Source organism: Aplidium turbinatum, chromosome 8 (assembly GCF_918807975.1).
Source record: "Aplidium turbinatum chromosome 8, kaAplTurb1.1, whole genome shotgun sequence".
Taxonomy (NCBI): Eukaryota; Metazoa; Chordata; class Ascidiacea; order Aplousobranchia; family Polyclinidae; genus Aplidium; species Aplidium turbinatum.
In genome coordinates this window covers 18,216,994-18,357,431 of record NC_137479.1, presented here as the reverse complement: position 1 = coordinate 18,357,431, position 140,438 = coordinate 18,216,994, and the positions used below count along the sequence as shown (strand labels likewise).

General features: G+C 37.7%; 6 protein-coding genes across 6 annotated transcripts; 2 read left to right on the top strand and 4 right to left on the bottom strand.

Annotated features, from left to right (window-relative positions):
• The first annotated feature begins 34,550 nt into the window (after positions 1–34,550).
• Positions 34,551–36,907, top strand: LOC145775263 (26S proteasome regulatory subunit 8-like). Its single transcript, XM_082586520.1, has one exon. The coding sequence runs from the start codon at positions 34,638–34,640 to the stop codon at positions 36,144–36,146; it is 1,509 nt and encodes a 502-aa protein (XP_082442646.1). The 5' UTR covers positions 34,551–34,637; the 3' UTR covers positions 36,147–36,907.
• Positions 36,908–46,599: 9,692 nt separating this feature from the next.
• LOC145775302 (sodium-dependent neutral amino acid transporter B(0)AT1-like) lies at positions 46,600–57,770 on the bottom strand. Its single transcript, XM_082586568.1, has 11 exons — positions 57,563–57,770; positions 56,614–56,748; positions 55,656–55,753; positions 54,587–54,817; positions 54,032–54,142; positions 53,236–53,477; positions 52,614–52,770; positions 51,878–52,079; positions 51,084–51,243; positions 50,086–50,269; positions 46,600–47,487 (listed from the first exon to the last, which is right to left on the bottom strand). The coding sequence occupies exons 1-11, from the start codon at positions 57,690–57,692 to the stop codon at positions 47,203–47,205; spliced, it is 1,935 nt and encodes a 644-aa protein (XP_082442694.1). The 5' UTR covers positions 57,693–57,770; the 3' UTR covers positions 46,600–47,202.
• A 14,569-nt stretch (positions 57,771–72,339) lies between these two features.
• LOC145775642 (uncharacterized) lies at positions 72,340–86,494 on the top strand. The gene is made up of 17 exons (XM_082586968.1): positions 72,340–72,508; positions 77,422–77,573; positions 77,841–78,003; positions 78,287–78,510; positions 78,999–79,212; positions 79,434–79,597; positions 80,169–80,293; positions 80,949–81,072; positions 81,317–81,453; positions 81,753–81,869; positions 81,998–82,143; positions 82,466–82,586; positions 83,207–83,408; positions 83,564–83,660; positions 83,888–83,979; positions 84,517–84,606; positions 85,117–86,494. Exons 1-17 carry the CDS (start codon positions 72,385–72,387, stop codon positions 85,219–85,221), a joined length of 2,397 nt encoding a protein of 798 aa, XP_082443094.1. The 5' UTR covers positions 72,340–72,384; the 3' UTR covers positions 85,222–86,494.
• A 21,848-nt stretch (positions 86,495–108,342) lies between these two features.
• LOC145776115 (uncharacterized) lies at positions 108,343–109,377 on the bottom strand. Its single transcript, XM_082587519.1, has one exon. It carries the CDS (start codon positions 109,375–109,377, stop codon positions 108,343–108,345), a length of 1,035 nt encoding a protein of 344 aa, XP_082443645.1.
• An 893-nt stretch (positions 109,378–110,270) lies between these two features.
• On the bottom strand, positions 110,271–119,209 carry LOC145775996 (uncharacterized). The gene is made up of 4 exons (XM_082587406.1): positions 118,821–119,209; positions 116,773–116,862; positions 115,988–116,166; positions 110,271–114,110 (listed from the first exon to the last, which is right to left on the bottom strand). Exons 1-4 carry the CDS (start codon positions 119,137–119,139, stop codon positions 114,027–114,029), a joined length of 672 nt encoding a protein of 223 aa, XP_082443532.1. The 5' UTR covers positions 119,140–119,209; the 3' UTR covers positions 110,271–114,026.
• An 11,377-nt stretch (positions 119,210–130,586) lies between these two features.
• On the bottom strand, positions 130,587–134,912 carry LOC145776114 (cytochrome P450 2U1-like). The gene is made up of 3 exons (XM_082587518.1): positions 134,192–134,912; positions 131,676–131,974; positions 130,587–131,009 (listed from the first exon to the last, which is right to left on the bottom strand). The coding sequence occupies exons 1-3, from the start codon at positions 134,910–134,912 to the stop codon at positions 130,602–130,604; spliced, it is 1,428 nt and encodes a 475-aa protein (XP_082443644.1). The 3' UTR covers positions 130,587–130,601.
• Between the last annotated feature and the right edge of the window lie 5,526 nt (positions 134,913–140,438).

Sequence of the window (140,438 nt, the reverse complement as noted above, 5' to 3'; positions counted from 1 at the left end):
TGTATAATAGACACCACTCCAAACATCTTCGAATAAAACCATAATCCGCAACACGTGCCACTTAAATTTTACATGCATCGGATTCAGTATTAAATTACCTTTCCAGGGATGTGCATCAATAGGTCGGCATTTAGAAGGAACTCCCAGCAGAACGCTTCAAAGATGGAGCATATATTTACGATAAACATTAAAATAATACGATTTTTGTATAATAGACACCACTCCAAACATCTTCGAATAAAACTATAATCCGCAACACGTGCCACTTAAGTTTTACATGCATCGGATTTAGTATTAAATTACCTTTCCAGGAATGTGCACCAATAGGTCGGCATTCAGAAGGAACTCCCAGCAGAACGCTTCAAAGATGCAGGAGGATATATTTACGATAAACATTAAAATAATACGATTTTGCATAATAGACACCACTCCAAACATCTTCGAATAAAACCATAATCCGCAACACGTGCCACTTAAATTTTACATGCATCGGATTCAGTATTAAATTACCTTTCCATGGATGTGCACCAATAGGTCGGCATTTAGAAGGAACTCCCAGCAGAACGCTTCAAAGATGCAGGAGGATATATTTACGATAAACATTAAAATAATACGATTTTGTATAATAGACACTACTCCAAACATCTTCGAATAAAACTATAATCCGCAACACGTGCCACTTAAATTTTACATGCATCGGATTTAGTATTAAATTACCTTTCCAGGGATGTGCACCAATAGGTCGGCATTTGGAAGGAACTCCCAGCAGAACACTTCAAAGATGGAGGATATATTTACGATAAAAATTAAAATAATACGATTTTTGTATAATAGACACTACTCCAAACATCTTCAAATAAAACCATAATCCGCAACACGTGCCACTTAAATTTTACATGCATCGGATTTAGTATTAAATTACCTTTCCAGGGATGTGCATCAATAGGTCGGCATTTGGAAGGAACTCCCAGCAGAACGCTTCAAAGATGGAGCATATATTTACGATAAACATTAAAATAATACGATTTTTGTATAATAGACACCACTCCAAACATCTTCGAATAAAACTATAATCCGCAACACGTGCCACTTAAGTTTTACATGCATCGGATTTAGTATTAAATTACCTTTCCAGGGATGTGCACCAATAGGTCGGCATTCAGAAGGAACTCCCAGCAGAACGCTTCAAAGATGCAGGAGGATATATTTACGATAAACATTAAAATAATACGATTTTGCATAATAGACACCACTCCAAACATCTTCGAATAAAACTATAATCCGCAACACGTGCCACTTAAATTTTACATGCATCGGATTCAGTATTAAATTACCTTTCCATGGATGTGCACCAATAGGTCGGCATTTAAAAGGAACTCCCAGCAGAACGCTTCAAAGATGCAGGAGGATATATTTACGATAAACATTAAAATAATACGATTTTTGTATAATAGACACTACTCCAAACATCTTCGAATAAAACTATAATCCGCAACATGTGCCACTTAAATTTTACATGCATCGGATTTAGTATTAAATTACCTTTCCAGGGATGTGCACCAATAGGTCGGCATTTGGAAGGAACTCCCAGCAGAACACTTCAAAGATGGAGGATATATTTACGATAAAAATTAAAATAATACGATTTTTGTATAATAGACACTACTCCAAACATCTTCAAATAAAACCATAATCCGCAACACGTGCCACTTAAATTTTACATGCATCGGATTCAGTATTAAATTACCTTTCCAGGGATGTGCACCAATAGGTCGGCATTTGGAAGGAACTCCCAGCAGAACGCTTCAAATATGCAGGAGGATATATTTACGATAAACATTAAAATAATACGATTTTTGTATAATAGACGCTACTCCAAACATCTTCGAATAAAACTATAATCCGCAACACGTGCCACTTAAATTTTACATGCATCGGATTCGGTATTAAATTACCTTTCCAGGGATGTGCACCAATAGGTCGGCATTTGGAAGGAACTCCCAGCAAAACGCTTCAAATATGGAGGATATATTTGCGACAAACATTAAAATAATACGATTTTTGTATAATAGACACCACTCCAAACATCTTCGAATAAAACCATAATCCGCAACACGTGCCACTTAAATTTTACATGCATCAGATTCAGTATTAAATTACCTTTCCAGGGATGTGCACCAATAGGTCGGCATTTGGAAGGAACTCCCAGCAGAACGCTTCAAAGATGGAGCATATATTTACGATAAACATTAAAATAATACGATTTTGCATAATAGACACCACTCCAAACATCTTTGAATAAAACAATAATCCGCAACACGTGCCACTTAAATTTTACATGCATCGGATTCAGTATTAAATTAGCTTTCCAGGGATGTGCATCAATAGGTCGGCATTTGGAAGGAACTCCCAGCAGAACGCTTCAAATATGGAGCATACATTTACGATAAACATTAAAATAATACGATTTTGCATAATAGACACTACTCCAAACATCTTCAAATAAAACTATAATCCGCAACACGTGCCACTTAAATTTTACATGCATCGGATTCAGTATTAAATTACCTTTCCAGGGATGTGCATCAATAGGTCGGCATTTGGAAGGAACTTCCAGCAGAACGCTTCAAAGATGCAGGAGGATATATTTACGATAAACATTAAAATAATACGATTTTTGTATAATAGACACCACTCCAAACATCTTCAAATAAAACCATAATCCGCAACACGTGCCACTTAAATTTTACATGCATCGGATTCAGTATTAAATTACCTTTCCAGGGATGTGCATCAATAGGTCGGCATTTGGAAGGAACTCCCAGCAGAACGCTTCAAAGATGGAGCATATATTTACGATAAACATTAAAATAATACGATTTTTGTATAATAGACACCACTCCAAACATCTTCGAATAAAACTATAATCCGCAACACGTGCCACTTAAGTTTTACATGCATCGGATTTAGTATTAAATTACCTTTCCAGGGATGTGCACCAATAGGTCGGCATTCAGAAGGAACTCCCAGCAGAACGCTTCAAAGATGCAGGAGCATATATTTACGATAAACATTAAAATAATACGATTTTGCATAATAGACACCACTCCAAACATCTTCAAATAAAACTATAATCCGCAACACGTGCCACTTAAATTTTACATGCATCGGATTCAGTATTAAATTACCTTTCCATGGATGTGCACCAATAGGTCGGCATTTGGAAGGAACTCCCAGCAGAACGCTTCAAAGATGCAGGAGGATATATTTACGATAAACATTAAAATAATACGATTTTTGTATAATAGACACTACTCCAAACATCTTCGAATGAAACTATAATCCGCAACACGTGCCACTTAAATTTTACATGCATCGGATTTAGTATTAAATTACCTTTCCAGGGATGTGCACCAATAGGTCGGCATTTGGAAGGAACTCCCAGAAGAACGCTTCAAAGATGCAGGAAGATATATTTACGATAAACATTAAAATAATACGATTTTGCATAATAGACACCACTCCAAACATCTTTGAATAAAACAATAATCCGCAACACGTGCCACTTAAATTTTACATGCATCGGATTCAGTATTAAATTACCTTTCCAGGGATGTGCATCAATAGGTCGGCATTTAGAAGGAACTCCCAGCAGAACGCTTCAAATATGGAGCATACATTTACGATAAACATTAAAATAATACGATTTTGCATAATAGACACCACTCCAAACATCTTCAAATAAAACTATAATCCGCAACATGTGCCACTTAAATTTTACATGCATCGGATTCAGTATTAAATTACCTTTCCAGGGATGTGCATCAATAGGTCGGCATTTGGAAGGAACTTCCAGCAGAATGCTTCAAAGATGCAGGAAGATACATTTACGATAAACATTAAAATAATACGATTTTTGTATAATAGACACCACTCCAAACATCTTCAAATAAAACTATAATCCGCAATACGTGCCACTTAAATTTTACATGCATCGGATTCAGTATTAAATTACCTTTCCAGGGATGTGCACCAATAGGTCGGCATTTGGAAGGAACTCCCAGCAGAACGCTTCAAAGATGCAGGAGGATATATTTGCGATAAACATTATAATAATACGATTTTTGTATTATAGACACCACTCCAAACATCTTCAAATAAAACCATAATCCGCAACACGTGCCACTTAAATTTTACATGCATCGGATTCAGTATTAAATTGCCTTTCCAGGGATGTGCATCAATAGGTCGGCATTTGGAAGGAACTTCCAGCAGAACGCTTCAAAGATGCAGGAGGATATATTTACGATAAACATTATAATAATACGATTTTTGTATAATAGACACTACTCCAAACATCTTCGAATAAAACTATAATCCGCAACACGTGCCACTTAAATTTTACATGCATCGGATTCAGTATTAAATTACCTTTCCAGGGATGTGCATCAATAGGTCGGCATTTGGAAGGAACTCCCAGCAGAACGCTTCAAAGATGCAGGAGGATATATTTACGATAAACATTTAAATAATACGATTTTGCATAATAGACACTTCTCCAAACATCTTCGAATAAAACTATAATCCGCAACACGTGCCACTTAAATTTTACATGCATCGGATTCAGTATTAATTTACCTTTCCAGGGATGTGCATCAATAGGTCGGCATTTAAAAGGAACTCCCAGCAGAACGCTTCAAAGATGTAGGAAGATATGTTTAAGATAAACATTAAAATAATACGATTTTTGTATAATAGACACCACTCCAAACATCTTCGAATAAAACCATAATCCGCAACACGTGCCACTTAAATTTTACATGCATCGGATTCAGTATTAAATTACCTTTCCAGGGATGTGCACCAATAGGTCGGCATTTGAAAGGAACTCCCAGCAGAACGCTTCAAAGATGGAGGACGATATATTTACGATAAACATTAAAATAATACGATTTTTGCATCATAAACACTACTCCAAACATCTTCGAATAAAACTATAATCCGCAACACGTGCCACTTAAATTTTACATGCATCGGATTCAGTATTAAATTACCTTTCCAGGGATGTGCACCAATAGGTCGGCATTTGGAAGGAACTCCCATCAGAACGCTTCAAAGATGCAGGAGGATATATTTACGATAAACATTAAAATAATACGATTTTGCATAATAGACACCACTCCAAACATCTTTGAATAAAACAATAATCCGCAACACGTGCCACTTAAATTTTACATGCATCGGATTCAGTATTAAATTACCTTTCCATGGATGTGCATCAATAGGTCGGCATTTGGAAGGAACTCCCAGCAGAACGCTTCAAATATGGAGCATACATTTACGATAAACATTAAAATAATACGATTTTGCATAATAGACACCACTCCAAACATCTTCAAATAAAACTATAATCCGCAACACGTGCCACTTAAATTTTACATGCATCGGATTCAGTATTAAATTACCTTTCCAGGGATGTGCACCAATAGGTCGGCATTTGGAAGGAACTTCCAGCAGAACGCTTCAAAGATGCAGGAGGATATATTTACGATAAACATTAAAATAATACGATTTTGCATAATAGACACCACTCCAAACATCTTCGAATGAAACTATAATCCGCAACACGTGCCACTTAAATTTTACATGCATCGGATTCAGTATTAAATTACCTTTCCATGGATGTGCACCAATAGGTCGGCATTTGGAAGGAACTCCCAGCAGAACGCTTCAAAGATGCAGGAGGATATATTTACGATAAACATTAAAATAATACGATTTTTGTATAATAGACACTACTCCAAACATCTTCGAATAAAACTATAATCCGCAACACGTGCCACTTAAATTTTACATGCATCGGATTTAGTATTAAATTACCTTTCCAGGGATGTGCACCAATAGGTCGGCATTTGGAAGGAACTCCCAGAAGAACGCTTCAAAGATGCAGGAGGATATATTTACGATAAACATTAAAATAATACGATTTTGCATAATAGACACCACTCCAAACATCTTTGAATAAAACAATAATCCGCAACACGTGCCACTTAAATTTTACATGCATCGGATTCAGTATTAAATTACCTTTCCAGGGATGTGCACCAATAGGTCGGCATTTAAAAGGAACTCCCAGCAGAACGCTTCAAAGATGGAGGACGATATATTTACGATAAACATTAAAATAATACGATTTTTGCATCATAAACACTACTCCAAACATCTTCGAATAAAACCATAATCCGCAACACGTGCCACTTAAATTTTACATGCATCGGATTCAGTATTAAATTACCTTTCCAGGGATGTGCACCAATAGGTCGGCATTTGGAAGGAACTCCCAGCAGAACGCTTCAAAGATGCAGGAGGATATATTTACGATAAACATTAAAATAATACGATTTTTGTATAATAGTCGCTACTCCAAACATCTTCGAATAAAACTATAATCCGCAACACGTGCCACTTAAATTTTACATGCATCGGATTCGGTATTAAATTACCTTTCCAGGGATGTGCACCAATAGGTCGGCATTTGGAAGGACCTCCCAGCAGAACGCTTCAAATATGGAGGATATATTTGCGACAAACATTAAAATAATACGATTTTTGTATAATAGACGCTACTCCAAACATCTTCGAATAAAACTATAATCCGCAACACGTGCCACTTAAATTTTACATGCATCGGATTCAGTATTAAATTACCTTTCCAGGGATGTGCACCAATAGGTCGGCATTTAGAAGGAACTCCCAGCAGAACGCTTCAAAGATGCAGGAGGATATATTTACGATAAACATTAAAATAATACGATTTTGCATAATAGACACCACTCCAAACATCTTTGAATAAAACAATAATCCGCAACACGTGCCACTTAAATTTTACATGCATCGGATTCAGTATTAAATTACCTTTCCAGAGATGTGCATCAATAGGTCGGCATTTGGAAGGAACTCCCAGCAGAACGCTTCAAATATGGAGCATACATTTACGATAAACATTAAAATAATACGATTTTGCATAATAGACACCACTCCAAACATCTTTGAATAAAACTATAATCCGCAACACGTGCCACTTAAATTTTACATGCATCGGATTCAGTATTAAATTACCTTTCCAGGGATGTGCATCAATAGGTCGGCATTTAGAAGGAACTTCCAGCAGAACGCTTCAAAGATGCAGGAGGATATATTTACGATAAACATTAAAATAATACGATTTTGCATAATAGACACCACTCCAAACATCTTCGAATGAAACTATAATCCGCAACACGTGCCACTTAAATTTTACATGCATCGGATTCAGTATTAAATTACCTTTCCATGGATGTGCACCAATAGGTCGGCATTTGGAAGGAACTCCCAGCAGAACGCTTCAAAGATGCAGGAGGATATATTTACGATAAACATTAAAATAATACGATTTTTGTATAATAGACACTACTCCAAACATCTTCGAATAAAACTATAATCCGCAACACGTGCCACTTAAATTTTACATGCATCGGATTTAGTATTAAATTACCTTTCCAGGGATGTGCACCAATAGGTCGGCATTTGGAAGGAACTCCCAGAAGAACGCTTCAAAGATGCAGGAGGATATATTTACGATAAACATTAAAATAATACGATTTTGCATAATAGACACCACTCCAAACATCTTTGAATAAAACAATAATCCGCAACACGTGCCACTTAAATTTTACATGCATCGGATTCAGTATTAAATTACCTTTCCAGGGATGTGCATCAATAGGTCGGCATTTGGAAGGAACTCCCAGCAGAACGCTTCAAAGATGCAGGAGGATATATTTACGATAAACATTAAAATAATACGATTTTTGTATAATAGACACCACTCCAAACATCTTCAAATAAAACTATAATCCGCAACACGTGCCACTTAAATTTTACATGCATCGGATTCAGTATTAAATTACCTTTCCAGGGATGTGCACCAATAGGTCGGCATTTGGAAGGAACTTCCAGCAGAACGCTTCAAAGATGCAGGAAGATATATTTACGATAAACATTATAATAATACGATTTTTGTATAATAGACACCACTCCAAACATCTTCAAATAAAACAATAATCCGCAACACGTGCCACTTAAATTTTACATGCATCGGATTCAGTATTAAATTACCTTTCCAGGGATGTGCATCAATAGGTCGGCATTTGGAAGGAACTCCCAGCAGAACGCTTCAAAGATGCAGGAGGATATATTTACGATAAACATTATAATAATACGATTTTGTATAATAGACACTACTCCAAACATCTTCGAATAAAACCATAATCCGCAACACGTGCCACTTAAATTTTACATGCATCGGATTCAGTATTAAATTACCTTTCCAGGGATGTGCATCAATAGGTCGGCATTTGGAAGGAACTCCCAGCAGAACGCTTCAAAGATGCAGGAGGATATATTTACGATAAACATTAAAATAATACGATTTTGCATAATAGACACTACTCCAAACATCTTCGAATAAAACTATAATCCGCAACACGTGCTACTTAAATTTTACATGCATCGGATTCAGTATTAATTTACCTTTCCAGGGATGTGCACCAATAGGTCGGCATTTAAAAGGAACTCCCAGCAGAACGCTTCAAAGATGCAGGAGGATATATTTACGATAAACATTAAAGTAATACGATTTTGCATAATAGACACCACTCCAAACATCTTCAAATAAAACAATAATCCGCAACACGTGCCACTTAAATTTTACATGCATCGGATTCAGTATTAAATTACCTTTCCAGGGATGTGCACCAATAGGTCGGCATTTGAAAGGAACTCCCAGCAGAACGCTTCAAAGATGGAGGAGGATATATTTACGATAAACATTAAAATAATACGATTTTTGCATCATAAACACTACTCCAAACATCTTCGAATAAAACTATAATCCGCAACACGTGCCACTTAAATTTTACATGCATCGGATTCAGTATTAAATTACCTTTCCAGGGATGTGCACCAATAGGTCGGCATTTGGAAGGAACTCCCAGCAGAACGCTTCAAAGATGCAGGAGGATATATTTACGATAAACATTAAAATAATACGATTTTTGCATCCTGTAAATGCTGATTTCATCGCAAATCGTGTGTGGGTTATGTTGTGTGTGTTCATGGACCTGTTAATAGATGTCAGTGGCTTAGCACCCGACTCAAGATCAAGCGGCTCCGGTTTGGTTTTTGGGGTGTGCATTTGAGCGACACATTTCAGGACCGCTTACCATTCAGCGGCACCTAGTGGATGGAACTTTTTTCCGCCAACAACTATCGGAAACATCACTCGGTCAATCTCGGTAACCAGTCCTGTTTCAAAAGCCTCTACAAGTATGCGAAACTTACATATTGAGGCTTTGTCAGTCTGAGGATAAAGATTCAAAAACCAACCAAACATGTCTTCATATTGCTTTACGTTTTTCACAGATACTTGTACAAAGCAAAAGAAAAGAACCTGCGGTCGCTCAAACGCAAATTAAGCGATTGTGCGACATCCATTGCTAGCTTTTGCATAAAAGAGTTAAAAGACATACAGAAGGAAGCAGGTAACCAAACTATCTGCTGTTTTGAAACTACAATAGCCTATCTTTCTTTGCCATAATAAACTTCAAAATGTTCTGTAGTTAATTTCTATTCGGTAGGCCTACTCAACTTTTAGGTAGACCCCGGCTGTGAATATGGAGTTTATTTTTCCGCTTTGTTGGTCAGAAATACAGATAGGTATTATACTGAACTGGCATTGCAACCTCGAGAACTCCACACAAGTTTGAAAGCACATGAAATAATTTAACACAATTTGTTGTTAACACCTATTGTTAACAATTTGTTAACACCTATCCTCACAAGCAAACAATTTCCTTCTGCAACCATAGGAGAAGTTTATTCCAGTTGTGTGAGGATTGTCATGCTCTATGGCTCTGAAACGTGGGCTACTTTAGCAAGCACCTCTTGCTCTTCTTTGCTATGAGCTAAACGTATCAAGACCATCAGCACTCTTGATAACGCACCATGGCCGATCTTCATAGCAACTGTCCATACAAATCTTAAATAGGCCTATATCAGCTAAAGCTATTTGGGCTAATAAAGCTATAGCCTAAATATATGTTGTTTATTTTATTTTTTTGTAACTTAACAGTTTCTTTTTTTTATTTTCATTTTATATCTTAAATTTTTCTGAAGGTGTTGCGACCGTGCCAAATTTCTCAACTTAATAACTTACTTCGGTCACAAGCACGTTTTAACGTTCGCGTTTTGTCGCTTCTACCTTTTTCTCGACCTTTGCTATGTTGACGTGTAGGGGCATATTGTTTTTTGATATGATGGTCAGAAATAAACAACAACTGAACTGAACTGAACACCGTCAAGCGCCTACAACGTAATGACAGAGCGATGGTAAGATGGATCTGCTTGGTGTCTAGTCAAGCCTGAAGACAACATCCAGTTTGAGACTCTTCTATCAAAGCTCAAACTAAAAGACATCAGTGAAGTCCTCCAATTAGGCAGACTGAGATGGCTTGGTCACGTGGAGCGCAGCTCGAGCTAGATCTCACAGGTCAGATGTGTCAACATCGCAGCACCGCGGGGTCAAGGTAGACCAAAACTTTCTTTGGGAAGAACTTGTAAAACGTGACCTTGTAGCCCTGAACATGGACTCTGCCAACCCAATAAATCGCGAGGTGTGGAGGGTAAGACTTTGTTCCCGACAAACAGGCCACACCCTCGACATGAGGACTAATTCATGGCCTGTATAATCAAAATTAGTTGATGATGATGTTATAACGTATCTGTTTTCATTTTTGCAGAACAAGAACATGATTCCACTGGCTCTTTCTTTGACTTTGTAGCAAAAGAGGCCAGACAAATTTCAAAACTAATCAGGATGAATTTCCAAAACGAAGTGATGGAGCTGGTTAAAACGTACACACAACAAGTGGAATCATTACTAGTAGCCAATTATATTAGTGTGCCATTTCTGATGTTTCTACATTTTTCATTGAAATACATTGTGATGAAACAAACTTGAAAACGGTTATTTCATGCTACAATTCATCTTAAGCTACGTGGTGCTCAGAGCTTTTTCATTTTGCCATGAAACTGCTCCAACGTCACTGAAATAATCTTTGAAAGATTCGCGTACATTCATGGCTTCAGATGAGCTTCGTCTTCCGATGCGACGCATTTGAGAAATGCCCTCCATTCACCTAGGTGACGGTCCCATTGCTATCTTTATGGTCAGTAGAATTCGGACTTTGATATTGTGTACCACACTCACGTCGGAGAAAATTGTGAAGAACAACGGCTGCCTTAACAATTGCAGAAGTAGGAGCAACTAGAAAAACATCTAAATTTTAAAGCTAATATGCCAAAAGCATTTTCTACAATTCGTTGAGCATGCGACAGCCTGTAGTTGAATATTTTTTTTTATCATGAGATAGGCCTGAACCACGGTAGGGTCACATCAAATTTTGACTAAGGGAAAAAGCTTCATCTACAAATACAAACGGCATTGATGGGTGGTTTGTACCAGGGTTGCATTCCTGGGGGAGCTCGGGGGGGCTCAGCCCCCTATTATTTTAATGTTTATCGTAAATATATCCTCCTGCATCTTTGAAGCGTTCTGCTGGGAGTTCCTTTTAAATGCCGACCTATTGGTGCACATCACTGGAAAGGTAATTTAATACTGAATCCGATGCATGTAAAATTTAAGTGGCACGTGTTGCGGATTATGATTTTATTCGAAGATGTTTGGAGTAGTGTCCATTATACAAAAATCGTATTATTTTAATGTTTATCGTAAATATATCTTCCTGCATCTTTGAAGCGTTCTGCTGGGAGTTCCTTCCAAATGCCGACCTATTGGTGCACATCCCTGGAAAGGTAATTTAATACTGAATCCGATGCATGTAAAATTTAAGTGGCACGTGTTGCGGATTATAGTTTTATTCGAAGATGTTTGGAGTAGCGTCTATTATACAAAAATCGTATTATTTTAATGTTTATCGTAAATATATGCTCCATCTTTGAAGCGTTCTGCTGGGAGTTCCTTTCAAATGCCGACCTATTGGTGCACATCCCTGGAAAGGTAATTTAATACTGAATCCGATGCATGTAAAATTTAAGTGGCACGTGTTGCGGATTATGGTTTTATTCGAAGATGTTTGGAGTAGTGTCTATTATACAAAAATCGTATTATTTTAATGTTTATCGTAAATATATCCTCCTGCATCTTTGAAGCGTTCTGCTGGGAGTTCCTTCCAAATGCCGACCTATTGGTGCACATCCCTGGAAAGGTAATTTAATACTGAATCCGATGCATGTAAAATTTAAGTGGCACGTGTTGCGGATAATAGTTTTATTCGAAGATGTTTGGAGTGGTGTCTATTATGCAAAAATCGTATTATTTTAATGTTTATCGTAAATATATCGTCCTCCATCTTTGAAGCGTTCTGCTGGGAGTTCCTTCCAAATGCCGACCTATTGGTGCACATCCCTGGAAAGGTAATTTAATACTGAAACCGATGCATGTAAAATTTAAGTGGCACGTGTTGCGGATTATAGTTTTATTTGAAGATGTTTGGAGTGGTGTCTATTATACAAAAATCGTATTATTTTAATGTTTATCGTAAATATATGCTCCATCTTTGAAGCGTTCTGCTGGGAGTTCCTTTTAAATGCCGACCTATTGATGCACATCCCTGGAAAGGTAATTTAATACTGAATCCGATGCATGTAAAATTTAAGTGGCACGTGTTGCGGATTATTGTTTTATTCGAAGATGTTTGGAGTGGTGTCTATTATGCAAAATCGTATTATTTTAATGTTTATCGTAAATATATCCTCCTGCATCTTTGAAGCGTTCTGCTGGGAGTTCCTTCCAAATGCCGACCTATTGGTGCACATCCCTGGAAAGGTAATTTAATACTGAATCCGATGCATGTAAAATTTAAGTGGCACGTGTTGCGGATTATAGTTTTATTCGAAGATGTTTGGAGTAGTGTCTATTATACAAAATCGTGTTATTTTAATGTTTATCGTAAATATATCCTCCTGCATCTTTGAAGCGTTCTGCTGGGAGTTCCTTCCAAATGCCGACCTATTGGTGCACATCCCTGGAAAGGTAATTTAATACTGAATCCGATGCATGTAAAATTTAAGTGGCACGTGTTGCGGATTATGGTTTTATTCGAAGATGTTTGGAGTGGTGTCTATTATGCAAAAATCGTATTATTTTAATGTTTATCGTAAATATATGCTCCATCTTTGAAGCGTTCTGCTGGGAGTTCCTTCCAAATGCCGACCTATTGGTGCACATCCCTGGAAAGGTAATTTAATACTGAATCCGATGCATTGTAAAATTTAAGTGGCACGTGTTGCGGATTATAGTTTTATTCGAAGATGTTTGGAGTGGTGTCTATTATGCAAAATCGTATTATTTTAATGTTTATCGTAAATATATCCTCCTGCATCTTTGAAGCGTTCTGCTGGGAGTTCCTTCCAAATGCTGACCTATTGGTGCACATCCCTGGAAAGGCAATTTAATACTGAATCCAATGCATGTAAAATTTAAGTGGCACGTGTTGCGGATTATAGTTTTATTCGAAGATGTTTGGAGTGGTGTCTATTATGCAAAATCGTATTATTTTAATGTTTATCGTAAATATATGCTCCATCTTTGAAGCGTTCTGCTGGGAGTTCCTTCCAAATGCCGACCTATTGGTGCACATCCCTGGAAAGGTAATTTAATACTGAATCCGATGCATGTAAAATTTAAGTGGCACGTGTTGCGGATTATAGTTTTATTTGAAGATGTTTGGAGTGGTGTCTATTATACAAAAATCGTATTATTTTAATGTTTATCGTAAATATATGCTCCATCTTTGAAGCGTTCTGCTGGAAGTTCCTTTCAAATGCCGACCTATTGGTGCACATCCCTGGAAAGGTAATTTAATACTGAATCCGATGCATGTAAAATTTAAGTGGCACGTGTTGCGGATTATGGTTTTATTCGAAGATGTTTGGAGTAGTGTCTATTATACAAAAATCGTATTATTTTAATGTTTATCGCAAATATATCCTCCTGCATCTTTGAAGCGTTCTGCTGGGAGTTCCTTCCAAATGCCGACCTATTGGTGCACATCCCTGGAAAGGTAATTTAATACTGAATCCGATGCATGTAAAATTTAAGATAGTTTTATTCGAAGATGTTTGGAGTAGTGTCTATTATGCAAAAATCGTATTATTTTAATGTTTATCGTAAATATATGCTCCATCTTTGAAGCGTTCTGCTGGGAGTTCCTTCCAAATGCCGACCTATTGATGCACATCCCTGGAAAGGTAATTTAATACTGAATCCGATGCATGTAAAATTTAAGTGGCACGTGTTGCGGATTATAATTTTATTCGGAGATCTTTCGAAGGTATGTCATGTCGCATTTTGTTCCTCACACTTATTCACCGATAAGTTTTTTAGGCGGAAAGCGGAAAAATTATTCTGCCAGAATGACGGTGGTCTTAGAGCTGTGAGTCCGTCAGGGCTGCCCGTTGTCTGGGCTTTTCAATTTGGTCATCGAGGTGGTCCTCAAGGAAAACGCATTGCGGCTACAATCTTCCTGTCAAAGAAGATATCAAAGTGCGTTGTATTGGCAAAAGCGGACAACATCTGTCTCGTTTCTTTCGATCACAAGTAGATGATCTCCCTCTTATCAACTACCGGTACTCATCCCTTCTCTTTCTCGTCCGGGCTATGGTTCAACTAAGTTCAACCAGGAATATCTAAAGCAGGGGATACGAAGGCTTTTATTACGTATAACAATAGAAGGGCTTCTTTTTTCATAAATAATCTCTGTTTATCGTAAAATGATACCTAGCACCGATAGTAATTTAATAAATCTTGTTATGATAACCTACATTGCGCTACTGTATTAGCATCAGTCTTGGATGTTCACTGCGTGCTCTGGCGTGCTTATAGTTACTTGATAATTCATCTACCCATATGCTTGCTTTACAACTAACCTTCAGAAAAGGCTGTTTTAAGAACGGTCTTTCCAAACAGGTAGGCTATTCTTCACAAATGCTCTACGTAACATTTGTGGTAGCCTACCCTGGTAGGCTACCACAAACTTTTTGTTTACTCTAACGGTTACGGCCACATTTTTTGGATAATTTGCGCTTGAGGCTACGCCGTAAAGTTTTCGCGGTTTTTTAGCGCATAGCGTCAACGCATACTTTTTAATGTATTTTTTTCGCTACAACACGCCAATACCTTCCAGCGCTGCAGTTGAAAGAATGTTTTCAATGAGCAAACCATATTGAAATCAAAACACAGCAAAATGTCAGATGAACACTGGTGAGGAAGGAAAACATGCATGATATTGGATTGCTACAATATTTATATTGAATTTTCTGACAAAAATATTTCAAAAACTACAAAACTAACTAATCTAATTTTTTTTAATATTTTTACCTGCCATACTTACATCCAAACAAATATAAATCAACATCCATATGCCTACTAAGAAATAGGCTAGCCTATACTTAGTTTCAGTAACCTGTTTTGCAAATATTTTTTGTCAAAGACTATGAATACGTTGACGTGCCATGTGGTGAAATATTTTTTCATACATTTTCAGAGGTAAAGTTGAGTTAGATCTTTTTCGGATCTCAGATACAGTAGACCTGTCTTGAAATTGTCGTATCCGGATTGGATCAAAGCAAAAACAGGATCGGATCAAGAACCTCAAAAATTTGGATGTGCAGCCTACACCTTTGACGGACATTAATCACAGTATTTAAAAATTGGACATTTCATGACAAATAATAAAAGGCAGCATTTAAAATTATTCTAATTTATTGTTATTTTGTCCGAAGTTTAAGCCCCCTGGCAATTCTGGCTGTGAGAAAATCCTTTAGACGACGTTTGGCTTTGGCATCACTGATGAATGATCATTTTTGCTCTGGCTGCTTTAAATTCCAGGCTTGCCAGATTGGCCCTTTTGGGGCCAAATTTGTGAAATTTGGCCCTTTTTAGAGGTAGTTGGCCCCAAATAAAATTGTTTGGCCCCTTGGCCCTTCGTTTTTAATATTTGGCTCTTTTAGGAAGCAGTTGGCACATACTATCAAACTAGCTATTTAAATAAATATTTTTCGGAAATTGAGACTGAAAAGTGTTACAGTATTACGATTTTTTAGACAGTGTTTAGCTGACAATGTTTATGCCAATGCCAAAGATTCGAGTGGAAACACTGTAGAAGATTTGGAATGGTTCTTGTAGAACAGGCTTGCCAGATTGGCCTTTTTGGGGCCAAATTTGTGAAATTTGGCTCTTTTTAGAGGTAGTTGGCCCCAAAAAAAATTGTTTGGCTCCTTGGCCCTTTGTTTTCAATATTTGGCTCTTTTTGGAAGCAGTTGATACATACTATTAAACTACCGGTAGCTATTTAAATAAATGTCTTTCGGAAATTGAGACTGAAAAGTGATATTACGATTTTTTAGACAGTGTTTAGCTGACAATGTTTAATACCAATGCCAAAGATTCGAGTGGAAACACTGTAGAAGATGAAAATTTGGAATTGTTCTTGTAGAATGTAGACTGTGTTGTAATGTTATTGACGTTGTTAACGTTAATTATTACGGTAGGCTATGTTTTATTAGCAACGTTATTAACATTATTGAACAATTTGGCTCTTTTTTACCCAGTTTGGCCCTTTTTTCGACATTGTTTGGCTTTTTTTCTCAAAAGCTGTCTGACAACCCTGCCTCTCCTAGTGTTTTTCCACTAGATCTAGTGTTTTTGGGTTGCATCTAGGGATGCACAATACAGAATACCTGGCTATTCTAGAATTTCGAATCTATTCTGAAATTACGCGGCATTTTTTTCCAAATAATATCGAACAAAAAGCAAAAATGTTTGTACTTTATTTTGAATTGTATTAGTATCACATGCAAGCCTCGAAATTCGTTTTTGTTGACGGCGGACAAACGTGTCCGGTCTGAGCAGCTATCTGGGCGGACAAATTAAGTCTCACAGCGGACACACCAGTTTTAGCGTCAATCGTCATGCTTAATTACTTCATCTTGATAATTCTTCGCCATTTGAGAACTATAGCTACGGTTTAGAAGGTGTTTTAAAATTTCAGCGAAGTCACTCTGAAAGGTTTTCGTCAGACCAACGACATGCGCTTGAAGAGCCAAAGCGCCGTGTAGCTGCTACGCCGCATAACTGATTAACTTCCACCGAACGAGGTCGTGTGGCTTCTTGCATCACAATGCTCTTTGTTACGCTGAATCAATGTCATCAATCGTTGAAGCAACGTGAAAATCGAAAGTTTTCCTGCTCGAATAGAAGTTAAGGGATACAGTATTCACATTTTCTAGATGCGCGCTAGAATGCGCGGAAAATTATATTATCGCAACAATTGTTCGTGCTATGCAGTGACGATTTGTATCGCTAGTTCCTGCGTTATTTCTCGGGGGACAAATATGACCGATCTAGATGGTACTACCTGCGGACATCACATGCTGTGACGGCGGACATATCCGCCGTGAATTTCGAGGCCTGACATCATGACATGTCAAACAGAGTACAACATATGATAAATCAAGCATCATACGATGCATCATCAAGCATCATACGATGCATCATCAAGCATCATCATACGGTCACACGGAAACGCACTGCGTGTCTGTAGTTCTGATAACTGCGCAAACCTTATGAAGGAAGAAAAAAGTCGCTTGGAACAAACAGTCCATGAAGAAAAAAGTCGGCGCGCAAGACGGAAAATATGAACTTTATAATACATTTGTTTAACGTCGCACACTGTTCATTTAACAGATTTATTTTCGAATCCTGATATCCGAAAAGAAACTACAAATGCGATTCGAATACATTGAGATTCGAATCTCTAAGATTCGATATTCTATATTGTGCATCCCTAGTTGCATCTAGTGTTGTAGCGTTTTTTTTTGCTATCTAGTGTTTTTTAGTGATTCAGCGTTATGTTGATGTGCATAAGTTTGGACAGTGTTCAAAGTAGCCCACCTATTTTTTGTTTATCTGCATCAACGTGTTTGTAGTGCTTTTCAAAGTGGACAGCGAGTTTTTAATCTGGTTACACCCAATGATGACCAAATTTGAGATATTTAGCACAAATATTTAAAAAAATACACACCAGTAACTGTGAAAGTGTTCAAAGTAGACTAAAGTAGGTAGCGTAACCTACCTTCTGGTAGGCTTACATTTTGTCGTCTTACATTATGTAAGGCTTACATTAGTCGCTTACGTTTCGGCTGTGGATTATAATGGTAGAAGACAAGGCACCAGTTTACACTTGTTTATTACAATATAGCCTATACAGTACCATGTAGCCTAATCAGTTGATAAGTGTGGAGTTCTTAGACTACACTACCTCAAAGATTGTGAGTAATATTGCGTTTTTGACAATATATTTCAGGGTTGAGAAAAACCCGGGTTTTTTTTAAAAAAACCCAGGTTTTTTTTTAAAAAACCCGAATTTTTTTGGGTTTTATTGGGTTTTTTTAAAAAAGATGCAAAAAAGGTAGATTCATGCTTATTTCACCTCAAATACTACTTTTTACGAATGAAGTGCCTTTCACTCACAGTACATACTTGCATAACTCAATAAAATAATGCACTAGGGCTGTTGTTGCTTGAATGTTGCATCATCCATTAATTTCAAGATCAAGTTGGATGTTGCATCATCCACTGATTTCTATATCAAGTTGATGCTACCGTGGCAGAAATCACATTATTGCATCATTTGCTTTAGATTTGAAAGCAAGGAGCATTTATGCCATCATGTTTAAATATTTTTTATCATTTATATATGTACATATATATTATATGTAAAGTGATGGATGAGCAATTGAGCGATTGCGTGGCCAATGGCCATTTAGGCAAATGCTCTAAAACAGCCATGCGTTAGAATCCAGAATCTGTAATTGGTAAATAGCCTCCTAAATTGCATTTCACATCATATATACAGACTACAGTAGAGTAGTACTTTCACCAGTTTAACTATAAGGCCTTCTTGCATAAATGAGTTTTAGTGTAGTATACACAAAGTGACATTACTTGATTTTTGTGTACAGTACATTATCCACTGCGTTTTCAGTTTATTCTTGGAAATTTACTTCACAATCACATCCTTAAGTCCTAATTTAAAGTTTGTTTTAAGTGCCTTGTAGTGTTTTTGTTCATTTTTTTAATTTTCTAATAAAAACTGGACAAATATGATGCTTTGGGTTTTTTTGGGTTTTTTTAAGTGGGTTTTATTAAAAAACCCACCCGGGTTTTTTTGGGTCGGGTAAAATACCAACAACCCTGATATATTTGGGCAGTGGTTATTTGACCGGCTCCGGTCTTTGAATCTGAAACACTATTTGACTGGTCAGGACGTCACTATATAGACGCTTTTTTCTTTTTCAAAGCAAAAGATGAGAAGAGTGCTTATATAAGTTCTAAATTTGACAATTATGTTCAACTGATTCGGTGGCGTGTAGGATACGTCTCGGGCTGGTGTTCCAGAGGAAATGAGTTCGATACTACGCGGAAGCGTTTCTTTTTTTAAAATTATTAACTAAATTTTGACCCGAAATGACTCAATCGTTAGGCTGCTGCATTTTCGTGGTCAATTTTTAATTTGAGTAGTCTACAGCCCAATTTTTTATGTCTTTTCAAATTATGAGTAATAAAGTTAGAGTTTTTTAATTTTCTTGAATTTGTCGTCGCAAAAATGTAATGCGTTGTTCGGCAAGTTACACGGTCACATCCTCTCATGACGAACGGAAAATTGTCTAGAGAAATTCTCAAATTCAAGAAAATTAAAAAACTCTAACTTTATTACTCATAGTTGAAAAGACATAAAAAATTGGGCTGTAGGCTACTCTAATTAAAAATGGATGCAACCTACTTCGTACCCTGAACAGTTTGTACCCTCAGTTCGTACCCTGAAAAGATTGAGAGAAAAAATTAAAAAAAGCGGAAGTCGCTGATCGCAGTTTCTGCAAACATTTCAAAATTTTCCCCCTGAAAAGATCGAGAGAGAGATAGCATCGCAGTTTCCGCTAACCGTAACCCTTACCCTAACGCTAACCCTCGCTCATCGCAGTTTCCGCAAACATTTTTCCTCAGTTTCCGCTAACCCTCAGTCCCTCACCATAGACTAATCTATGCTCTAACCCTCGCTGATCGCAGTTTCTGCAAACATTTTTCCGTAGTTTCTGTTAACCCTTACCCTAACTCTCTAACCATAGAGTAACCTATGATCTAACCCTCGCTGATTGCAGTTTCCGCAAACATTTTTCCTCAGTTTTCGCTAACCTTTTCCTAACTCTAACCATAGAGTAATCTATCCTCTAACTCTAACCCTCGCTGATCGCAGTTTCTGCAAACATTTTTCCGCTAACCGCAGTTTCTGCTTATCCTAACTCGGCCCTAACTCTAACAATCGAGTAATCTATGCTCCCTAACCCTCGCTGATCGCAGTTTCCGCAAACATTTTTCCACAGTTTCCGCTAACCTTTACCGTAACCATAGAGTAATCCATGCTCTAACCCTAACCCTCGCTGATCGCAGTTTCCTCAAATATTTTTCCGCAGTTTCCGCTAACCATAACCCTCGAGTTTGTTTGCGAAACTCCGATCAGCGAGTTCGGCTTTGTGCTATTAAACTGCGATCAGCGACTTCAGCGTTTTTTAATTTTTTCTCTCAATCTTTTCAGGGTACGAACTGAGGGTACGAACTAGGTTGCACCCATTAAAAATTAACCACAAAAATGCAGCAGCCTAACGATTGAGTCAATTCGGGTCAAAATTTAGTTAAAAATTAAAAAAGAAGAATGCTTCTGCGTAGCTTCAAACTCATTCCCTCTGGAACACCAGCCCGAAACGTATCCTACGTGCCACCGAATCAGTTGAACATAATTATCAAATTTAGAACTTAAAAAGGCACTCTTCTCGTCTTTTGCATTAAAAGAGAAAAAGAAAAAAGTGTCTATATAGTGACGTCATGACCAGTCAAATAGTGTTTCAGATTCAAAGACCGGAGCCGGTCAAATAGCCACTGCCATATATTTGCATAGGCCAAATTTGGGTAAATTTTGTTCTCCCCCAAAATGTTTTACTCTCCTGTGACGGCTATGACTTTAAAATTTTAAGGACTTTTAACACTCACTAACGCCATTGGCTGTCATTTTTGTACATTATGCATGTAAATGATCGTGTATATATGATACTAGTGTTTGTTTTGTGAATCTAGTGTTTTTTCAGTCAAATCTAGTACTTTTCCATGACAAGAAAGTGGCAACATTGTGTCAGACAGATCAGTGGTTCCCAACTCATGGGTCGTGAGTCACGACCCAAAGTTGGGTCGCCTGATAATTTTTTTGGGTTGCTTGTTTTTCAGGCATATTGTATCTTGGGCAAAAAAATAACAATAAAAAAAATTTAAAACGTGAAGAGATTGATCACAAACCTGGAAAATATAAACACAAGTCATGCAGTGTTTCATGTCGAGACATTAGAAAGCTTTGTAGCATGATGGTAATACAAGAAGTTTTAACAATGTTCACTTTTATTATTGTTATTATTATTATTAAATGAAAACCCAACAAAAATTTCAGTCTCAAACATAAATTAACTTGACAAAGTTACGGGATATATATTGTAACGTGCACACTGGCGCCGACTTACGGGGTGGCGGGGTGGCAGCCACCCCGTTTAGGTTACATTACTTACTGCAAATAAATGTAATTTAAACGGACATTTAAATCTTTTTTTGATCATTAGTTTTCGCTTCAAGTCAAGTAAAGCAAGGGGTGAACCAATATAGTATTGCAAAGAAATGATTGTTTTTGTCACAAGCATGATACTCGCGTAACATCAAGCAAGCTACGTGAAGATTACGCAACACGTGGCTACGAGTTTTTTCCTTGTTGTTGCGATCGTTTTATTTGTTACTTGTCATAAGTCATTGTTACATTTGTTAGGTTTACAATGGGATTTATTAATCAATAAAATACGATCTTTTCATTGCCTCCCTCAAAAATCTTTTTTGAAAATTTTTAAACTGCTCATAATATCGCTATAAATTATGCCAACTATAAATACTTGGAAACAAAATTATCTCGATGATTGATAGCTCCACCCCCTAAATGAATATATATATTTTCAAATTTCATTAAAAAAATGCAATTTTCGAAACTTTTTGAGTTTTATTTAAAAAATGCACTTAGTAAAGTAGCAGTTTTAACGTTCTGCAAATTTACACGTTTATATGATTCTATTTGAGAAAATCTACACCCCTTGTGTCACGATTTCTTTCTATCTCTTACCAGGAAAAAGACTTGGAAAGATTCAATGACGTAGTTTGATGGGTCAACCGAAAAGCAGTCAATTAAATGTCGAATAATTCTACTAGTGGAATGATAATCTAACTTCTTGAAGGACTTTAACGAACGGCTTCTCAAATAACTCTAATTTCTGCATCAACTACCAATCCACAACTCATAGCACAACTCTCATAACCAACTCAATAATAATCATCATAATTCTCAGAATAATCAGAATAATCAGAATGAATCATTACACAAACTACACCACTATTTATAGTTGGCTGTTCAGTCCAGTAACTTCGAGAAGGTCACATCATAAAGAACCATCGTTCGGTCACGTAGCATTTAAAAGGTAAACAACAGAAGTCTCTAGAAGGTCACGTTCGCAAGAAGATTCTTACATAATAACGATTTCGCAATCGGACATTTACTGATAAACAACCTAATGACGTCATGACAAACGACGCTCAGAAATCATGAAAAACAACAGAACCTTCTAGATTTGCATGCTTACAGATGATTCTAGAAATACGTTACATAATACAAATTTCTCAATCAGAGGTTACTTCAGGTCATAACCGATAATAACACAACGCACCAGAATTCCATAATGAAAATAACACATTCGTTGAAGATACAAAGCAAGCCATCGCGAGGCATTGCACCTTCATTGTGACATACGCCCCCCCTTAGAATATTGTTGCAAACAATATAACAACACAATCAATACAAAACACACTACAAAATAAAACACCACCAAAACAATTAATTATTCAATAATCAATTTTCATAAGTCCATCGTTGCATGATCTACCAACGATAGCTTTTCTCAAAACAATAGTCACGTTTTCTGCGAAAGTTTCCATCGTCCTCAATGTCTTCAGTGCATCGGCGAGCAAGATGACCCATTTTCCTACATCGGAAACACCTCCTCTCCGGACAGTCCTTGGCGAGATGACCTTCTTTATGACAATTGTAGCAAGCCTTTCATCAAAAGGGCAGCTCCTGGCTATGTGTCCAATCTCTCCACATCGGTAGCAGTGGTTGTCACGGCAACGTCGGTTTTCTGAATGTCCGCCGTCAGCAACGCACTCCCTGGCGAAGTGTCCGCGTCTACCGCATCTATAGCAAACTCCAAATGGTCGTCGCCTGCCTCTTCTCCTCGGTTCTTCGCGCTCGTAATATCCGTCATCATGGGATCGTTGCTGATTATCTGCAGAACAATCTTGAGCAAAGTGACCATTCTTGCCACAAGAATAATAAGTAACTTCAGAATCTCTCTCAAAAACATTTCCGATTATCAGATCAACTAAAGAGTTTTGTAAACATAACGCTTTCACAGTCCCACTACAATACGGAGTTTCGATAGATATCATCGCTAACGGTCCTTGGATTGAAGTGGTATCTATTTTTGTCACATGGCCAGTTTTTCCCGTTAATTGACTGTCTTTAACCAAATCTCTCCTCACTATTATACCAGTAGAACCAGAATCACGTAAAACTTTTACCTTTTTGTCTCCAACTTTTCCATCCACTACTGGCAGGTGATCTTCAGGTATTATTTTTCCGCAAACATCTTCATCCGGTTTCTCCTCGTCAAGCTTGGGTTCAGGAATCATTAACGCACAACCGCATCGATAAACGTCCGTGTCTTTATCTTTTCCAGACTGATTAGGTAAGGAAAACGACTTATCCTTGCATTCCTTCGCTTCGTGTCCTTGCCTATTGCAACGATTGCACCACTTCCTCGATTCCTGATGATTTCTGTTAGTCTTCTTCCGGCAGTTAACAGACTTATGACCTAAGCCATTACAATTAAAACAACGTACTTCTCTTGGAACAGCACCTCCTTTAGAATTATTTGTTTGCTCCTCGTCATTATCGCATGACAACGTTTCTTCAGTCGACAACTTCTCATCATGAGCAACTAAGTACTGTTCTGCCACACTGGCTATTTCTTCTAGATTCTTTGGACTTCTCTCCATTAGATAAACAGACAGATCTTTTGAACATGAATCTGTGAATTGTTCCTTAACTATAAGGTTTGCCAATCCGTCCAATGATTGATTGGCCCCCGAAAGCTCAAACCATTTTAACAAAAGGTTTCTTAAACGTTCAATAAATTGACCTGGACTTTCGTGTCGTTCAGGCTTTGCCTCACGGAATCTTTGACGGTATCCATGCTCGGTAAAATTGTATCGCTTTAACAGAGCTAACTTCAATCTGTCGTAGTTCATGGCCTCTTCTTGCGAAAGTCTTGAATATACATCAAGAGCTTGTCCCGATAATAACATGCTTAGCTGGGTAGCCCACGTCGACTTCTCCAATTTGGCTATTGTAGCATATCTTTCAAATCTTAACAAATAACTATCCAACTCATCTTTTTCTTCAACAAATGATGGCAAATCTGGACGTCTAACTTGCGCCACAATAACATCTCGAGCATTATCATTAATAGAATTAGATCGCTCACCAATGTCCAGCTTTTGTCTTTCTAATTCAAGTTTTAACTTTTCCAATTCATATTGCGCTCTTCTTTCTTCAGCTTCTGCTTCGCGCTGCGCTTGTTTCTCTTCAGCTTCTGCTTCGCGCTGCGCTTGTTTCTCTTCAGCTTCTCGTTGAGCTTGTTTTTCTTCAGCTTCGCGCTGCGCTTGTTTCTCTTCAGCTTCTCGTTGAGCTTGTTTTTCTTCAGCTTCGCGCTGCGCCCGCTTCTCCTCTGCTTCAGCTTCAAGTTCTGCTTTCCTTATTTCACAAGCAGCTCTTCTATCTTCTCTTTCGTCAGCTTCTCGCTGAGCTTTTTGGGCCATTATCTTGTGATACTCTTCCATCACAAACTGAGACTTTTCATTGTCACTCAGCCCCATTCGTTCAGCCATGCTCCGTAAGTCTTCAATCATCTCATGTTTGACGGCATCCGCCATTTTGACAGCTTGTTGTTAATTTATTATTCTTTCAATAAATCTTTCGGTATTCTTCGGTTTTTCGGTTATTCCCGGACGAGCCCCCAGAATGTCACGATTTCTTTCTATCTCTTACCAGGAAAAAGACTTGGAAAGATTCAATGACGTAGTTTGATGGGTCAACCGAAAAGCAGTCAATTAAATGTCGAATAATTCTACTAGTGGAATGATAATCTAACTTCTTGAAGGACTTTAACGAACGGCTTCTCAAATAACTCTAATTTCTGCATCAACTACCAATCCACAACTCATAGCACAACTCTCATAACCAACTCAATAATAATCATCATAATTCTCAGAATAATCAGAATAATCAGAATGAATCATTACACAAACTACACCACTATTTATAGTTGGCTGTTCAGTCCAGTAACTTCGAGAAGGTCACATCATAAAGAACCATCGTTCGGTCACGTAGCATTTAAAAGGTAAACAACAGAAGTCTCTAGAAGGTCACGTTCGCAAGAAGATTCTTACATAATAACGATTTCGCAATCGGACATTTACTGATAAACAACCTAATGACGTCATGACAAACGACGCTCAGAAATCATGAAAAACAACAGAACCTTCTAGATTTGCATGCTTACAGATGATTCTAGAAATACGTTACATAATACAAATTTCTCAATCAGAGGTTACTTCAGGTCATAACCGATAATAACACAACGCACCAGAATTCCATAATGAAAATAACACATTCGTTGAAGATACAAAGCAAGCCATCGCGAGGCATTGCACCTTGATTGTGACACCTTGCCAATTCCCAATAATAAAAGCAACCTGTTTCAATTACTCAAGATTTTTTGAATTATTTTCCGATTTCAATTGGAGTGTAACTGTCATCTACTTCATGCTTTAATTTCTACTTTGTTATCTACTTCATGCAGTAATATTGCGTCACCGTGTCAATGCGTGACAAACTGTGAGGCGGGAATTTATTGGTATGACATAGGAGTTGCTTGTTACATCATAGAAAAAATTACGAAAAGTTGTCCTGTAAAAGTTTGAGGAGACAATTTATTGGTCTGACATAGGAGTTGCTTGTTACATCATAGAAAAATATTACAAAAAGTCGTCCAGTAAAAGTTTTCGCCGACATTCCAGTTTTATTCAGCTTAAAGATGCCACCGAAAAAGCGATCAAAATTGAAGCCCTCCATTGAGTCATTTTTGTTGCGTCTAGTCAGGATTTCAGCCAGCATGAAAGTGACCAAACGCCTGAACGAAACAAAAGTGTGCCACTGCCAAAAGGCGTTAGCACGATCAGGGAGGTGGAAGAACCGAGCACGAGCAGGATAATCGCTGTTGAAGGGAGAAGCTATCAAAAATCGTGGGAGAGCGAATTCCCATGGCTAGAATACGATAGATGCAAAGATAGAGCATTCTGTTCGATTTGCAACTATGTCGCAACTGTTTGATCTATTTGCAAGCAATGAAACAATTTCATTAATGCTTCTTGACCAGTTGATTAACAGTTGGATTGACAGAGCTGCTGTTCGCAAAAATACTTTTGCCAAATGTTAAGTGTCAGAGCAGCAACGTAACAATAAAATTCACGACATACCTCCTGTGCTTTGTTTTAAAGTTGCTTTGTAAATTATCGAGCTACGAATCAGGTGTGATAAGACAATTGCATCTACGAAACACGCTTAGTAAAAATCAAACAAAAAAACATGCAGTTTGAAAGTTTTTAGATTGCCATATTGTGCTATCCGCCACCCCGTGCAAAAATAAAAGTCGGCGCCTATGAACGTGCACTATATGTCATAAACGCTATGTCGGACAAACTATGACAAAGTTTTCCACACGTTGGACCACACATAGTCTGGTGTGGTAAAATGCATCGAAGACAAAGCCCCAAGTGCTGTATGGACTTATTGCTTTCTCCACAGAGAGGCATTTGCTGCAAAAAAGCTGTCTCAAGAGCTGCACGAAGTGTTGCATGATGTGAAGTGTGTAAACTTCATCAAAACAAGTCCACTAAATCGACATTTGTTTTCGTCTTTGTGGATTCTGATTATTATCAAGCATTGCTGTTGCACACAGAAGTGCGATAGTTGTCACAAGGTCGTGTCCCGAAGCGAGTTTGTTATTTGCGAGAGGAGATTGCTATCTTCCTGAGGCAACAAAACTGTGTGAGATTAGCCAAGAAGTTTTTGGCAAAAGTTGCTTACCTTGCCGATATATTTGACTCTCTGAATTCTCTAAATTTATATATGCAAGACAACGGTTTTACGGTGATTGATCGCGCCGCAAAAGTTTCTGCTTAACACAAAAAGCTCATATTCAGGAAAAGTAATGTCACCAGAGATGAGTACGATATATTTCCTCAGTTAACGCAATGTATCTGTGGCAATGAAGTTGATATTAAGCAAATGATGATAATTATTAGACACCTGGAACAGTTTGCCAAAAAGTTTGTGCACTACTATGGAGAATCTCTAACACTTAATAACCAAAATGATTGGATAATTGATCCATTTGTTGGAAAAGATCTGCCTTAACTTTTCATCCATGTTGCAGAACAGTTTATGGACATAACGACAGAAGTAGCAAACTGTATTTCTTTTGCATCCTTTAAAGACAAAGGATGCAACCTAGTTCGTACCCTGAACAGTTCGTACCCTGAAAAGATCGAGAGAAAAAATGAAAAAAGCGGAAGTCGCTGATCGCAGTTTCCGCTAACATTTTAAAATTTTCCCCCTGAAAAGATCGAGAGAAAGATAGCACAAAGCCAAAGTCCAGTTTCCGCTAACCCTTTCCCTAACTCTAAGTCTCTAACCATAGAGTAATCTATGCTCTAACCCTAACCCTCGCTGACCGCAGTTTCCGCAAACATATTTCCGCAGTTTCCGCTAACCTTTACCCTAACTCTAACCATAGAGTAATGTATGCTCTAACCCTCGCTGATCGCAGTTTTTGCAAACATTTTTCCGCTAACCGCAGTTTCCGCTTATCCTAACTCTAACAATCGAGTTATCTATGCTCTCTAACCCTCGCTGATCGCAGTTTCCGCAAACATTTTTCCGTAGTTTCCGCTAACCGTTACCCTAACCATAGAGTAATCTATGCTCTAACCCTAGCTGATCGCAGTTTCTGCAAACATTTTTCCCCAGTTTCCGGTAACCTTTACCCTAACCATAGAGTAATCTATGATTCTATGCTCTAACCCTCGCTGTTTGCAGTTTCCCAAATATTTTTTCGCAGTTTCATTTTTCTGCAGTTTTCGCTAATCCTAACTCTCGAGTTTGTTTGCGAAAACTCCGATCAGCGAGTGCTATTAAACTGCAATCAGCAACTTCGGCTTTTTTTAATTTTTTCTTTCGATCTTTTCAGGGTACGAACTAGGTTGCACCCAGAGGTGGGCAGTAGCGCGCTATTTTTGTAGCGGCGCTACTTTTTAGCTGGAGTAGCGGCAGCAGTAGCGGCGCTATTTTTTTCCAAAGTAGCGGGAGAGGCGCTACTTTTTTTCAGTCGCACTCCCGCTACCCGCTACTTTTTAATTTAAATTGAAAAAAATGCTTGTTTTTTTGCAATACTAGCGTGGTCAAGCAGCTATATCAGGCCTCGAAATTCCGGCGGTCATGGCGGACATGACCTCCGGAATGACCTCGAATGTCTGCCGAAGCCGACTCATTGGTCGGTCATAAATGACCGCCGCAAAATTCTTGACAAAAATAGAGCTAATGCAGCAAAACTATATTTTAAATTTGAATTGTTACAATTGTTTGTTTAACGCGAACAAATACGAAGCTGAAGCAATAATAGTACAGGCAATTGCTTTAAAGATCACATTAGAGTGGCGTGGTTAACGAGCTGATGGCAAAAGTAGTCATTTTTACATCATTTCAACGCCTTGCAATGTTGCCTTGAAATAAAGTTGTCTGAACTTTTCGGCAGAATATGTATTCTAATTTTAACAATGAGGATTATTGTGTTACATTGATCGTTTGTTAAAAAGAAACGTCACTGAGAAGCAAGTCTCAGCTGGGTTCCGCACGTGCTTAGACGAATGTGGCGACCTTATTCATGCTGATACTGCGAGAAATAGAATTTCTGCACAGAAGGGAGGGTGTTAGACACATTCGTCTGAGGCAGTAATCGCTTGGCACAACGATTCTATAAGGCAAAAACCATGGAATAAGTGATTGTAGTTGCTTTTGTAATAAGGAAATTTGGATTGTTGTATTCAATTGTGTTTATTGCTTGCGTCATCACACGACTGTCATTAACGCACTGATTTATTTGCAAGTAATCTGCTCCAGTATACTTCAGGGTCGGTTAATTAAGCCATCAACCATTGCAGAGTTATTCTGTTGTAGAAAATCTTCTTCTACAAACACGACTACACAATACTGTAGTGTGATTTTGTGCAAAATCGACATGCAAAAAATATGTCCGGTTGAGATATTAAATGTCCGCTGAAAGGGCCAGTCCGGTAGGACATGCTTGACCGCCGGAAAAAAATTCAAATTTCGAGGCCTGTATATAATCGGCTTGGTTGCAAAGTTTTGGTCTTTTCTAGCTGACGTCAACTTCTTCGGCGAATATCTCCGTGTGATGAAGCCTATCTTCCAGGCTTTAGACATTCTTCAGGGCGAGTCCAAGGCATATTACGGAGTCTTGCTTCCAACCATCACAATTTGCGAGAAGAATTTGACCGAAATCAGTGATCTTGTGACCTGTGAGGAGTTGAAAGTGAAAGTCCTTGAAGGGGTAAAGAAACGATTCAACAAGTGCTTCAACAACATGAAATGCGTTATGGCATCATGTCTTCATCCCTCCTTCAAGACGTCGTGGCTACAATTTCTGCACTACGTTTCTACGGATGATGCTGACGCACTGCGAGAAAAAGTCAAGACAGATGTAATTCGACTGTTGAGCGTGGTCAAGCAGCTATATAATCGGTTTGGTTGCAAAGTTTCGGTTGTTGCGTCAACTGTTGCGGGAGACAGCAAGTCAGGTTGTTACCGAGAAGAGTGACACCAACACCAGTCACGACTCCGAGGATGAGTTTTTTGGTGTGTTGGCGCCATTCCGTGAAACGTCGGTGCAGAAGGAAGCAGCAATTGTGGACGCCTTTTTTACGGACAGGAGCAAGTCCTTGAGCTTTTCGAATACCGAGTTAAAACATACCTGTTCATTAAATACAACACCCCCATTCCTTCCAGTGCTGCGGTGGAGAGACTTTTCTCTGTTGGAAAAGATGTGCTTAAGCGAAAGCAGGCAGGACTTAAAAGACTCACATTTTGAAATGCTCGTGTTTAGATATCCCTGATGCGTAACAATAAATTTCCCTTAGAATGTGTTTTCTATAACGACGTTAAAATGACAGCGTAAACGAATGATAACATTCGTTTTCAAGGTCATTTTTGCGTCACTAGGGACTTGAGTGTTTCCTAGTGTCATTTTAGACAAAAGTAGCGGAAGAAGTAGCGGTAGCGCGCGCTACTTTGGCCCGAGTAGCGGGTAGCGCGCTACTTTAAAAGTAGCGGGTGCCCACCTCTGGTTGCACCCAAAGACAAATACCCCAGAGATTCTGCAAAAATCCACTTTTGGGCTTTCATGTACAAAGTGTATCCCACAGTTTCACAATTAGGGATTCAAAAACAGATTCCATTTGCAACAACTTGGCTTTGTAAGATTGGATTTAGCGCCATGTGTGTATTGAAAACTGAACAGCGAACCCGGCTGGAAGTTAAAGCCGACATGCAGCTATGCCTAAGCAAAATAACGCCTTGATTTCAAACACTTACTGAAAGCAAGCCAGCACAGCTATCTCATTAGTGATTTGATAAACATATTATTTTCGGAAAAAGTTACTGCTTTTGTAGTGATGTTTGTTTGCAACACAATCTTGTATGGCTTTTAAAATATTACGACAATTTGCTTGGGTCGCAAGATTTTACCGAACTGAATTTTTTTAAAAAATGGGTCGCCTTAAAAACGAGTTGGAAACCACTGAGACAGATCATCGGGTGCAACCTAGGTCGTACCCGGAACAGTTTGTACCCTGAAAAGATCGAAAGAAAAAATTAAAAAAAGCCGAAGTTGCTGATCGCAGTTTCCGCAAACATTTTAAAATTTTCCCTCTGAAAAGACCGAGAGAAAAAATAGCACAAAGCCGAAGTCGTTGATCGCAGTTTCCGCAAACAAACAAACTGAAAAGATCGAGAGAAAAGAATAGAACAAAGCCGAAGTCGCTGATTGGAGTTTACGTTTTTCCGCAAACATTTTAAAATTTCCGGTAATGATCCTAAGAGTTTGCCGAAGTCCTGATCGCAGTTTCAGCAAACACTTTAAAAGGGTTAGGGTTAGGAAAAGTTTGCGGAAACTCCGATCAGCTACTTGGCTTTTTTTTAATTTTTTTCTCTCGATCGTTTCCTAACCCTAAACCCTTTTAAAATGTTTGCGGAAACTGCAATCAGCAACTTCGGCAAATTTTTAATTTTTTCTCTCGATCTTTTCAGGGTACGAACTGTCAGGATCATAACCAGAAATTTTAAAATGTTTGCGGAAACTGCGGAAAAACGAAAACTGCAATCAGCGACTTCGGCTTTGTTCTAATTTTTTGTCTCGATCTTTTCAGTTTGTTTGCGGAAACTCCGATCAGCGACTTTGGCTATTTTTAATTTTTTCTTGATCTTTTCTTAGTACCCTAACCCTTTTAAAATGTTTGGTGAAACTGCGATCTGCGACTTTGGCAAACTCTTAGGATCATTACCGGAAATTTTAAAATGTTTGCGGAAAAACGGAAACTCCGATCAGCGATTTCGGCTTTGTTCAATTTTTTTATCTCGATTTTTTCAGGGGGAAAATTTATAATGTTTGCGGAAACTGCAATCTTCGACTTTTTTTTGAATTTTTCTCTTGATCATTTCAGGGTACGAACTAGGTTGCACCCACTTTTTTATATAAAAAAATACGAAAGAAAACAAGTGCCAGTGGTTCCCAACTGGGGTGCCATGTACATTGTACAATACTTTGGAGTGCCACAAGCTGTTTCTCATATTATTTTTTTTTATCTGTCTTCAAATAGTTAGCTAGGATCATTGTTGCTGATAAAAATTTTGTGCACGATTGTTTGTTTACGTTTAAAAGCAATTTTTTGTGATTCTGTTTGTGATGTTTTGTGGTCATTAATTCAATATGTGGCACTTTTCTATTGTTGTGACTTTGTGATGTCACAGTCAATATCGGTACAATTTGTGCAAATTGTCATCATAGTTTTGTAGGTGAATGCTGTGCATGAAAAGGTTTTTGCCCATTTTCTTTTTCGTGTGAAAGAGCAATAGGTTGTACTAAATTTCATACTGACTTCGAAATAAGTTTAGCCTACTATTTTTAATTTTATATATACTACTTCAAAGAGGCATTCAATCTCCAAGTGAAACTGAAGTGTTAGTATTATAATATTGATTTTGGAAAGAGCTATTATTAATTGACATTCCCAAGGGTACCGTATGCACAAAAAACAAACTTGCTTACTTTTCTCCATACCACATCAGATTTGAACTGAAAGTCAGTCAGAGAAGCAATGAATAGCATTTTTGAAATCTTCGATATGAAATGGTTGGGTCTGCTACTATTTGGCTGCAGTCTTTTTCGGCTGGTTTGTTGGATTTACTTAAGGATTTTGTTGGATTACAGAAGGATTATGGTTGGATTTTCAAAAATTTGCCGAATAGGGAACTAGCCGAGAAAGTCTGTACCTGAATAAGGAACTAGCCAAATCAGACTAGCCTAATCGGACCAGCCGAATCGGACTAGCCGAAACGGGCCATTCCGGAAACGGTTAAGGTTTGTTTTGTTCCAACAACCAACCTGGTGAAAGATCATTGGTCTGCCACAGGGTGCCACAAAATAGCTTTCTGTTCTGTAGGGTGCCACAAGCCTAGAAAGGTTAGGAACCATTGTTTTAAGCTAACTTAGTGGTGACTGCAAAATCATTGAAAAGAATTTGTTTAGTGTTTATCACAAACATTACTTATTGTATTTCCTTTTAATGTCTAAGTCATGAAGACTGTGTGAGCATCTGGGTTTTTTTTTCGGTCATTTATCGGTCATTGACCGATTTTTTAGCAAAATGTCCAAAAAAAAATATAGTCAATACGGTCAAAATGTTCCTTTTGAAATAAAACACGACAACGTTTCTCAGCGAAACTTAATGTTGTAGCTAGTCAGGAAGTGCAAATTTTGGTTTGTATCAGCTACGTACTTGAAAGGAAATATTTTCATCAGAAAAAATGACTGAAATAAATAAAAAATGACCTAATTTTTTCAAGTCATTTCGGACAAATGACTGAAAAATCTCAGCGAAAAAAAACCCAGGTGAGCGTAATGGATTCTTGTTTTATGCAATACAATGATAAAGTGAGAAAGATTGTTTTAAATCGCCATGTTTTTAAGCAACTGGTTTGTAACTAAAATGTGGAAAATCATCAATTGCAAAATACACTTATTACAAAGTGTAGGCCGCACAACATTAAAGGGGGAAGGGATGCAAATTATTTATTTTCAAATTTGACGCTTGAAAAGATCAAGATAAAAAACGGAGCAGCTCCAAGTTGTTGATAGTTGTTTCTGCAAATTTTTTCAGTTTGTTGGAAAGAATTGGGCTTTGGCAGTGCTGAAGTAGCTGGTCGGATTTTCGCAATTTTTTCAAGAAGATAGGTTCTTTGTATGCATGTAGATTTGAAATGCACAAAAAAATAAAAAACTGCAAACAAACTTTAGGCCAAAAGAGCATATTATTATACAGTGCTCTTTGTATGTTGTGAAGCCCTGCACATTGCACAAATTGGTATTTAGTGTTGTGTTCCACTTCATTTTATTTCTTATTGACAAGTGTTTTTTGCCTTGTCCTGAATTTAAACGGTAGAATACCTATTATGCACAAAATATATGTACCGAGCGGTATAGTAGCAATGCAGCTTTAGAAAATACGTTATTAGCTAATGTGTGCAATGTAACAAGATCAAAGTACGATCACATGTTGTTGCCACCCAGTATAGAATTTTTTAAGTGTTATTAACAGATTTTCTGTCTAAAAAAACGACATTTAATTAGAGAAAAATAAAGGTGTTGAACACAAAAAGTATGATAGTAGTGTGTGATTGCTGTGTTTATAAAATGGAATGACCCTTTATTCTTGTCTGGGTAGTGTGCATCCTTACCTCATCTTTTATTTGAAATTTAGAAAACTATTTGGTGGTTAACATTTTGTTTATTAAATTTATTGAAATGGTTTGCTTGTAGTAAACTGAAAATCCTTCTACTTTCAATGGCTTATGGCTGGTAGAGGAAAGAAAAAAACTACATCTCGCAAACGAACACGCAAGGCAACAAGTAACGACGAAAATAGAGACACTTTTGCTGAACAAAACGGTAGTCCCACCAAACTCGTGGGAAGCTCTACTCCAAACAAACGGCCTAAACGAGAATCAGTTCAAGCTGCATCGACTAAGAAACACTTGCTCTCTAGCGTGAAAACTAGATCAAATAGTATGGAGTCTCTTCAAGCTAGTAAAAGGCCTAAAATTGAAGATGTTCAAAGCGAAGCTAAAGTTATGCAAAAACTGACAAATTATGTCTCAAGCATGGAATTGGATTCTCCACCCATGGAGGCTGGTATAGAGCAGTATTACCAGATAAAAATTCAGGATTTGCAAGTGGTTGTTAATACTAAAGCTCAGAATGTTAGAAGGCTTCAAGCTCAAAGAAATGAACTAAATGGCAAGGTGCGTATGCTTCGTGAAGAACTGCAATTGCTTCAAGAGCAAGGTTCATATGTTGGAGAAGTTATCAAACCAATTGATAAAAAGAAAGTGCTTGTAAAAGTTCATCCGGAGGGTAAATTTGTTGTAGATATAGATAAAGCCATAAAAATCGAAGATGTCACAGCAAACTCTCGTGTAGCACTAAGAAGTGACAGTTATGTCTTGCACAAAATTCTTCCAAGTAAAGTAGATCCTCTTGTTTCGCTTATGATGGTAGAAAAGGTTCCTGATTCAACTTATGAAATGGTTGGTGGGTTGGATAAGCAGATAAAAGAGATTAAAGAAGTGATTGAATTGCCTGTTAAGCATCCTGAATTGTTTGAAGCTTTAGGAATTGCTCAACCAAAGGGTGTTCTGCTGTATGGGCCACCGGGAACAGGCAAGACTCTTTTGGCCAGAGCAGTTGCTCACCACACTGACTGCACTTTTATCCGAGTGTCTGGATCAGAATTAGTCCAGAAGTTTATTGGTGAAGGTTCTCGGATGGTTAGGGAATTGTTCGTCATGGCAAGGGAGCATGCTCCATCTATTATTTTCATGGATGAAATCGATTCAATCGGATCCTCCAGGCTTGAAGGAGGTCATGGAGGTGGGGATTCGGAAGTCCAGCGTACTATGCTTGAATTACTTAACCAGTTAGACGGCTTCGAAGCGCATCAAAATATCAAGGTTGTCATGGCTACCAATCGTATCGATATTCTTGATTCTGCTCTACTCAGACCTGGTCGCATTGATAGAAAAATTGAATTTCCTCCTCCGAATGAAGAAGCTCGCTTAGATATTTTGAAAATCCACTCTCGAAAAATGAACCTAACAAGAGGAATTAACCTGCGCAAAATTGCTGAACAGATGCCAGGTGCTTCGGGTGCTGAAGTTAAAGGAGTGTGCACTGAGGCCGGAATGTATGCTTTGCGTGAACGGCGTGTGCATGTCACTCAAGAAGATTTTGAAATGGCTGTAGCAAAAATAATGCAAAAAGATACTGAGCGAAATATGTCCATCAAGAAGTTGTGGAAATAACTTTTATGTGTGAAATTGGAAAAGAAGTTTTTAGAACTATTTTGGCTAAGCAATTTAACTTACTTGACACAATATTTCAGTTTGTTTTTATTGCATTTATGTCGGAAAATTTTTTTTTTCAAAGTTAGTTGTCTCATCGTGTGAGACAATGAACGGTTGAGAGTTGACAGACAGTCTTGGGAATAAGTATTTAGATTTAAGTATGTTAAACATTCTTTAAAACTTGTTAATGGTATTGCAAAATGACAGTATTTATCAGATGTTTTGGATTAATGGTTCTTTTCTGCTGTCGATTCGTTTTTATGGTGGTAGCTTCAGCATACAGTCACATCTTGCTGACACGAGACAAAATACTTTTGTTTTAAACCGTATTTTAATTGAATATGGAATGCGAAAAGATAACTACATGGTCAGTGGTCATTGTACAAGCTATAATTCAATATCGTTTTTTGCTGCATTGAAAATACATCGAAATCCTACAATAACCAATTGAAGAATCACATTAAAATGTTTGCAACATTTTTTTTGAAATGTAGTGATGAATGCTAGACATTATCCCTTGGATTAAAAGCATGCCGGTATCAAGTTTGTGAACTGTTTTGGAAATAAAACTATTCACAGCATATTTTGTGTAGTGGAAAATTAATCAAGTTGTTGTTTTCTGTACTCTTGAAATCCTAAAATGAGAAGTAGGCTACCGTACCTTTGAAGGTGCTTCTATTAATGCAGCTTATTAAAGCTGTTGCGCCACAGTCCATTCTTTCTAAATAAACATGGCTAAATAAATAAATAAACAAATTTTACACTGACTTCGAAATGGTTAAACTATAGCCAACTTCGCCTTCATTTCAAGAAGCCGTTTCAGAGTGGCATTTAATCTCCAAGGAAAACTGCTATGTTACCGGTAGGCTACTATTTTTATGTTGATTTCTGAAGTTTTTATGATTAGTTGGCTTTCCTAACTGACAACAAGCGAACTTGCCTACTTTTCTCCATATCGAATGAGCTGAAAGCAGGGAAACTACGAACATCATTTTTTAAAGTCTTTGGTATGAAATGGTTTGTTCCAACAAACTGCAGCCTTCGAAGTGAAATATCATTGGTCTGCTTCAGGCGCCACATGGCCACAATATAGTTTTCTGTAGGGTAGGGTACTAGTGCAGGTCCTTAGGGGCAAAAATGAGCATCTTTAGGCTAAACGTGTTACACGTTGTTTTTTGTAGTTGATGAATCTAACTTCAATTTTAGTGGGTGCCACAACTTTTTGGGTCACGCGATCACCCCCAAATCAATTTTGAGCTCTTTTGACGGCATTTCTATGCAATTAGATGCGTTATTTTTTATATTTGGATTGACTGCCACTACAAAATACACGAGATAAAATTCACGCAAAATTATGTTATTAATAACGTCATTGTGACGTCATAACATTAATTTTTTTGGTTGTTTTTTTCTTATTGAGTCGCCTGTTTGTTGTTGGTGTTACTTTTTAGGTTACAATAAGTTACCAATGCTAAAATAATTCCCTCTTCAAATATGACGTCAGCATTGCTTCATGAATGACGTCATAATTTTGTTTTGCCAATTTTTTCACATGTTTTTCTTATAGGTTAGTATAGTAGGTAGGCAATAACTAGTATTTTATACTAGTTCAGGCCCTTAGGGGCAAAAATGAGCATCTTTAGGCTAAACCAGTTACACGTTGTTGTTTGCATTTTTTTGTAGTTAATAAATCTAACTTCGATTGTAGTGGGTGCCACAACTTCTTGGGTCACGTGATCACCCCCAAATCGGGGATTCCCCCCAAATCAATTTTGAGCTCTTCAAGGCATTTCTATGCAATTAGATACGTTATTTTTTTTTATTTGGACTGACTGCCACTACAAAATACACGAGATAAAAATCACGCAAAATTATTTTTATTAATGACGTCATTGTGACGTCATAACATTAATTTTTTGCCTGTTTTTTTTTCTTATTGTGGTCGCTTGTTTGTTGTTGGTGTTACTTTTTTAGTTAGAATAAGTTACCAATGCTAAAATAATTCCCTCTTCAAATATGACGTCAGCATTACATCATGAATGACGTCATAGTTTTGTTTTGTGATTTTTTTTCAGATGTTTTTCTTATAGAGAAATATAGTAGGTAGGCAATAACCAGTATTTTATACAGGTGGATTAATGATAGGCCTATCATGAATGTAACTACCAAAAAAACTACTCATCATCGGCGTATGAGCAGATCTTTCCAGGCTAGATTGGAGGGCAGGAAATCATCAGCTACTCAACAGTCTCGTTTTCCAGGACCCTCAGACCATGCGCACCGTGTGGAGGTCGGTGGGTTAGACAGTGGTGGATGACATGGTCTGCGGTCTGTTCAGTGACACCACACTCGCATTCTGGTGAAGGAGCCAGGCCCCACTTGTGCGTGTCCGAAAGAAAGCGGCCAATGTCAGTTCGCAGGCGGTAAAGCCTGACCCACGCAAGTCTTGCGAGGGATATCCCCGGTGTACGGGGATCGGCGTCGGGTATGAAGTCACGGAGCGTGGAGGTGTGGTTTTGCCACTCCGTGTTCCACATGTGGTTCGTCCAGTGTTCCAGTGGCGTAGCCAAGGGGAGGGGTTGAGGGTTGCAACCCCCCCCCCCCCCTTTGGCACGCGTGAGATGTCACGATATTGAGAATGATGCTTTCAGTCTAAAAAAAATTGCCTAATTTTATACAAAACTGCATGAAAAGAGCGAGTTTTGCCAATACCAAACATTCAAACATCTCAGCCAGGAATTAGCAACAAGAAAACATAGAGACTTAGCTTTATTTCCGAAAAATGCAGAAGAAAACATGATCTTATCCTTTTTCTATGCCACCAGACACCACCATTTTACAGGAATATTCATACCCACATTTTTGTTGAAAATGCTCTCAGAATGCACCAAATTCAATATAATTTTTCAAAATTTTCTGGGAGAGGCCCCCCAGACCTCCCGCCGCTGGGTCGTCAAACCCCCCCTTTCAAAATTCCTGGCTACGCTACTGCAGTGTTCCGCACTTAAACCAAGTTCTTCTGTGTTCTTAAGTAGTTGTTGTGCGGCAGGCACAAAGGGGTGTCTTGATTTCAGCCGCTGCTTTGAAGGTGGCGCGAAAAATCACCTCTACAACTACAGTAGCATTAATCCAGTATTGCACAGCATTTTGCAGAAACTTTAAAGGTTGAAAGGAAAAATTATAACACAAAATCACATTTTTTCCACGTAGGGGGGCCATTCAAAAGTCAGAAGGCCCGGGGCACCTGCACCCTCTTCCCCCCCTAAATCCGGGCCTGATCATGAAGAGGATCATGAACCCGTATGTTTCTCCATGTGAAACATAGAAAATCCGATGCCATAGTCAAAACAGTAGATACTGATGTGGTAATTATTGCAATTTCGTGTTTTGGCAAATTAGAAATCTGTAAACTATGGGTTGAATCAGGAGTTGGAGAAAAAACTCGCTTCATTCCAATCCATAATATTGTTTCATCTTTATCTCAATCTCCGATGATTTGCGTTTCTTTGCCTTTGTTTTATGATATCACAGGCTGCTGTTTCGTCTTCGGAAAAAAAAGGCTTGGGATTGTTGGATGCTAAATCTTACCGAAATGTGTGGTTTATTTAACTTTCCGAATTTCTCAAGCTCTCCTAGTTTTTTTGTTTTGTTTGTTTGTTTTGTTTTATTATCTTTATCCTGCATTGCGGGAAAGCGGACTTGAGCGCTATGCTTCGGTGTACGCCTTCCGACGTACACCTGACCCACGCTGCAGCCGACGGCAATGTCTGTTTCCGGTTGTCTACTCTACTTATGACTTAAATTTGGTACTACCCATTACTCGAAATCGATCACTGGGTAGAGGCAATTATCGTAAAGTTTCTTGCCCAGAGAAATAACAGCAAGTGCGGGTGGCTGGAGTCGAACATGCAGGCTCTCGACTGCGAGCCCAACGCGCTAACCACTCTGCCACTCGGCCACTGCTGCCGAGTAGTTCTATGAATGACATACAAAAGTATGTCATAGCTCTTTATGGCAATGGTCCTACTATCACGGATGTAGACGAATGCCGTTATAAGATGTTTACCAATGGTTGCACTATTCAAAAGCTGCCTCCAACGTCAATTGCTCTGATGCAACATACACACAGAGCGATATATCAAGCTTGTCGTACGAATTTTTTTAACATCAAATTACGTATGGTTGGAATTTATTAACATCGAAAACGGCTAGTTTTTTCATCTTGAATTGACAATGTTTAGACTCAGACATTGCATAATCTGGTGTCGTGTATTCATTTGATTTGTAAATCATAATTAGGCTACATATTATTTAAAATTTTAAAGTGGCATGACTAAAAGGGAAATTCACCCCTAGTAGTTGCTCTTCTGGTTATACCTTTGATGACGTCGTTATTGCGTCATAGCCTACTGCACTGGTATTATTGTTATTGCTTGCAATTGCAAAATTTTAAGCATTTGCAAAACTTATAATGATAGTATTTGATCGCTTTTTTCGGAATAAACTTACCTTTGGTTCCTGAATTTCAAGTCGTCTAGTCTTAATGATGTAATGATGACGTCATAAAAGATGCAATCATGACGAAACTACTTTTGGGAATTGTGAAATGCTTTTAGTAACCGGTACTGAAGTGAAAAGAAGAGTAATGACGAAGTTATGAAATTGGCAAATGCAGAAAGGAGATTAATAACAACAGTTAGAAGGCGTCAGATGCAATTTGTAGGTCATATTCACAGACATGGAGATTTGGAAAAATTAGCTCTATTGGGGATGATACAGGGAAAAAGAAGCAGAGGTCGACAAAGATTAACTTATTTAAACAGCTTGAATCAATGGGCCACAAACACAACAGTTAAAACGAACGATTTTATACGAATGGCAAATGACAGAGAAGTTTGGAAGACCATAATCGCCAACGTCTGTATCAGATCAGGCACATAATCATCATCATCACTCCAACTAAAACCAACAGCAAACGACCAAAATAGGTTAGAAAACAAATAACAACGTCATTATGACGTCATCAACCAAATTATTTTGTGTTTGTTTTGTCTCACGTATTTGTGTGTGCTTTATAAGTTAAAATATGCAAAAATCAAATATGTAATTGCACAAAAATGCCGTAAAAAGAGCTGAAACGTGATTTCTGGGGAAATTTCCGTTTTGGGAGTGATCACGTGACCCAAAAACTTGCGGCATCCACTAAAATCAAAGTTGGGTTGACCAACTGCAAAAATATGCAAAAAAACAACTTGTAACACGTTTAGCCTAAAGATTCCCCTAAGGGCCTGCAGCCCTGCACTATACCGTAACCTCAAAAATGTTGCGAACAGTGATTGACTTTTTTTAATCTTGCTTGAACACGGGCACCTTTCCAGATATATTGTATATCTGGCCAACACAACGTTTTGAAGTCAAGGTTCAGTTTGTCAAGCATAAATAGTTGGCCTACATGCTTAGCCAAAGCAGTACCAGTTTTCAAGTTTAAACTATCAAATAATAGAAGCCATTCAGTGATAGGCTACAAAAATCCGTAGGTTACAGCATCAGATTTTTCGTCTTGAAGCAGTTTAACATTTCTTAACACGAAAATAATTTATTCTTGATGAGAAACATCTGGAGTAGCATTTAGGCTACTAATGATTAAAAAACACTTGAAACTACGCAATTATTCAAAAATTTGTTTAATGTTAAGTTGGTAAATTTTTATTTTAATCGTAAAAATGGGCCTTCTTCTAAAGTGAAAAAACAAAAAACTCTTCGTTTTTTCTTTCTACAATGTTATGCAAAGAGGGTAAGATGCCCGACGTCTCTTTCCCTCTCGGAGCCCCTGGTCGACACACAGTGTAGGGCTGTTCACTAGTCGTTTCGGGGGAAGTTTAATGTTTTTCGGCTACGGTATGTGAAAAGAAAAAAAAGCTGCTGCAGAAACTTGATAATCAATAGCTTACATCACGCAACGCCGTATTTAGCCTACCGTACCGTATTTCATGGCTCACCCTATTCCGTGCTATTCACTATCAAAAAAGAAAGAAAGCTCCACTTCACCATTCGGGTTTTGATTTGAAATATAGTCATAGAATGTATTTTCTAATGGAAAAAATAATCTTTTTATTTTACAGGAAAACAAATGTTCCATTTGTCCCACCATCCATACGTTCCACATAGCCTATCCCTAGGCTACGGTAGTCAGTAGCCCTGTAGTCAGTAGCTAGTACAAGTAGGCCAATGCTAAAAAACCCACACCATAAAAAATGTCTTCTGTTGTGAGAATAGTAGGCTCTGGTACAAGTACAAATAAAAGATTTCTACCTTTTTCTCTTTCAATAAAACAGCTAGTCTAAGTGTGAAAGAAGAACAGTCTATTTGATTTTTACGCTACAGTTCGTGTTAGCCTACCTGCAATGCAGCCTATTTCAGGCATACAGAAAACTTAGAACACAATTAAATTTTATTTTAATAAACAATAATAAAACAAAGACAAATAACAAGACAGGGCAATATTATATTTGAATATGACACCAAAGAAGCCCGCGCCTTTGCAATGGCAAATAGGCTACGCTATCAATAAGTTATACAAATAGGCTAACTGCACCTGGTTGATTTTATTTAAGTACCGGTAGCCAGTGGCGTACGCAGGATTTTGTCAAGGGGTGGGGCCATTGAGAGTAGCGTAGCCAGAAATTTTTAAAGGGGGGGTTTTGACGACCGGCGGGCGAAGCCCGACGGCGTTTTCGCTTAAGACAACACCCAGCGGCGGGGGGTCTGGGGGGCCTCTCCCAGAAAATTTTGAAAAATTACTTTGAATTTGGTGCATTCTGAGAGCATTTTCAACAAAAATGTGGGTATGAATATTCCCGTAAAATGGTGGTGTCAGGTGGCATAGCAAAAGGATAAGATCATGTTTTCTTGGGCATATTTCGGAAATAAAGCTAAGTCACTATGTTTTCTTGTTAATTCCTGACTGAGATGTTTAAATGTTTGGTATTGGCAAAACTCGCTTTTGTAATGCAGTTTCGTTTAAAATTAGGCAAGTTTTTTTAGACTGAAAGCATCATTCCCAAGCATAAAGAGACTGAAAGCATCATTCTCAATATCGTGACGCCACACGCGTGCCAAAGTGAGGTTGTAACCCCCCAACCCCCCCCCCCTTGGCTACGCCACTGGTCATTGATATCTCAGACTACTTCATGATATCCCAGTATAGTTTTAGTTTAGACTTTATCCAATCCTCTCTCACTAATCACTATAATAGGCTTACAGAACACAATGCCACATTGGCATACCTGGGGTGGTGTAGGTAGATTGGGCCATGTATTTCGTATTGGCTTAGTCTATAAAACAACATTGTTACAGTAATTGCTTTGACAGAGCAATGCAAAACATATTAAATGCCTTAATCTACGTCGTTAACTACTAAAACATTTTAAGGGGGGGGGGGGGGGGGGGGCCCAATGGCCCCCCCCCCCCCCATGCGTACGCCACTGCCGGTAGCCCATAGTCTACAAATTAACTTTTTCTATGTGCATCTTTAATCGAATCAAGCCTACGGCCTATAGCCTACAGCTTCATTGTTAAGCATGGTCTATTTTTGTGCGTAGACTAGGCTAGGTAACCCTTTGCTTTTCAACGTTTTTTTGGAAGTTAACTGCTCAAGGGGGGGCCGTTTTTGGATCAAATTCAATCAGCTGTTACGTGTTATCCGCTGATGCTATTTGAACAGAAGTTGCACTGGTGTGAAAGCAAATCATTTGTATATAAGTTTGAAAAGTCATTATTTTAAAATTTTATATGTTAAACTTGATATTTCAATTTTTGCAAAGGTACCCAAAAACGACAATTTTGATTTAACTTGCCGCTATTTAATTACCGTGCTAATCCGATTTCATGCAAACTTCTGAATAACAAAGAGCTCGATCGAACGCACGAAGTGTGTGTGCGGTGTGCCGAATCATTGCATTGATTAGAATTTACGACTTGCGAGCAAATCTTATTGTAAGCTACTCACTGATTCTAAAATAGTTACAATCAAAGTAACATTGTTACACGAATTTGAAAAAAAAACAAAACTGCGTTTGTTGTCTTACATTTTTATCCTAAACTAATGCATTCCCAAACTCATGGCTAGCTTCTAGTTTTATGGAACCAAATTTCTCATAAGTAACACCTTAGCCTGCTTGAATAGCTGTTTACATCTTCGTTTGTGTATTTAGGTCTACAATTGAGTTTGTAGTATGAATATTTTTAGTAGAGAGAAGACAGTTGAACAAGTTGTTGAAATTATCTGAAATTTCTAAGTTCAAATTAGGTGCTTTTGAAATTGTGGATTTGTGTCAAGTCGCATCACAAATATCATGCAGGCCACATCATAAGTCATTTCGCTTACGGGTGTTTATAAACATGACTCATAAATTACATCCACAAAAAATACAGCATTTATATCAACAAAGCTAAGTTCGAAGCTCACTTTTTATTGAAGATTGTGTCAATCAATTCGAAATAATGCAACAGCGAATTGCCGCCAGCGTCGAAATAATGCAACAGCGAATTGAGGAACGTGCGTAAACAAAGGAAATGTGAAATAACCCACAGTCAGCAAATCTACATAAATTTAACGTTTACAAATGTTGAATCAATGTAAAAGGACTGGATTGCTGACTGGGTCCTTATTGTTTGAAGCACTAAAAATACGCGTAATATCGACAACATCAGCAAGGCAGTGATTATGTTTCTGGCCAAAAAAAAAAAAATAACTTTTGACTTCAAAGATAAAAATGATTATAACGAAGCTTCAAAGTTTGTCGTAAAACATTTTACAGAGATACAATAAACATAATCATTTTGTGCCAGATTGTGAGAAGACTTCCTAGATTCTTTCCAACCATTTGCATGATTGCAAATTATTTTCTATAACTCTATATTGCTAAAAAATGGCTTCTTTGTTGAAACAACGTGGCTACAATTCTATAAGAAATTCTTAGGCCTACTACATTGAAGTAATGAAATTTTTTTTGTGATTTTGCTGATGACGTTTTACAATATCCGAGAAGTAAAAAATAATAATGATGAATTATTTTATAAAACCGTGGTTTGCAAGTGCTTCACAAAAAATTGTTGAGGGAAAATTTACTATTAGACGTAAAACGTTTGTAAAAGAAAATTGTCGGTTTACGTATTTATAATGTTTATTGCGCTGTTATCGAATTATAAACTGCCTGTATTGTCTACCTTTGTGGTTGCCGGCCAGCTTAGAGCAGCATGCAAACCATGCGTTTTTGGTATTTGCATCGTGTTATGATTCTCGAAAATCTCCCACAAGGTCTTTATTTTTATCGTGATATTTTTGTGCCTTGTCTGTCCTGAACTTGAAGTCATTGTGCAGCACAATCCACATCGGTTTTTAGACTCAGTCTTCATTGAAAATCTTTTGTGTGGTGCATCATTTCAAGTAGTGTCTTCCCCTAAACTGTTACACAAATCGCCCAGAACCAGAACCATCGTGTTATCTTACAGCAGTTGAGAGCCCGTTATTGTATGTGTGGAATTATTACTGTAGATGTCTGACTAAATTCATGCCAAAGTTGAGCAAATTCTGCTTTCGGGATCCTTGCCGTTATTTACGGTATTTTTTGTTGATAAGTTTGGGCAGCATTTTTCCAAGATAAATGAAGACATCGGTATTGTTCGTCACTTAGATTTAGTTTTCTCAGCATTGTTTATTCATTCTTTGATCCACTAGTTTGTCCCACTTTTGGTATAATCGGATCGTTTATAGCCTAAATGGCGGGTCTTCACAATAGCCGGCCTCTTATACATTGGCGCAACGTATTCAGATGTTGAATCAATGATGAAGAAAGCTGATTTGTTGTTTGTCTTATGTGACGCCTAACTTTATGCCTCGTCTACAGTACAAAATATTTTGTAATGTACATTGTGTACATTGTACATTTTGTTTGTAGGCCTACATTACAAAATATTTTGTAATGTAGATGAAGCATTATCATCTTTATTTTGCGCTCTTTGGAACAAAACACAGTGCACTGTGAAACAAAAATACAGGACATAACAACAAGTAGGCGACATAAATCAGTGAAGGGACGCCATCGAGTTAGCTGCTACGTGTAAATGAAGCCTATCTCATAATTTTGAGTATCTCACAATTACTGTTTGCAAAAACGCTATTTCTCCGGCTTCTCCCAAAAGCATTTGCAGTGATACATTTCCTCAATTGCAAGTTTTGTCAATGAGAGCATTTCCATAGAACGTTTATTTCGAAACCAAGTTTTCGTGTCTTTATCCAAGAGAAGATTTCTTATTGTAACGTTTTTTATTCGTCAATGAATATTATCTGCTTGAAACAACTGTTTTGAATAGTTTGTGGCCTCCATAGTCTACTATTTTGATCGTGGATTGCTATTCTTCTTTGTAGAGCTGATAACGCAAAAAACGTTTGCTATTATTGTTTCTAATTAACAGCTTTGCGATCACTGGCTTTTCTTTGTAGCATAAGAAATAACGCGCTTTGTATTATTGAGGTCAAACCAAACAAAAGAAAGCAAGAGAATGCTTCTCTCTGCTCGCGCATATCGATGCACGAAGCAATTATGAGCTTATGGCTTGTCATCGCAATGTAATCCATTTCACGCTTTGCTGGAAGTTAGCTAGAAATAGCAAAAATTCACCAAAATCTTGAATTTACAAGAAAACTACACAACTTTTAGCATCAAATTTAATATCATCAGATCCGCCTGGCAATTTTAGGAAAAGTCAAGAAAAACCAAGTGCATGGCGTTACTGTGCTTCAAATAATTAAAGGAAATATGAGGGGGGGGCCAAATCCGGCCTCCCTTTGAGGAGCAAAGTGTTTAGGTTATAGTTACATGCTAAGTATAGCCTACGTTGTAGGCTATTTGGATTGTGTGGTTAACTCTTGATTTCTGAATTGTTGATATTTTTTTGAAAACCAAGGTCAATACTTTCCCAGTTTCCATCATTTCCTTCAGTTGTGACTTCTTCAGCTGAAGACCCAACTCTTGTTAGGTTTAGAACCATCATGATTTGTTGTTTGATCAAAGGCTGCAATTGATGAAACCGTCACTTTTGAAAGCTCATTTTCGTTGTCCTGAAATACGCCATTAGGGACACCTTGTAGTGAAGCCTTGCGTGGTGGAACTTTGCCAAGTAATTTCATTATCACTTGATGAATAGCACCAAATGGAATCCAAATTGTGCACACAAGAGTAATGATGATGCTGATAGCAAGGACAAATCCGGGATAAGACAGCTTAATGCTTTCACCCTGTAGATGTAATGCACACGTATAAAATTATTATTAAAATTTATTCTATTTATTTGCTTTAGATATGCATATTGCATGCATAGGCTATAGCCTATATTCTATATGGAACAGTCGTGGACTTAGAATAAAATTGGGTTGGCATCAAAGTTCCGACAGAGAAAACATTGTAAGAGAGACTGTGCAATGCAAAAAATTGAGGTCCGAAGAAGCAAAATTTTAGTTAGAGATCTGGAAAAAATCTAAACAGCCTACTGTAGCCTACACTACCTCAATTTTGTAGATTTTTGTCATTTTGTGACCTGATAATGATTTTTTGTTTACGACGCACACCTTGTGCTTAACCATAATCATCAAAGATATATTTCTGTGGAGTTTGAGTTAAAGTTTTTTTTTCCAAGACCATTTCTGTTGACGACAGAATTAGCTTTTTTAACAATTTAGTTTTTTTTAAAGTATCAAATACTGTAGTCTAGCCCAGGGCTTCCCAAACTTTTTTGCTCGCGACCCCTTTTAATCTCCTAAAATTTTCCGCGACCCTTTACAGTTGACATGATAAACAGTGCAAAATATACATTTGTGATATTTATTAAAAGGCTTAATTCGAACGAAACTAGAGTAGCATCAAGCTACCGATACTCGAAACCTGCTACTTTACACGTAGGCTTAACACATTTGGAAACAAAACACAACCGAAAACACATTTATTCAGTGTGATGTGATCTTGCCTTGTCTGGAACGGTATTTTATTGCGATTGTCGTCAACTTTGATAACGTTGACTCGCACAGACGCGTGGACACAAACGGCAGGAGCGCAGTCACTGCTGAGTGAGATAATTAGGCCTATAATTGATATTCCGCTTTAACCAGCCAAAAAGTGTGAAACTTTTTCCAGAAAATTCAAAACCGCAACGTAGTCAGAAAATAGATCAATATGTTATTCCTTAGCTTTGGAAGAGAGGTGCTCCGTGCTTGGTATTTTGTTTTTGTATTGCAAATAGGTTTTGGATCCAATCTAATTTGACATTGTTTAATTCTGGAAGAAAATACTTTTATAACTGTTTCAACAGATTTGACAAGTGGTCGATAACCACAGGCTTAAACATTTGGTTCCACATCACTGTTAGTCAAAAACTCTACAGCAGATGAAAAAATTTCAAATAAATCATTTTGAACTTCTTCTTTCTAGATGTTTAAATTTTTAACGAACGCTTCAAGTTTTTGATTTCTTGATTTCAATGTAAAAACATTGGTGTTTTTTCCTTAGATGGATAAATTAAGATTTTTCCATTTTTCAAGCAAATCCACAAATAGCATAATTTTGAAAGTCAGATGTCATTGCAGAAATGATGGACCAAGTTGGATTTTTTCCCGTTGGAAAAACCACGACTTCATTTTTCAACGTTATAGCATTTTTAAAGTTTTGTTTTTGAGAGCCATCTTCACAATGCAGTAAAAGGGATTTAAATTGAACTCTCATTCATTACACTTAACCATAAAAACTTGCAAAAATACGGGTATTGAGTGCGCGACTCTTAATAAAGTTAATATTTTCACAGCATCTTGCATAATAGAATTCCGATGAGGATATATTCTTTTTAGCTATTAAGGTCTCGCAATGAATCATAGCTTATAGTGTGTAAATGCAATAGGATTGTGTAGGCCTGTCACTCGCAAATCGCACTACAGTCCTTCCAAAATAGCTCCACTTTCGTGCAAAAATTGACGAAATTATCGTTACCGTTCGATTTTTTTAACCAGCTTTCGATTGATTCGATTAGTTTTACCTTTTCAATATTTAGCTACTTATAGCATGCAGTCCTCAAGCTAGCCTACTTTTGGCCTATTTACGCAGAATCTACAACTCAGTTAAGAATAATGTTTTGAACAGTTACATCAGTTTTAAGAATGCGTTATAAAATAAAGATCTGAAAAGTACCACAGGATAATATGCACTACTTTATGTAAAATTGGTATACTCTGTGCGACCCCTGAAGTTCGTTACGCGACCCCTCGCGGGGTCGCGACCCCCAGTTTGGGAAGCCCTGGTCTAGCCTATATGTTAATAAGTTTGAGATCATGGATGCAGTTTAAACGAAGGGTAACTTTTTAAACATGATTTTATCTATGTTTGCACATAAAAGTTGTTATGAAAACTGCAATTATTCAGTTTGCTATTTTTGTCAATTGAAAACAGGACTTGGACTGAAAACATATTTGGCAATAATTTTATGTTCAACCTAGGGACAGTAGATTACCGGGATGCGTAACTACATCCGCTTTTCGTTCATCCGCAACATTAGAAGGGTAATTTTTTTATTTATTTACAAAATAATGTATTTTTTATGAGTTATATAAAAAGAGTGAAGTTGGTTTTGAAGTAATTTAAAGTTTTTAGTTGAAAGCAAGCCAGCAGCAAAGCGTGAAAAAAATGTCAAATTGGCAATTTACCCTTCTAATGTTGGCGGAACAACGGAGTTGCGCGTCCCGGTAATCTACTGTCCCTAGTTCAACCCGACTCTCGTCCGGTAATTTTGTATCCTCTGCTGCTAGAAATCCGTACAATCATTGTAAGCTCCCAATATTTTATAGGCCACCTACCATATCTTCTTGCCAAGCATCGTATAACAGAGGTTTTGAAATGCTGTCGTAAATGTAATAGATGAATACAGCCAGAAGGAGAAGCGGACTAATCACAGGAACAGTTATCCGCCAAAACCAATGCAAAATTGTCCGAAAAAGACTTCTTCTCTCTTTCAAAATCTTGTTTAATGCTGTTTCAAACCTGCGCCAATATATATTGTTTATTGATGATGAGTCTAATCTTAGGCTATAAGTTTGTCTAAGAGGTGGGCTGTAGGCTATATCTATTTAAAGCATAAATTTAGGGCTTCTAATTTCAAAAGAAACGAAAAGGTTTGTTTGTGTTTCCATAAAAATGTTTTTTAAAAGCTGAGACTTGAAACTCTGATATTATTGATTCACAATAAGAACTTATATTTTTTCAAGGCTAAAACAGTAGAATTCCCATAATTCGTCACCTTAGACAGATTAGAAAAAAGTGACAAACTTACGATTTATACTGTACAACCGGGTGAGAACTAAAACGAATTTTGCGGGACCGACAAAATGTAACAAAGAAGACGAACAAACGACTTAAACGATGACGAATTCTACTGTATTATATCTAGTCATTTTTACTGCAGGTAAATGTTTCATTGACTAGGTCTAAATCGTATTGGAATGAAAGTTGCTGAATATTTTTTATCTATAGCCCATCTCACACTACTCTTTTTTGGGTATCATCTTAGCCTATTCTACCCAAGTATGAGCAAAGCCTATAGGGATCTTACGGATCTTTTACAACAAGAAACCAATATTGACTATAATCACTGATAGATCTAATTAACTGTTGACGTTAACCAATTCTACTAACAAATTATTTAAAAGAATACTTAACAACATTGAACTAGCGTTAAACGTTTCAAAAAAACTGTGTTCTGCGAATTAGTTTAATAGGCCACTAGGGCATGCTAAGATTAAAATGTGAAATTCTGGAGTTCGTCACAGTTACCGAAGTTCTTTGTTCAAACAGTTACCTAGAGTATCTGTATATCCAAGCGACAGCAATAAGCTCAAAAAATGCGATTATTAAAAGAGGAATTGAACCGGCAAATTGGTCAAAGACGTCCAACCAGTAATTGCCGGATCCTTGAACAAACGTCAATGAAACAAGAAACGACACCAAGATGATGGCAACTGCATGTGAAAGAGAAACGGTTAATGTCGTCGTTGTTTTGAATATCGTATGTATTGTTTATAATTAATTGTTTACAACGACAGGCATTGGATCAGACTATAATCACTTATGGCCTATGGATAACCTAATTTATAATATAGGCCTATAGAAAAACAGCCAAAAAGATTAATGAAGTTTCATTGCAATAGCCGTTATAGCTCTTTGAATATACGGTACACATGACTTTACAAGTGAAGTACGGTAACAGCCCAGACAGCTAAATCCATCATTTTGCATTGATTCAACGTCCGCAGACGTTGAATCCTTTTGCTGTGTGAGAGAAAACCAGCAAGCTGCAAGGGCTCAACACTCGGCTTATGTACAGTAGTTGAGCAACGCACTTCAAATAACATTCTTATTGAGGAACAATCAATGGATGGAATGCTTTAGTGGCAAAAGTATTTCAAAACTTTTCACTTTCAATCTTGACGATTGCGCTTGCAGTAGTGCTTCAAAGTCCTGAGTCTATCCGAAGACTGGAGGGATGAAGCTTTTAATAATTTTTTCACGGTAAGAGAATAAAAATATCTACAATCACCAATTAAACGGCAAAAAATAAAAATCTATCTCACACATCCAGTCATATTTTCTCACCAACAACAAATTCACTTCTTATTTTTTTAGTCACTCCAACGTCAATCAGTGGTGTTAATACTCCTTCTATGTTTCCGAACATGGAATCAAGTCCAAGAGTTAATAACATCAAGAAAAAAAGAAAAGCCCAAAATGGAGACCCAGGCATAGCCAATATGGCATCAGCAAATACTATGAAAGCCAGTCCAGTTCCTGAAGCACCCTGTTTAGTGGAAAAGTGTGATGAAAAGTGTATTTTATGAATCAGTTTCAATTTAATAGCTAGGTTATATTATTATTAAGAAACTAGAGTAGAATGTTGCTTTATTGTTGAAACTGAAAAGTTGAAAACTGATTTATCTCTTAAAAAAATTTCGCTTAAAATTGTTTTAACCACAAGTCATGAAGCCACTTGCATGAAATGATACCTGAGATCTTTGGGGCTCGTTGTAATTTTTGTCGGCTATCATTTTAAAAATTAAAAACAGAAAATCAACATTTTCTCACTTTGACAGGTCATGTGTTTCAATGTTTTTTTTTTGTTTTTTTCATAGGACGTTGATGCCAAAAAGGCCTAAAGCGTAGAGTAAAAATAGAAAAACAATATGATAAAACAATAAAGCATAGGCTATTGGTCATAAAGAAATAACCAATATTGCATAAGTTTGCATTCCTGGCACAGTTTCATACCATAGGTTATGACTAACCTATGTATGCTTGGGATGCAAGGCAGAACAAAATACTAAAAATATCTTACATCATCCAAATTTGCTTGAACACTGCAGTTTTGAATGCTAGGTACTCTTTGTGCTAAATAAAGATCGGTGTAATTCTCTTCCAGGAAATTTTCGTATGTCACAGTTGTAATGGTACGCTCTGGCCAATCTAAAGCATCCAAAAGCGTGTCGATATTTCTGTGCATAAACATTTCTTTTTTTAGAAAAGATTATTTTTAAACCTGCCTATAATGTTTTATTGCATTCCCTTTATCCTCGAGTTGGAAAACCTTCTGTTAATGCTTAATTTTGAAAATTTAAATGCTTTGTAAAGGCTTAGAATCATTGATTTAAACTCGGTCACCAAAAATTAACAGAGGAGGTTTCCACGTAGCTAAATAAAAAAATAAAAAGCCCAAAATGTAGCGAGAGCTGAACTTTCGTGGCTTAGACTAAAATATATCTTTGTCAGCAAAGCCCAGACGGCGTTACAGTAGCCTACTGTTCATACAAGCCTACTGCTAATTCTAGCTTCAGCCATCTTCATTAGACTAGCCTACAGCTCACAATAGCAAGCAAAAAATGAAGTTACCTTTGAAATAGGCCTATATATTAGTGACAAGCATAAGTAGGCCTAATGCAGCAAAGATTAAAACGACTTACGAGTTAACACAAGTTTCATAGTCAAGAGTGGCTTTGAATCCAAGGACAGAAAATATCACAACGCTCGCTAATACACTCGTTGCACTGTTAGTAGCGCAAACAATGAGAGTGTCAACTTCTACGTCGCTATCTTTGGGATTGTAGCTCGAAAAAGCTATCATTCCACCAAAAGCCAAACTTAGTGAAAAGAAAATTTGCGTTGAAGCCGTCAACCATATTTGAGGATCAGCGAGCAATTCAATCTGCAAGTAATTCACAAACTTATTGATGAGTTGTTTTAAAATATTACTATAAGCCTACCATATACTTTCACTGTACCGTACCTTAGTACCGGTAGCTTACTATAGACTACTTTTGTAAAGGCACAAAGATTCAATTGTCGGTTAGCCTACTGGGCCTCGAGGAATGAGAAGATAAGATTCTCATTAAGCCTTCGGCCTTCGGCACTGATAGAAGAGTACGGTGACAAACTCTTTTTTCTCAGTCGCATTTTTCTTCACCATGTAGTATAGCCTAGTGCCCTACTCCTTTAATTTATTAAACCCTAGGCAAAAGTAAGCGGTGTTTAGAACCAGCATAATTTAGGCGAACAACTTCGCATTATAGGAAAGCCAGCGCCTCACCTGCGCTTCCATCTCCATACTTACGTAGGCTACAAATATTATAAGCTACTTCAATTCGGTACCGGTAATTAATTTAAAAAAATGTATTATAACTATCATGAGCATTGTAGCCTACTGTGATTACAGCTTCCATCCAATTTTAGCCTAGCCTATTTATGTTTAGGGTGGCCTACCTTTGGGTTAAACAAATATCGAAGTCCAGTTCCAGCACCTGGAAGAGTCAATCCGCGAACCAAGAAGCAAACTAAAACTACGTATGGAAACGTAGCAGTGAAGTAAACAACCTGTATAAATTACGGTATATGTTTATTTATACAGCCAAACTTTTTTGTCCTATCCAGGCTTACGCCCGTAGGCCTAGTTGTAGATTTAGACTATGTGGACGGGAAGGCAAGGAAGCCAGAACCAAAGCTTCCATCATTTAGCTATGCAGCCGACAATCAGCTCATAGGTTGTAAAGTTGTCTAACTTTGTTCGTAGCGTAGCCTATCTTGTCACTGTTGCGTAGGCCTATAGGCTACTACAATGCCCCTAACATGGGCTAGGTTAGACTACATAATGGTGAAAGTAATTAGGTTTAGGTCTCCTTTTCAATAGCATAGCTATTGCGATAATTTTAAGGCTTTCATTAGTTAAATGAGAAGAAAATCATAAGGAATTGTCGATTTTGAACATCACATGAGACTGTGAAAATGCACTGGCGTGACGACTAAATATCTATAGGCTACCTTTCCCGCTGATGCTATTCCTTTGATGACGCATATTGCAACAATTAGCCATGCAAGTATGAGCGTTGCTAGAAGGTGCACTTGAATTCCACCGGAAACTTCAATGCTGGGAGTGATGTTTAGAGTTTCCCGATACCAATAATACTCTGTCTCAGAGCTTTGTGCGCACTCTGATACGTAGGTCGTGTTTGTTGTGGTGTTCACAGGGCAACTACTCCAAGGAAGTGGTGACTAAAATCAAACAAAAATAACGTTGTTAAAGTGACGCTTACCCAAGTTTTAAAAAATAAACAAGCGCTCTGACGATGCTAAATCAACGTCCAATAGGTTAACTTTTTGGTTACGCTCATTATTTAAAGTACTGGACGGTAAACCACTAATAAAATAAAAAAACACCCTGAATTACAATAATGCTTTTTGGGAAAAAACATTATGAAGGTCTGAGGAGCATGAATTCTTAGAAATACCGGTATAGCCAGTGTTGGAACATTTGTCTGTTTGAGTGAAGTTTTCTGAAAATTGCAGTTTTAGAAAAACTCAGTCAGGCAGTTGGCAACTGATTGTCGACCCCGATAGTTCAGTTGGACAAGTGCACGGCTTTTGGGAAAAAGAAGCGACAGGAACAAGCAGCGGCTTTTTGACTCTTGTGATGTGCGCCTAAAGAACACGCAACTATCCATCAGCGTAATTCAACATAGGTAACACCACTTCAACGAGAAGCGGAATCTGTCAACCTTGGCTATTGAAACTGCGTCAGTGGTTCAATGTTTTCACAAGTTTACAAAACAGCCAGGATTACGTTTCCAAACAGGCTTTCCGTCCAAATGTCCTAATTCTTTTCCTTCAAAATATCTTAATTCTCACTTTCAATTAATCAGACAGCAACATCTACTGTACAGAATATCTGTTAAGTCAGGCCATACGTAGGGCTCGATATCAAAACAATAGGCTATATAGCTACAATGATTTATTCTTCGTTTTAAAAAAGAAAGAATTAACATGAAAAAATCATCTTCATTTTAGTTTGCCTATTTGTCTGAGTCATCAAATTTACAAGCAATAATATTACCTGAAAAGAATTACACAAATACCAAAGACACCATGCAATTATGGTGTTGTAGTACATTCCGACTAAAAAGGAAACGAAGAGGCTACATAGTCCCAAACCTGCAAAAAACTGTGATATTAAAAGTTGGTAGATGTAATGAGAAGCCTGTGATTGTTGGTTCCCATAATAATGCGTTTGCCCTCTATTCATTTGTAACAAATAGAAAGCTAATAACATTAGGCCTATGTGCTGTTTATGGACTACCCTCAAAACCATTGTAAAACCCGACAAGAAGGTAGGCTTTTGCACAGGGCCGTGTTAACTACCCTACTGTGCCTCCCGACCGGGGAGGGGCACAGCTGTTTGGAGGTCCACTTATTTTGCTATGTTTAATGTTTTTGACTGTTTTGACTGACACGCCACTGGATGAAAGCATAACAGTAATAAATCTTAAAATGCAAGGCTTTGTCAAAGGCTACATTAGAAATAGATAGCCAAATGTATTCTTAAGGTGCAAGGATTGTGACAAAGATATGATTACATTTGCAAAATACTACAACGAATGCATTGTAGTCTCAGGCATCCAGTGACAAATTGTTTGCACCATTGGGTATTTGAGTAGGCGTAGTCAGCACAAAATTTCGGAGGGAGACAAGGATGTATTTTTGGACATGTATATGAGCCCCTCACGGAAGGAGGTGTGTGGGAGGCCTACCCAAAAACAATTTGTAAAGAATATCTTAAAATTGTGTATTTTGAGAGTACTTTCAGCCTAAATCAATAGCAAAACTTTATTAAATGATGCTGAAACACAGAGAAAAATTTTTATTTAAAATATTTCGTGAGAGGAAGCAGTTGGTCTCTGACTATGCTCCTGAGTAGGCTATGGGATTTATGCTCTTTGTCCTGTAGGCATACACTCGATGAGGCTTTTTCAATGGAACGATGTTTATTTTACAAGCATTATTCAGAACAATACCTTTCATGTAGGGACTTATTTCGTTCCAAGCTCCCATACTTCCTTTGCGCAGCCACTGACCAACTGCCAACTCTACGTACAGTAACGGAACTCCTTCAAACACCAGCATGATGAGATAGGGAATGAGAAATGCTCCTAATAAAAAAAATAATAATTTAGAATTTTGGTAGAAGCCTATAATGCTATATCTACATAAACTTACGTTTGTACTTTGTAGCGTGCAGTAGCAAGCTGCGTAATAAACATGCACATTAAAACATTTTAGGAAAATATGAAATGGGTTAGTGGCAACAGGGCGAACAATGAAGTGACTAACAATGTCATTCTGATGATTCTTAGTTCTCAACTGCTCGGCTATTAAAATTGTTTTTTACTAAAGTTTGCAGGTATTGAGAATTGATTTGAACACAAGTTTGGCATAAATGGAACTGTAGCCATACATCACGTTTGTTTGCATTGTCGTGATATTTGTTTGTAGATTCATGTCATACCAAATAGTTTTAAGGTATCGCATTTGGGAAGTAAAATTTTCCTGAGTAGATGAATCACGGACTTGTTTTTACCAATCCACGGTCTGTAAAGTAGGAATTGTTCCTTATAACTCGAAAAGGGTTGTTCAAAGCAAAACTATTTTGCTTTGAACTAACTATATGTTGATCCAGGAAAACTTTGCTTTGTTTCGTTTTTATAAAGTTTTCTAATGCAGAATTCTGTTTTAATATCTAACTCTGTTCAAAACAATTTCGAACCCCACGTCGACAAAAGAGTTCAATGTTTTTGGTGAAAAAACAAAAGAAAAACTGCTTTTACCATTTTGTTTTGGCAAATCAATTGGAATTAATAAAGACTTTTAAAAAGTTGTTATCAACAGAAAATCGTCAGCTAAGCCTACAAGTTATCTACAATTAATTGCCAAAAACAAACAGATTAAAAATGTGCAAAGTCATACCTCCACCGTTGCTTTGTAGCTGATAGGGAAATCTCCAAACATTTCCCAGGCCAACAGCGAATCCAATGCACGTTAGTAGAAACTGTCCCTTGTTGTCCCATTGAGGTCTTGCCTCTCTTTCTTCCGCCATTTTGTTTTTTCTACGTTGTTTATTTCAAAGAAACTTTTTCACAACCAAGTCTTTAATTAATAAAAAGTTTTTCTTAAGTAGTTTTCTTGGAAAATATTTTCAAGTTAAGTTCAATGACAGAAAGCAGAAGGTCTGCGTGTCATAGATGATGAAAGCAAAGACTGGCTGCTCTCTAGTAGACTTCCAGTGTAGTCCGGGAACATCGTGAATCTGGGGTGGTAAAAGGATAGACCTTCGGCCCCAGAGGCTCACACGACGATGACGACAGAAAGCAAACGTTAGTATTTACTTTTTATAATTATTTGAAAGAAGTCAAAGTGCACACTTTTGAAAACAGGGTTACAGTAGATTTTTCATCTTATAATTTCAATCGTGCTCCAGACAGCAAATCTGTTGTCTTTAACTATTTACATTGATCCTTGCATTATTGATTCTTCCTTTGCATTGATTCAACGTCTCTGATGCGCATGTAGCCTAACTACTGTTCTTTAATATTTGCCTTTCTATCATGTTTACTCAATTGTTTTGTTCAAGATGCTTTGCGATTCATGTCTGAGTTGCAATTTCTTTCCATAACAAAAGCAAAAAACTTTTTTTTTTACACAATTAATGTTCGAACACTGATTTTGTTCAAACACTTTTTACTTGTATGAAAGACAAAAGTTCAAGATGTTCCTTAATCCTTCCAACTAGCATGTGCCCACTGCAGAGCTATGCGTTCACTGAGTGAGTGAACTTTTTGTGAATGCATTCCTTTTATCATGAGTTTACCGTATAGTTATTTTTATTAGCTCAGAAAGTTGAAACTATAATAATATTTGTCCATAAATTTCTTGTTGTGAATCAGCGTATTCCGTGCTCTTTTTTTTAGATAACTCGAATCATAAAGTTGACGCAGTGTCGGGAATTTGCACACAACACGTTCTAAAAATACAGTACATTTTTTCTACCTTTGTGCTCGAGCAAATACGCCTTCAGTAGTCTATCTTTTCTTAAGCGCAGTTGTTTTTTTATGACTTGATTGCAAAAAATGCAAGCCAAAAAAGGGGAAATAAACGACAAAAAAATTCTTCCATGTCTCTTCTTTCAAAGTAAAAATGTGAGCCAAGCTTCAGAATGAACAAAATGAATAAAAGTGTATGCGCAGCGAAATGGGAGGACTCAGGCCCATAATCCTTCCTTTTGAAATGTCCGTGGCGTCACGACAACCGGATGGATAATATTATTATTATTGATGTAATTGCCATAACGTCAGCAATGTCTAAAAAAAGATTGGCGTGACTTTCCCTCCGTTAGCTACGTTGCTGGCCCTATCTATTGTCGGTTTAAATAACATAAGCCTGTTGGATGTAGTTGTACGATGTATAAAACTTTATAGGCCTACATGTAAGATCGCTTATTTTCAATTGATAAAGATAACTACAAAATGGGTTTTTAATTAGGCTACGTAGTAGTTTTGTCTTTTTTGAGGGGATGCATAGCATCTAGAAAGACGGCCCAAATTGTCACATTTTGCAGATTTACAGGTTTTTAAAGTATTGCCAACAGTCTGAGTGTCTGACACACTTTTTCAATAATGTATATTTTTCAACTTTCCCTAAGTGAAATAACAAGTTACGACACCACTGGGCATTAAAAACGACAAATCTAATTAAAAAACAATGCTGTCAAATCGTTAACGTTTGCCAACAGTCTGAATATTTTAAAAATTATTTTCTTATTTCTTACAGTTTTTCCCTATTGATATGACGTAACCTATTATAACATAACCAGCCAGTGAAAAATGAAGAATAAAGTTTAACTAGACAGCTAGACTGTTAACAGCAATCTGCGATATCGGTAACAGTTCTAACAATTGTGTCAAATCAACCAGAGCCTACTTAGAGTTGATAAGACGATTAATAACCGCTGCATTAATATTAAGTTCCGCTTGCCTTGGCTATGGCTTACAGTAGAATTTTGCTTTAAAGAATTTTGCTTTAAAGAATTTTGCTTGACCTTTAGGAACAGTATGAAACCCACCTCATAGCGTGTAAAACTGTAAAGCGACAATGAACAAAGGCAAGCTTGGGTTGAAAAGCAGCATTAAAAATTTTAATTTTGATATATTTCAGCTGAAATAAAAAAAAATATGAAACGTTTTCAATAGTTTATCATCCTATTTGTTAAGAAACGGAACAATAAAATATGTCATAAAGTTTACCAATTCAGTTTTAGTTGTGTAGACAATAAAAACCAAGTTGACGAGACGACAATAAAGTTTCACAACTTCACAATTACTTCAACATATTCTACGCGCATGGTATTGTGGTCAATATTTACCTTAAATGCCATGGTCTCTTTTTAGCAGAAACAAAAATTTCAAAACAATACAGTAAAGAGTAAGGGCTTGTCTTGCAAACAGAGTTCTTTCCACAAGTTTGATAGATTGCCTTTGAAAGAAAACGAGATTTTTTCGTGTGCACATTTGGGGCTGAGAATACGACGTCATTTTCTAACTTTTCAACCTCATGGACAAAAATGCTGTAGGCTACAGACCAGGTTGAAATCAAAGGAAATTTTCCTAACTCACGTTCAGCACCCTCACCCAAAAAAGAAAGAAGATCCTCAGACTAGCAAAACCTCTGATAGATTATTCCTGATAATTTCGCATACTTGTGGAGGTTTTTGACGCACGGCCAGTTACCGAGATGGCAGAGTGAAGTTTCTGATGGCTGTTGTCGGGAATTATGTCATCCACCAGGTGCCACTGAATGGAAAACAGTTCTGAAATGTGTTGCTCAAGTGCGCACCCCACCCTGAGAGCCGAACTAGCGCCGTCTTGGGTCTGGCGCTTAACCACTGAGCTAACGGGGGGGAGGGATCGTGGAAATGAAGGTTCTATCATTAGAATCCTTTCCTCCAGGAGCTAACGGCAAAGTGAAAAACATTCAATCGACTCCAAACCGATGTTGGACATACTAAATCTACAATGGTAAGGTGGGGGTACAACACGAGCCCACTTACTAGCAGCCTATCTGTGGCACCAATAAACCCCAAACAGCAGACCACCTTCTTGTGTGTCCTCAGTTTACCACCCCATGCAGTAAGTGGATCTTTTCAACCTAAAAATTTTTCGCAAAAAAAAAAAGTGTCAATCTGTGGTGTAGGCTATCAACCAAATTTTCTGCAGAAGACTCCATAGAAGAATTGTCAATTTGTTGGCAGCGGCATGTTTCATTTTGCCAACAAAATACAAAATTGTTTTCCTGGTGTGAATGGTAAAATGAAACAAACTCGTGTTATTTTTCTTGCGACGTTTTATGCTTTTGGCATACATAGTTTTGTACTATGTCACAATCAATATGCGTAGTCCCGCGGTAGGCTACATTTTTGTTCTAGAAGAGGTGAATTATTTTATTGTGTAGTTCTGTTGTGGTGTTTGCGGAATATTATTAAGACGGCAAGATCTATTTTGTAATGTCGGTCGGTTTGCATAAAATATTTCCCTCATGTTCAAACCATTCTGCTTAGTACGTTTCCTTTGTGTGCCCCATTATCAGAAAAACTTGACCAAATTCAAACGCTAAGGCTATCACCAGATAACTTGGAGCTTTAAAGTAATTAAATAAACACTCATAGGAAGAACATAGGGATATCCTTGTGTGTTTAAGTACAAATTTTAATATCTATATCTCGTTTAACATCGGAGCAATCGTTGTTCAAACAAAGCCCCTCAACGAAGTTTTCGCCACTTTGGCCTGATGCATTTTAATAGCAAATCGATCATTTGTTTCTCGGCAGTCGAGTCTAGTAAGAATTGACAGCCATAGACACGTGTTTCGCCCATTAGGCTGGGCTCATCAGTATCGCACCATTAATTGATACCATATAGTTCTCAACCGCTGCTTTTGTCAGCCAATAGAATCCTTATCTTTGTAGAAAGAAAATAACCAAACTAACTGTCGCCAAGAATATGCACTGTTGAGAAGGACCCTTCTTCCTGGCGTCAGCACTACCTGACTACTCACTATAGAACAGCGAGCTTTGCGTTTCGCTAACCATACCGGTGTAGAATCCACACTAGCCATCAAATTTTTCAAAAAACATGTGTTTCTCGGCAGTCGAGTGTAGCAAGAATTGACAGTGCTAGACACGTGTTTCGCCCATGAGACTGGGCTCATCAGTATTGCACTACTAATTCATGCCACATAGAATCGATCATTTTCCAGTAGTTGCCCATGGCGTGATCTCGATAAATAATCCTGCACTAAATGGTCTCCAATTTGTTCATTTCTTGTTTAATTGAAACAGATCTGCTATTGTTAGAAATAGGGACGGTAGATCTACCGTCCCTAGTTGGAAAGTACAAGTATAGATCGAACGAACAAAGTAAATGCCAAGTCTCAATATGTCACCAGCTCACTCTAGTGATTGTTTAAACTTGACCAAGTTCAAACGTTTATACCCAAGTAAATTAAAACTATAAACAGATTAACTCAAAGTTGGTTGGAAGAATATATCCTTGTGTTTTTAAGTATAAACTTTCATGTCTATATCTTGCTTAACATCGGAGCAATCGCTGTTCAAACACATCCCCTCAATGAAGGTTTCGCCACGATTGGCCTGATGCATTTTAATCAGTGGCGGATTCAGAACGTAATTTATGGGTGGCCCTAGGAAATATCTTGGTGGGCCTTCACCAATAATACCACGGCGGCCAGCATACAAAAATTTAGTGTTACGGATTATCTCTTACAAATGCTGTGAAATAGACGCCACGGACAATTCAGTGCCATTTGGTTGTTCTAGTGTTAAGCATTAATATGTTTTTTTCATGAATCTGATTTTGCATGGGCCTACTGTCAATCTGGGTGGGCCTGTACCAATCAAGCTCACCCGGTAGATCCGCCCCTGATTTTAATAGCGAATCGATCATTTGCAGTAGCCTAATAGTTGCACTACTTGATTTCGGTAAATAGTCCAGTACTAAATAATCTCTCATTTGTTCAATCTCAACAGCTTTGCTATGGTTGGAAAGCACAAGGATAGATCTAGCTAAATAAGTTAACACCAAGTCCCAGAATATTACTAGCTCCATTTGGTGGCTACTTAAACTTGACCAAATTCAAACGCCTGGATGCATTTTAATTTCGAATCAACGATTTTTCCCGATTCCGACATAAATGATCTTGATCAAAACTTATTAGTGACAAAACTTGCCTACCTTTGAATTGAATCAGACTTGACTTGTGTGTTAAAATGTAGAAGTCATCTGAGTTTTACAATGTTTCAGTAGGCTATCTTATGGAAACGCAGACAACTCATATAGGCTACCGGTAGTATAAGTTATCATATCACGTGATATGAAAGCCAAGGCCACAAAACAAAATAGCTTAGGCTACTAAAATCTGCATATCGTTTAGTTGTAACAAGAGACATGCATTGAAGTAAATATCTTATGCATCCATCTTTCTTTGAACAAAACAAGATTATCAAATATTATTGACCCTCGGGCACTTCCGCATTATCTAATCTATCTAGGCTTCAATGGAAAAAATTATAATATTTTTGCTTTAAACCTATAATCCAGTGCTTGACATGGTGACAAACAGGCCTGCTTTGTTCATAATTTGCTTATCATTAGGCTGCTATATCTAGTGTAGGCGACTACAAGGTTGTATTGAGGAAAGTAAACTTAGTTGTGGCCTACCGGTATCAAAAGGAATTACTTACGGTACCTACCCGAACTTACACCTACACACTTTAATTTCAAACCAAAGTTAATTTAGGATATCGTGTTTATAGTTATTCACTTTCCTTTTTTATTTCCGACCATCAAAGCGAAAAGATGTAGGGGAGTGTGGGGATAATTGGGACGCGTTACAACTGGGACACCTGCAATATTTCTTGCGTTTTACATCCAGTCATGCTGACGATCACGTCTTCACGTAAACACAGGGGTCGATCTTAACTTTTTTTTCACTAGGCCACCGGACTAGTTGCTCCCCGTTTTCACTAGCCCGCACGATTTTTCACTTGTCTGATGACGTATTAAGATAAGTGTTTTGGCTTAGACTGAAACTAACTAAAGTAAAGGCTTTCAGATTTCAGTACGGACAAGAGAGCAACAATACGCACCAGGGTTGCCAGATGGCCTTTTTTTAGGCCAAATTCCAGAAAACTGGCCTTTTTAAATTGCAGTTGGCCTACAAAAATTGATGCAAATAAGGCCAGAAAATCTGGCCTTATTTGGCCCTTTTTATGGCTGCAAGTTTTGACCGGTTTAGAAAGTATTATTTTAAGGAAATTCAATTTCAAATGTAATATAAAAGTATCACTTATTATCACTTAGAGGCTGACCTATATTCGTTTTAATTTTAATTAGTGAGTAGAGACATTGGTAGAGACTAGAGAGTAGAGAATGTGTTAGCGGTGGACAGGGCGGTTCTATTAAGTTGCACCTGCCGTAAACCGTAAAGTATACACTTGCCTTGTTTGTTAATGTGATGTGTTTGCATTCCATTTGTTCAATTTTGTCGTATTTTGTTTGCTGCTAAATAATTTCAAACGCGAGTATTAGTTTTAGTTCTTATGACATCTTAAACGTATTGATTTCGTACTGGGTTGGTCTGTGAATAAGTTTATTATAAAAGCCTACGACAACACATTTCACTGATTTTTGAACACTCCACGTTTACCGTACTTCTGATCCGGTTTGCAATACGCAAAATGCTACAGAACGACAGGAAATCTTTGCATTCGTTTATTTTTGATTTTTTAGATTCGTGGTTTTAAACTTCTATACATCAAATAACTTCTGGGATTTTTTTTTTGCTGAGACTTTTCGGTCATTTGTCCGAAATGACTTAAAAAAATTCGGTCATTTTTTATTTATTTTGATCATTTTTAGTCATTTTTGGTCATTAATAGTCAATTGACTATATATTTTTTCGGACATTTTGACCGAATTGACTACATTTTTTTAGGACATTTTGCTAAAAAATCGGTCAATGACTGATAAATGACCAAAAAAAAAAAAACCAGCAAATAAGTTTTGATGTGAGTGAAGGCTATATTTTATATTGTTATTGCGAAATTGAATTTTATACATTCTTTAGTTGATACAAACAGTGTTTTATTTTAATAATTCTTCTGTATTCATGTATAGCCCTGAAAATAGTTTCCAATCCTGTAGTTGTAGACATCCCTGGTACATATACTCAATAAGACAAATTCATGCTTATTGCTTAGCTAGATGTTCCGAATAGCACTGTTCATGAATTGAAGTAATAGTGGTTTCTAGTTTATCTGCTACTAGTGCGTTGGCCGAGTGGTTAGCAGTGGCCGAGTGGTTAGCGCGTTGGGCTCGCAGTCGAGAGCCTGCATGTTCGACTCCAGCTACCCGCACTGCTGTTGTTTCTCTGGGCAAGAAACTTTACGATAATTGCCTCTACCCAGTGATCGATTTCGAGTAATGGGTAGTACTAAATTTAAGTCATAAGCAGAGTAGACAACCGGAAACAGACATTGCCGTCGGCTGCAGCGTGGGTCAGGTGTATGTCGGAAGGCGTACACCGATGCATAGCGCTCAAGTCCGCTTTCTCGCAATGCAGGATAAAGATAAACAAACAAACAAACAATACTACAGTAATTTTTCATTAATCAAATTATGCAAACGAACCGGTCATTATGCTCTGACAGTGCTAAATTATTATCTGTCATATTTGATTGTAAAATGGCATTTTCAAAAAATTATTTCAATTAAGTTGTTAGCGTTTATTTAGCCTTAGAAGTAAATAAAAAATTTGGCCTTTTTTTGGCCTTATTTTATAATGGATTTGGCCTTACTATAGCTTGAGTATCTGGCAACCCTGATACGCACAAAAACACCTTCTCGTACTACAGACGCAAACAGTGCAATTTTAAAACATAAAAAATAAATGTGGCATGCTGTGTGCTTAATATTTATTTATATATGTTTTAATATTACATTGTGTGTATCTGTAGTACGAGATGACACGCCACTCGCCAGGGTGGTACAATACATAATATTCGTTCACTGTCAAAAGAAGTGGATTATTGGATGGATTGCGTTTGCTTCAGGCCTTTACCGTCAAACCTGTCTGGCTTGTTGGGTCAGCATAACTGTTTAGGTCACGGAGCCTCTTCAACTACGACAAGGTAGCAATCCAAAGAAGAGGGAAAAAATGAAATACAGTAAAAGTCAAATAAAATATTGTTGTGTTTAGCCAAGTTGCGAGAAAAAAGTAGTCACGTGCTCAGTTGACTGACTTTGCAGCCTTCTTTGTGCAATTTTGCCTCTGGCAAGCAAATTTTTGCAGTATTTCAGAGTGACGTCGCCAATCGCCATTTTGTAAACCAAAACTTTTCACCGGCGAATATTTTCATTAGCCAATTGGACTAGTACTGCAACATTTCTACTAGTCCGCGGAAATTTTCACTAGTCATTGGCTAGCGGACTAGCGTTAAGATCGAACCCTGTAAACATCAGTTTCCTTTCACTTGTGTGCAGTTGAGACCATTGGTGAGACCAGTCTCCCCTATCACTTGCAATAGCAGAGTTCTGGAAAATCAAGGAAGCAACAAAACGCGAACGTTAAAGCGTGTTTGAGAGAAAAATAAATTAGGCCTAAGCTACTGAATACAAAGATTTTAGCACGGTCGCAAATACATTGAGAAGTTTAAAAATTGAACTAAATGTGAAAAAACTCAAAAAAAGTACCGTACCGTATCTGATAGAAAAAAATATTATCCTATAATAGAAATAAGACAACAATAACAATGAAATAAAAACTTGATGGATAATTGTTACGTTGGTCGGTCACGATAGGTTATCAAGTACAATGCCGGCAAAAAAAATCTTTACATTCGGTGGGCAAAAAAAAACTTTACATGTAAAATCTGCACAAGTTCTTAGGTTACTGTTCCCGCCAAAAGCATTGCGTCACAAAAACGCTTATAGTTACATTATTAGCTACTCTCTGGCAACACTTCACCGTAAAGCCATTGCTCTGCGTGCCTAGTGTTGCTTTCCAGCTTCTTGAGTAGGCCTAGTAAGGGGGGGAAATAACACAATATTTTTCATTTTCTCAAAGTTTCTTCCGATTGCTTCTTCTTTCGACCCATTTTAGTTTTTGAAAAAATTTTACAAGACCTCGAAACTTTGAGAAAATGAAAAATATTGTGCGATTTCACCCCCCTTACTACTCACGAAGCTGGAAAGCAACACCAAGCACGCAGAGCAATGGCTTTACGGTGAAGTGTTGCCAGAGAGTAGCTAATGATGTAACTATAAGCGTTTTTGTGACGCAATGCTTTTGGCGGGAACAGTAACCTAAGAACTTGTGCAGATTTTACATGTAAAGTTTTTTTTTGCCTCCTGAATGTAAAGATTTTTTTTGCCGGCACTGTATATTGATGGTCACCGTGGGGGACACAGTACTTATGGGTTTTGCTTTTCAAGAGAAAGGTATGCAAAAACCCTACGAAAAAATCACACCATGGGAAAAGCCATTTCAAAATGCACCAGACCTTGCAAGATTTACAAAATGTGACTATGGATGCTGTAACATTGTGTAAGGCACGTAGGCTATGCTATGCAGTGTAGCCTATAAACATGCCTTGACTCAACATTTTGAAAATGGGTCGCGATTTCGACATTGTAACGTCTTGATCTCTCAAGATATATTGATTCTTATACTGAATTATAGCTTCATCAAACTAGCGTCTTGCGCATGCATCAGTAACTCGTGAGAATGTATATTTCGTCATAGTGATGGTAACCGCATATACTGTATATACAAATGGTAGATGGCGCTATAGGCCTAATCGTTCAATCTGTTACAGACATCAGCAGAAATATAATTTTTTGGCAAAATAAAAAGAGAAGATTGTTGTTACTCTTATAAAATATTACCACTGCAATAAGTTAAGTTGTAGGCTAATTAACCACTTTGGACAGGTTGTTCAGTGAAGATAAAGCTTCACATTTTGAAGCATTGATGACCTCTTCGGACATAAACGTTTTTCACTTGTTCGAGCAGCAGAGTCGAAAGGTCGTAATTGGCCTTCAGTTTTTGATTCCTTTGCAAGAACTGCTGCTTCTTTAGCTCCAAACGTCCCATGGTGAACGTGTGGGGTTGGATTTCTTTGAAAAAAATGGACTAGCCTACTGCGAGACTGTTGGAACTTTGTAGCCTACGGCAGGTAGCCTAACATTTTTTTTATTTCTGATTGAATAAGACCAAGTGGCAGAAGAAGGTGTGTTCTTTTGAAGAGTGCATGAATAGGCTATCCATAGTTGTCGAAGAGCTTATCCTTGTCTTTGGCAATGCCTGCTTTGACAATCCAAAATCTCTATTCATCTTTTTGATCTCGCCCAGGCCTTCCAGTTGACATACAATCTTCAGGTTCTGAGTCAGTAAAAAGCGTTTCTTGTATTATTGCTGCAACAGGAAGAATTTTGCTGTAAGAACACTCCTCAAGAGAAAAATTCATCAACGATCTGATATTTCTTTTCTTCAAATATGTCATCTTCCTAAAAACATGATTGCAAATGTTATGGTAGGCTATATTTAGTTTTAATTACTTAAATTAAGATGGCCAATTATACGAGGGAGAGTATGAATGAAAAACGAGCGTCGTATATCCGCAGAGCCATTCCACCATTGGTCACAGCGGTAAACCATAATCTCTTCGTGGGAAAATTGTAACATAAGATTCCCGGATCCGTTCGTCTGTATGTAATGACCGAAAGAAACACTCTTTTGAAACCGTCTATTCAAAATTCTATTTCTGTAAAATTAGCCACCTGGCTGTCGAAATTGGAATGCAACACCGTACACCACTAAAAACTTGTCACTACAACAAACTACTTAGATAAAGACGGAACTTTCGTCCAGCTGGCAAGCACTAAGCAAACAGTTAAATATGCGACTAACTTTCAAGCAACCATTTTACGAATGACTACAATACATTGCTATATCTCAAACTCACGTACGCAGTTACTGTGACGTCATAGTGAAACATTGTGAAGCAATTCTCAACAGGTGTGATACAAGTCTTACGAACGATGGTGCAATCTTGGCTCATTTTTTAGGAAAAATTCCATGACGTAATACGCTAAGATTCAGTAGACCTGAACGGTTTTATATGACGTTTGATTTGGTGAACCATTGTCGGGAACAACCATATAAAGTAGGCTATAAAACTTCTATTGCAGTCGAACATACGCTATAAAAAGAAAATAGCCTACAACATCTTTGTAGACTACTGTGTTCAGTTCAACAACCTGTAAATTTTGCATTTATTTAGCTGTTAATCAAGCACTGTAGCCTACACCTTTCTAACAACGTTGAGTTGACGACGAGCTTTGATAAAATGAATCAGAAAATCTTCTGTCATGAAGAACACTTTTAATTCCAGAATCGCCTATAAGCCTACCAACAGAAGTGTAGATACATTTATATTTAAAGGTTTGATGAGTGTTTATATTTTAATCAGTGATGTACGCGCATACAAAAAATATTGACGCCCTCAGCGTAAACGCAAACGTTCGAAAAACCATACGCCGTATGCGTCAACGTAACTTGTAAAAAAAGTTGGCGGCCACTAGCGTAAACTCATTTTGTTTGCTAAGTGCCAAACATTCACACGTCAGTATAAACCACTCGAAACAAACAAGTTTTATTTTGAATTTCCACGAAGAAACACAAGCATCTGAAAGTGTTCATCTGACATTTTGCTGCGTTTTGGTTTCAATAGGCCTATGTCTTTGCCCATTGAAAACATTTTTTCAACTGCAGCGATGGAAGGTATTGGCGTGTAGTAGCAAAAAAAGACATTAAAAAGTATGCGTTGACGCTATGCGCTAAAAAAACGCGTAAACTTTATGGCGTAACCTCAAGCGCAAACTATCCAAAAAAATGTGGCCGCAAGTGTTAGTTTAAACAAAAAGTCTACGCCGCAAGTCTACGGCGTAGAGTTTGTGGCGTAGGCTACGTAGGCTACATCTCTGATTTTAGTTAATACTAAGGCTGTCTGGCTATAGGCCTACCTGATAAAAATTCTATCTATCTCATTTAACTGCATGACTCCATGAAACTATTTCCACACAATTGTTACTCGAATTATAATTTTTAGTTATCAGAAGGTGTTCGTATAATATTGTAGGTTTTTAACAAAAATGAATTTAGACATTACAGAATATCGAAGCAATAAGAGGTTACGAATCACATTTAGGCTAACAATCATCCAAATTGTATAGGCTACGTTATAATTTCTCTCGTTTCGCTGTTCGTTACTCCATGTCTCTCTCCTCAAAGGGCGAGTGTGGACAGCATATTATTTTCTGCTACCTTTTTTTTCTGTTTGGAACAGCTTAGATGGAAAAATACAAGACCTTTAGGAAATTAGGCATGGGTTAAAATGGTTCACTTGTTGAGAAGGTAAACGTGTTTGGCATGATATTGGATTGCCACAGAAGCATTAGAGGCTCTTTCCTGTAAAGTGAAGAAGTAAAGTTAGATTATTATGAGGATGATGATGGACATTGATGGTTAACAAGGTTGTTCAGTGCTGCCAGACGTTTCTATTGCTATATTTTGATTTTGTTTGTTTGTTTGTTTGTTTATCTTTATCCTGCATTGCGGAAAAGCGGACTTGAGCGCTATGCATCGGTGTACGCCTTCCGACATACACCTGACCCACGCTGCAGCCGACGGCAATGTCTGTTTCCGGTTGTCTACTTTTACTTATGGCTTCAATTTGGTACTACCCATTACTCGAAATCGATCACTAGGTAGAGGCAATTATCGTAAAGTTTCTTGCCCAGAGAAACAACAGCAAGTGCGAGTGGCTGGAGTTGAACATGCAGGCTCTCGACTGCGAGCCCAACGCGCTAACCACTCGGCCACGGCTGCCGAGTGGTTAGCGCGTAATTTTATGTAATTGTGTTTCTTTTTCTCGACTCGCATAAGAAAAGCAAATAAAACAAACATCTCTCTCTCTTTCTTAGGGTTGGGGTTAGGGTTATTTTGATAAATTGAACCTCACTTTAAGGTTAGGGTTTTTTTTCTCTCGACCTTTTCAGGGGACGAAATAGGTAAAGTTGCCAGATTTGGCGCTTTTACGCCCAATTGGGCTACTTTTGATTTCTCCAGGCGCCAAAAATTCGTGTTGGGCGCGCTTTTTTGGCTGGCGCCCAATTGGACTACTTTTTTTTTAATTATAATGTAACTTTTATGTAAAAATTGTATCATGTTTAAGATTTTTAGCTAATTCGTAGTTATTTCATTGAGGAGCAGCGTTTTTGGAGGCCTCGGTAAGGCAGGGTTACCAATTTGGTACAAAGATGCCAATTTTCAAAAATGTGCATGTTTAGGCTTTGATATCTGGCAATCACGGCAACTTAAGTGATCCAAGTTTTCATGAAAATGCAGTGGACATCAGTTCAGTTTGTTTTTATTTCCGACCATCACAACGAAAAACAATATATTTGTTTTTTGTTTGTTTATCTTTATCCTGCATTGCGGAAAAGCAGACTTGAGCGCTATGCATCGGTGTAGCCTACGCCTTCCGACGTACACCTGACCCACGCTGCAGCCGACGGCAATGTCTGTTTTCGATAGTCTACTGTACTTATGACTTAAATTTGGTACTACCCATTACGGTACTCGAAATCGATCACTAGGTAGAGGCAATTATCATAAAGTTTCTTGCCCAGAGAAACAACAGCAAGTGCGGGTGGCTGGAGTCGAACATGCAGGTTCTCGACTGCGAGCCCAACGCGCTAACCACTCGCCCACTGCTGCCGACAAAAAACATATATGTCAAACATAGCAGGGGTCTAGAAAAAAGTAGAAGCGACAAAACACGTACGCTATAACGTGCATGATGCCAAAGCAGGAAATTCAGTTATGGCATGGTCGCAATAAAGTTTTTGCAAATGTAGAAAGATGAGAAAAAAAGGGCAAGTGCATTTTTTAAACAATTTATATGAGTAAAAAAAACAAAACAAAAAGATAGTTTCTACGTTGATCAACCTTGATGGGTTATCAAAACTGTTGATGGTCTTGAGGGGAACATTCTTGATGCGTTAGGTTATCACGAAAAACAATTAAACCATTTTTTGTGTTTAGGTACCGGTACTTGTTTGTAGTTATTTTAACAGTTGAGTGAATGCATGGTTGCCAATCTGTCTGAAAGATGTGAAGAACTGGAAAAACACTTATAATTTGGGACTGATCATCAAGCGCTGTGGAAGAATTTAGTATAATAGCCTATCTCTTTGCTTGGGCTCCATTTTGGGCTCCATTTTAGAACCCAAAAAATAATTGGCCTACTTTTTGCATACGCTTGGGCTCTTTTTTATATTAACCTCTGGCAACTCTAGAAATAGGTTGCATCCATTTTTCTCTGTTAAATATCTGAGCAGTGAGTAGTTCATTTATTTTTGTTTGTATTTGTGTATGATATGTTTTTTTAGTATGGTAGTCTATCTAACTGTACTTATACTGTACAAATCACCTTACCGGTACTAGATTACTTTTTCACTTCCTTTCTGTTGTGAAATCAAATGTTTATGACTTTATGCTGTTCATATACCCTTACGGTATCAAATTATTATCTATGCTTTAACAGGTTTTGTCTAAGCAAGTTTTGTATTGTCGTATAGTTAGGCTTCATTGCAATGGATTTTGAAAAAGACAAAGACCACTCAAATCAAGTTAGAGATTCATTATCATCTACTTTTCTGTCTGAAAGTAGTGAAAAAAATGCCATCCCTTCTGTTGACGTTGGTAACTTTTATCAAGGTAGTTCATTGCTCGTTTTTTAATGCATTCATTTTGATCCATTTTATTGCAATTCTATTATATTATATATAGTAATTTTATTTGTTTATTTAGTCAAGTCAATGGTAGTAGTTGATTTTATATACGTATTGTATTTAGTGAATTGAGAAACAATTACAAGTTGCAAACATACAAATGAGTATTGGTGTTAAGGTGCAAGATTATACATTTAACTTTTAAAAGTGTATAATCTTATTCTTATATGACATGTCAAATCAAATGTGAGTGAAAAATTGATTTTTTTTATCGTACCGTATATATATAGCCTACTCAAGTATAGGTCAAGATTTTCGAAAGTGATTTTCACTAAAAAGTCGGGGTTGACCAAAAAACGAGACAAGATTTTGTCTTGAACTAGGTATAGCCTTTAAAATTAGCATATCTTATTTTGGCAAAATCATTGTCAATACCGTATAGAATTACAGATTGTGAATTAGCATCAGTAATTGCCAAGTAAAAAGTTTTAACACATTTAATTGCCAGGATTCAAACTGCAGCCTTTGAATTTGGCGAGCTGGCTAAAGCCATGCTATGACAGAAACTTGGTCATCAAATCAATCTCTTTTTACACTGATTCCATAACTGCAGACGTTGATTGTTGTTGAATCAATGTAAAAAGGGCTTATGACCACCATTAGTTGTTTAACTGAGGCGATTTAAGCGTGTCCAACACTACAGTAAGTGCGAAGTGAAAACAACCGTAAATCCTGATTTGAGGGGTTGGTAGCTATCATTAAAAACAGCGTGCCTCCTTAAGGGAAAGATCAAACCATTGACTTCAAATAAAACTGAGCCAGCAAAATGTGCAAGTAAAACTCCCCATGATGTTCTTGAAGCAAAGATACTCTATGTCTAATGTATGAGAATTAAATCAAAAATTGATAAAAGAGAAGACGTTTGATGGTCTTGGTCACAAACATAAATATTATTGCTTTGATGCTCTTAGCAGTTGCTTCATCAATTTTCATGCTGAAAACGTTATAATATATATAATAATTTAAAAAATCAAGTCGTGTAATGAAGCTAGTAGACTTTACACGAGATAATAAAAAAGTCACTGATTTCAACATTTAAGAATTAAAGGGTTGCCCTACACAGGTGATTGACCTGTATTCGAGTATATACATATATAATATACGGTCACAGCCTAACTAAGTTGTATTTATAATTGTTTAATAGAAAGTTTTTGTCGTATGATTAATTTGATTATGTGCCAGATCTGGGGTCCACGTCTTTTAGGCGCAGACAGTTAGCCGCCGGTCAAATAGGCGCGCACACTGTGGCGTCAGGATATTTAGGTGCGGAGCACTGTGGCGCTCGTTCATTTAGGTGCTATTCCTACTAAAGTCTGCAGATTGTATCAGCTTGGCAGGTAGGGCAATGCTTTTCACACAAAATGTTATATTGAACAGAAAAATATCGTTGAGGTAAAACCAAACTGGGTTAGGTCCACTTTTAGTTTTATTGCAGTGTCTCGGTTTTTGAGCGTAGTTCTTTCCAGTACTCCAGGTTTGCAAAACAAGGTTGTAAGTATTGTGGCACTTACATGGTTGTAAGTATTGTGGCACTGGTTGGTTTGATGCATTTGAGATATCAAAAACATTCAAACAATTTTTTTGCGGTTATCTCAGTTTGATGATTTTGGACATAACTCCATTTGGTTTTACCCCAACGATATGTTGTTTTGTTAATGCACGTGTATTTATTTGTTGTTAGTCATGGCTTCAGTGAGTGAAGCTGCTTCATCCGGCAATGCTTTTCACACAAAATGTTATATTGAACAGAAAAATATGTTGTTTTGTTAATGCGCGTGCATTTATTTGTTGTTAGTCATGGCTTCAGTGAGTGAAGCTGCTTTATCCGGCAATGCTTTTCACACAAAATGTTCTATTGAACATAAAAAGATGTCATGGCTTCCGTGAGTGAAGCTGCTTAAACTGGCAATGCTTTTCACACAAAATGTTGTATGTATTGAACAGAAAAATGTATTTTTTTAATACGCGTGTTCGGCATTTATTTGTTGTTAAGCGTCGTTTGGTTTGCGTCGTTGAAAGCTTTATCAATAAATTATTCAAGTTTTCAAACATGACTGAGTTCACTTTTAGTTAAGTCAAATAATAAATACACTAAATATCAGTAAAAAATATATTATACCGTAGCCTATATTCAAGCGGATGGAGGGTGGTAGGCTTGAGTGAAGAGTAACTTAGTCTTCTGTTAAAATCCCGACTAGGTTTGATAACGAGCAAAGTCGCACCATTATGCTTGCAACTTGTAGCCAGAGTTCATATGCCCTATAGAAATGTATTCATATAGTAGAGCGTTGTCTCACACGTACTTACAAGAATTGCCCTGATGCCCTACCTGCCAAGCTGATACAATCTGCAGACTTTACTAGGAATAGCAAGGCGCCACAGTGCTCCGCACCTAAATATCCTGATGCCACAGTGTGTGCTCCTATTAGACCGGCGCCTAAAAGACTTGCTCCCCTGATCTGATGCATGCGTTGGCAATCATGATTTTCAAAATCTTAGTGGTAGTTGACATCAATACAAAATTGCTAGTTTTGGTTGTTAAGTTTGTGGCCTATTTACTCAGACTGTTCAACATATCTATTAGAAGTGTTAGAAGCTTTTGTGCATCTGTAGAAGTTTGCTTTGGCTCATAGATGGATTGTTTGTTATGTGTGAATGGTCAGGTACTAATATGTTCTATGTGATTGTGTCTACATGTAACTTAGAACATAGCATCTTCAATGTTCATGTATGTCATCAATTGTCATAAATGCGTCATGAGGTCAGCTATTTTTTCGTAGTGTGTCGCACTGAAAAAAGTTTAAAAACCACTGACTTTAATTCTTTCTTAACGACAGTTAAATAGATGCCAATAAGTAGGCTAATATATTTGTTGCTTGTCTAATGTCTATATGAGCACATGTCTGAAGTAAAACTTTAATGATTGCAACAGGCTAGTGGCTAGAAGTCTAGCTTATCGCAATTGACCCCATGGCCCATACCTGCTATTTCATAAACAACACAACGAAGCAGTATGCATGGACATCGGACATGTGCATGCTGACATATTATATATGCCTAATTGCATTCAATTGTCTAATACTTTTTAAAGATCAAGAAATATTAGACAATGTTATATCAATGTCACAGTCAATAGAGAAGCAAATTGATGCCTTCCAGCTCTAGACTAACAGTCAAATATTTGAAATTTTTTTGGAGTAGGAAAAGACCACTAATGATTAATCATCCCAATGCAACCTGAAAATTTTTTGTCAAGTAGTCAAAATTGAAATTTATTGTCACACAACATGGCAATTTTTTTTAGTCTGCACTAGTCATGGTGGTGACAAAGTATCAAGTAATATGGGTTGAAGTCATTCAGACCATGTCATTACGTCATGGATCAAATTATAAAATGCTTGCAATTCATGGCTTTTGATGTATCATTGACTGACATTGATTTTATGATTGACTCATATTGTGCAGGTGATGAAATTTCTATAAAAAGGTCTTTGGTTTTTCATCTACATCTAGAAAAACGGTATTGTCAATATTAAAAAAATTACTGCAATTTCATTGGAATTGGTAGGTTCTGAGGTTTTTGCCGGAACTTTCTATGCTGTTATGTTATCATTTGGATTACTTGTTACACGTGATTGTTGTTCATTTCTTAATATCTAACATATTGTGCTGTTGCGACCAATCATTCACTGAAAGAAATATTTTTTATTAACAAACGTTGTGGCATGAAACTAAATTGGGCATACAACAATGAAAAAAACCCCAATTTAGCATAATATGTCAAAGTAACGATCACCGTATGATTGATGCTATTCTAGTATACAAAAAAACAATTCCCATCACAATTTTTTAGTTAGACGTCCCTGCGAGGGAGCAAGTCTTTTAGGCGCTGACAATTAGGTGCTGGTCTAATAGGCGCGCACACTGTGGCGTCTGGATATTTAGGTGCGGAGCACTGTGGCGCCCGGTCATTTAGGTGCTATTCCTAGTAAAGTCTGTAGATTGCAACAGCTTGGCAGCTTGCTAGAAAATTATATCATGGCTTCCGTGAGTGAAGCTGCTTAAACCGGCAATGCTTTTCACATAAAATGTTATATTGAACAGAAAAATATATTGTTGTTTTATTGATTTATTATTGTTTTATTTGTTGTTAGTCCAGGTTTGCGTTGGTGAAAGCTTTATCAATAAATTATTCAAGCTTCCGAACATTATTGGAAGTAATCCTACGGAAGTATCCCTACGTCGTAAATCATGGCAGATCCATAGTCTTTGCCTATCCTTTTTTGGCTACGGTAATAATATAATATTTTGTGTGAAAATCATTGCCGGTTCAAGCAGCTTCACCCATATATTTTTCTGTTTAGTATAATATTTTGTGTGAAAAAGCATTGCCGGTTTAAGCAGCTTCACTCACGGAAGCCATGACATATTTTTCTGTTCAATTTAACATTTTGTGTGAAAAACCATTGCCGGTTTAAGCAACTTCACTCACTGAAGCCATGACCAACAACGCACACGCATTAACAAAACAACATATTTTTCTGTTCAATATAATATTTTGTGTGAAAAGCATTGCCCTACGCCCCTACCTGCCAAGCTGATACAATCTGCAGACTTTACTAGGAATAGCACCTAAATGACCGGGCGCCACAGTGCTCCGCACCTAAATATCCAGACGCCACAGTGTGCGCGCCTATTAGACCAGCGCCTAATAGACGTGGACCCCCCTGCGACAAGTCGCCTGCGGTTAATTGTCCTGCACCAAGCCGGCTGCGCAAGAAGGTTGTGTATATACCCCATCTTATCTACGTATATAACCATGCAAGTATACATCAACAGGTGATTCTCTACAACACTGCAACCCAACTGTAAACCCTGGAGAAGATGGTGCCCCAACAAGCATTCCAAGCATTTATTTGTTTGCCACCAACCAGTCCGAAGAAGGAAATGAGGAGTTTACTGTCTCAAATGACTTAGAGTTTAAGCAACAAGTTTGTGTATTTTTTCCATTTTTTGCTACCTTGTTTATAATAAGTTTAGTTAATTTGCTTATTTTAGAGGAATTGTGTGACACTAGTTGGAAAACTAGTCATCGAAGGGATAAGTTTTATCGATCGCTTTATGTAAATTTGAAAGATTGTTCATTTCAAATTGTTTTTATTTTTTTCATTTTAGGAACATTTTTATTTATAAAAACATTTCACCTTTAATTGTGCGAAAGTTTTAGAGCTTGACATTTTTTTATGTACTTTATGCAGATTTACAAAGAAAATGAAAGAAACATAGGAAGTTTCTCTGGGGATATTAGCTTACCCCTGACTTATTACTCAAATGTTGCTACCAGCAAACTACCAATGTCTCTGGGTAGAAAAACTATCTTCTCTGATGCTTTGCAAGAAAACCAAACCATTGCTCATCAAGGTGAGAATTTCTCAATTTCATTAAAAATGTTTTATCATATATATAATATATTCATTATCTTTATGGCTACATTCCTGTATACATTACACTCCAAAAATGTCTCTAATTGCTCATTGAATATGAATTTTTAATTGCTGGAGAAAATTTCATTGCAAGTTTCATATGAGTTACGGTATAATTTAAATGTATTATCGGCTTAAAAGGCCATGTGTTATGAATGTGTTTATTGATGGGCACTGGGCAGTACAAACATCTCTACTTCAATGCGTTTTTGTTGTTGTAGCTGCTAACCAACTTTCTGAAGAGATGATTCGAAGTTTTGTTGTTGGTGGGAGCACAATGTCAATTCATAGTTCGGCTCAGTCTCGATCTCTTGCAACTGACCAACTGCCAGAAGTGTCTGTTTCCAGCGATGACGACCAATGCATAGCGAGAGTGATGGCAAGTAGTGACGAGCAAGATGGCAAAGAATATGCTGGCGTTTCTGGAAATGTTAAAAAAGAAATTGTGAGTCTTGCTTATGTTTTCGCTGGAGACTTTTATAACCGTTGCGGTTGCTGAATAGGATTAAAAACGTACAAAAACGTAAACATTTGGTTGCGATTGGCTTTCAAACTCTTTGATGTCGTAATTCGCTGGAAGAATAGTTTGCATTGTTCCTCACAAAATACTCATGCAAATCAGTGAACAGCAGTGGGGACAACCTTGCCATCTTTCTATGAAAGCATGTTTGTTGAGGGACTGTTTTAACATTCACTACCGCAGTTTAGTTGATAGATAATTTGTTAGTGAAACTTAAAAAACAGTAGGCTACCTCAACAAACATGTTTTCATACTAAGATGGCAAGGTTTGTCCTCACTGTTGTTCACTGATTTGCACAATTTATAATATGATATGTTATAAATTGCGCATTTTTACGTGACAGATGAATATAAGACTTGTATAACTCTTGGACATGTTTCCGAATGTTAAATACGCACGGTATTGTTTGAAGATCATTATAACCAATGGAGATGAAGAGGCACCTGATCTGGATGGTAGCGTGGAACATGAATCCTTGGAGGCGATGCCATCACTACAAGCTCATGGTTATTCAAATGATGAAAGAGAGGTTGCTGTTACCATTCTTACTGATAAATCTGACATGCCGATTTCCAATGATGCAAACCTAAAAGATTCTTTAAATCAGTGTAATGAGAAATCGACTAGTAAGTACATTGTACAATATTAATAAAGCTAATATCTATCTATACGATTTAACGTCTCTTGTTCCCCGCATTGCGAGGGTTTGATTTCAATCAGATTTAATGTATATCGCCTTAATTTTCCTTCTTTTAAGCTCATTATATCATGTAAGTTTGAAGTTAAGTTTAAGTTTGGGCAGATTTATTTAAAAGTTCATTGGTTAGTCTTTATGTTGTTGTTACAGAGTTTTCTACCGCAGAAGAAATATTGCGCAATCAACCTGTTGTTTGCATGGATTTTAAAGTGGAAGCTGAGATTGCTGATTTTAATGGAGTCATTTTAGGGCGAGAAATTACCACTCAAACAAAACCAATACCAAAACCAAGAACTTCTAAAAGAAAGGCAAAGGTTCGAAGACATGTTTTTAGGCATTTCAGTAACTATGACCTGGCTGGCACTTCTTTCTATTTTTTATTTTACTTGTCTCTGAGACCTAAGCTTGTTATTATTTTTTTAAATATTTTTCTTCGATTTTGGAGCACTATTTATACTGGCACGACCAAGCATCCTTCATCGCCTCAGAGAAAAATTGTTAACCTGAATCACATGTCATTATTTTCTGACTTAAGACGGTCTACATAAGTTTTCCATTGTATTTTGATGACTGACCTAGCAATGAATCCCTCGTGTCAATCCACCCACACTTGTACGATCAGCTGAGTTTTCGACAAATTGCGGCTGCCTACAATTAAAATTCAATGTGAGTTGCAGAGCGCTTGACAAATTTCACTCCTGGTGGTGACGTGCGACTTATGTTGTAGGGCTCGAGGTATTTCAACGGTAACTTAATTGGCGAAGATACTGCAATTCATAAAGATGTTATAATAATATATTTTGTGATGCAAAGATTTGTAAACTGTATTCGGCACACGAGTTGCTGTAATTTTGAATTCATTTAAATTGAGTTGAATAATTTCAGGTGAAAGTAATACTAACAACTGACGATGATGTGGATTATGATGGTAGTCCAGAAGCAAAGAAGAAACCATTTGTCCCAGTAATTGACCCTAACATGACTGAATTTCGAAGATACAAGTGTTCAAAGTACGGATTCCGCCTGTGTATCCAGTTACTTCAAAATATGCTTTTAAAAGTTCTTGTAAAGAAAAGTACAACGCATTTGTTTGAAAAATCAATTTATTGTGAGATTCTAGTGTTTGTTTCTGCCCACCAATTCGAAGTTCAAGTGAAGTCGCTGCGTATATTGGCAAATTTAAACTTTTTTTCTATTCCATCGCAAACAAAAAGATCATTTCAAGCATCACTATTCACTAGGCTTGTTTGTGTGTGTGCTAAAAAATTGTTTGCTGTGCTACGTGGCTTACATTCTAACTGTCAGCACATAGCCAAGTGTCCAGCATACCAGCAAGCATTGAATATAGCTCACTACAACAGTGAGCCTCAACGCTATATATGAAAACTATATCATGTTATCGATTTCCTGAAAGAAGGTCTTTTCGTGCATATGGGCCATAACTCAGTGGACTGGAGAGTGTATCCGAACTTGGATAAAAAATAACATCAGATGTGCTTCGTTGTAGTGACTCGTCAATGGAAGAATTGTTAGTCGGTATATAATTAGTCCATTACGCAACCGCGGCTGAGAATCAACAGCGTTTTTACAACATGCACTCCATTTGCACGTGGGTGGCATTGTGCACTTTGTAATAAAAGATATTCACTCACGTATCTGTTGAAGGTGCTCGCTTCGGTTTCCAGAGAAAGAGACGCTAGAGATTCACGCCAAATGTCACTCAAGCAATCTTGACGAGAAAAGATACACTTGCTACGCCTGTGGCTTTGTTCATTCTCAGTGGATCAAGGTTGGTTGATTTCGCAATAGACGCGTTGTCGTAAGTTGTGCATTTTTCTTTTGTATATGAGTGTCTACCGAGTCTTGTTTCTTTACATATTTAAAAAATAATGCAGTAAGGTTTTTTCAAAAAAATAAAATAAAAGTTAAGCATAGAATTTGCTTTGTTTGCTTTAACTTCTTTGACAGGAAGAGTATTGTTAAAAAGTGTTGACAGACATTTCAACTTCTCAGTATTCCATATTTACCTTCAGATGTACAGTCATTTATTCACCCACGGTATAGAGAAGCCATGCAAATGTACGCAATGCTCGTTTTCCTGCCTCAATAAAAGCGATCTTGCTGCTCACATGTTTGTACATAGCACCACAAAAGAATGGCGCTGCCCAAAGTAAGTATCGATCATACTTTGATTTTCTATGTCTGATTGACACAGGAAATTTGAACGTGAGAAATGCATGTGTCAAGTTATTGCGTAGGAGATTGCGAATTATAGCCTAGCATTTTTGTTATAGGCAAAACTTTTTTTTGAAATATAATGATATAGTAATAGTGCATACAGTAAATATATGCACATCATTAGTTGAGTTTGGTAATTATTTATTTTGTTCATAATTTTCGATTTTTGGCCTTAAATTCGGTTGTTTGGTGAAAAAGTTTTGTCACTCACACAATTCCATCAACTTCCAGATGCAACAGATCGTTCAAGCATCGCCGTAACATGATGGCACACGATCGAACGTGTTTAGGCTTGGACGACAACGGGAAGCCAAAGAAGCCGGAAATACCTGAAGAATGCGTTTGTCAGTAAGTGACCATACTTTTAATTCACTTTTTCTTTTATATATTTCAATTGTTGAGACAGTTTGTATTTTTTTTTCAAAAACGAAAAATCCTTTTTTTTTAAAAAAAACAACTTGCTTGATTTTTTGCAGTATTTGCAAGAAGCAACTTTCAACCAAGCGGAACCTGGAAAAGCACTACGAGATACACATGGATGTTAAACCGTTTGTGTGCAGCTTGTGCGGCCATGCCACTCGTTTGAAGGAATCACTCATAATGCACAAGCGCCTACACACCGGTATGTGTTACAAGAATTTATATTGTAGGTATCGAAATTCGACACTTAAAGAATGTTGCCAGTACAAAATGATTTTTAATTTTGACCGGCAAATCCTTCAAAGCTTCTGCAACATTAATCTCTATGTAACTTTAAGTAAAAAGTGTGTGATGTGATACCGCTGTGTGATGTGATCAGGGCATACAGCAGGCAAACAAATTGCTTGATTTTGTTTTGAAAGGCATTTTTATGTACGATATTGTGTTTATATTCTGATGTCTCTGGTCATGCTTTGTCAGTAATCATGTGCTTTTTATATTTTTTGTAAAATTAAATTTTGCAGGTGAAAAGCCGTTCAAGTGTGACCAATGTGATTATTCCACTCCAGATAAATCGTCATTACGACGTCATAAGCGTCGTCACACCAATGAGAAGCCGTACTGCTGCAAATTTTGTGATTACAAGTTAGTGTGCGATTCCTTTTTGTGAATCATCGAAGTTTTACTGAGTAGTGCATAAATTAAATACTTTTTGAATAAGACCATTGTGATAATTTTTTGCTCACCCCTGAAATCAAGCAATACCGATAAAGGAAGTATTTGTACTGGAAGTGCAACGTTATCAAAAGTTGTGAAGAAGGGAGCGTTCTTCCTGGCTATCAGCACAAGGCTGAGTACTCACTAGTACAGCGAGAAACATAATCAAATGCCGAGAAACATAATCAAAGGTTAAACTGTAAGGCCCATGTTGGTATAGAATAGAATAATGCGTAATTCATGTGTGTATAGTTTTGTGTTGTAGTTTTCCTCAACAATACGTATAGTAACATTCATGGCGTGTTCAGAAACCTTTGAGAACGGGTATTCGTTGAAGAGAGCATTGCTGATGTTTTTTGTTGCCGTCGCCATTTCGAAATACTTTCTATGATGTTGTCTTTGATCAAAATATGCTCAATATTAACTCCAAATGAAAGCGGATTCAGCAGATCTGACACAGTTTAACTGAGTAGTGATGCAATCACGTGATGTGGTTAAACATCAGGATGCAATCTCGTGATATCAGTAAAACCAACTTTTACATGCAGATCGATACAAAAGCATTGTTTGGACACGCATGTGCGCCGTAGGCACACAGGGGAGCAGTTTATATGCGGCCTTTGTCACTACACGACGTTTGATCGTTACGCCCTAAACCAGCATTTTAAACTCCATCAAGAAAGTGGTTCTGCTGATTCCAACAACGGGGACGCTTGTGTGGTCAATATATCGTCAGTCGAATTATCTGAAGTAAGTCTTTTTAAGTTTTTATTATTTACTGTGCTTTTGAAGACCTCATTGAATTTTCGAACATGTATGTGTAGAAATATTGTGTAACAATAACAACATATTTGAAGCACCGTCCTTATGCTAGACTTGGTAATTCTTTTTTATTAATTCTTCAGAGCGAAAGCAACAAAGCTATTGATTCGAGAAACATTTTCATGCAAGTGTCGGAACCGATGCTGCACTCATCAAGCACTGACAGAAAAAATGATTCAGGTGAAGCATATAATTTTTGTATAAATCACTATTTCATGCATCGGCTAAACACAATCTTCATTGGTTCATCTGTGAAAAATTCCCTCGAAAACAACATATCTGGAACAGTATTCCACTTATAATTGTTGTTACAAAACTTGCTTCAATGTACAATAAAACCTTGATTTATATTCTCTGGTGGAACAAGGTGTTCTTCACTGGGTGAGCTTTCATATTTTGTGCTGTAGTTTGGACTTCTACTGCAACTGTACAAAGTAGTGGCACCAGCAAAAGTGATGAAGAAGAACCACCGACTTCTACCATTTCCTCGGCTCACACTGTGAGTAAAAAAAATCGAGTTTTCGATTCAGAAACTAAGCGTTGGATGCAACAACAGCGATCTTTCAAGCGGCCGATTAAGCTGAACGTCTGATTGGTTAACCGAGGATCGATTTGCGCCGAGTAGTTTTGTAGGGAAAATCAGTAATCAAGGATTCTAATTAGCGGATTTTGATTGGTGGACACTGGACACAGAAATAAAACATTCCTACAATAAAGCTGCTTAATCTGCCTATTTACTTAATCGATCAATGATCCATTGTTGGTGCATCTATCCTTTAGTCATTTTGGTATCGTGATGAGGGATCATTTATCCACGCCACTAAATTCGCATTGCCAAAGTTGTTGATAAAGGGTGCAGCGATTTATTGCTTAAGTGTGAAATTGCGGTTATTTTCAAACGTGGGAAAAGCTAACTTGAAAAGATGATCTGGTACTAAAACACTGCCTCGAATGGGCGATCTAACATCGATTCAATCTCTTGGTGGGGCTGCAAAAGAATAAGAATTAATTTTTAATGCCATCATCATGTTTGCAGGCCATTTCGACTCCCACGATAGAAATTGGTTGCGCAGAAGGTTCGCTTCTTCAGCAAATTCAGCAACCTGGCGATTCGGTTTACATACAGGTAATTTGTCATGTGTTCAGTTTGATGTTTTCATTTTAACGAAGTGTCTTGAATTTTAGTGGTGGAGGGGTTTGAAAGACCCAAGAAAAATAATCGAGTGTTAATGAGATTTGTAGCGAACTAGTTCACTTCAGAGACGTTTTTACACTCTACTCCAAGACTTTCCAAAACTGATTATCGATTGTTGGTGTACGGGGGGCGGCTTAAAGTGACCTGCGATGTTGTTTAATTATAATTAACGACCTTGTAAAAGATGAAAAGCAAACCCGTGCAACGCTAATACAGTGTAACCCACGACATTTCAACAGTCTTTGCATTGGTTGCTTTTAGTTGTCTGCATGATGAGATTCTTCTTTATCTTTACAATTTGGAGTCGACGAACATGTAAATTAGGCTATTCTTTTTAGATTTGCTTTTCCAATGTACAGTATATTTTCTGGATCACGTAATGCAAAACATTATGTACAACATGACTGAGTCAGTTAAACATAGTTTTTTGTTTTTATTTAGGAAAACGGAAATATTTTGATAAAAAAATCGGACGGTCGTTTACTCATCATTCAACAGCATGAAGACACCATAGAAAATGAAACTTCAACTATCCCTTATTCGTGATATTGAAATTTTTTTAATTTATGCATATTACCTGAGTATAATCATAATCAAGTGTCGTAACTTTTGATACTCCGTGTTTTGTTGATCACTGGAGTTTACTTTCATAACGAAAATTTTCCGAGAAGGAAAATACATTCATAAAAGCACACAAATTTAGGCTATCATAGATGCCTCAGATATATTCTATTGCGCATACAGCGCGTGCTACCAGCACTCCAGCAGAATGACTTGAAAAAGTGTACAACTTGCATCTTTGTCACTTAGCAACTGTCGTCGCGGTTTCACACCGTGTCTTGCATTGTGCTGTATGGAGTTCAAATACCATAACACGTAACGTTCTTGTATTCATTATCGCCCAGGTTGACGCCAAACTCAACTTTTTTTTTTGCAAACCTATACAATGCATGTATACAACGCAATATGACTGTTCCAACAACTCCCCCACCAGGGCGTCATGTGATATTGCACAGCTCCTATCAACATTGTTCTTACAAAATATTCTTTACAAGTGCAACTTCTTCCGCGGTTTTGGAGTAGCCTACAGTGTATTTGTAATTTTTCAAATTAACTTATTTGATTATCTACATTTGAAAATTGAAGGCGAGGCTATTGACAGTGTCCATCCCGAGTAGGTTATAAATGCTGCTGGGTTTTATGTCGTCAATATAAAATTTTGTTGTTTCATCACTGTGCTGCTAGCCTATCTTCGTTTTTATTTGGAAACATGACTTCATTTAAGTGTGCTTTTTGTCTGCCAGTTTGTTTCAATTTCTGTTCATTTGAGCAACAATATAGGCTACGTCATGAAATAGCTTGCATTCTAGTATTGCACAAGCAGGCCTCGAAATTCGTTTTTGTTGACGGCGGACAAACGTGTCCGGTATGAGCAGCTATCTTGGCGGACAAATTAAGTCTCATGGCGGACACACCAGTTTTAGCGTCGATCGTCATGCATTGCTTAATCACTTTATCTTGATAATTCTTCGCCATTTGAGAACTATAGCTAGTAGCTACGGTTTAGAAGGCTTTCAACAGACCAACAACGTGCGCTTGAAGAGTCAAAGCGCCGTGTAGCTGCTTAATACACCGCATAACTGATTAACTTCCACGGAACGAGATCGTGTGGCTTCTTGCGTCACAATGCTCTGGGCACGAATCGGAAAACTTCCACACTAGTGCTACTATTTTCGACTGTGCAAGTTTTGCGTGTCATGTGAACGAAAGCAAATTTTCCCTGGACCTTTTTTCTCTTACTGGAATACAAAATTTTTTGACACGGTCTGTGCTTATGTTGTTAGGCATATTGAAAATCATTTTAATACCTTCATTTGTAGTTAGCTAAAACCCTAATTGCTAAGGTAACAGGGATCAGTAGTCAGTAGATGTAACAGAAAATATATTTCGCACTTGCTAGTGCATCGTCAGCTCTAATAAAGGGCAGTTCATTTGTGGTTGAGCGATTTTTGTTGTAGTTTCTCGCAGTGTCAGTAGACCATTCCCGCACCTCTGTACAATCAAGCATGATGTGGAAAACAATCATGCTGGCTGCTTCATTAGCAAGCACCAAATTTCTTGTGAATACTTAATAACTTGTTTAGCAATTAGTGGAATCTTCGTAAAAATGTGGAATCAACGTTAAAAAACAAGACACTGACTTATATTTTATTCAACTTACTTTTATAAAAAAAAAAAACAGGCCAAGTGAGATAATGATAAGACACTTATACGGAACTGCACAGACACTTATACGGAACTTATAAGCTATGGCGTTTGAAAGAACTGCTGGTAGTGTGTTACCAGAGCCACTGTAGGATATATAGTGGCTCTGGTGTTACTGTGTTGGTGTGAAACCAAATTGCTGTTGGTCTTTAATTTCTGACAGACTTGAATTTTTTTTTCTGCGTTACTGTGTCTTTAGCATATGATAATAAGTTAAAATTATTGTCTTGTTTGCTACAATAAGCAAGTATAAGCTTCCGTTTGTAGCCTTTTTTTGTCTTTAAAAACAATGTTTCACTTAGTCTACTCATGGTGTAGTTGCACTGAATATGAATCAACTGGATTAATACCAATAAGCTTTGTTAAATTGACTTAACTTTAAGAATGCCATTTACCAAGCTCGTTTAGCCTACTTAGCTAAATTAAACAAACTTGGAATAACAATAGCCTGTAGATAATGGCTATAAAATTATATTTGAAGCAGGCTAGCAAAGCTGAAGAGGAAGCATATTCCATGGTTTTATTGAGTTAAATTGCCATTCAATCAGGGCCGTAGCCTAACTTCATCAGTTGGGGTTCCGATGCAATTATAGGGCCTCCGTTTTTTTCTATGCGTAGGCAATTCAATTTATTTTTCTTTGTCAGAATGCAAAAGAAATGATATTGTGAAAAAGAAATACAGTAACAAAACCAACAAAAGGAAAAGGTGGCAAAACCTTAATAGTTTAAGACGTGCATGAAAGGATCTAATATTGCGGTATATGCATCAATAAATATAGTTAAGCACGGCCACCAAACCTGATACTTTAAAATAAGTTGATGAATTAGTTAAGAATCAGTCGCCTCCTCATTCCTGGAACAACTGGAGCGCCAATTCTTAAAGCAATGAGAACACGACTGAACCCAACATCACAAAAACAAACTAATATACACAGTTACACACACATATTGAAATTGCGTAACGGACTATCAAAACAAGGACTATTTACAGATTTCATACAGAAATAAAGTGTTCGCAGCAACGATATTAAGTAGCCTATATATTGCAGAACAAATACATAATATGGCAGCTCATTATCAAGATAAAATAGTTAAAAAAGCTTTGTTTTTTAAATTAATTTCCTGCGCATGTAAGAGCATAAGAAGCATGATGATATAGCAGCGTGTTTTTGGTATTTCTAATAAGAGTTGAATTAGCGTCAATGAAACGTAGAAATGACGCATGTAAAGCTCGCATTAGCTACAGACCACGAAACACCCGTGTCGGTTGTTGATTTTTGGATGTTGCCTGCTGATGAATATGGCCTCTTTGAAACGTAATTGTAAATAACTTTGAAACGTTTTAAAGAGGCCATATTCATCAGCAGGCAAAATCAACAACCGTGCCGAAAGGGAAGAACTACGTCACCTCATCTACTAACAACTGATTCAACAAAACTTCACAACAATAGCGCCTAACAGCACAGAAACTCAACAGCCGGCAGCCTCAAGCTAAACCAAAGAACCACTCACTGAATTCAACACCATTCGTCATAGCACATGACTAGGGAATTGTGTTCCGAAAGCTCGTGTAATTCGATATTGCCACAACTAACTCGCAGCATCAGGCTTAAAAAGATGGTTAGAATCTACACAGTGAAGTAGGCTAAGCAACGATCATGCTGCTAAAAGCGAAACTCAATCAATTGCAAACATTTATTATTTCACAATGTAGATATTAACGACCTGTTTTAGCAGGATGCTGCGAGTTTGCTGTGGTAGCTTATCTACGACTACAGCAGTAGCCTACCGTAGCCTATATTGTTATTCCAAGTTTGTTTAATTTGGCTAACGAAGCGAGCTTGGTAAATGGCATTCTTAACGTAATGTCTGTTTAACAAGACTTATTAGCCTACTCCAATTGACTCATAGCCTATTCAGTTCAAGTAAGACAAATAATTCTCATTTATTATTATAAAAACACAGTAGCCTACCGGTAGCTAGGCTAACGGAGGATGGAATTTCAGCTCTACCAGGATTGTAGACCAAAAGCATTTTGCTTTCACACAAACACACTACGGTACCAGAAGTTCTTTCAAGCGCCACGCTTATGCACAGTTACCAGAGCCTATCATTGATAAGTGGCTTATCATTGTATCAATTGGCCTATTTTTCTTATAAAAATAGCTTGAATAAAATATAACAATCAGCTTCTTGTTTTTTAATGTTGAATTTACGTTTTTACTAAGATTTTACTAATTGCTAAACAAGTTTTCAAATATGCGCAAGAAGTTTGGTGTTTGACAATAAACTAGCCACAGTGATTGTTTTCCACGTCATGCTTCATTGCACAGATACTACAACAGGTCGTTAATATCTAGCCTACACAGTGAAATAAGCAACGATCATGCTGCCGAAAACGACACTCAATTTTATTGCATAAACCCCATAACATGAACCAGGCGCGAATCTAAGAGTTTTTTTCGGGGGGGGGCCAGAAAATTTGAAAATTAATTAAAATAAAAGAAAAAGCTGAACAGATAGGCTATGAACAATGATACTACGACTGTACGACATATACGATATGCTAGAAAATAGACATTAAAACAACCATTTTCATCAATTGTGATGCCGAGGGACTAATATCAGCTGTTTAGAAGCATATCAAACCATTTGATGCGGAAACATACAATTTTTCACAAAATTTCCGGGGGGGCCCGGGCCCCCTGGGCCCCCCCATAAATCCGCGCCTGACATGAACAACATCGTGAGAAAATTCATCCTAAAAAAAACTAAAGAACAAGGTTGTGGTGACAGATGTTCCAGTGGAAAAAATGCTGGATAGATGAATACTTTTTTTAATTGAAAAGCAGGCTGTTTAAGAAGACCTGCTCCGGATTTTCTTGTTTTTCAACGAAATCGGATTTGGATTTTTTTTTATAGAAACCGCATGCTAAGTTTGCATGAGTTTTTTTTTATATTTTGATCACAAAAACATAAATTTTAAATAAGCTCCTGGCACATGAAGCCGAAGAAAGTTTTGAACCATTGCGTTTGTGGTAACACTCAGAGGTGTAGGCCTACAGGAACCGGATCTTACTGTTTGTTTTTTTCGAATTGGATCTGGATCTTGTTTTGTAAAAAGAAACAGGATTAGAAACAACATTTTCATGAGTTTTTTTGAAAATATTACCAATTACCAATTTGAAAATACTACCAGGGGCTCTTTAAATTTTGTATCTTTGTGGACAAAATTTAAAGAACCCCTGGTAATATTTTCAAATTCTCAGAAAATTTTGAACCATTGTGTTTGTGGCAACACTGATAATTTGATCAGTGTCACGATTTCAGTGTCACTGGTGTCACAGTGTCACTGGTGCTTCTTAAATTTTTTTAGTTTTGTTCACCCCTAGCATCTATCTCCAGATTTCATTCACCCTTGTCTCATGGTATAATAAAACTATCTCGTAAACAGCACAAAATGACTTAGGTTGTTTCTATTCTTGTTAAGATCAACTCAAGCTAAGTTTTACCAAAATGTTTGCAAATCTACAATTTCTCGAGTCCAGAGATATAAAGCTACAAAACATAGTCATCAAATTTTTGTACTTATACACTCAGTGCAAACCAACTTCACTAAAATATTTTCTGGATGAGCAAAATAGGCATTGCGCTCGAGAGATGCTGTTGCTGTCTCTCTTATTTTTGGACTAGGAAACTTTGTAATTCGCTCTAGCAATGCATGGAAATTGCACTTGCTGCACGGATTTTAAGACTTTACATTTCTGAAGAAAAACCTTGCTCTTTTAGCAGAATTTTGTGTTAAAATTTTCTTTCCTTCCTGGTTTGAGATAAAACGAAGAAATACTGTACCGTATCTGAAGGAGCAAAGAATTCCCATGCACTGCTAGAGCGAATTACAAAGTTTTCTAGTCCAAAAACAAGAGAAACAGCTATAGCATCTCTCGAGCGCAATGCCTATTTTGCTCACCCAGAAAATATTTTATTGGCCATGTTGGGTGATAGTGATTACCAGGTTTGCTGTTTAGCAGTAAACAAAATTATGGCTATCCGCGGTGAGCTGCAGGCAAGTGCTGATGCTGAAATCCCAGCAGAAAGTTATGAAGGAGGATATTGGCCAGAAGATGAACCAGATGAAGACGTATCTTCTGAAACCTTTCGCCGTTTTAGAGTCCCAAAAATTAATGTAAAGGCCAAAGTTTATTACAAACTTGTGGACATGAACATGGACGATGTTACTGAACCACCAGCAATTTAGAAGAAGTCCTCTGTGCTGAAGTAAATGACATTCGTACCAACCCTCTCAAGCTGATACATCCATGTCACAATCAAGCAGTTGAGCGCCACGTTATGCTTGTCAGTGAAGCAGCAACAGCAGTTGCAACATGATGGGCTTCATGGCAAAAAATTAGATCCAGAAAGACGATGAAAAAATTTGACAATAAGTCTCATTTTGCCACAGATTAGGCAAAGTAATAACTGCAGTGTCACTTTTCTGTGGGCTGCATCCTGCATTATTTCACTGTTTTTCACTGCAACTATATATTACTCAAAACAAGATGCCAGTGGTATTTTGATTGTAAAACGTCTTAGGGAAGGTTCAAATATTACATAACGCTGTTTTTCCGAATTTTTGACCCCCACCCTCCCCCAACTTAATGTTTTGTCAAGCCAGTTAGAATACAGGTAGGCTACAACATTTCAGTTATACACTGCAGAACATTATACTGTACAGTGTACACTGCTATGATAACTTTGCAACTGAATGGTCTTTCATGTGTACAGGAGTGGAGACGATTTTATATTTAGATTTTGCTAGTATATCGTTTTGTATTCGTTTTTAATGAATGCTCTTAAGACGTTCATTGGTCTAATTCTATGTCTCCAGTAATTGTCTATTGCACACAACTCATCAAAAGAGATGCTTTGGTGACAAGTGCTGACTGCTGAAGTTTGCATGTCAGCAGTTTTAATAGCGAAAATCTAGAAAGGCTGATGTGATAAGCACATGCGAATGTACAGGTACCGCAAAATGACTTCGGACCTTTCTAAATTTTCAAGAAAAACAAGCATTTTGTATACAATGAAATTTTTTAATAAAACTATCGACCTTTCTTAATAATTTGTCATATTGCATTGTTATAACCTTCTTCACATTTTTCACAATCTTCGCATTGTTAGTCACAATCCTTAATGTTAGTGGTATGATCTGATGTAAAACGCACAGCTACCAACCTGGCGTAAATTTTGGTAAAAAGGTTCGAAGTTATTTTGCGGTAGCTGTACATAAGAACATGGAATGCCAGTTTTTTCTAAATATCTCAATAAATATATTACTATTAAAGAAAAGTTGTTTTAGGACAGATAGAATTATGACTATTCTGCATCATTTGAGTGTAAGAACAGCTTTCTACCACAAGCGGTTCTCGAGTTACAGCATTTTCATGAAATTTGACTCCTGCATGACCTTGATGTGAGAGTTGGAGGCTGGTTTTTGCCCCCAACTCCCCAAAAAAATTTTTGGGATGTTTTTGGATCATTTTCCAGGCATTAGGACCCCCCCATTTGTAATTAAAAAAAAGTTTTTTCAGCCCACCCTATTTTGCACAATGTCTGGTAAGAGAGTGATGAGGATGCGTTTATGAGAAATGTAAAGGACTGGGTTGGGTCATAATTATGGATTATGCCTTGGTATTGATTTAGTGACAGACTTGCGTTATTTGGGTGATCAGATGAATGGAAACAGTGTGTGTGAAACAGCTGTGACATTGTGACTAGAAGGGCAAGATTGGTTTGGGCAAACTTTAGAGAATGTGGTAAAATGTAATCTGGCAGAAAATGTTTTGGTGGAAAATTTCATCAAAGTTGTGTACAGTCCGCAATATTGTACAGGAGCAAGACATGGATAGGTATTAAAAAAGAATAAACTGGAAGTTCTGAAAAAAACGCAAAGGCAATGGTGTGAGGAATATGTGGGTGGGTATAAACAAGGAGGAAAAAATACTAAAAAATTTATGGATATGCTCGATATAAGGAAGACTATAGACCACATTGTACGGGCAAATAGAGTAAGAACTCAGTAGGTGTGGGTTTCAGACATCCCAATACAATATGCAAGGCATCGTTAATGGGTTTGTCGAGCAGGTGACTATGAGCAGTAACCACTGCAACATCAAAATTTATATCACTATCCAATAAAAGTGAGTAAACTTTTTTCATACCTTAGACAGACTTTTACATTACTAATTACTAAGGGTATTCTTTCTCAACAATTATTACAGTTTGCTCCAGTGACTGACTGGCCTGAACAGCAGATCAAAGCACAGTGCTGATTATCGAAAAATTATTGATAGATGAAAAGATTGCATTATATATATATATATATATATATAAACAGTAAATTTGTATACCGGTATGCAGTACTGAGTTATGAAGATAAAAAATACCACTATCTGTTGAACTTAAATTTCATGCACTTTCAACTTTTTTCCTTTATTTGCTCATCATAATGCAGGTTTTCTTAATTTTTATAGTAATTTATTCTCATTTTGGTACTGTTAGTGTTAAAATAGTTGCTTTCAGTGTATAATGAGGCATCGAGGCATGTTACATGTTATTTGTGGTTTTATTGATGTTATTTTCAAACAAACATCTCTAATAGTTCTTTTTCGTAATTTCAGAACCTTGTATGCTACAAAAAAATGTCAATGTTTACAAGTAGATTGCTCTTAAAATCTTCCATTTCATGGATTGGTGTTCGTGGTTATACCTTGGCTGCTGTGTCACAAAAGCAAGAATTCAATGGACTTTGTACACACCAACAATTAAGTGCATGTAACAATGCATTGAAACATCTTCCAACCTGCACAATTATCCTTAATGCTACATTGAAAAGGCTTGTCAGTATTCATAAACGATGCAAGGATTGCAAGATAACAAGAATGGATAATCGTTTGGCTGTTGTTTGCAGTACTCATCCAAGACATAATCAGGTCCAGCAAGGGATCGGACCCAGCAAAAGAATTCATAAAGTTTATCCTTGGAGATGGCCAGATCCTTTTGACAAAAAATATGCATTACAAAGATTTACCGAAGATCGTTATTTAGCTGCATTTGATTCGTAATTGTAATAAAACTGAAATGCATTTTTGTCGGTTATCACATTTTGAAATAAACTTCATGGTAAAACATTTCACTGGGCCATTGTTGCAACAAGGCATTTATTTGATTGATCATCTTTTAGGTGTGTGTGCTGAAAGTTACGTAACTCAGTTTTGGAGGTGCTGGGGCTTCACAGGTACCAGTGAAGTGTCGCTTTGTAATAATATTACTCTGGCAGTCTTCAATCTGGAACTCAAATGTAGTTGCCAGTTGTAAATCCCTTTTTTATTGTAAAAAACTAGAAAAAGAGCTAATAGCTCGTGGGAACGTTATGTTCTCTTTTTTTTGTTGGTAATTTGAAATATATACATTACTATATGAGACTGAGTATTGTGTTTGCACAAACGCCAACTGAGATTTATGGAGCTGTTGATATTATGTCTTATAGGTGACGTTCTTTTTTTTTTTAAACTCCTTATATTGGAAAATGACAAATCCTTTACGGCTTTACATGTTTGTTCAGTGTAATCATTCGTTAATTTTAAACTTCTGTACAATATTAGCATGTCTACACAACACGAAAATGTTTTCAAAAAGTTTTGTTACAATAAAATAAAGCGTTAAATTTTGTAGAGATAAGAATTGGTCTAGAGGCCCTGCAGTAAGCTGTGAAGCCAGAAAATAAAATTGTTATGGCCACTCAGCTTCGCAATTGTGAATGCCTCAGAAGCTTATATGATTTTGGTTGTATCCACACTTTCTCTAATAAGAAACAACACAGTAAGCAGACACTCATTTTGTGATGGTTGTAGTTGGTTGAAACTTCCTAATAGGCACCAGACATTAATTTTTATTATGTATTTTGTTGATAAATTATCAAGTTAGAATGCCGATAAAAGCGCTTTCACCTATTCAGCAAGGGATCGGACCCAGCACTACAGGGTTGATCTCTAAGTGGTCAAAATTGGTTTTGACCACTAAGCGGTTTAAACCTGGTTTTAACCGGTAAAAACTAGGTTTAAACAGGTCAAAACCCAGAAAAAATATCTTTATGTAGTGAATGGTCGGCTACCTGGGCTATTTAGGAAATATAAAAGCAGTTGTGTTGTGACCATTTTGATGTGCAGGCCTCGAAATAGCTGGCTGCCTGTAAAATTCGTACGAAAGATTATATTTATCTTGGATTTTTCTCTTGTTTCAGCGGCCCCAAAAACAAGACATCAAACAGCGTGAAGACTACTACCTTAATTACATGTCGTGCTACGCAACGGGAGGGCAAATGTTGCGCAAATTTTATGGCAAAATTGATGGCAAATGTTTTTCATAAAAAAAAAAAAATTGTTGGAATATATTCTTGTACTTCACTTAGCTGTGCAAATGGTTCATCGTTCTACCTAGCATTTTTTGGTTCATCAGAAACTTATTTTTAGAATTTAAATTTTCTCAATAATTAAAATAACCAACTGATTGAAATATCAAAAATAAACAGAGAAATTTAATATTTTTTGTTTCAAATCCACCATTTAGGTTATTGTTGATCAAAACAAAATATAGTTGAACATCATTACTAAACATGGAGGGTAATATTTTTAATTCAATTGAAAAGCAAGGGGTTTTGACCAGTAATAGGTGGTCAAAACTGCCCGGTTTAAACCGATCAACCCTGCAGCACTAGAAAACTACTATTTTCTGTGTAAACTACCCACTGTTATGGGCCCACTCTTTAATTGGCATGGCGACCTTAAAATGACGATTTGCAGTCTATCGTTTGGGAAGCCCTGTTGTGCAGTAATGCAAAAACTTATAAAAATACCTTTATCATAACCCTCAAACTACCACGCCTTTTTGACGCATTTTCCAAAATTTGGCTTCAACTTGACTTTGATTTTGAGCCCCTGTATTTTGAGAACTGTAACTGCCAGAAAATAATTAAAACACAAAAATTGAATTTTCAACGGTGTTTTTAAATATGTTAACAAATTTTGTGTATTTTTTCTTGTCGCTTTGAGTGACTAAATTTTCTGACAAACTACAAAAGTTTTGCCTTTCCTTTCTCGTCTGCATGTGAACATCTAAAAATATATTCAAACTGCGTTAAACTTTATCGCTAGGTGTCAGACTTTACACACCAACGCTGTGACGGTGTTTATAATGTGTTATGTTATGGGAAAGAAGGAAGAACCGAATAAGCTTTACTTTGCAAAACCATAACAATTCTTCTTAAATAAATGAAAATTATGTAAATATAAAATTAGTAAATTTTTTTCAACTTTTAGGAAATACAGGTCTTCCTCTGTATAAAAAAGTAAGACCCACGAGTTTTGACTAGGCTATAAGAAAAACTAGAGTTATGGTGATTGCAAACGGTGTGTATTTTTTAGGGGAAGATAGTTTGGGCTCAGGAGCCTCTTGCAAAAATGCGGTAGCTCTCACAAATTAACTTATTTTTTCACGAAAATCGATTCGTTGAACAAGTAGGCTAGCCAAAAAATCTAGACCGAAAATAAATCTTTTGGCACAAAGTTCCGTTAAATTTTAACATGGCGGTGGCTCATATTAGCCTACATAACTGCTTGTAGGCCTATTATGGGCTACTCTCTGTGTAATTTGGATCACCGAATCTGTTAGAAGAAAATCAACCGTTCCTTGTCTAATGTTGCTTCAATTAACTATCCAGTTCATAAATATATAACAATTTATGATGCAATTTGTATAAAGACTTCTGATGATCCTCTTTTTAGAGTGAAATAGGTTTTAGAGAATAGTAGGCTAACTATAATGGCTATAATGACTATAATGGTTAACTATAATGTACCGTAGGCTAATTCGGTCTGCTTGGCATTGAGCAGTTGACAGAGATGGACGTATACGCCGCAGTCGCCGCATGCTTGCGGGGTAGACTTTTTGTTTACGCTAACGCTTGCGGCCACATTTTTTTGGATAGTTTGCGCTTGAGGCTAGGCTACGCCGTAAAGTTTTCGCGGTTTTTTAGCGCATAGCGTCAACGCATACTTTTTGATGTATTTTTTTCTCTACAACACGCCAATTCCTTCCAGCGCTGCAGTTGAAAGAATGTTTTCAATAGGCAAAGACATATTGGAACCAAAACACAGCAAAATGTCAGATGAACACTTTCAGATGCTTGTGTTTCTTCGTGGAAATTCAAAATAAAACTTGTTTGTTTCGAGTGGTTTATACCGTGTGAATGTTTGGCACCAAGCAAACAAAATTAGTTTACGCTAGTGTATGCGCTGACGTTGACGCCGCTAACTTTTTTTACAAGTTGCGTTGACGCATACGGCGTATGTTTTTTCGAACGTTTGCGTTTACGCTGACGGCGTCAATATTTTTTGTATGCGCCTACATCACTGGCAGTTGAGCACTTTTTGTAGTATTTATTGTTTAGAAATAATTAAGTAATTAGAATTAAGATTTTAATCAAAACAAAAGGCTAAAAACACAATTAAAACAACAAACCAAAAACACTTCACTCCATACAAAAGTTGATACACAAATAACCAGTGTTGGGCGCGATAACTCATTTTTCAGTTAAGCGATAACGATAAACGAAAAATGCCTAAAGCGATAACGATAAACAATAAATCAAAAAAAAGTTAAGCGATAACGATAAAATTATCGCCGATAATGTCCGATAACGATAATTTTTTTTCTTCCTTGATTAGCGCTGCCCCATCCCATGCAGCACGAACTGTTTTCATCAACATGACGAAAAATCGAACATAATATAGGCTACTGTAAAGCAGAGCTTCCCGATTGGGGGTGCTCGCATCCCCTGGGGTGCGAGTAGCTGTTGCTGGAGGTGCGAGAATCCACCGAGGAAGAAGAGCTATACCGTATATAGCAGTGGTTCCCAAAGTGGGCGCCAGCGCCCCCCTGGGGGCGTTGGCGACCATGAAGGGAGCGCTGGCTATAAAGTGGGCGATTGGGGGGCGCTGGGAGTAAATCAGGGCAGTTACAAGAAAAAGTTTGCAAAGGATTTTTTGTCATGCAATCATGTTGGCAACGTCGCTTTGCAGTGCCTTACAAGTTTGTTGAGGTCGTAACGCATGACTTACTTTGAAGCACTGCGAATATGCAAACCCGATCTTTTGAGCGCTTACTGCTCCACACCGAAGTACGATGGCTTTCCAAGGGAAATTGCCTTGCACGATTTTAATCGCTGTTTGAAACTGTCGTGGAATTTCCATAGAGTTGTGACCCTGGCCTTGCGAATGACGTCTTGGTTGTGAGAAATGATATCGCCTACTTGTCAGACATATTTTCCAAATTTAATGAGTCTATCCCCTCACGGTAACGAAGTAAATCTAATCAAGGTGAAATCGGCACTGTCTGGGTTCAGTGATAAGCTCGCGTTCTATCAGCGAAATTTAGCTAGACGAGAATTTTTCCAAATCTCAAGCTTGCATCAACTTGATACCAGTGACAGAGGCATATCTGATGTTGATGGAGACGTACAGCAATCATCTTCAAGAAGTACACAAAGACATGGGAGTTCGATTCCATGATGTATTTCAGTTGTTTGTTTGATCTTTATCCTGCATTGCGGGAAAGCGGACTTGAGCGCTATGCATCGGTGTACGCCTTCCGACGTACACCTGACCCACGCTGCAGCCGACGGCAATGTCTGTTTCCGGTTGTCTACTCTACTTATGACTTAAATTTGGTACTACCCATTACTCGAAATCGATCACTGGGTAGAGGCAATTATCGTAAAGTTTCTTGCCCAGAGAAACAACAGCAAGTGCGGGTAGCTGGAGTCGAACATGCAGGCTCTCGACTGCGAGCCCAACACGCTAACCACTCGGCCACTGCTGGCGAGTCTGACTGGATAATCTCTGACTGGATAATCGACCCATTCTGTGATATTTCCGAACATGGAATTCTTGAGAAGGAACTGATAACATTGCAAGGCGATTTTGCACTCAAACCGAAGTTCAATATCTCGCACCAATCGTTCTGGTTACAGAACCAAATCAAAGAGAAATACCCTCACGTGTGAAATCGGGTCACATTTTTTATCATAGTCTTTCCCGGCTCATACTTGGTGGAGCGTGCTTTCAGTGCCGTGACAACGCTTCTGGATAATAAAAGAAACCGTCTTGACATACTTAGATAGAGGGAGACTTAAGATTGTTCCTATCCAAACTGGAGCCCGATGTCAAGAGACTGATGACATTGCACCAACCTCATCTGTCTCATTAGAGTTGGACTTGAATGGAAAATAACTTTGGTTTTACTTTTTTGTCGAGGGGGCGTTTGATACTCTGTTTGTTGTCCAGGGGGGCGCTATTAAAAAAAAGTTTGGGAAACACTGGTATATAGAGACGGATTTTGTGTAACGAGGGAGGTGGTGATTATCTCTCAATGCACAACAAGAGCAACCCGACAAGTTGCTGATAACAAAAAGGCTGTGGTCGGAAAGTCACGTGATTGGTGGCGGTATAATGCGATAATATTGTGTCAGCAATTTGCTCATTGTTTGCAATTGTTGGCAATTTCTAATCGTTTACATTGGAAAAGAACGCGTTTTAAGCGAGAACAAAGTTTTTCACGTTGTGGACTGTGGAATGACTTACGAAAAGGAAAGTATCAGCTACTAGTCAGGCTAAAAACAGAACTGATATTGGCAGTGATGGGCGCTTATCGGCGATAATGATCGGCGATAAATTTTTATCGCTTATCGTTATCGCTTAATTATTTTTTCAGTTATCGTTATTGCCAAAGGCAATATTTGATTATCGCCGATAAATTTTAAGTGAAAAAGTGGAAAGACCATGAAAAGTAATATTTTTACTAGCCACCTATAAAGTTCATGAAACTAAAATTAAAACCAGTTCTTCTTCAGTGCCTGAAATGTGTGTGCACAGGTCGTTGTCATGGGAGGCGCACGCCCCCTGCAGCCAGGGCCTCCAAGAGCCCTGCCGGGCCCCAGTGCAGATGTCGCTGCCGGCCCCCCCAGCGCGACATGTCGCGTGATATCTCACCAATCACAAGCAAAATTTGCGGTGCGCGTTCTTACAAAGGATAAATTAGGTTAAAGTATTAACACTCCATTATTTCACAAACAATGCACTATTGTAAATATAACTTTAAATTCACAAATACACACTAGTTATGCACAAAGATAAAATGCTGTAAAATGCTAAAACACTACATAGTGTAAATATAGCCTCAATAGCGTTGTCAGATATGGAATTCTGCCCTAATTTGAGGAAAAGTTTATAGCTGTTGAAAACAAAAACTTGTATTTTGGATATTTTTTTAGCCCTGGGCAAAGATCAAAACCCTAACCTTTCCTAACTCTAACCCTTCCTAACCTAACTCTGGCAACACCTGATTGTAACCATGGCAACAAGTGGGTAAAATCAGCCATTTCAAAGATAAAAATTGCAATACTATCCGACATGGCTGACATAGCATTGCATATGTGTGCTTACAGCTTTACATTAACATACAGTACCATTTCTGACCTTGAAATCTGCATCAGAGACTAGGGCAGCAAACTTAGGATGCATGCATTGCTTATTGTTCATGACATTAGGAAATACCAACTTCAATATAAGAAATACCAACTTCATCTAAGAAATACCAACTTTAAAATATTAAAAAAAATTTATGCAAAATTGACTTTAACATGCAAATTCAAACATTTTATTGGCCCCCCGAAGGCAAAAAATGAAAATATTGTTGTTCTAAAATAGGGCATACCCATGATGGGGGCCATTCAAAATACAAAACTAATATTCATATAAAAAACAATATTTTATGCAAAATCGACCTGAGAACGCAAATTTAAACATTTTGTCGGGCCCTCCTAAACTCAAAAAATTGAAAATTCTGTAATTTAAAAAAAAGGCATAGCCTAGGCTACTCATAAGGGGGCCCCATTCGACATACGGAACTAATATAAAAACAATATTTTATGCAAAATTGTTGCAATCAATCTTTTTATCGCGTGAATTTAGACATTTTGTCGGGCCCCCTTGAACTCACCGGGCCCCGGTGCAATGCACCAGTTGTCCCTTCCTCTTGTGGGCCCTGCCTGCAGCGACGGCCCTGACAACACAATAATTTTTAGAGTTGCAAATTGCAATGAAATGCATGCAACAAGTCTCTTGTTGTTTTGCTGCAATCGGCAATCGCGAGTGAATTTTACAATTAAAATGTAAGCGCACAGGCGGTACAGATTCCTTTGAAGCGAAGCGAAAGAAATTGGCAAGTGGTTTATGAAAGTGTCGCAATACGAGGCCGCTTTTACATCGGAAATATGAGCAACTCATGAGCAACTCGATCGCGCCACCATCACTGAAACAAGTCATTGCAGAATATGATATTGCTTGAAGCATTTGACATGCAGACCGACATCACACTTTTTGCATCTTGTAGTAGTTTTTGCATGACAATAGGCGCATCGAGTTGCGTGGTAAAATTAAGCTAAATACAGTAGCCTATAACCTTTCTCATTTAGGCTACCTATGCTGCATAGCCGAGTGGTGAGAGCGCTGGAACGGCAATCGAAAGGGCAGGACACTGTCTTTCGCAGGACACTTAAAGGCATGCCTGAAAGTGGACATGAAGATTGGCTTCCTTGCCTTCCCGTCCACTTAATCTAAATCTTCAACCACCGGGCGTAAGCCTGGATACGACGACGATTTACCTATGCGACATAGCCAACGCTCAATCTAATATTTTTATTCCCACTAATAATACAGTGCCTATATTGTAATTCTTATCTCAACAACTCAGCGTTCTGCCGTTGCTTTAATGATGGTGTTCACAAAGAAAACAGAAAAATTTATCTGAAATTATCAGTAAATTACGATAATTATGTTATTGTTCTTGAACAAACACGACTAATTTGACAAGCTTGATGGATTTCACAGTATGCACATTTTTCCTACCAATAACGCTTAAGATTTCTGATAAATTTTCAAGCATTTTGCGTTTTTTGGAATTTTTTCAATTATTGCTGACTTTGCTGTAAACAGCCCGTAGAAAGCAAAATACAAAGTTTGGAATTTTTTATAGTATTTTCATTTGATTTAATTATTTTGCCTACTGCACGTAAGCAGCAGTGTAACTCAATTGATAAAAGCATCCAACTGGTATCTGAAGGTATAATTGTAAGCACGGCGGTTACCTCAGTGGTTTGATTCTAGATCAAGAGGTTGAAGATTCGATACCTACTGCCGCTGTTGCGATTCTATTCATGCATAACTTACAAAAAGTTTTGTCCCTTTACAGTATATTATGTTCGATTTTTCGTCATGTTGATTAAAACAGTTCGTGCTGCATGGGATGGGGCAGCGCTAATCAAGAAAAAAAAATTATCGTTATCGGACATTATCGGCGAAAATTTATCGTTATCGCTTAACTTTTTTTTGATTTATCGTTTATCGTTATCGCTTTAGGAATTTTTCGTTTATTGATTATCGTTATCGCTTAACTGAAAAATGAGTTATCGCGCCCAACACTGGACATTGGTCTGACTAGCAACTGGATTGGTTTTTCTGTCGATTTGAGTGCGTTAAGTTGGGCTGATTGGCCATTGGCATTACACGCTGGTGGCCCTTGCAGTAGCCTAAAGGAAATGCTTCTCACGACTAGTTGACTGACGCTTTTGGAGGTGCTAACGAAGTCAGGAATCTGTCGGTCCAGGCTGTTTGTTGTTAATAACAGGCATTGTTTCTATTGTCTTTACAATTGGCTTGTAGTGGCTCGAAACTTTCTGGTGCAGCGTTCAAACTGGGTATCCAACTCTGGCTAAGAAAGCATTGCAAGTTTTCATTCCATTTGCTACCACTTGGCTGTGTGAATCGGGATTTTCACCTCTACTTTACATGAAGAATAAATATCTCAACGCCCTGGACCCCGAAAATGACCTGGACATTGCATTGTCCCACAAGGTTCCCCGTTTCGAACAGATAATTGCAAAGAAGCTGTTATACGTTTTCGTACGTACTTTGAATTTTTTTCTCGGAACCACTCCGCTTCAAAACAGGGGTGCGAGATTGGCTTCATCAACCTCATGGGGTGTGAAGTGATAAACGAATTGGGAAGCCCTGCTGTAAAGGGACAAAACTTCTTGTAAGTTATGCATGAATAGAATCGCAACAGCGGCAGTGGGTATCGAATCTTCAACCTCTTGATCCAGAGTCAAACCACTGAGGTAACCGCCGTGCTTATAATTATGCCTTCAGATACCAGTTGGATGCTTTTATCAATTGAGTTACACTGCCGCTTACGTGCAGTAGGCAAAATAATTAAATCAAATAAAAATACCATAAAAAATTTCAAACTTTGTATTTTGCTTTCTGCTTAAAAGGCTGTTTACAGCAAAGTCAGCAATAATTAAAAAAATTTCAAAAAACGCAAAATCAAACGAAATGTATATCAGAACAACAATATCTGATTTTTCAATGTTAAAACTAGCCATTTAATGCCAAAAATTCTCTGATAAACTCCCTGAGCTTCCGATCCTTGGATTCCACTGAGTGAGTTTGCAGCGCTTCCCCAGTTCTCTGGCTGAATTTTAAATGATTTTTCATTCAAATTCACAAGGCTACTATTTGTTACGCTTTTGTCTCTGTGGCCTCTCCTTATAAACCGATTTCTTATTATGTCGATTAGTTATTTGTTAACTCTGATTTGCAAAATTACCATTCAGCATTCATAATATAGTTACCCCACGAAAACTTATGGCGTTTATTATGTGACCGGTTTTTTTATGACTTGTTCATTGGGTTAACATTTTGGTGCTCTTTCACTTTGGGCAGGTGCCCCCCTACCTACTTTTTTCGCTCTGGCGAGAGGACTGAAATATAGGCATACTGTATTGTTCTTGCATCTTTTCTCGACGGTCATACCCTATCTACTTCATACTTACTGCATGGCTAATTTTCTTTAACTTTAAACAGGAACAACTTTTAACTTGCTACGCCCCTAATCTAAGCCTATGCAATAAAATTCCATTCTCCAGAGTTTTGATCTTGAAAAGTGCGGTAAAATGCATGATACTGCAATCAGAGTTCTCTTTCTGCTGCAATGCTTAGGCTACTTGAAAGAGGCCTCCTATTGCGACACTTTCACAAACCACTTGCCAATTTCTTTCGCTTCGCTTCAAAGGAATGATTGATTGATTGTTATGGTTTGTTTTATGTCGCTTTACAACATCTAAGGTCTTTTAGCGACATTCATTATTATAATAGCTATTTAGCACAGTTAGAGCACAGCAGGGCATAGTGAAGGGTGCAATACGACACAACACAACATAATACGATACAGTAGTTTAAATACATCATTAGTGGAAAAGAAATTCTTGTAGGAGGTTAGGCCCACGAAAGGCAGGTACTTCTTTGGAATTGCACGCTTGGTGTTACAAACTGAAACAAAATAAGGAAAGCCCAGCCAGCAAATCAATCGCCTTCCACACCGATTCAATGTCCAAAGACGCTGAATCAATGTAAAAAACGATCGATCTCTGGCTGGGAGCAGACACGACACGGGTGCACTACAGTACAACATGGACGATTACAGTGATTAAAATAATAATTTAAATAAGCTTATTGCAGGAGTTTATAAAAGCCAGCAGATGTGTAGTAGTTGGACGATTTTCAGCAAAATTTTTCACCGATATGTTTATTCCATACGTGCTCAGATTTTGTTCAAGACACTTCCTTTGAGTTGCATATTTACTGCAATGAGATAGAAAATGATTCACAGTCTCAGGGCTCATACATGTGTCGCATAGTCCAGAAGTGTGGCATCCGATCTTGAAGAGGTGTTGGTTTAAACGGCAGTGACCGGTGATGAGTCTAAAGACGGTTGGATGGTCAGGTACTTTGTTTGTTCCTGCACTTTTGATGTCAGGATATATAGATTTGTAGAGTTGGCCTGTGGTACTGTTTATATAGTGATTATTCCATTTTTGCAGAGCTAGATCTTTGGTGAGGTTTTTGACTTCACTTAGGCTGAGTTTTGTGTTTGCGGAGATGGGGGTAATGGCTGATGTTGGTATTGCTGGTATGGCTCCTGAAGCAAGTTTTGCTAAGAAATCAGCAGTTTCGTTTCCAGGAATGCCTACATGACTAGGAACCCATAAAAACTTTACTTTTGTTGTATTTGATATAATGCTGGAATGAAGCAGAAGTATGTCATTGATTAAGCTGTGTTTTGTCCAGGTTGGATTTGAAATCGTCCGTAGTGCACTTAAGCAGTCGCTAATGATGACCGACTTACTTTGTTTGGTCTCTTTTATCCAAATAAGTGCAGCCTTTATTGCAAACAGTTCGGCACTGAACACAGATGCGGATCTATTAATTGTGAAACAGCGTTTTATTCCATAGCGGTTTACAAAAAAGGAAGATCCGGTTTTCGTGTTGGTCTTGGATCCGTCTGTATATATGTTGAGAAATTCTGAGTAATTTTTTGTGAGGTGCTCAGCGACTATTCCAGAGATGGCATTTGGATGGTCAAGCTGGGAGGTTTCAGTTACAAGGGTGTAGTCAGTTATGGGTATATAGACTTCCCAGGGTGGGATAGATGGTTCTTGGATGAGGTTTACGGTAATATTCGTGTCTATTGTCTCGGTGAGGGAATGGAATGGTTGGTAGTTACTTGTGCTGATCAAATTTCTTGGCAAACTTTCCTCGAGGATGTCATGTGCTGGGTGGCGTAAAAATGTCAGAATGTGGGCTTTGTAGTTTAGACAAAGTTGCTCGTATCTAAGTGACAAGGGTAATTCATTGCAGTAGTGTTGTAGGTTTGAAATTGGGGTACTTTTCATTGCTCTGGAGCATATTCTTAGAGCTTCATTTTGTAATGTCAGAATTGGTTGGAGTGTGGTTTTGTTTGTGGCAAAATATGCTTCCATACCATATTCAATAACCGATCGTATTATGGCTCTGTAGATGCAAAGCAGTGCTGATTTTCCTGCTCCCCAGTTTGTGCCCTTCAGTACACGGAGGACATTTAGTCTTGATTTGGATTTTTCTGCAACATGTTTAGCATGGATGCTATACTTTCCATTTGACTGAAATGTGATTCCAAGGTATTTGTAGTCTTTTTTGATGGGGATTAACGAATTTTTTATTTCGAGTGTACACGGATCATATTTACGTTTGTTTGTAAACAGCACAACCGCTGATTTGTTTGCGGAGATCTTGAAGCCCCATTTATCACACCAGTCTTTGGTTTTTGAAAAGTCAGATTTGATTATATTAGTCAAAGTTGAGATGTCTTCTCCAGTTTTCCAAAAACAGAAGTCATCTGCAAAAAGTGCTGTAGAAGAGCTAATTAAGTTTGGTAGATCGTTGATCGCTACGTTGAATAGTAATGGACTAATTACGCTGCCTTGAGGAATTCCGTTTTCTAGTTTTCTTGTGGTAGATAAAGCTTTGACAACCTTGACTTGAAAAGTACGATTTGACAGGAAAGATTTGATCCAAGATAGCATGGCTCCTTTGATCCCTAGGTCATATAGTTTTAGGAGGACTGCGTCGTGATAGACCATATCATAAGCTTTCTCAAGGTCAAGAAATACAGTTTGTACTGATTCACCGTAAGATAAGGATTTTTGGATGGTGTCGTGGAGTCTGATAACATGATCTGTCGTTCGACGTCTTTTTCTGAATCCAGACTGTTGAAGATGAAGTAAATTGTTTTGTTCTAGAAACCATCTGAGGCGATTAGTTACTATTTTCTCCATAGTTTTGCAAAGGGTGCTGGTTAAAGAAATTGGTCTGTAGGAGGAGGGTATACCCGTTGGTTTGTTTGGCTTATGAATTGGAATGATGATTGAATGTTTCCATTTGAGTGGCAGTGTACCTGTCGACCAGACGTAGTTAAACAAGTCGAGGAGGATATTCAAACTGCAAGGGGGTAGATGACATAACATTTGATAATAAATGCCGTCCGCACCTGCAGCAGTGTTTTTATTACCTTTAAGGACTGTCTTCAACTCGTTCATTTGCAGGGGTGAATTGTAAGATTTATTGTAGAAATGGGTTGCCAGTTTTGATTGTAGATTGTTCGAAATTGAAAGACTGGAATTTTCACGGAATTTTTTTGAATAGTTGGTTGAGCTGCTAACTGAGAGAAATTGATCTGCAAGGATGTTGGCTTTGTTGATATCACTTTCTGCTTTAGTGGCAAGAGTGGGAATTCTTTTGGTTTCCTTTATGCCTGAAAATTTTTTAATAATTTTCCACACTTTGTCAAGCTTTGTTTTACTATCGAGGGAACAGCAGAAATTGTTCCAGCTTTCTTTTTTTGCTTGGATGATGGTTTTTCTGGCAATTGCCCGGAGGCGCTTAAAGGCTTGGATGTCTGTTGGGTGTCTGGTACGATGAAGACGTTGTAGTGCTATTTTTTTGTTCCTTACTGCTCGTTTACAATTGTCATTCCACCATGGAACGCCACTTGATTTGAATGGTTTGGTTTTAGGAATTGCTATAGACGCGCAGAGTTGGATAGTTTCGGAGAGGTTTTGGTTAAATGTATTTATATCATTTGAGACAACAGAAGAATTTAGCTTTTCTTGGCATAATTTGGAATACTTTGCCCAATCAGCTCTTTGGAATGCCCATGATGGTACAAACTCTGCATTATCTGGGGAAGAAACATTGACTGTAGTAGCGACTATGCAGTGGTCACTACCCAAAAATTCATTGGTGACATCGGTGATGCATTTGTGACCAAGGGAAGTAGAAGCAATAGTGAGGTCTAGAGTGTTCCATCGGATTTCCGGCTTATTTAAAGACATGTGGGTGGGAACAGTGGTGTTGAGGATTACTGCGTCATGATTTTCAACTACTTCAAGTAGAGCATTCCCTCTATTATTATTGTTGTTGCACCCCCACATGACATGGTGGGCATTGAAATCACCGCAAATTAATAATTTATTATGGTTAGTGAAAATACAGTTTATTTGGTCACCTGCAAATGAGTTTGTGGGTGGGTTATATATACTGCATACAGTTAGGTGTTCGATTTTTATTGCAATAATTTCCAGCCGTGGGTCTGCATCCGGGATGGGTAGCTCTGTAAAGGAGATATTTCTTTTAATGCAGATTCCGACACCACCTCCTTTTCCCAAGTGAGCAGGTCTGTCTTTTCTGTAGAGATGATATCCATTAATATTAGGGGAGTATTTAGGAGTTAGGTGTGTTTCTTGTAAGCAAATGATATCCGGTGGGGTTTGTGAGCTTGCTATTAGTTGATTCAATTCCGGGATTTTCCTATAAATTGACCGACAGTTCCACTGCCACACTGTGAAGAACATTAAATTATTAGTGATTTTAGCATGTCCGAGTTTGTTAGAAATCCCATTCTAGAACCTGCTGCATCGGCAATAATTTGAAAAATGTCAATTTCTTTATTTTGGCTTTGAGCGCACGTTGTCTTTGTAATCACTTCTGCTAAAAATGCAAGAAATAGGATTGGGTTATTTATAAAGTGGCCGCTCTCGTCTCCTACGTTGGTTGGTTTCGAGGGTCCGGGTTTTTCCATTGTGACTGGAGTTATATTTATATTGTCATTAGTTTGGTTAGAGGATAGATTTTTATTCAATTGGCTTGTTTGAGTTGTGCTTGCTACAAGAGGAGGGAAGTCCAGATCGTAACTTGGCATTTCTGTATTTACAGCTCTTTGCTGCTTGCAGGCTTCAGCATATGTTAGGTTCTTAGTGGTTTTCATTTTCTGAATGGCTTTTTCTTTCAAGTACTTGGGGCAGTTTTTAGAAATAGCGACGTGATTTCCACCACAATTTGAGCATTTTACTGCTATACTTGGGCATTCGTCATGCTTGTGTTGATCACCGCATCGGAGACATTTGGTTTTAGATCTGCAGAATTTTGCTATGTGTCCAAATCGATTGCAGTTGTAACATCTTAAGGGTTTTGGAATGTAGACTCTAAATCGTTGATAACCTATTTTTATTGAGTCTGGTAGTGATTTGCTATTGAAGATTAATAATACAGTAGTAGATGCAATTAGTTCAGCCGATTCAGAATTTCTTTTATTAAACCTTTTAACCGACCTTATGTTCGCATCCTTCAGCGCCGCAAGAATATCTCCATCCTCCATGCCGAGAGGAACATTGTATATTACTCCACTTGCTCCAGGTGGTCTTTTGGCGTAGGCGGTGATCGGAATGTTGATGGTGTTTCCATCCGTCAGTGTCTTTGTTTTGAGGATAACCTCTATCTGGCTTGGGTTTGCATTTATCTGAAGTCCTCCATCTTGTCTTGCTGAGCAGGATTTGTATTCGCCTATTAGATATTGCAGACATCGGTCGATCAGTATCGGCGAATACATTTTTAATGTTTTTTTTTGCTCTCCCGGCTGGTTCAATTTCAATATGACTGTAGTAGTATTGTTGCCATTTTCGTCTGGGTTGTTTTCCGTTTGGTACTCCTCTTCGGAATGCATTCGTTTTCTTTTTAGAGACGGCGTCTCCTTCTTGTTTTCTGGGTCGTCTGTCTCCAGTTTGGTTGAGTTGTTTAAAATTGAGAGCTCAAATTTGTATTTCAAACTACACCTTCCTTCTTGTTCTGCACCGCGCAAAACACTTGCTTCTCTGGGCAATTCGCAAGCAAAAAATCGGCTATGCTTACTAGAAGAAATCTCACAACCTTCCTCTAGCTTGAAAACTCTAGAATGGCTTCAAAGGAAGCTGTTTCGCCTGTGCGCTTACATTTTAATTGTAAAATTCACTCGCGATTGCCGATTGCAGCAAAACAACAAGAGAATTGTTGCATGCATTTCATTGCATTGCAATTTGCAACTCTAAAAAATTATTGTGTTGTCAGGGCCGTCGCTGCAGGCTTCACACTTCAGGCACTGAAGAAGAACTGGTTTCAATTTTAGTTTCATCAACTAAGTGGCTAGTAAAAATATTACTTTTCATGGTTTTTCCACTTGTGTGTTGATCCGAAATAAAATTTATCGGCGATAATCAAATATTGCCTTTGGCGATAACGATAAACGATAATTGAAAAAATAATTGAGTGATAACAATAAGCGATAAAAATTTATCGCCGATAATGCCCATCACTGAATACAGCCTATAGCCTGCTCTTCTCAGTTTCTCTGCATGGTGGCTAATAACAATCTCATTCGTCGAAATCAATTTTAGCACAGGAGAGTAGCCTAAAGATGATACAGGTAAACCCAGAACTCACAACTACAAGAAACGCATAGAGTAGGTTACTGTACTTTGTTACTTTATTCATCGTCTCAATAAACGAAGTAGGTTTATAACGCTTGAGAAATCTTCAGAGAAGTTACAACAAAGCGAATAAGAGCCTAAAAAGAAGAAACGTATAAACATGGTTTCGTAAATTAGTAGTTTGATGATGATAACAGCTATGTCAATCATAAACTTTTGGCATTAGCCTATAGCCAGTGATGAAAACAACAAAAGCACAACAGCACAAAAGAAAAAATTTATAGGCTACTGCATTAAAAGCAGAAACTTACATCAGATGTAGGCCAGTAATGGTATTAAAATGCTAAAAATTGCAATCGAAAGAGATTGGATTCACAACAATGCAATTCTTTTCAAAAAGTACGGCAATGAACACAAGCGTTTAGGTTTTCAAAAAAGGTTGGAAGCTTAAGATTTAGAGATGTAGCGGGACACGCTTTTTAAGCTATTTTTATTTATTTATTTGCTTTAGATATGCACACATGTTAAACACCCATACAGGCCCGGATTTAGGGGGGGGCAGAGGGGGCAGGTGCCCCGGGCCCCCCGACTTTTGAAGGGCCCCCCTACGTGGAAAACATGTGATTTTGTGTTATTTTTTCTTCCTTTCAGCCTTTGAAGCTTCTGCAAAATGCTGTGCAGTGCTGGATTGATGCTACTGTAGCCGCAGAGGTGATTTTTCGCGCCGTAGGCTTGACAATTTTTTTGCAGGGGGGCCCCCGATCTAAAAGTGCCCCGGGCCCCCCATCAGCTAAATCCGGCCCTGCACCCATAGGCTGTGGAGCTACCGTACATGAGAATAGAAAAAACAAAAAAGAGGAAAAATACACGAAGCCTACATGGGAGAGCTTCTTCGTACAACAATTTACAGGCAGCATCATCAATTTTTGATCTTAGATGAACATCAGTGTTTAGCAGTGTAAGCTACGAAATAGTTTATTTTCGCAGTCTGAGCAGCATGACAGAAAATTATACACATTTTTCTCAATAGAACATCGATAGACAGTTATGATAAGTTTTCAGTGAAGCAAATCATTTTCTGAGAACATTTGCCTGAAGTTCTGATGGAGAACATGTGTGTATGTTCTAATTGTTTGTCACATGCCTGTACTTTACACCTCATGTGATCTGTTTACCGCCGTATAATTTATTCGTAATCATTCTTGCATTACTTATTCGTTTTGTGCTTTTCAGTCCGAAGTGTCATTACAGTTATAGTGCATAGTCAGATTTATCTTATAATTTTCATTTTATGGATATTGCAGATTTAATTCCTGATGAGAACACACGTAGGCCTATTGTACTTGTCGAAAACGTTTGAATTAATTCTTTAATAAAGTTATATCTCTTTGTAATAAAACATGTTAAACGTTGTTTTGTCTGTCTGTGGTGCAACAAAGCTAACTCTCTACCAAAGCTTTATAAGTTTGCAACAATACAAATTTCATGTCTAAATTTTACTGTAAAGAATCATTGCATGGCAGCAGCTGGCTTAGTGAACTTTGTCATTCAACTATTTGTATTTCATCAAGAAAATCAAATAAACTGAACTGGTTCAGATAGCTAATATTTGAAACGTAATGAAGGTAGCCTGAAGTTCTTTACATCAGTGGTTCTCAAGATTATTTTGTGTGATTTGAATATGGACATTCTTATCTGATTAAAGCCACCCAAATTTACAAAAAATAAAGTTTAGAAAATTTTGCGACTCAAGCATAAGTTGAATTTACTTTGAATGCATCCAGTAAACATTTTTATGATGGCAATGTTAGGTGTTGGTCAGGAATACCAGACTAGTTTAGAAATCCTTAGTGGTGATGGAGTTTTAGGTTGGCCAAAGGCAACATGGAGAGAGAAGTATTTGCAAATTAAGATAAGCTCGACAAGAATTTTCACATAGAATTCACAAATAATTCATATAGATGTTTGCTTTATTATTCATACATTATATAAACAACTAGCTACTTTATACTAAACATTTTTTTTTGTAAAAATAAACAAGCAACCCAAACACACTTTCTGGCGACCCAAGTTTGGGTCGCAACCAATACGTTGGGAACCCTGCTCTAAAGCATTCTCATACGCTTCACCCGTTACTGAATGGGTTTGAGTAAAAGAATTTTTTAGAATAGTAGGCTAGCTTACAACAATTAAACCAACTTTGTCAGATGCAACAAGTGTTCAACAATAATAAGCTTGAACGTTTTAGTGAACACATATAAAGTATAAATATGGTAAAAAGATAAAATACTTTGTGTAACCCTGGACTTTATTATTCAGCAATAAAGTTGTAAAGTCCTGAATGTAACTAACTTATTTTCTAATAAGTAACATTGGGCATTCTTAACAATAAAATGCAGAAAAAATATAGAGTTGAACGAACATTAAGCTCTCAACAACCATCGCCGTCAACAAATAATATTCGGTTATGACTATTGTGCCCGGTTGTGCTTTGTGCGAAAGTTTAAGAGTAATCAAATATTGTTTGCAAGAAATGAGTGGAGGTGGGAGGTGGGTGAAAAACGCATGATCAAGAGGTTGTTTGGTTTCCAATCTTTATCCTCGGACTGACAAAGTCTTTCAAAAGTTCTTCCTTGTAGTGTCTCATGCTATAGAAGCTTTAAACTTCTTTTTTTAATAATAATAATAATCATGCTTTTATTTGCGCCCATTGCGATAACATAGCCTACAGTATACACTGCGATCACAGATGCGATACAACAGACGACAGGAGGCAGCGAAGTGACATATAGTCTTCGAGTCAGCTGCTCCCCTTAATTTTGGCTTGACTTTGCATGGCCGATCACCGAGATTGACGGAGTGAAATTTTCGATAGTTGTTAAAGTGTTGTTGCTTGGAGAATTATTTATACACTAGATGCCGCTGATTGGAAAGCAGATTTGAAATGCGTTGCTCAAGCACACACCTCGAAAGCCGCACCACAAATCACTTTGTAATGTCCTTGAAGTAGGCTACCACTGTAGCCTACGTTTTCAAAAAATCATCAAATTTGTTAAAGATTAGAGAATTAATATAAAAACGAAATGTTTTTGATGTTTTTTCAGCTTGTGCGTGCCCTGCACAGAGAGGTTCTGCAGCACAATGTTTCTCACCCCTAATCTCTGTATACGAATAAAGTCATTGTCCGGTAGACTTTTGTAAACAAAAATCAAATTTTGCTTTGACACTCATAATTTTGCATTTTACTAATACAGGGTTTTTTATTTGTGGTTGTTTCTGGATTCATTTTTGTCAAATGCATGCAACAAAAGTACAAAAGTAAACAGGCCTATATTATGCCCATTTATTTCTTTTATATACCTATTGTAAGCTAAATTGCCACCACTTTTTTCTTCGGTTTCACATTAGCAGATATAAACTACCAAAAACCCTACTTTGTTTCAAAATTTACTCTGTTTCATTAAATAAAACCTTCTTCTTTATGCAAAGCAGAAATAATTTTCAACTATTTTATGCTCGTTTACTCTTTTATAAGCTTAGACGACTACAAGATAAAGTTAGTCTCATCGGCGTATTTTAGTACACATTTTGAGCAATCACTATGTTGTATGTTTTTGTATTATTAAATTTTATCTCTTGTAAGACAATATTTACTCTCAAAGGTAAATCTGAGCTACTCTCAGTTGAGAGCCTATAACGGTATCTAGTATTAGTTTGTGAGATAAAGATAATGCTTCTTTATATCTCCATGAAATTGCCATTAACGTTCACGACTATTTACGTTGTGCATACATTGCTATAAAACCATCCTTCCTTTGGCACAAAGCTTTGTTGCTTTGGTGTCTCTGTATCTCAAGCTGACAGTTCCGTGATATTGGCCCTGAAATTAAAATAAAATTGGCCTATTAATAGATTTTAATTTATTTTTAAATTTTCTCAAAACTTTTTGACCAGTTTTTTATTTATTTATTTGCATCAGACCAATAGGTCCATATATTTACTGCACTACATGCAAAATAACAGGTTTAAAAAAATAATCACAACAGCACAGTTAAAGGTTATAAGCCAAATTAAATCTTAAAATTTGTTTTAATGAATTGTAGACCTGACAACCTGACAACAATAACATCCCCCAATGACCGACACATTATTACAAAAAAACTCAGACAACCTCCATCATCGCTCGCAAGTTTTCAGCCACAAACAATAAAAAGCAAATGTGCTAAGGGCAGATTCAAAAGCGAACTAATATTAGCTTGATAACTAATAAATTAGATGCGTATCTCTTGTAGTTGAAGGTAACCAGCTAACTAACTAAACTTTTGTTGTTTGTTTTGTTATTTCGCTATAGTTACCTTCAAGAAGTTGAAATTTATTGCATTTCTTAGAAATATTTTCAGATTTCTGATGAAGGCTTAAGGTAAGCCGAACACGTTTTACTGTAAAAACTATGTGTAAATATGTAAAATATTCGTCATAGCACACAGCACATGACATTCGTCATAGCACTTGACTAGGGAACTGTGTTCTGACAGCTAGTGCTATTGCCACAGTGAACTCGCAGCATCAGGCTAAATCAGATCGTTAAAATCTACACTGTGAAGTATGTAAAATGTAATCTTATAGGCCTAATCAGGGCCTATGAGAAGGGGGTACGGAGAGTACGGCGTACCCTTGAGGGCTCAGGCCTGCGATTGTTGGGAGGCCCGAAATTGTGATTTTATAGTTTACGTGCAAAAATGTTTGGATAAAACCATCCTAAACAACTAAATTTAAGCATAAAAGTTGTTATTCGTTAGTCCTTGGGGGGCCCGTAATTTAGAAAAAGGCCCAAAGTGGTGATTCAATGCTTCATGTGCAAATATGTTCTGTTAAAAGCACCTTAAATTAAATCATAAATGTTGGTTATTCTCCTGTCCGGGGGGCATAGTGTAGCAAAAGCAGGGTTGAAAAAACACCCGGCTTTTTTTAAAAAGTCCTTGTGTTTTAGGCTTTTTTTGTTTTTTAAAAACTATTTGAAAAAGGTAGTTTCAAACTTATTCCACTTCAAAATGAATTTCGGAGATGAAGCATGAGCCGGAGTCAATACTTTCGGAGGAGGAGCAGAGCCGGAGTAAAAAAAAAGTGGCTTCGTTCACCTTTGCTAGGCATGTGGTGAATGCAAAAGTTAATGAAGAAAGGTTATTGGTCAGATGATTAATTTGATCATGTTGTAACAAGACGTTATGTTTGAGCCTTGGTACAGAGCTTGACTTGTTGTACCAGATACATATAACACTCAGTAACGTTAACAGATTTAACATTTGTTATTAAACACATCGAAAAAACTACTAAATCCAACGTTTTCGACACGACATGGTGTCATCAGGAATAATTATAGGCTACATTTAAGAGAAATAAGTCCAATTCTGCAATAAAGTGCTGTATGGCGTGCAATACGCCTAAGCAAACATCACGCTTTTACCCTAGACAAAGGGGGCTCAGAGTGAGAGGGGGCCCGGAATGACTCTTCGTACCCCTAGTGAAAATTTCTCTCAGAGGCCCTGGGCCTAATGCTCAACCCTGTTGCGTTGCTGTTCTTTGCCTGTCTGTGGTACAAAAAGCGAACTCTCTCCTGAAACTATAGTTTGATTTAGCGTAACGAAACACTGTTATTCGCCTAGCTAGTCTAATGGATGCCATTGAAATCTACCTGCTGGATGCACCCGCTGCACGGGTATCAGTCAGACATTATAATATAATGGACTCCGCTCCCACCTTTGGAGCAAACTGAGGCAGAATGACTTCTCTCCTGTAAGATTCAAATCCCTTTTTCATTGGACATTGTAGCAATTCTTCGTCTACTGAGCATAACTCCAAAGTTTGATTGAGTGCAATAATTTTTCCAAACTTTGCCAAGATTACAGCTTCACCATCCCCTTTATTGATGTCTTTTTCTAAACAAAATGTAGAACCGAATAAAACTTTGTTTTCAAACATTATGTTATAGTTCTGTTAGTATAAAATGTGGTGAGTGTTTTTATTGCTTTTCTGCTGAAACGTGCTTGAACATCGCAAGCTGTAAGATTACCCACAGTAGGCGGTAATAGCATAAGACGAAGACATTGGTTAAACAAATTGCTTGATTAACCAAAAACTCAGAAAAATGTTCTATAAAGTACAGGTAGAGTTAGGTTATAACATACTGTAAACTTTTCAACAAAACTGTGTGATTTATTTATACATATAATACAAAAAGTCTACAAAATTTTCTAAAGCAACTTCTCGATTTTTAGTTCAAAGAATGTTGAGCTATTGGTTGCGCGGAACATTGCAACAATATGCCGTAACCAGTAGAACTCTTAAATTCAATAAAACCATTGTTTTGAAAAGCAACAGTTGGCCCATCTGTCAACTTGGTTTAGTGTTCCATATTTATTTTACTAGTACTAGCAATGTTTTCCTAAACCGTTTACGTGTATGCACTCTTAAATTTATACAATAGTTAATAAACAAATATTGTACTTTAAATATTGGATTATCAGAAAGGTATAAAAACGGACCTGCTGTGTAATTTACCACTACCACCACTTTCAATCCGCTGTTTTTGTTCTTTGCCAAATAGGCAATCCCATAAATTATGCTCGGTGTATCTGCAACCATAAAACAATCTAATAAAGTTGTTTTAGCATCGGTGTAGAAATTGTCAATCAATTTTAATGGTACGCTGACATGTTCTTCACGTTCTTCTACGTTTGAGTCACTGGGGACGAAGGTTTACAGCATTTTTACATTTCTGAAGATGTCGATCTTTCCACGAACAAGCTTGCACAAGAGAGCAACTAACCTTTTAACAATAACTCAATAGTAGTAAACCCTGTAGGGTAATCAAAATGCTTTAAACTTTACTCATTACTTGCACAAAATTAACGTTAGGCCTATACCAGGTTTAGTAGTCTAGCCCTATATCACAACCCTACCAGTATGTTACGTCACATAAAGACAATCAGCATCTTTTAAAATAATATACTACAACGTTGATATTTGTAACAGTAGTCATATTCTTTAACAGTATAATATAATTAGTATGGCGATTTTTGTCACTAAAGCTACTTTTTTTTAGTTGTTCCAATTAACAAAAAAATGTAGAACCAAAATTTCATGGTTGTGAGGTCAAAGAAGTTATAAAGATACCAAAAGTCACTTTTGGTGTTTCTAGGTTACTTTTTATTTGTTAGGTCACTTTATTTTGCATACTGTACTTTTTGCCTAATTCCCCTATTTATTTATCTTTTATTGCCGCTGTAGAGATGAGTTTACAGTCTATTTAATGCCAAGACTTTTAACATATCTTCAGCTATGGTACGGATTTCAGGTTTGCACTAGCCCATGCTTGTTCGTATCGCCTGTATTTCCGAAAAGTCGTAAAGTAATTTTTTTCGATTAAACAAATTGTGTTAACTATATTTAACCACTTGTTTTCCCTGCAACAGCTAAAGTGTTTGATTGACAGAAACTTTTTGAGCTAGAGAATGTAAAACATTACCGTACATATGTGTAATTTGAATGTGTAATTATAATAACTTGAGCACAAATTGAAACTAATTTAGATGCTTTTTTATGTTGAATTGCTGCTATTTTTTTGGCTTTCTTGTTTTCATTAAATAAAGTTCCTTTTTGGTTACTTTTTTTGCAAAACTAAAGGCACCTTTTTGAGTCTTTTAGGTTACAGAAAAATCGCCCTAATAATTAGTTTAAGGTATGGGATTGAGCGAGGGATTGGAGCGAGCGAGAATATTTTGCAAAAAAAATTGAAAAAATGCTTGTTTTTTTTTCGATTTTGAAGCATACATGACCAAGTGCACCTCTCTCCTCTGGACTACTGATCTGACCATCTTATTGTGAAGAGCAGGCAGGTAGAAAAATGACCAGTGTAGGTTTAGAAAATTTGCAAAGAATAAAAACTAAAAGTCAAAAATTTTCACATTTCTAGCATATTTCCTTCTGTGAAATATTTCACTACTAAAGTGGGGCGTCCTCACAAAATCCCATGTCGCTACAGATAGGGTTAAGCCCATAATTCATTGAGATTTCTAATTGTGCAGATATTGGGAATACATTTTATTTTAGCATAGATCTAGATATTTTCCGATGTTATATACGTTAAGTCATTTAACAACTTTAACTAGCATTGTTAGTGTTTGTTGTTGTTCACTATAGTGTTTTAGAAGCCTTTTGATAGTTGACCAATGTAGTCTACACAAATTATCAAAGTTGTTCATAGTAGTTTCTCAAAAGTACAACTGAGCAACCGGTTTCGAACACTTTCATTTGATAGTATAGACATTAAACAATATCCGGTTATTGTGCTGTTGTTTCACTATTTCTGTCCTCATTTTAACGTAAATGTCCCATTAAAGATAGGCCAAAACCATCAAGTCGATCGTAATCTTTTAATATCTCAGCGAAAACCTCAATCACCCATAAAGTCTTGAGCCAAAAAAATAAATTTAAATATGAAACAGCTTGTAAGTAGGCTATACAAATCAACCCGACCACGAGCTACTGCGTTTAGATTTTAGAAAATATCTTAGCAGCAACTTTAACTTACCACAGTCATCCGTAACATATCCCATTCGAACCCCTCCTTCTTTGCGAACAAGATCATTCCATTTCTCAACAGATGATGTTTCGTTTGTCTTTTCAGTTTCAGCCAATCTAATTGCGCTAACATCTATGCCATAGTCGTCAAAGTCAAATGATCCTTTACTTCCAAAGTTGCTGTTTTTCATTAAAACAGAATCTACGTCTATCACCGTGTACTTGTACAAGGCTAACAGGCCAAAGCAAAACAGAAATGCAGTTGTGAATAAACAGGCCCATAAACCTTTGCATTTGCTTCGCATGCTTCTTGAAGAAATGTGAGCCATAATGTCAGTTATTTAAAATTATAAACCAAGTTGATACCAATACATTAAACTTTTAAACAGGTTAACAAACTTCCTTGAATGAAAGAAAAATCATTGCCTAATAATCTTGAAAACGCTATTTTGTTATCACAGTCTTTACAACTAGTCTTTATGTTATCTAAAGTTTTTTCGAGCTTATGTCAAGAATCTCTGATAAGCGTTGAAAACAATCACTTGCTGGTAAACTAATCCCTCGAGTTTATCCTAAAACTCTAGCTTGTTATCGAGGATTGCAGTAAAATAATTTCTTTGCCTTGTCGCCAGGAAAACTCAGGTTCAACATGACTTCGACTTCTTGGTTAAATGATATTAATTGACATGTTTGTATTTTTAGTTCTGTTGTATTCAATTAGATAAGAAAAAAACATTAGATGAAAAAGGAGAGATCTGTCTTAAACTTTTATTGTACGGTAGGCTACTTTAAACTGTAGGAATCATTGTCACAAGGTTTTGCATATTTTAAATCGTGTAAAATAGTAGGCCTAGTATTGTATGAAATTGTACTTTTATTAGGAAGCTAGAGATAAAATTAAAGTTACAACGGTGAAAAAAGGTTGAAGCAAAAAAAAAATGTTTGAAAGAACGTTGCTGATCACGATACAATAAGCTGAAAACATAAAATGTATTAAGGCCTATCTATATAATAGATAAATTTCTGAGATAACTTTATAACAAAGATCTTTTCAGAGCTGACATAAATCTGATGCAAAATTTTGTGTTAGGTTTCGCCAAAGCTTTTCTGATCTTCTCAAAATCTTGTAAACAAGTTGAGAATCAACTGAAATCGCATTTCTTGACTGAGAAGTAAATTTCCGAAATGTGGTCTTAGATTTTAAATCTTTCAGCTGACAAACGTAGGTAGCCTTACGGTGACTTGTGATGCGACCGAATATTTATTGAACGAGCGGTCACCGTCTTGCCCAGTTTAAGCAAAGACATAGCCCACTGACACAAAGTAATGATTAACTTGTACACAACTCGAAAAGCAAATTTGTGATCAAAGCGTCGAATCAACGTAAATGTGACGAAATTTTTCAGCATCAGTACGATCAAGTGACGGAAAAGGTGTAGCAAAGTTAATTTGTGTGAATAGTATATTCATTAATAAATGTTCTGCGGCGCAATGTTAGGTTTCGTTTTGTTAGCGTAGATTGAATACTGTGTCTTCGTACAATTTGACGTTTCAGAAAGAGTTGTTGCTACGAAGAATTTCATTCTTTTACACGCAGCAACATGCACATATGGTTTTCGTGTGCTAAGACATCTGTCATTTTTAATGGTGCAACAACTTCGAAACTAACAATTTCTTCTTTTTTATTTCTTTTACTGATGTTTATAGGCTATCTGTTAAGAGCAAATTTTGCCAGAACCTGCAGTATTAATGCTGCACTCAAGCTAGGTTCTTTTGGTTTCCGTACACAAAAATTGAAATAAGAAACTCTTATGACAAAGAAACGAGACTCTACTTATGGTGACTCACACTTCTAATATCTCTATGTCAAATAAAACTACACGAAATTCCATTCAAACTTGCTGCAAACCGTGAGATACGTATACAAAATTTTATATGGGAGGTGTAGCTACTTTCGACTTTAATCCTTTTGACCCCAGTTGAGAACTAATGCATTACACAAAAACATCCATTAAAAGCTCAAACTAAACGAATGGTTTAGCAGAACGAAAAATAATATTTTTGGTGTATTTGATTTGCCGTTTCTCCACCAGACTTTTTTGCTTTCTATTGAAACTTTTCAATAAAAGTGTTATAAACTGCATGTGACCGAGGAGTTTGAGATGTGTACATAATGATTTTATTTCTTTAAGACCGACCGAAGATCCAATTCACGCATTCAGCTGGACATTTTACATGCATTCTTCCGAACCATCACAGCAGGTTACAAACTACAATATTCTGCTGAAGTGATCTAAGTCTAGGATTAAGGTCTCCGGCCAGCCATTATCAATGCTCACAGTCCGCCCTGTTAGCTCAGTGGATACGCGGCGGACTCAAGATTAAGTGGTGCTGGTTCGACTCTCAGAGTGTGCCCTTGAGCAACGCATTTCAAGGACTGCTCTCCATTCAGTGACACTTAATGGATGGAATAATTCCCCGGCAACAACACTTTAACAATGGGAAAGCTTCCCTCTGTCAATCTCGGTAACCGGCCCTGTGTCAAAAGCATTTATAAGTATGCGAAGCTTTCTGGAATAACCTTTCAAGGCTTTTTCAGTCCGAGAATAAAGATTTAAAACCAAACCAAACTGTCTGACTCTTTGTAAAAAGATGTGGTATCACCTGCTCAAGATTCTGCAACCTATATGATTTATTCTCAGTAAATTGTACAAACAAAGCATCTGATTAGTTTGTTTAGTTCTTGACTTGTTGGTTTAATATAAATTTACAAGATAGCAGGGGCGTATCCTCAATGGAAGCAAGGGAAGCATTGCTTCCCTTGTCAAAATTGAAAAAACAGAAGATGGTATTTTTCAGTAAAACGATTTCTTAATTTCTTTACCTGATTACAAATTAGAACAGTTTCTAACTCATGTCCCCGTATGATTTCAGCTTAGTTTTAATTGTAAATAAGTTAGAAGCTTACGGAAGCAAAGATTCGCATCGCATCCCTTGCTCTCGTTTTTGCTATAAGAAGAAACAAGTGAGCAAGAAAGGAAAAAAAAAAACAGTGCAAAGTTTGTCCTTTCGAACACCATTTCAGCGTTCAAGTAGGCAAACTTTTCTTGTTTTGTGAGTATCAACGTTGTCCTTTTTTCATGGACGACAAACTTCACTTATAAACACAAGACAAACAATAGGCTTGCAAACTTTGTGTGTGAGTGGAGTTGAAAGATTCCAAAAACTCAGTGACGGTGTGCAAAATTGATCTAATGTATATAAGGAACAGAAGACGATCGTATACTGTAGTATTTAGTGCATTGCCTATATTGTTAATGATGCTATTATAGGAACATATTTGCATGAGGGATCTTAACCATGGACAATTTTAATTAAGTGATTTTTTTTCCAAGGTGCGTTTTTACATATGAATTTATATTTTCGTTCATAAAATGACCCATTGTGAAAAAACTGTTGATGTCGTGAACATACACTTTCAGAGTGAAAAAATAAAATTAGTGAGTTTTAATTTCTACTGAAATCTTACACCAACTTCTCTCGTGTTGTCACTATGTATTAAAGCACCCATCGGTTAGCCACTATCTGGTGTCATCGTCAATGGAGACTAGACCTTCCATAATCCATATGAGGTGATTTTTACAATCGGACAATCCTTGATTAAGTGGGCTGTCAATCTGTCATCTGCATTTTATGTAGCACTCTCTTCCCAGCCCTAACGCAACATGTCTGCACCATAACATCCAACACCAGTGAGTAAACGGTTACGTCTTGATGAGGCAAGTCTAGAGAGGCCATGATTTAACTTGTTTTCAGACGGAGAGCCGAATACTTGACGAAATGGAGATGTGCTGCTTGACCATTATTTACACCATGCCTCAAGACACCGCTGTTAACTATGGTGACCACCAGAAGCTGCCAGCAAGTCGTGTGCAGCGCGTTCAAATGGCCTCTTGATTTTAACCGCTGCTTTAGAAGTTTTCCCAGTGTGCAGTGCCGGTCTTAGGGTATTTCGGGCCCTGTGCGAAATATGCTTTGCGGGCCCCAATGACAATGATCCAATTCAGTAGCGTAGCTAGGTATTTTGAAAGGGGAGGGGGAGTGGTTTGATGGTCGGCGGGCAAAGCCTGGTGGCGCGATCGCCGAGGGCGACACCCCTAGCGGTGTGGGGGCCTCCCAGAAAAATTTGAAACGTTACTTTGAATTTGGGGCATTCTGAGAGCATGTTCAACAAAAAGTTGGGTACGAATATTATTGTAAAATGCTGTTGTCTGGTGGCATACCAACGGGATATAAGATTATGCTTTCTTGGGCATTTTTCGGAAATAAAGCTATTTCTCTATGTTGAGTCTGGATGCAACCTATTTCGTCCTCTGAAAAATTCGTACCCCAATTTCGTACCCTGAAATCGGAGTAACAAAATCAAATTTCGACCTATTTCGTCCCATGAAAAGATCGAGAGAAATTTTGAAATGTTTGAGTCCAATCTTCCATCTATTTCGAACCAACGGATGAAAATGAAGAAGTCAATGAATTAGGCTACGTTTTTTAGATACTATTAAAAAAGCGTCTGATTATGATAATATGAATATATCGCCATATTTTACCCGACCTGTATCAAGCATTATAGCACCCCCTTTGACAGCTTTGATCAACTATTCCTTCACATATGGCATTCTCCCGGACAAACTAAAAATTGCCAAAGTTATATCAGTTTATAAGTCTGGTAGCAAACAAGATGTAACTAACTATCAACCTATTTCGTTGTTATCGTGTTTCTCTAAGTCTAAAGTACGGTATTCGAAAAGCTAATATTTAAACGAATTTCCTGTTTTATTTATAAAAATTCTGTATTCATTCCTACGCAATATGGATTCCGTACTAATCGCTCTGCAACACATGCCGCTCTCCATATCATCAGCACTTCCTACGATCAAATGAAAACCAACAATTTTACAGGGCTTCTTTCTTAGATCTAAAAAAGGCTTTTGCTACTGTTTGCCATAAACGACTCTTGCGCAAACTTGATCACTATAAATGGTATCCCGGGAGTAGCAAACGATCTTGTCTCATCCTATTTGAATGGCCGTCAACAATATGTTGAGATTAACAACTAGGCTACTGTTCCACTCATCAGTTTATTGAGTACGGCGTTCCGCAGGGATCTACACTAGGCCCATTGCTTTTCTTGTTATATTATATAAATGATTTGTCCAATAGCATATCATTCAATACCAAGATTGTTTGTCGATGACACGTGTCTCATTGTCAAAGCTGAAAACTTAACTCTGTTAGAACAGGGGTCCGCAAATACTGGGTCGCGACCCAAATTTGGGTCGCGAGACCATTCACAGTGGGTCGCAAAACGGTTTAAAATTACCATAAATATAACTTGTATGGCAAAAATAAATACAATCATATAGTCTTTGATGTGCTGAGTTTCGTACAATTTGGTAGGCTACAAGAAAATTTATACTTTCGATTGTAGTACAGTAGTTAAGCCCACGGTTATATATATAGCCTGGAAGACAGCTTGAGCCAGGGCATGAAAACTCTCTCAGCTTAGGCTATCTCCAGAACTGGCGACTGAAACTTAGCGAAAACAAAACTTTGGCGGCAGCTTTCCACCTATAGCCTACAGTCGGGAAGTTGATCGTGAGCTACATGTTCAGAACAATGGAAAACCTCTGACCTTCTGCCCCGAACCAGAATATCTTGGGGTGACACTAGACAGATCGTACACATACCGCCACCATTTGGTGTCACTGCGCAAGAAAATGACATCCCACGCTGCACTACTCAAGCGCCTGGCAGGCCACAGCTGGGGGGCGAGGGCTGACACTTTGCGTATAGCAGCCTTAGCCCTTGTCTACTCTTCAGTAGAGTACTGTGCACCTGTTTGGTGCTGCAGTGCACACTGCCATAACATCGGCACAGCCATAAACAGCACCCTGCGCACAGTTACCGGATGCATGCGTCCCACATCATTGGATAATTTTGCCATTCTCGCTGGCATCCAACTTTCTGAGCTTCGTCACGAAGAAGTCACTCTGTTTCTTAGCCGACGGGCACTAAAGCCTAACCATCTTCTCCACTACAAGATCTCTGCTTCCCCAAACCAGCACCCCAGTCGACTGAAGTCAAGACAACCACTCGTGCCAGCCGCTCAACTTCTGATCAACGCAGCAGATGAACTTCATCTCTGCGGCTACTTGGGCGGACTATAAATGGAATTCTGAAGGGAAGTCAAGTACCACCGGACTTCATTCGTTCATCCCCAACGCCGACACATGCCCCATCCGCCTGACACTACAAAGACAAGCATGGGTGCGCCTCAACCGTCTTCGTACGTGCGTCGGGCTTTTCCGGTCAACCATGTGCCATTGGGGAATTAGCCTCTTCCTCCTCCTGTGAATGTGGTGCCGAGGAACAGACTGCAGACCACATCATCAATAACTGTACCATCCTCAAGCCACCTAACGGAGTGGAAGGTCTGCGTGTCATGGGTGATGAAACTAAATACTGGCTGCTCTCTAATAGCCTTCCAGTGTAGTCCGGGAACATCTTGAGTCTGGGCTGGTAAAAGGATAGAGTAGACCCTCGGCCCCAGAGGCTTGCACGACGACGAAGCGCACGGTTAATAGGTCCACCCGCTTATTAAGCCCAATTTGGTCCATTCCGGAATTACTGAAGGTATAGGAGTGGTAGAAAATTGTCTCCCGCTGCCAAAATCGTCCGGTCCCGATATGGCCTTAATAAGTGGGGACGACCGTATTGGAATTAATATTAATTTGCAAAGTGTTTTGCGCAAAATTATATGCTTCCGAAACGTTTGGGTCGCGAAGACTTCGAACGATTGCTTTTTGGGTCGCACCAAAAAGTATTTGCGGACCCCTGTGTTAGAAAACCAGCTCAATTCGTATCTGGTTGAAACTAATAGCCTGATAAAAGCCAACAAGTTAATTATCAATGCTTCCAAATCAAATTTATTAGTAATTTTGCCAACAAAAAACTAAAGCAGTCTTGATAAAATCCATGTTCTCTACAAAGATGATAAAATAGAAATAGTTGACCATGCTAAATATCTTGGAGTAACTATTGACAATCAACTTTCGTTTAAACCCCACATCGATAATGTAAAATCGAAACTTGCTCGGTTCGTCGGCATCTTGTCTATATTGAAATCTTTCATTCCTCCGAAAACCAGACTTTAATTATATCACTCGCTTGTGCATCCCTATATACAATACGCAATAACAATATGGGGTTCCACTGTTAAGACATATGTCGACAAACTCCAAGCATTCCAAAACAAAGCAATAAAAATCGTTGCGGGAGGTAGATCGTCGGATCACGTGACTCCATATTTCAAACAACTAAATGTTCTTAAAATAAAAGATTTGTTCAAACTCGAAACGGCAAAATTAATGCATAAATATGAAAACAATTCTCTGCCATGTACTTTTTCTAATTATTTTAAAAAGGAAAATATGTTCATTTTCGCAATGCCAGAAATGCAATTGACATGGATAAATTTTATGTTCCTCAACATGCATCTTCAAAACTTTAACGTAGCTTCAAATATAAAGGTGTGGAAATTTGGAACTCAATCCCGTTGGAAATGAGAAAAAACTCATCTAACTCTTTTAAAAATCACTACAAAACTTTTCTAGTATCGTATTATTAATGTTGATGGCTTCAGGCCTATGTATATTGTATATCTCTTATTAGCCGATGCATATTGTGTTCATTCAGGCACCTATACCGTAAACTTACGTTTCAATTCTTTTGCTTCGCTTCTTTGATTGCTTCTTTTATGTTTAATTTATTACCTTTTCTTTTGTTGAGGATGGCTGCTTGACTAGAAGACCTTTCAGGTCACTTCGCAGCCACTCGTTGCAGTATCCACACATTCTACGTCATCGTTTGTATTATTTGACTTTGCTTGATGAATGTGTGTATTTATACTCACAAAAAAATAAACGCCAATCAATTAATCTTACACAAGGAGCCTCATTGAAGTAAAAATCCAAAATGCGACCTAAACAACATAAGTTTTTGAAACATTTCTGGTATCAAGCCTCACATACAACAGCTTCTTTTTTTCTTCTAAGTAGTAGCCTATGCTACGTTTTCTTAGAGCAGTGGTTCTCAACATTTTTTATCTTGACGGACCCCTTTTGGTGCCTTCGAAGCGGTCGCAAATCCCAAAACAAAGTTTGTTTGAAATATTGGTATATTGCGTCCCCTAATGGAATCAAATATTTCATAAGTTTCGAAGCGTCACACTTAGAAGGATTTGCTGAACTCGCGACGCACTTATGACGATTGATCACATTGACTAAGTCAGTGGCGGTACGTGGCTAATTTTACTTGATGCGCTGCAAAAATATTTTACAATAGCCTAAATTTACGTTCACCAATTTCACGAGAGTAGGTTGCAGCTTTGCAGCTTATTAGGACGAGTCGCCACTTGACGAAGTTATGTTATGACTGAGCTATAGCCTATGTTGGCACACAGGATCAAAAAATTAGTAATCTATATGCTGGTTTAATGTCTTTCTATAAATTTATCAAAATTAATAGAATTTTTGCGGCCGTTAGGCTACAAGGAATTTTTCCCTTTTTTCATTTGTAATCAATATTTCGTTGTAATCACAATAACAAAACTGTGAGTACTGATACACTGCTGACGAACGTTACAGTGATAATTTAAGCATTGATCAACAATCTGCTATCTCGAAAAAATTAGGTTGAACGTAGTTACATAACCGATATCGCTTTATTAAAAGATTTAACTCACATTATATAGATATTTTAGTTAGGAAACCAAACCTTTCTGCGATGTCCTTTGAAATTTCAAATGATACACCAGTGCGTTGCGACGTACGGTTTGAAAATCATTATAATACACAAATAAAGCACAACGAATTGTTAAAGTTGTAATTTATCAATCATGCTGGAAAGTAGGAAACTTTCAGGAACCCCCTGAAATCGCTTCGCCGACCTTTGAGATCCGCGGACCCACTGTTGTACGGTAGACTATACAAAAAACTTGATAAAAATTTCACAATTGGAGATGCAAACGACCTGTTTTAGCCTGTTGCGGTTTCGCTGTGGCAGAGGTTTGTTACAAACTTTCGGAACACAATTTGTGGCAGTTCCCTAGTCATGTGCAATGACGAGTGGTGTTGGAGTCAGAGTATCGTTGTTTTTAGGCTCTTTTTTTTGGTTTGAGGCTGCTGTGATGATTGTTGTCTGTTGAGTTTGTGTGCTGTTTGGCGTAATTGCTGTGAAATTTGTAGAATTAGTTGATTAATAAACTATAGGCATACGAAGCCGAGCAACGTTATCAGAAAAGTTGCATTTTTAGTCAACCTTTGAGAGGTGACGTGTGACCAAGTTCATGTTTGGAATTGCTGATCCATGCTGTATGGCTGAATGGCTGAATATTGAAAGCTCTAGTTCGATGTTCGAAAGGGCGCTGGTTCGACACCACTCAAGAGCATGTGTCTGTGGTAAAGATAAAAAAGTAAAAGTGAGTCCCATACTTGATCCAAGCATCGGGAGATGAGAAGATAAGGTTATCATTATACTAAGCCTTCGGCACTAACGAGAGTAGGGTGGCCAGTTCCTTTCTCTCGGCCGCCTTTCCTTCAGCAACTACGCCCACCAATTTATTACACCCTGGATAGAGGTGAGCGATGTTTTTTAACAACCAGCTTAAGCTGGGAGTCGAACCAGGATTGCATGATTGGAAAGCGAGCGCCTTCTCCGCTGCGCTATCTTACCGCCCCATCTATGGTAATACACAGGTGTGTCTGAAGGTAGCCACGAAGATTGACTTCCTTGCCTTCTGTTCATCTGTTCACTTATTATAAGTCTTCAACTACGGAGCGTATAAGCCTGGATACGACAGAAAACACTTTATTTGATTTATGTTAGAAACAATAGTGACCAACACCTGTAGATAGTACAAATGTACAAAAACAATGCAAATACGTCGCTAAGAAAATAATTATCTGAAAGACAATAATTATAAGCATATCTTAAACCAGTGGTTCCCAACTCGTTTTTAAGGCGACCCATTTAAAAAAAAAATTCAGTTCGGTAAAATCTTGCGACCCAAGCAAATTGTCGTAATATTTTAAAAGCCAGACAAGATTGTGTTGCAAACAAACAGCACTACAAAAGCAGTAACTTTTTCAGAAAATAACATGTTTATCAAATCACTAATGAGATAGCTGTGCTGGCTTGCTGTCAGTGAGTTTTTGAAATCGAGGTGTTATTTTGCTTAGGCATAGCCGCATGTCGGCTCTTCCAGCTGGTTTCGCTGTTCAGTTTTCAATACACACATGGCACTAAATCCAATCTTACAAAGCTAAGTTGTTGCAAATGGAATCTGTTTTTGAATCCCTAATTGTGCAACTGTGGGATACACTTTTTACATGGAAGCCCAAAAGTGGATGTTTGCAGAATCTTTGGGGTATTTGTCTTTGAAGGACGCAAAAGAAATACGGTTTGCTACTTCTGTCGTTATGTCCATAAACTGTTCTGCAACATGAATGGAAAGTTGAGGCAGATCTTTTCCAACAAATGGATCAATTATCCAATCATTTTGGTTATTAAGTGTTAGAGATTCTCCATAGTAGTGAACAAACTTTTTGGCAAACTGTTCCAGGTGTCTAATTATCATTTGTTCATTATCAACTTCATTACCACAGATATATTGCGTTAGCTGAGGAAATATATCGTAGCCTACTCATCTCTGGTGACATAACTTTTCCAGAATATGAGTTTTTTGTGGTAAGCAGAAACTTTTGCGGCGCGATCAATCACTGTAAAACCATTGCCTTGCATATATAAATTTAGAGAATTCAGAGAGTCAAATATATCGGCAAGATAAGCAACTTTTGCCTTGAAATGTTCTTGCAAAAACTTCTCGGCTAATCTCACACAGTTCTGTTGCTTCAGGAAGATAGCAATCTCCTCTCGCAAATTACAAACTTGCTTCAGGACACGGCCTCGTGACAACTATCGCACTTCTGTGTGCAATAGCAATGCTTGATAATAATCAGAATCCACAAAGACGAAAACAAATGCCGATTTAGTGGACTTGTTTCGATGAAGTTTACACACTTCACAACATCATTCAACACTTCGTGCAGCTCTTGAGACAGCTTTTTTGCAGCAAAGGCCTCTCTGTGAAGAAAGCAATAAGTCCATACAGCACGGCTTTGTCTTTGATGCGTTTTACCACACCAGACTATGCGTGGTCCAACGTGTTGAAAACTTTGTCATAGTTTGTCCGACATAGCGTTCGTGACATATAGTGCACGTTACAATATGGGTTTACATTTAATAATAATAATAACAATAATAAAAGCGAAAATTGTTAAAACTTTTTGCACTACGATCATGCTACAAAGCTTTCCGATGTCTCGACATGAAACGCTTCATGACTTGTGTTCATATTTTCCAGTTTTGTGATCGATCTCATCACGTTTTAAATTTTTTTTATTGTTATTTTTTTCGCCCAAGATACAATGTGCCTGAAAAACAAGCGACCCAAAAAAATTATCTAGCGACCCAACTTTGGGTCGCAACCCATGAGTTGGGAAACACTGTCTTAAACGATCCCATTGAATAGTTTTTCACAGGAGGAAAGTTACTTGTGAATCAGACATACAAATTAAGATAAGAAAATTTTAGACCAAAGCTCGCTTGATACAAGCCATAATTTTGCAAAATGATTGTCTGGTTGATTGAGAATCTGTCACAAACCAATGTTTTATCGTAGAGACACCACGATTTTGTATGGCAAGGGTCTTAGAGTAATTGCGCTATCCCCATTCATATCTGGTGTAGTGCCAGGTGGTAAATCAAAATTAAACCGTCGAAAAAGCGTCGCAACTAAAATCAACAGTTCCATCATTGCAAGTTGTTGACCAGGACAATTCCGACCTCCAATATTAAAAATCATCCAATTTAATGACTTTATAAATTTTCCGTTTTCATCTAAATGACGCTCTGGAAGAAACTTGTGAGGATCTGGCCAATTTTTTTCATCGTGATGGATCGCCCAGATGTTAGTTAAGATAATAGACCCTTTTGGAATATGGTATTTCATCAGCGTTGCGTCACGTGATGCAAGGTGTGGCACGCCAAGTGGAACAGGTGGTCTTAATCTTGTAGCTTCCTAAGCAGTACATTCAAAACATTAAATGATTCTCACATACCCAGTGTAGGCTACCTACTGCACTGAGGAGGCCGGAAGGCCGAAACGGTGTGCACTGTCTGCAATTATGGACGCTCTTGGCTTATGCCGATTGAGCACTTTACTGGAGGCACCTTGCTGTGCATTGTGCAAAGCTCACTGCTTGCAGCTTGAGCACTTTGGCAAGATTGCCGGTAGTACCATTTTTGGAGCTTAGGTTCCACTAATTGGAAAACGTCACACGGAGGTATATATCTTCGTGGCCGTAGGCCTACATGTAAATTTTCATATTGTTACACTTAACTTCATAGCATATGTCTATGCACTAGTTTACATGTCATTACGGTTATTACTTTTGTTTGTCTTAATTGTTAAAAGTCTTCTTATTCACAAGTCGTTTATTTTTGGCTAGCCAAGAAATACGGCCACAAAAAAGCTGTGGCGTTGGTGTGTCATTAAAACTTTTATTATGATTTATGAGTCTAATTTTTCTTTCTTCTTTCTTCCGTGGTCAAGTCAAAAATAGATCAGATTTAAAAGTTTCAATCACAAAATAACTCTTTAGCGATTTAATTTACCGTACGGTAGTTTAATATTTTGTTACCTACCGTACGGTAGTTTAATATTTTGTAGATGAAATAGGCTCACCCGAATAACAGCTCTGAGGTAAGGCAGTTTTCCTAGTGTGGATATTTGTAGAACGCCATCCTGACCAAGAGCGTCGTCGATCTCTCGTTGCAACTTTTTCTGAATCTCTGGATGTTTGCAGAGAAAAAGAATTATCCAAGATACAACCGACGAGGTTGTGTCAATTCCTGCAAGGTAAAAATCTCTCACGGTTCCTACAAGCTGTTCTACACAAAACGAAGATCCGGGCTTCCAGCTGTCGTCGAGACCGAAGATGTCTTGATTGTTTTTGAGCGTGTCATTGTGCTTATTGTCACCATCTGCAAAATTAAAGCTTGTGTATAAACAACACAACCATGTTTGGTGTGCCATGAATTCAGATTGAGATGATTGTTTTCTTACTAGATCTACAACAGCACACAGAGTACGTCTTTAACTTGCGGTCCAAATATATCCCTGGGATGCAAAATAAAATTATGTAATACGGTCCAACGTCACCCCTGGGATGATGTCTAAATATTGCTGCTCAACAAGGTACAAATAGCTCCGTGGGGTTTTAGAAAATGTGGAAATAAAAAAAAAAAGTTGGACCTGTAGGCTACAGACCTAAACCAGAAAAAAATTGGACCTCAAAAGGATAACGTGCTCTAGTCGACGTTTTCGTAAAGTGCTTGGTGTGGTGCTGTAGGCTTTTGTTAGGATGGTGGGAATAAGCTACAGGGCAAAGTAATTATAAAAATGCTTTCATGATATCCACAATACTCAGTAGGCTGCAACAACAAAAACACAGCAAAGAAAATATAACTATAGAGAGAAACAAAGTCTACAGTAGGCTATACATTAAGCTCATACAAAGCTCATAAAGTTAATCATACATTGATACCAAACGGCGCTGGTTCGACTTTCGGGGTGTGCACTTGAGCAACGCACGATAAGGACTTCTCTCCATTCAGCGGCATCTAATGGATGGAATAATACCAGGCAACAACACTTCAACAATCGGAAACTTCACTCTGTCAATCTTGGTGACCAGACCTGCGTGAGTGATTCAAAGCCTCTAGGCCAGTGGTTCCCAACCGGGGTGCCGCGGCACCCTGGGGTGCCAATTGCAATGCTCAAGGGTGCCGCGAGATATTGCAATACTGCGGCTCATTCTTTATTTTAACTTTAACCCGTTAAGTGCGAAATTTATTTATTTCTAACCGAGTTTCAGTGCGTATGAAGTTGCGCGCTTCCCCCAGTTATTCCCAGCTCCTTTCTGGAGGGTCGCTTGGTGGGGAAGTCGCTGGCGGTAAGTAGATTATCCGCGATAAGCCTTTGTTTTCTCGCCCAGGAAAACAGCGCAAAAGAGATTTTAACTCGTTGCTGTTCTTTCCATAAAAACGTTTGAAACGCATCATTATTGCCAGGTTTCATGATTTTATTTTACGAAGAATTCGAGAAATCCAGTTTTACTGGACTCTCATAATGTTTTGAATCTTAAAGAAGAATTAATTGACATCCGTAACGATGGAAATTTTAAGCTTATGCACAAGCAGATGCCTCTCCACGACTTCTGGATAAAAATTCAAAATGAATATCATCCATACGTTGGAAAGAAAGCTATTGTGCTTTTGCTGCAGTTTTTCACGTCATAGCCTACCTATGTGAGAGTGGATTTTCCGCAACGAACTAAAAAACGAAGACGACTGCTAATAGTCGAGGAAGAAATTAGAGTGGCTTTATCGAAGGTGCTCCCAGATATTGATTGCTTTGCTTGAATCTTTATCCTCGGACTGGGAAAGCTTCTTGCAGAGCTTAATCCTAGCAGTTTCGCATACTTGTAGAGGCTTCGGATCACTGACGCAGGCCCGGTCACCGAGATTGACAGAGTAAAGTTTCCGATTGTTAAAGTCTTGTTGCCGGGTAACTATTCCATCCATTAGATGCCGCTGAATGGAGAGCAGTCCTTAACGTGCGTTGCTCAAGCGCACACCCCGAGAGTCGAACCAGCGCCGCTTGATCTTGAAGTTTCTTCGTTCCAGAAGTGACGCGCTAACCAATTGAGTTATCGGGGCGGATAGCTCAACTATAAGGGACTTTGTGCAAGAAGTCAAGCCCAAATTTCACGCTGACTTTTGAATAACAACATTTATTTACGCGCATCTCATTCTGTGTTATTTCATACAGTTATTTGAAATACAGAAGCCTCATAGAATTGATCCAGTTTTCCAGGGTGCCGCAAACTATTTATCTTTTTGATAGGGTGCCGCAAGGTTAAAAAGGTTGGGAACCACTGCTCTAGGCTACAGTATGCGAAACTGCCAGGATGAAGCTCTCAAAGAAGCTTTCCCAGTCCGAGGATAAAGATTCAATCAATCACTCAAGGTTCCTAGCTCTACCTATTTTATCTCAAAATAGAAGTTCAAGCGGTTCCATTTAAGCTGATAAGCTCTTTCAATTTTCATACAAACTATTTCAAAATAAAACCTACTCTGTGTAACAACAAGAGTGGTCTCTTTGTCATAGTTAAGCTTTGAATTCGAATTACCAATAACCTTTATTAACTTGTCGATGACTGTCTTCTGCTTCTTTCAAGAAGCAATCTATGAAGTCTCGAGGATTATCGTAACATGGAGACTTTTGGTGTTGGTGTACTTCTTCTTTGATAATGGCGTGTATCTTCTCACGAAAACGGATTCCGTCTTTCCAAACACCAGAAAAGAGTGGTAAATATCGAAGAAAAGGAGCAAATACAAAGAGACCAGCAACATAATTTTCTTTTCTTGGAGTCATTACGAACTTAATAAGACCTTTTAGTTCTTCGTTTTCCTTGACTAAATCTTTTGAAAAAAGCATATAAGAAATTACAGTTGATATACTTTCGTAGAGCATTTGATGAATATCAAACGGCCGCGATTTTCCGTTTTCATTACAAAGGTGATCAATGGACTTGCAAAGTTGAAGTGCGCTTTCAACAAGTTGAGGTCCCAAGCTGCGACGTCCCATTCCGAACTCTCGGAGAGTGTTTAGTCCAAATCGCCGTTGTTCTTTGTAATAATCAGTAAAATTAAGCAGAAACAATCCTCGCTCATTGAAGACTGGAATTGATTGCGGTCGATCGTTGAAGCAATTGTGCTTAGCAAACGCCTCGTGAGCAATTTCTTGACTTCCAATAACTACAAGGTTTACATTGCCAATTTTTGCTATGAACAAAGGTCCATACATTTTGTTCCACTTTTCTAAGACTTTTTCCGGAAAGCTACGCATGTACGGCATGACTCCTACTAACGGAAAACCTTGTGGACCCGGAAGCTGCTGAGTTGAGTAACTGTTTTTTCGAAATAGTACAATGATGCATATTAGGAAAGACAAGATTACGCAAACGTATTCATTAAGAACAAAGAAATCTCCAAAATTCATTTTAAACTTAAGATCTGCGTATGTTAACCTGTTTTCACACAAGAACGCAGATAGATGCTTAGTAATAACTATATGACTGAAGACGTAAACAAAATAAAAAACAAACAAGTTACAAAAAGTGTATTTTTTACAAAAAAAAAGCGCTTCACAATCAAAAATAACAAACCAGGCATTTGGAACGGGGGCGGACTCATGTCGTAGATAGTTGACGCCTAACTTAAGGAAATCAATTCAACATGGTAGCCTCCCTACCCAATAGCTGCATATAACCATACTGTTTATGTGTTATCATTAATCATGCTCTTGTTTCGTTTCACTAAATGGTGCAGCGGGTTATCATAACCATTGTGCAAATTCTGACTAAAGCATGAAATTTTCACCAGTGTTAGTACATATCATAAGGTTTATTTTAAGATCGGGAAGTAAGTCAGATTTGACCTCTGATGACCTTGAGAGCTCAATGACCTAAACATGACCTAAATCAGGGCTTTGCAAAGTGGGGGTCGCGACCCTTTAAGGGGTCGCGTAACGAATTTCGGGGGTCGCAGAAAGTAGGCTACACAAATTTTGCACAAAGCACTGCATATTAAAACTCCTGTTTAAGATACTGTGTAAGTTATTAGCTTTATTAAAAGTCGTGCACGCAATAGTCTACCCGTATTTTGTAAACTTATGTAATGAAATATGGAATAGGAGTTTAAAACGCTCTTTGCTGCATTGCAAACGTGGATTTCAAAACCAATGCTTTAAAAAATTAGTAGTGTTAAAAAAATAATTCGTGATTCTTCCAACGGAAAAAAGTTTAGACTTAGTCCGCCGTTTTTGTAAAGACGTTTTTGGAAAGGCTTTTCAAATTATGCTATTTGTCAGGTTTGCTTGGAAAAGGGGTACGAATTTAATTTGTCCTTTCAAGGAGAAAACATCTATGTTTTTACATTGAAATCTAAAGTTGGAGCGTTCATCATCTACAAACAAAAGATTGAAAATGATTCATTTGAAATATTCGCATTTAGGCCTATACTGAAAAGTTTTTGGCTAACAATGGCGTGGAATTAAGTGTCATTAAGCCTCTGGTTATCGACACTTGTCAAGACTGTTTAAAAAGTTTAAAAAGTATTTTCTTCTAGAATTGGACATTACCAATTTAGATTGGATCCAAAACCCATTTGCAATGCAAAAACAAAGTCCCGAGCACCTCTCTTTCAAATCTCAGGAAAAATTTGTAGATCTATCTTTTGACTCTAAGTTGTGGCTTGAACTTTCTGGAAAAAAGTTTTATACTTTTTGGCTTAGCCAAACGTTAGAGCGGAATATTCACCATTATATTGCTTAGCAGTAACCGCTCTACTGCCGTTAATCTCCACGTATATTATGTGCGTGTCAGTGTTTTCAACGTTGGTAAAATCCCGTTCCGGCGTAAGTAACATTGAAACCGCCTATCGACAAACATCGAGTGACGCCTAGACTTGCTTTGTAGCAGAGAGCAGTCGCACCCATCATGATAATTATTAAAGTATGAAGTTTTTACCAGCGTTAGTACATAATATCATAAGGTTAATTTTAAATCGGGAAGTAAGTCAGATATGACCTCTGATGACCTTGAGAGGTCAATGACCTGCATTACAGTTTTTCACGATTCTGGTGCAGATTGTTTTTCTCGGAAATTATTTGAAAGACATGTTATGATAATTTGCTGCAGTGTAATGTTTAACTTTATGTTAATACGAGCTGTTTTCGCACGCTGAAAGCACGTCACGGGCTATCTTTGCCCCATGCTAATTAATCGCTAATAACGGGAGTTATGAAAATCATAGAATGAAAATATTTTATAATGTAATTGCCATATGTATTGTGCGTATAGAAATTAAATTTTTACTCAACAAAATGCTCTTCGTGTACAACAGGTTTAGCAGTCAGCAGGTCGAGAGGTCTTGCCGGACGTTGTATAGCCGGTGCAGTGAAGTGCTTCGTCTTCATAGCAACGGGTGGAACACTTGTGTACACTGATGGCAGATGTGTTACCGTCTTAAAGGTGAAGATGTCTTGCCCAAGCACCAACACACCACGGTAGTGTCCCCCATTTATGTGTGATGGATGTTGCATTAGGGATATACCAGTGCCATGGAAAAAATTCTTGGCCATAGCAGAGCTAAGGTTGTGGTCAATATTATCAACAGCCCCAGTAGTGAACAGTCCCTGGCGCAGCTTGGGTGGGCAAAGAACTTCTTTCATGTTGAAGCGCTGGAAGACGCCATTGGCAATGTCTGCTGTGAGCTGTAGTAATCAATCATACAAAACACACATCCCTAGGCGGAAGAGTGTGTCGATCAGTCCTCTCCTCCTGGTCACAGCGTGAATCTTGAGGGTCAGGTAGAGTGGGAATTCAATGGGGTTTCTTTTTCGTGGTTGTGGTGCACTGAGGTTGACTCCATGCAAAGTGCATGCTTCACACTGTTGAACACCAGTAGCTGCAATAGTGTAAGCGCAGCATTTGTGTTGGTTGTGTTGACCAACTGAGTCTGGTGCTTGATGTTCACACCATCGAGGATCATGTTAACTAGAGCAAGGAGGGATGGGGTCACAGAATGTTCACACCATCGAGGATCATGTTAACTAGAGCAAGGAGGGATGGGGTCACAGAATTTATCTGAAAATCAGAACGGAACGCACTATCAAAGGTGAATGTTGTCTCAAACATTTCTCTAGGGACCACCCGTGCTGCTCTTACAAGGTACATCGCATCACTGTCAATCTGTCATGATCACAGGCTTTCATTAGGCGGGACCAATGTCTTTCTCAAACAAAAGAAGTGTGTCTTGGCCTTGCGAATGCGCTCTCAGATCAGGAAGCCTATCCTATATGTTAAAAATATAAAAACAAAGAACCATTGCTACAAGAGCAAGAGAGCAAGACTTCCATCCTTGCTGTCTGCACACTCTGCACATGCGCAGTAACAAATAACAATCACCACCACTGAAAGAAGAAAAGACAACTGTTGCCATTGTTGCTTCAATCTTACAAAATACAATAGGCTAAATGCAAAAAAGCCAAACAGAAAATTTGGAGCAATATAAAAAAAAAGGCAAATGAAGACCAAAAGGCCAAATCCAATTTTTATTGGCCAAACGACTCAAAAAATTCGGCTTGACAAAAAAGTCAACGGCTCAAAAAAGGCAAAACTTGTGAAATTTAGCCATAAAAAGGCCAACCTGGCAACCCTGATAATAATGAACAACACACTAACACAGGGGTCACCAACCTTTTTTGCACGCGGGCCACTTTGGCAGGAGAGCTGTGGCGGCCGCACTAATAAAATTTTAGGTAGGTTGATTTTTATGCTAGAAAAGAACGCATTTCGTACCCAGTATCCAGCGTTACATGTTGTTAATATTTATCTTTGAATACCGCAGCAACAAAATTAATCGAACAACGCTACCGCCAGGCCAAGCTCCTTCAACAACACTTTTGACTTCCTCAACAATGCCTAATAAACGAAGCCACTTGTTTTGTGCTATTATAGCGAGGCGAGCGGTTTCATCAGAATATTCATCGCCGAGCAAGAGTATGGTGTTGTTACTTCGCTTCACAAAAGATATCTTGCAAGTTGCAATTAACAGTTTCAGTAAACAAGGAAATGTTTGACACATCGCAATACAGGCAACAATAGTGACCTGCAAACATATCAGCCAAAAATGGGATCCAATAACAGGGAGAAGGAAACCAGGCACCATGAAACAAACGCTTGTGGAAATCACTGAAAAAACGTTTCTATTGTAACTCATGAACAGTGGTTCCCTCTAAAAAAGCAATGAGTTGGTTTTTTTATCCTTTTTGTGAGAGTCTATAAAACCGTCTTTCTTTGATTATTAAACAACTGTCACTTGTGGTGCTTGTCAGCATGGCAAGAATTGTTGATTAACAACATTTTGCAGTACTAAGCTAAATATTTTCATCACACAACCAGAAAAAGTCTTATAATATTTTGCCAGTTTATTATAAATTGAGTTGGCACAGCGACCTATTTTGCCAACAAAAACTTGCACAATGGGAACACTGCTCGTGAAACACAATAAATGTGAAACGCACACTAAAACTTAAAATTAGCAACCCTATGCTCACAGAAAATTTCGAAAACAGACGTTTTAATCAACCACTGGGACAGTGTGGTTGGACATCACATTGGAATAACTTTAAACGACCCCTTACCTAGAACAACAATCTGATTGGTCCGTCAGGGGAATCGTATGCAAAGCGAAAATATGCTTCCCAGAAAGGATTTTTTGCCTTCATGCTCTTTAACTCCTCAAGAAAAGTATTTTTGGTTACACTTGTGCGCTGACACCTTCCGCGGGCCGCACATAACAGCGTGGCGGGCAGCCAGTTGGTGACCCCTGCACTAACACATTCAACACTCTGTAGAATGTGTAGAAACTTTTATTATAACACATGTGCATGTTTGTACATCATACACAACACACCTTTAAGTTTAACCAATGACGTCAAATATCAATATTATGATACTTTGAGGTCATTGACTTCTCAAGGTCATCAGAGGTCAAATCTGACTTACCTCCCGATCTTAAAATGATCCTTATGGTATGTACTAACACTGGTGAAAATTTAATGCTTTAGTCATAATTTGCACAATTGTCATGATTATGAGAGGTTGTCAGCTGCAATAAAATGCTTTACTTAAGTAAAAGCATATTTTCACCATCTATTCTAGGGCTAGGCTATCTGCTGCAGTAAATTAACAACATAAATGGAAATCTGAAGTTTATCTAAAGTAAATCCATGAATCTCCTTGTCGTCTGAGATCAAGAAAGTGTAATGTTGCATTGTGATGTATGGGTAGCCTAAGTCAAAGCAGACGTACATTTTGCTCCGATGACAACCTTGCAGACTGTCTTTCTATATCTCAGCCTACACTTTAATGTTACCTAGAAAGATTAGCTAACAACGCATAAAATACTTGTTGCCTAGATTCGACCAAACTAATGTGTTTAACTGTTTGCATGTGCGTCGCAAATAACTTATCTTGCCTCTGTTTAAGATAAAGAAACTCAAGTATTATCAGTTTATATCGTTTCCTAGTTGTATGCTAAAAAAAATGTGAAATAATTTTTACATGTCTCTATTTGTGCCAAGTTAGGGCTGCCCAGAGCTTGTATGAAAACCAAACAGAGTGAAAATTATTAACTAAGTTTGTAAAGTCCATCATTCTCAATGCGATGCAATACACAGTAGGGTGGGCCGTTTTTGACTTTTTTTCGAAATTCAAAAACGGCTAGTCATAAAAAGTGGCACATGCATGAAAAAATTACGTGTGCAAAATTTCATCAGTTTGGGGGTGCATCTTCTGCCCCCGCAGGGGGGTCAAAC

Coding starts and splice junctions, on each gene's coding strand:
- LOC145775263 (XM_082586520.1), top strand. CDS start 34,638: ATGGCTGGTAGAGGAAAGAAAAAAACTACATCTCGCAAACGAACACGC.
- LOC145775302 (XM_082586568.1), bottom strand. CDS start 57,692: ATGGCGGAAGAAAGAGAGGCAAGACCTCAATGGGACAACAAGGGACAG. Junction 51,244..51,877: donor AAGAAGTGAATTTGTTGTTG/GTGAGAAAATAT, acceptor TTTCACATGCAG/TTGCCATCATCTTGGTGTCG. Junction 47,488..50,085: donor ATGCTTGGCAAGAAGATATG/GTAGGTGGCCTA, acceptor TTACATCTACAG/GGTGAAAGCATTAAGCTGTC.
- LOC145775642 (XM_082586968.1), top strand. CDS start 72,385: ATGGATTTTGAAAAAGACAAAGACCACTCAAATCAAGTTAGAGATTCA. Junction 82,144..82,465: donor GCACAAGCGCCTACACACCG/GTATGTGTTACA, acceptor TAAATTTTGCAG/GTGAAAAGCCGTTCAAGTGT. Junction 84,607..85,116: donor GCGATTCGGTTTACATACAG/GTAATTTGTCAT, acceptor GTTTTTATTTAG/GAAAACGGAAATATTTTGAT.
- LOC145776115 (XM_082587519.1), bottom strand. CDS start 109,377: ATGTATTCGCCGATACTGATCGACCGATGTCTGCAATATCTAATAGGC.
- LOC145775996 (XM_082587406.1), bottom strand. CDS start 119,139: ATGGCTCACATTTCTTCAAGAAGCATGCGAAGCAAATGCAAAGGTTTA. Junction 116,167..116,772: donor AGTGGTAAATTACACAGCAG/GTCCGTTTTTAT, acceptor CATTTTGTTTAG/AAAAAGACATCAATAAAGGG. Junction 114,111..115,987: donor TGCCTCAGTTTGCTCCAAAG/GTGGGAGCGGAG, acceptor TTTTAATTTCAG/GGCCAATATCACGGAACTGT.
- LOC145776114 (XM_082587518.1), bottom strand. CDS start 134,912: ATGCCGTACATGCGTAGCTTTCCGGAAAAAGTCTTAGAAAAGTGGAAC. Junction 131,975..134,191: donor TCATCGACAAGTTAATAAAG/GTTATTGGTAAT, acceptor TTAATTTTGCAG/ATGGTGACAATAAGCACAAT. Junction 131,010..131,675: donor ACCTCAGAGCTGTTATTCGG/GTGAGCCTATTT, acceptor TGTACTGCTTAG/GAAGCTACAAGATTAAGACC.